The sequence below is a fragment of the Suncus etruscus genome, chromosome 9 (genome assembly GCF_024139225.1).
Source record: "Suncus etruscus isolate mSunEtr1 chromosome 9, mSunEtr1.pri.cur, whole genome shotgun sequence".
NCBI classification, from domain to species: Eukaryota; Metazoa; Chordata; class Mammalia; order Eulipotyphla; family Soricidae; genus Suncus; species Suncus etruscus.
In genome coordinates this window covers 104,641,150-104,772,161 of record NC_064856.1, presented here as the reverse complement: position 1 = coordinate 104,772,161, position 131,012 = coordinate 104,641,150, and the positions used below count along the sequence as shown (strand labels likewise).

Genomic DNA, 131,012 nt, shown 5'->3' with positions numbered 1-131,012 from the left:
GGAGAGATAGCACAGCGGCGTTTGCCTTGCAAGCAGCCGATCCAGGACCAAAGGTGGTTAGTTCGAATCCTGGTGTCCCATATGGTCCCCCGTGCCTGTCAGGAGCTATTTCTGAGCAGACAGCCAGGAGTAACCCCTGAGCATTTAGTCCCTAAATATCTCTGGGTGTGGCTCCAAAATATGTGAGGCAGACAGATAGGCAGCAGAGAGAAAAAAATATAACCATTGGGGCCGGGCGGTGGCGCTGGAGGTAAGGTGCCTGCCTTACCTGCGCTAGCCTAGGAGACGGACCGCGGTTCGATCCCCCGGCGTCCCATATGGTCCCCCAAGCTAGGAGCGACTTCTGAGCGCATAGCCAGGAGTAACCCCTGAGCGTCACCGGGTGTGGCCCAAAAACCAAAAAAAAAAAAAAAATATATAACCAGGAAGGTCCAATCTTTCTGCTGCTAATCAGCCGAGAGTAGATCAACCCAGAGACAGGTTGAGAAAAAAAATCTGTGGGAAACAAGCCTGCAGCTTGGCCACTGGACAACCAGCTCTCAAATTGACCGTCTGTGGCCTGTCAGTCATAGAAGAGAAGGGGCACAGGAACACATGTTAAGAAAAAGTGTTGGAGGGGCAGAGGAGATAGGCTATGGAGGGTAGGGCCTTTGCCTTGCATTCAGAAGGATGTGGTTCGAATCCCAGTCATCCCATATGGTCCCCCGAGCCTGCCAGGAGTGATTTCTGAGTGTAGGAGCCAGGAGTAACCCCTGAGGCACTGCCGGGTGTGGCCAAAAACCAAAAAAACAAAAAGTGGTTGGAGGATTGAGCAATAGCACAGTGGGTAGGGCATTTGCCTTACATGCCAACCCAAGTTCAGTCCCTGGCATCCCCATATGTTTCCTCAGGTACCACCAGGAATGACCCCTGAGTGCAGAGCCAGGAGTAACCCCTGAGTACCAACCAGATATGGGCCCATAAACACAATAAAAGGTTAAATTATAAAAGAAGGGGGGGCTTGGAAAAGTGGGTGCCAAAAGGAGCAATAAACTCACAGGAAGCATAGTCCAGTTGTCCTGCAAACCTAGAAGTAAGGAGGGACTGGGGAAGAAGAAGAGGCCACAGTCTTTGTCCTTCAGGCCTCAGGAAGGCACAGAGGACGATGCCCTAGCCTAGAGCAAATTTCCTGCCATCTCATATTGAACTCAGCATGTAATCTCCTCTTTGATAAAAATAACACCCTTTACTTCTTATAGATGAATGATATCTTCTAACGTGATTTTCAACTCCTGCCTGTAAGGGGAGCAAAAAGGGAAGAACGGAATGTTTTTCTCCCTTTAGGAAGTGGTGAGACAGTTTGGGCCACACCCAGTATTGCTCAGGCTGATTCCTGGCTCTGTACTTGGGGGATCAACTTTTGGTGGGTGCTGAGGAACATTACAGGGTACAGGGGATTAAACTTGGAGTTTATGCCACATACAAGGGAAACACCTTACCTCCTGACTATATGCCTGCCCTCAAAATATTTTCCTTGTCCTTGAAGATTTTTTTTCCCAAGGAACCTTATACTCCTAATCCTGACACCCTGGGCCCAATTTGGGGTGGCACACTGTTACATCCCCATCCCCATAGCAGCATATTTCACAGAGTTAATACAGAGACAGCAGCCCTTTTGGAGAGGGGTGTGTGGCTGAACAAAGCGTGGTCTAGTTCTCTGGGCAGTTTTAGGATCCTGTTGAACAAAGGAAGGAGAAAGGGACCAGATCAGAGCTAAGAACGCAGCAGACCAGAGAGTCAACAAATATTCCCACCCCTCTGAGAGACTCAGCTGGGACTGTGACCTGGCAAAATCTTTACGATGGAAAGTCCAATGTTGGCTTCCAGGGGGGCTGAAGGAGGGGAGATGATAATTCATGTTCCATGGGGGCGGAGGGTGGGGGGCTTTCATTTTCACAAGATGAGAGGAACTGGTGGCTGGAGGAGGGTGGTCCCATGGGCTTGTTGCTGACATAAAGTTCATCCCACGGACCTGCCCCGAGAAACGGTTAAGATGGTAAATGTTGTGTTATGTGTGTTTTTACCACAAGAAAGAATTTTGAGAGTGGGGAAAAAAAAAAGGTGATGGTAGATAAAAGGTTCTGTTCCACAAGCTCATTGAAAGGGGGTGATGTCATAGTTGTCTTTGAAAAATGTCAGTTTGTGAAGGATGGCATGGATATGAACTATGAATCACATCCTGCTTCCTCAGACTTGGATGAGACCATTTTCGACAAGACATGTGAATAGAGCCCCGCTCTGATCTTGACAATAATCCTCCGGACCAAGGGTCAGCTTGTGCTCTAATTAGGGTTAAATGAGCCATTCTGCTTTCCCCCTATTCTTTGAATAAATTGCCTCTTCTTAATGCTTGCTAAAAATATGGAAAAATTGGAAGCATAAGCTGGCAGAGAGGACCTGTGGAGGCAACCAGAGGTGGGAGCTCTGACACCTGTTCTGGGAGCTGGGGGCAGAGATGAACAGCTCATAAATCATAGAGCTGAACGGGAGCAGCGACTGGAACAAAAGTATAGCAGGAAGGGCATTGCACATGGCCGGCCCGGGATCCATCCCCGGCATCCCATATGGTCCCCCAAGGTCTGCCAGGAGTGAGTTTCCTGAGTGGCACAGCCAGGAGTAGATCTCCCAGGTGTCTCCAGGTATGGCCCAAACCCACTCCCTCCAAAATAATAAAACTGAATAGAACAGAAGGGGCCCTAAACCAACCTGTTCTCTAGGCAGGAAGGGGAGATGGGCCATATCAACAATTAGGATTTAAGAAATTCTACATGAGACCCAGAAACAGAATGTATCCACCGCAAAGATCGCCAGCAGCAGGGGGCCGGAGGAAGATAGCACATTGGTAGGGCATTTACCTTGCGAGCAGTAGACCCAAGACAGTCCAGTGGTTCGAGATCTCAGCATCTTATATGATCCCCATGCCTGCCAGGAGCGATTTCTGAACACAGAGCCAGGAGTAACCCCTGAGCGCTGATGGGTGTGGCCCCCTAAAAAACAATTGCCAGCTATAAGGTGCCCCCTCTATATCTCATATTGTGCCTCAATATTCCTCCTGTATTATAAATAAGTCATCCATTAAGAAATCTCCATTCTTTTGCCCTTTGTCCCACAAATGTGCTTTATTGCCAGAGATCTTCTTTTTTTTTTTTTGGGTTTTTGGGTCACACCCGGCAGTGCTCAGGGTTTATTTCTGGCTCCAGGCTCAGAAATTGCGCCTGCAGGCACAGGGGACCATATGGGGCGCCGGGATTCGAACCGAGTGACCTCCTGCATGAAAGGCAAACGCCTTACCTCCATGCTATCTCTCCGGCCCCCAGAGATCTCCTTAAAGTGCTCTGTGGCCTCTGTGCGTGGCTGCAGCACATCAGATGATGGCCCAGTGGTGGTTCATCTTGTTGTTAAACAATTAAAGCTTCTCGCCTTTTCACCTAAAGAGGGTTTTAGGAGTTATTGATAAAGTGAATAGAACAAGCATGCTCCCACCTTTGGAAAAAGTAGGGGGCACCATACTTAGATTAAGCCTTAAATGGCTGGACAGAGTTAAAGGGGCAGGTAGTCGACAGTTAGGTAAAGGATGTGAATGGCCCCGGAGAGATAGCACAGCGGCGTTTGCCTTGCCAAGCAGCCGATCCAGGGACCAAATGGTGGTTGGTTCGAGATCCCGGTGTCCCATATGGTCCCCCGTGCCTGCCAGGAGCTATTTCTGAGCAGACAGCCAGAGTAATTCCTGAAGGCATCGTTGGGTGTGGGCCCAAAACCCAATTAACAAACAAACAAACAAACAAATAAGGATGTGAAATTCTGTCTTACATAGCCAGGCATAGAGGTTTATTCCTGGCTCTGTGTCTCAAGAATTGTTCCTGGTATACTCGGGAACCGAATACAATTACGGCCATGTGTCAGTGCAAGGCAAACGTCCTCCTCTCTCTGTGCTATTGCTCTGGTCCCATTAGACATAGAGTTTAAATGGGATGTGGCTCATTGTGATCTTTCTGCATTCACTGTAGTCTGGATTGATTTGGGTTTGGTTTGGTTTGTTTTGGGTTTTGTTGGAACAGAGTGGGGGTGGCTTCACAAAGGAGATAAAAGGCCAGGAAATCTGGAAGAAAATTCCTCTTAGGGAGAGGGCTTCAAGGGCTGGAGTTTAGATTGATGCACCAACGAGAGGAACCTCTCTGCCCACCCCACTGCACCATGCAGTTGAGAAGCTCTGAATACTGCCAGGTGGTGGCCCCCAAGATCAGAATGCCAAAAACAATATTTATTTACTTTGGCTTGTTTTCAGAGTCTCTTAGCTGCTTCCTGTTTCCGTGGTCTACAGACCTGGAAAAGCTGTCATTTGCTTCAGCTCCGCCTTGGTAGTTTGCTTATTTATTTATTTTTGATCATACACCCAGCAATGCTCAGGGGATTACTCCTGACTCTGCACTCAGAAATCATTCTGGGGGACCGGTATAGACATATAGGACATCAATTCAGGTCTTGCCTTGTGCAAGGCAAGCACTCTACCCACTGTACTCGCTCTGTCTTTCTATCCTTTCCAGCCCTGCTCTCTTATTTGGAAGGGGGTAGTGCATAAGGCAGCAATCAGGGGTTATTCCTGGATCTGTGCTCAGAAATTACTCTGGATATCATATTGGGGATGTGGGAATCAAACTCGAGTCTGCCATGTGCAAGCAAACACCCTCCCTGCTGTGTCAATTATTGTTCCAGCATCTCCAGTCCTGCTTTTTTTTCAGGGTTACCACATTCCACTCCCTGCCTCAGGTTTCATTAAAAAATGGCTGCATGACGGTGAGTTCCCCCCAATTCCACCAGCTGGTAGTTGCAAGTTCATACTCAGACATTGTGTCAGATACTCCCATCAGATACCCTTAAAAATGGTCTTGACTGAGCCCTGCCAGGAATAACTCCTGAGCAGCAGAGTCAGGAGGAAGCCCTGAGTACACCCCCAAAAAAAAGAAAGAAAGAAAAAGGAAAAAGAATGAGATGCAGGAGGTGGTCCCTCAGCTAAAAGAAGGAAACTGGGCTGAATAAGCGGGGAGGCTTTCTCTGGGTGTTGTATGAAAGAGAGCAGCAGGCAAAGAGTGTGCAGGGCAAAGGGGTGAGGCCCGGGACAGAGAGGCTCATCTGCTTTAAAACTGGGGCAGAAAGTGGGGGTGCCAGCAGCAACCGTATACAACCTGAGGAACCCTTTTGGGGCACAGATGATTCTGTCTATTTATAGATTCCCTATAAAAGGGAGGAGCCTCAGACAGGAGATCCAGGGTCTCTGATGCACACCCTTGGCTCTGCTCCTGGGGGCTTTTTTTCACCCTTAGACTCTAACCCCAAAGTCCATCAGTGCCTGTTTGTTTCCTTCCTGTCCCAAGATGCTGTGGGAAGCAAGGGGGCCTCCAAAGCCCTGGGCAGGATCTTCCTGGGCTTACTAGGCAGGAGTCACCACTGATTTCTATGGTGGGAAACCCCCTTTAACACTGAATGTTCCCACATCCCTACATGCTCAAAGAATCATGCCTACATATTTATTTATCTTGGTTTTGAACCACCCCCAAACTGTGTTCAGGGGATCACTCCTTCCTCCCTCCATTCTTCCTTCCTTCCTTCCTTCCCTCCCTCCTTCCTTCCTTCCTTTCCTCCTTCCTTCCCTCCCTCCTTCCCTCCTTCCCTCTTCCCCTTCCTTCCTTTCTTCCTTCCCACCCTTCCCACCCTTCCTTCCCACCCTTCCCACCCTTCCTTCCTTCCTTCCTTCCTTCCTTCCTTCTCCTTCCTTCCTTCCTTCCTTCCTTCCTTCCTTCCCTTCCTTCTTCCTTCCTTCCTTCCTTCCTTCCTTCCTTCCTTCCTTCCCACCCTTATCCCACCCTTCCTTTTTTCCTTCCTTCCCACCCTTCCCACTCTTCCTTCCTTCCTTCTTTCCTTCCTTCCTTTCTTCCTTCCTTCCTTCCCTCTTTTTTCTTTTGAGTCACATAAAAAAATAAACTACTCCAATACTTGGTACAAAGGGGTCACTTCTGGTGTTGCTCAGGGACCATAGGATACTGGGGGCTCAGACCCAAACCTCTGTGCAAATGCAGATTCTGCAATCAACAGTTTTGAGTCCCCCCAGCCTCTCTAGCCTCCCTCAAACATCTACTACAGGAGTTGCTTCTCCTGGGACTGAGGAAGGCAGTGAGCAGGGCAGGACCGGCCCCTTTCCTCTATGGTCTGGGCCTTTGGGTTACTCCAGGAGATGCTCAGATCCTTCCTTTGGGTGCAGACCTAGGAATCCACACCACATCTCTCCCATGTTTAGCATGACCAGAGGTAGATAGAGAAAATGAGGCCTCAGCATATACTCATAAAATGTTCCATTTTTCCTGATCCCTCAAGCACTGTTTTCAGGGAGGCCCAAGGACACTTCCTGTGACAATCAGTTGACAATGCTGGGGGGGAGCCTCCAGGGTGGAGTGTTTCCAAAAACTTTTGGGGCCACACTCAGCAGGGCTCAGGGGCCAGGAGATCCTGGGGGATCAAGCTAGGGCTGGGCAAAGTATGAATCGTCTAAAACCCCTGTGGTACCACCCCTCTGAAAATGTAATTTTTAAGGGTTGAAGTGATTGTACAGCAGAGAAGGCTCTTGCCTTGCATGTGGCCATCCTGGGATTGATCTCCCACCTTCCCTATGATACCCTGAGCCTGCAGGGAGTGATCCCTGAACACAGTGCCAGGAGTAACCCTGAGGCATTGCTGGGTACAGCACAAAAGCCTCCAAAATAAATTTAAAAAGCAACAAAAACATAAATTTTAAGTATGCTCTGCTAGTATTACAGGGGGGAAAATGAGAGCAGAAGGCAGAAAAAGAAACCTAATTTCCCTTGAGGAATTAATAATCTTACAATGTGGATAGCAAAATACGAAGGAATTAGAAAAATAAGAAGGAAAATAGCATGTTGGAATTTAATGAAGCCAATAGACTGGAAGGAGGGAGCTGGACTTCTCAGGGGGTGGGGAGTAGGAGGCTAGGGGAGAAGGAGAAAAGGTGGGAGGAAGGGAGAGGGTGGGAAGATAAGGGAGGAGGGAGGAAGAGGAGAGGGAGGAGAGAGCTGGAATCTCCTCCCTATGGCACTGCTGAGCCAGAGAACAGATGGCCAACAAACGGGACAGTCTTGCACTTGGGTTGAGCAGGTGATTTTGTCTCAAATATTACGTGGAGGAGAGAGGACCGCTCTGCTCCCTGCGGATGGAAACTGTTATTCGAGAGACCTTACTTTCTTGTTTCTTTTGTCTGTTTTCCAAGAACCTATCAAGGATATGAAGTGAGAACTTCCTGTGAGCATGACCAGCCCAGACATCCACAACCTCAGCCTTCAGCAGAGTCCCTGAACTCCCAAGCATCAGAGACAGCACTCAGGGGCCAAAGCGACAGTACCAGGACAAGAGCATTTGCCTTGCACAGGTCTTGACCCCGGATTTGATTCCAACCTTTCATATGGTCCCTTGATGGGCTCGCCAGGAATGAATCTCTGAGTGCAGAGCCAGGGAGTAAGCCCTGACCACCATTGGGCGTAGGCGCCAAGAACAAATGAAGAAAAAGATTAAAGCCCGAGAGTCAAGAACTCAGCTGATATAGACTGATATAGAAAAATGTCTTAAGTCAACAGGAAAATAAAATGCCACAGAGAAAAAGAGAATTCCAACTAAATAGGGGCCCGGAGAGATGTACAGTGGACAGGATGCTTCCTTGCACACGAGCAGACCTGGGTGTGATCCCTAGTAACTGCTATGGTCCCCCCTGATGCCTGGCAGGAGAGTTCCCTGAGGTACAAAACCAGGAGTAAGGCCACTGGATGGACCCCAAAACAAAACAATACAAGCCATCTAATGAACATAGTTAGGCCCTCAGGTTACTGGAGTCCTTTCTCCTCTTCCACCACCATTTCACCAATGGGTACCAGTCATGGAGGAAGACTCTGGGGGACACAGAACACAGAACATAAGATCGCCTCTGCCAGGTGATCATGATCCACTTCCGCAGAAGCCAGCATAAGCAAGAGGGAGAAATAAAAAGCAGACAAACAGCAGCTAAGCGTGATGATCTAAAATACCTGAGGGAACCCTCCAATTGAGAGGTTCCCTGCATCTGAGCTTGGGGTCTGTCATTTCTCTTCTCTACTTTATTGCGCTTCCTTCTCTCTCCTCTATCATTTTTCTTTTTCAAGGATCTGATTTAAAAAAAAATAGGGGGAGGAGCAATATGGCACAGTGGGGAGAAGGCATTTGCTTTGCACGCTGTTGACCCGAGTTGATCCCTGACATCCTATAATGGTCCCCTGAGCCTGTCAGGAGTGATTTCTGAGCTCAGAGCCAGGAGTAAGCCCTGAGCACCACTAGGGTGTGGCCCAAATACCAAAAATAAATGAATGAATAGTAAATAAATAAATAGAATAAAATAAAAATTCCGAGCAGTCCTTTCCAAAATGGTCAATTGCTGGCCAAATCAAAGAGAGTCTGGAAATTTTGTGACTGTCCTAAGAGTTTAGAGGATACCTAAGGACACTGAAGGCAACTGTCCTGGCTAGGTCCAGGCGCAGGAAAAGAACCTTCTGGAAATCTGATGATTAGCAAGTTGGTATCAGCTCCTCTCACCAGCCAGAGAAAGTGAGTCCAAGAGGAGGAATCTCTACAGCTACTGTCTGTTGCTGTCTCTCCGTATTTCTCAAACCCTTCTGGAATTAAAGGTTAACTTTCTTTAAAAAATGAAGTTTGTCACAAAATAAAATGGGGAGCAAGACTCCTTTGCCATCCAAGCACGCAACTGCAGACAGTCCTGGCAGTGGTGCAGGATCTAACAGACCAGAGAGTGCCTTTTGGCTTCAGCTCTTTTCTGGAAACTTCGGGGCTAGTTCTACCTTCTCATTTCTCCACCCTCAAGACATCATTAGCTCGGGAGCTGGCCTGTGTTGCCCAACTCAGGGGAGTTCAGAGAAGTGAAGTCAGGGGCCACTCTTCCCTCCTGGGACTTCTTGTGACTGCCCAACTGAGTGCCCCAGGTCTGTTCTCTGTCCTCTGCCTGCAAAATCCGCTGCTATGGAATTGTTACAGGCCCCGGAGCTCAGTCATGGAGAGGGACTTGAGGACACCAAGGATCAACCCTTTTTCAGACCCTTGCCTGTGTCTTTAGGAACCTAGGGAGTGACTCAGGCTGGCCCATGCACAGCCTAGCATCCCCCTGCGTGGACCATCTCCACTTTTAAGACCGGGCAGCTCCTGGACTTCGGTTCCAATTCTAACTTACAACAAAGTCTCCCAGCCAAAACAAGAGCATCTCTCTAGCTGTCAATTGTCTTTAGGTTATGACAAGTGATAACGAGCTTCTGCTTAGAGAAAAGTTGCAAAAATCATATCAAGAATCTCTGGGTTGCCTTGATCTAGGTCAGCTAGAGTTAACTGTTTTTACTCCCTTTCTTAGTTCTTTCTTCTTTCTTCTTCCTTGCTATATACACAGATAAAAAGACATTTTTTTTCTGAGTGATTTATAAGTCGGTTGTAACTTTATTGCTGTGACTTCCTGTGTGTCTTACTAACAGCAGGATGATTTTCTTACAACATTATATATTATTAAAATTGGCAAGCTAACACTGAGATCATGAATCGCCCCTGATTCCATACCTCTTCGGTTCTCTTTTCCTATCGGTCACAATAATTCCCCCCTTTAGCAGCAGAAAATTCCAGACAACTGTTTTTCTTTCCTTAATCTGAAACAGTCCTGAACTCTATTTTGCAATATGAGCTTTTTGGGAAAGCCCCTGCCAGGAATTTTTGTAAGATGAGTACAGATTCCCTTTGCAATAAGATTGATTTCCATTCACAAAATTCAATCATTTCACAATATATTCACAAACTATAGCAGAATTGAGTGAACAGAAGAAAAGCAGACTTGGGCAAAGCAAGACTGCGAAGGCTTCTGGGAACAAGTCTGAGAAGTGTGAAACCACCTTCTCTCTGACCTGGATCTGATCCTGGGTATGGCTGGAAGGATCGGGGTTAGAATCTCGGGACAAAGATCACAGAGGAAATTCATTCTCTGGCGACAGGGCTGAAATCTCCTGGGTGCTGGTAAGAGGCCAGGATGAATGTATGAGCCAAGATGTGTGTGTGTGTGGGGTACCTAGAGTTTGTAACCCCAACATAAGCCATGTAAACAGAACTATGGAATCCACTGGAAAAAGGGCGACAGGGAGTCCCAAAACAAAAGCAGGGACTAGAGAAAATTTCCTGTAACCAAAAGGGAGGGGAGAGGTTGTGGGGCTCTGGAAGAATTTTGGGGGGCTTCAGAGTGAATGCTTCAATCATCCTTCCATGTTATGGTTGTGGGGGGCCCTCTCAAGTCAGAAGTGTGGGGTCTCCTGGCTGCCATCAGTTCCACTCTCTGCCCTGGAAGATGGGTGGCCTGGACATCCTCTAGGGAAAAAAGGAGTCCTTTGGGACACAAGACAGGCTTGGTGGACCTGGGCCCCAGGGTCTCCAATGGTTGGGGGTAATAAGTCTTTGAATAAGAACAGAGTTGTGGGGCCAGAGCGATAGCACAGCGGGGAAGACATTTGCCTTTCACACAGCCAACACAAGTTTGATCTCCGGCATCCCATAGGATTCCCTGAGCACTGCCAGGAGTGATTCCTGAGCAAAGAGCCAGGAGGGGGGGAGTATTCCTGAGCACATCGGGGTGTGCCCCCCCAAAACAAAAATACAAACAAATAAACAAAAAAAATAACAGAGACTTGGATATTAAGCAACAGTGGTCAGGAAGGGACACAGGAAGCCTAAAAAAAGACCTGCCATAGAGGCTGGGGGCCCCTTTCCTTCCTGGGGTGATAGGAAAGTGGGTGTTACTTCCTACAATCATTAGGAACCTGAGATCTGTGGTGGGGGAGGGAGTGAGGAGGAGAAAGCTGAGGTCTCGGTGGGTGGGCAAGGTTGCCTGCCGTGTGGCCGGGGCCTGCCAGACTGTTCCTTCTACACTCAAATTCAGAGACCCATGTACACCCACTGGATTTTCCCAGGGGAACCAAGGTGGGACCCCCTAGCATCCTAGGGGTCATTCTGCAGGGCCTAAACCTCCAGATCACTAGGTGGGGCCCCTCCCCAGGTCCTCCAGAGGTGGGAAATAAGCTCAGGAGAGCAGATAAGCAGGGAATTGGCACAGGGCCAGAGAGAGCTTGATGAATAGGGTGAGGGTATAAAGGCTATCTAGGCTCTGCAGAAGATGGGGGGTGTGTGTGGTTACTGCCCCTCATTATTTCTGCATCTCATCCAGGGGCAGCCTCAAGCAACCTCAAGCCAGGCTGAGTGTCTGAGCTCTAGGAAGCTGCAGTCAGCACCCCCAGGGTTGCAGGGGTCTCTATGTACTAAGCCCTGGAGTCTCTGAGGCCTGTGGGGGAGACCATGACTGTGCACATAGATCTTTTTCCTTGCATTCTCTGCACCCCTTACTAGGAAAGAGAGTAAAGAAGGAGGCAGGATGGGCCGGAACAATAGCACAACAGGTAGGGGCATTTGCCTTGCACACAGCTGATCCCGGTTTTGATCCCTGGTATCAGCCAGGAGTGCTTTCTGAGTGCCGCTGGGTGTGGTCCAAAAATAAAAAATAAAAAAAAAAAAAAAGGGAGGTGAGAACCAAGTCTGGGGGTGCATGGGGAGGGCCCTTGTGGAGTACTTGAGATTGGGGTGCTCAGAAAGAAGATAAGGCCCCTCCCCACTTGTATACGTTAGAAGTTGAGGACAGGAGCTGGATGCCCTTTTCAGCGAGACAGAGTTAGGGGTCCTCTGGTGGGGATGACACCTGAGAAAAGCAGCCCCCGACTTCCCATTCTCCAGATGTGCACACCTCCTTACTCTGACCCACTTCTGGGGGTCCCTGATCAAGAACTCCCTGACCTTCTTTCCCTCCCTGGCAGTGGGAAGGTAGTGCCTCCCCATTGTTTCCTCCCCTCCCTTTGTGTCTCTCCTTCCTCTTCCTCTGTTGCTATTTAGGCCTTCCTCATGATGCTGATATGAGCCTCACCTCATGTCAAGGGTGCCAGAACCCGCCAAAGTGGTAAACAGCTGAAGGATGTGGGTGGGACCCGAACTTTCCACTGAGGCCACTTTGGAACTACTCCCTGCTGGAGGGGTGTCCCCCTCTTCCTGCCCACCTCAGAATGCCAGAATGAAGGGGAAGGGCTCACACTCCCTCCCCAGGATGAGGGTGAGTCCCCCTGAGGGTCCTGGGAAAGTGAGTTGGGGCCCCAGAAGTGACGTTAGGGCCACATCCCTGAGATTCAGATCGGGAGGCACCTGATGGGACTTTTCTGCCCCCCTCACAACTGGCCCTTGGGGATCTCCAAAGGGTGGGGTAAAAGCAAGGAAGAGCGGCCAAAGGGGAGTTGTCCATGGGGGGAGCTCCCAGGATCGGGGTACTTGCCACCCACCTCCATCTCTAGCACCTCCATGGTGTCCCGTGAGCTGGCTGGTGACCCGGGTGATCCCCAGCACCACAGAGCAGCACCTGAAGGGACCTCAGAGTCCCAGAAGGGAGTGTACCCCGCTGCAGGCAGTGAGTGTGACAGAGAAGAGCCTGGAGCCTCTCCTCCTCCTGCCTCATGAGGCTCATGGAGGAGAAGGTAACCAAGACCCGGCCACCTGGCACTGAGCTGGATCATCCCAGGACAATCTGATCTTCTGTGCCTCAGTTTCTGCAACTGTAGAGATGGGGAAAATGCTAGGAACATTCACAGACTCTTGGAGGCATCAATAGTCTGTGTGTGTAAATAACACCGTAGAGCTCTGGCTGGAAGTTGTCATTCAGCTGTCACCCTACCTTGGGTAGTGGGAGTGGGAGTCCCATATCGTTGACTCTCGCCCCTCCCCAGGCCTGGCCATTAGAAACGTGTGGCCACCAGCCAACTGGTCTTCGTCAGCCCCTCTCTCCTTCATAGTGACTATCTTTCCAGAACATCATCTCATCAGATCACTTCCAACATCTCCCTACTGCACTCACCCAGGTTTTAGCCTACATGCTCTACCTTGTACCTAATGCTACCAGGAATATCCTACACTCTCTTCTCCAGCCACCAAACTCCTATGCCTTCCTCAAAGGCCAACTCCTTTATCCTGACTTCTCCCCAAACTCTAGCAGAGCTAGTAGCCATTTCCCCACTGCCCACACTGCTACTACGCTATGTTGTAGCACCATTTTGTATGTACTTTCCATATAATGCAGAGGCACAGAGGGCAAAAACACCAATGTGGTAACCATAGTGTGTAAAAGCCCAGAAGATTGGAGAGATCTCTTGGGAGATAAGGCTCTTGTCTTGCACACAACCAACCTGGTTCAACCCCCAGTACAACATGGACCCCTGAGTACACCAGAATATGAACCTGAGCACAGAACCAGGAAAAATATCTGAGCACTGCCAGGTCTGGTTCCATCTCCACCCCTCAAAAATTCCTTAAGAAAGTTCTCAGATATGCCTCATGGGGTGAAAAAGAAGAGAAGCCTGGAAGTATGAGTAGAAATAGTGTAAGAAAAAGAGTTTCAGGCTATTGTAAACATAAAACCTGAACAATATTATATAAACATTCTAGGGACTTTGGTGGTGATAGCAGTAACCTTGAACCCAGAGAACCCAAAGCACTAAATGCTATTGGAACCACCATGTGACCTGAACTACAATTATAACATAATAAAATACATAAATACAAAAAATAACTAGCCAATACTTTTTATAGTAGGAGGTAGGGAAATATGTCTTCACAATCACTTAAGTGTCTGAAGTGTTTACTTGGGACAGGGGAAGGAGGGTCTGGAGAAAGTCGGGGAGAGGGAAGATGGGGTGTTGGAGTGATTTAATTATATAAAATTTCACGTTATTTGGGTGATTAACCAAGTGAGTGAATTTGCTATAGGAAGGAAGAAAGGAAGGAGGGGAGGAAGGAAGGAATGGAAGGAGGAAGGAAGGAAAGGGAAGGGGGGAAGGAAGAAGGAAGGGAGGAAGGAAGGGAGGAAGGAAGGAATGAAGGGAAGGGAAGGAAGGAAGGAAGGGAAGGAAGGAAGGAAGGAAGGAAGGAGAGGAAGGAAGGAAAGGAAGAAAGGGAAGGGAAGGAAGCAAGGAAGGGAAGGAAGGAAAGATGGAAGAAGGAAATGAAGGGAAGGGAAGGAAGGAAGGGAAGGAAGGAAAGGAAGAGAAGGAAGGAAGGATGGAAGGTGGGAAGGGAAGGAAGGAAGGAAGGAAGGAAGGAAGGAAGGGGAAGGCTTTTTCTTTTCCTTCCAGCTGTCTTCCACGGTGGGCAGAAGGACCAGAAGAAACGGCTGTGGTCCCTGCAGTGGTCCATGCGTGGTGGGTGTGGCATGGAAGCCCTGGCAAAAGGGTTCTCAGGGTCTCAAGGGACCTAAGGATGCCGCTCCCACCTCTCCTTCCTCCCAGCCTCGACGTCCTCGTTCTTTCCCAAATTGGCTCCGATCTTGTAGGTAACCTGGGCCTTCTGGTGTATGGGAATTCTTGAACTCAGGAGAAGTGGATGCACATCCTGCCTGCTATCCCTACTGGGTCAAAGCAATGGGCACTCATCTCCATCTTCCAATTGCTGCCATATATAGGTGGTGAACATGCATCCCTCCTCGACAGGCAGGTGTGGGGGCATGGGGGAGCCTCATCACTGTTCAGTCCCCTTCTCTGAACCGACAGCACCCTAGGGCCTTCCATGTGAACCCAACCTCAGAAATTCCCCTCCTTGGTGTCGGAGAGATAGCACGAAGGCAGGGCATTTGCTTGCATGCAGTGGATTCAGGACTGACCTGGGTTCGATTCCCAGCATTTCATATGGTCCCCCCGAACCTGCCAGGGTGCAACTTGTGAGCACAGAGCCAGGAGTAACCCCTAAATCGCGGTCAGGTATGGCATAAAAAACAAAACAAACAAACAAACCAAAAGAAAGTCCCCTCCTTACTGCCCATGAGACTGTCCAGGATTGTTTCTCCTGGTGTGGGTGCAGGGTTGGGGTGAAGGGAGCTCTGGGGAGAAGTGTGAAGAATTCAGGGTGTTACCCCCTGGAACCTCTCCCAGCTTCCTCCCTGGGCATCGAGGGCCAAGGAGGTCAGGGACTGAAAGCCCAGGCTCAGAGACACCCAATGGCTTCTCCTAGAATACACAGCCAGGAGAGGGAAGCCTCAATTTGGCAGAAGCAGCACCAAAAAGGCTGCTCTGGCTGCCCCTCCATTAGCTCCTCCCCTAAGAGGACCCCCTATAGAGAGAGGGTGAGGAGGAAAGCCTGAAGGAGGACCCAATGCTGTGCAACCACATCTGTTGACAATCCCAGGAAGCCCCTGGGCACAGGCTCTGTATCCAACCCCAGGGCTCACCCTATATGCTCTCGGTTGGCACCGTGAAACCTGGGCAGTGAAAACTGTGCAGGCAGAGCAGGGCCCTTGATAGCTGGGCCAGACTGCCAGGCTCTGATCCCCTGCAAAGGTGCCCCCCCACCTGAACCCCACCTGGCCTCTTCCTCACAGTCACGGCTTCCTCTCCCCTTCCTAGGCCCAACTTGGGTCCCCTTGACCCTGAGCTCAATGTTCTTCTGACTCCCAGGGTTGGGAACCCATGTCTGGAGTCTGACAGCCCTGCTCCCCACTGAGCCAGAAAGGCAGATGTGGGGCACAACTGCTGGCCACTCAGGAGTTTCGGATGCAGCCTCTGGGAGGCAGCCTGTATCTTCATGTCCCTTGAAGCAGGTCTCTGTGTCAGGCCCCCATAGACTTTGCATTTTGTCTTCATGAATAGAGACGCTGCGCGAATCACATACAAATATCCATGGGGGCCGGAGAGATAGCATGGAGGTAAGGCGTTTGCCTTCATGCAGATGGTCATCGGTTCGAGATCCCGGCGTCCCATATGGACCCCCGTGCCTGCCAGGAGCAATTTCTGAGCATGGAGCCAGGAGTAACCCCTGAGCACTGCCGGGTGAGACTCAAAAACCAACAACAACAACAACAAAAATCCATGTTCCCACACACAGCACACAGATGCCCATATGTGTGTTAAAATGCATGTAGACCACATATTAGGCATGCACAGAGCATGCATAAACATGCAGTATGCATACAAACATGTACTTGTGGGCATGAACCATATATTACACACATGTAATACATATATGTACGCATCATACATGCATGCATGCAATGCACACCCATCCACCCAAACCCTTCTGGATTCTCTAAGTTCAATGACTTGTCACTCCACATGCTGGTTTCAGTCAGTGATTACTTTAATATCAGGGGTACCCAGGACCCCAGAAACTGCCCCAAGGCTCCTGCCTGCCTCTGGGGAGGCTGCTTGGACACAATGATGGCAACTCTGGGGTGTGACATTGTGCGTTCCTGCTGCTTCTTTCAGATAGGCAGACTGCAGGGATTGAGCTGCGGCTTCCGGCATGTCCTGGGGTGGGGGCAGCTCTGCTGCTTTGCCCCATAGGCACAGAACCCCACCTCTGCATTTCTGGGGGTGGGGGGTCTGAGCTAGGACTAGCTTTGGTGTTCACAGGAAGCTCAGATTAAGGCTCCTTGGTCCGGGGCCAGTCGTGGCAGGAGGGCTGAACCCCTGGGTGCTGTGAGGGTCTCTAGAGGGCAGGGCTGGCCCCAGGCAGTGCGCAGGAAAGCGGGGGTCCCCTCCAGGGCGCAGTCACCAACCAGGGAGAGGCCTCTCAGTCTCTGGGGGGATGCAGCCAGAGGGACCCGGACTGCACCTCCAGGTCTGGAGCCCTCTGAGTCGCTCAGGGAGCTGAGATGTGGGAGGGGCCTTGGAATTGTCCGGTCCTGTCCCTCTTGGGTCTCTGCTGGCCCTGAGACACAGCTCAGGCCTCTCCAGGGTGACCATTTCCAGGCCCGTGGGGGGCTGCTGTCTGGGCTCTGGGATGGGACCCTGTGCAGGGTCTGTTTGGGTGTGGGGTCTCAGACCTCACAAACCCCCATAAGACATGTTGGGGGAAAGAGAGGGGGTGCAGGAGTCCTGTGGGGAGAAGCCTGGGTCTTGCCCATTGGGCTAGCTAGGTGGGCTCCGATGTCATCATAGTCTTCATTGTAGGTGAACTCAGGCTGTGAACTAGTGAACCCTGTGGAATAGGACATAGCGTCAGTGGGGAGCTGACTGTAACCCCGTTACATTCACTGCCACCTCCCTGCTGGAATGTCACCCTAAAAAGTGCCTTAGCTGGAGGGCATTCCTCTGTGATCACTGCCCTACCCAAACGCTATTGGCTTCATCTGCTTGGTTACCTCCAGAGACAAGAAGCTTACTCCCTTCCCAGCTTGGTATCTTTTTCTTTTGCATCCACACCCATTTTTCCTATCACCTCTCTTATTTCACCTCTAAGCTGGAGAGATAGTACAGGAATTAAGGTACTTGCCTTGCATGTGGTCGAACCCAGTTGGATCCCCAGCATCACATTGGGTCTCCTGAACACCTCCAGAAATAATCCCTGAGCACAGAGTCAGGAGTAAGTAAGTCTTGCAGCCCTGAGTACCACCAGTTGTGGCCCAAACCTCCCTCCCTACCAAAAAAACCCCCACAAAACCCCTTTTCCTAGGTGGGATTATACCGCTAGACTCCCAGTCCCTCTTTGTGCCCCTTCCAGGACACCCCCATCCCCAGCCACCTGTCACCTGACATTGCAAACTGTTCCCCCAGAGGTGGCTGAGGTGAGGTCTTGAAGTTCTGGTACCACTCCTCACCAGAGGAGGTGCTGGAGCTGTCATCAACTGAGGGTCCTGCTGGAGACCCCAAAGTCAGTCATTTACCCACTTCCAGGCACAGTTTGCTCAGGCCCTCCCGGGGCCAGGGGGCCTCACATATGGCAGGATGGGCACTTAGGCTGTGTATAGTCTCCCCCTGGGTCCCGGGTACCTGAAAACATTCCCTGGGAGCCCGCCAGCTCCAAATTAGGGGGGCTGCTCCAGGAGAGAGGTGGTGGGTTCCAGGGAGGAAATCCACCGCGGGGGGCTGTTGCAGTAACCTTCACCCGACGAGGTGCTAGAGGCGCTGTTGTGCCTGATGGGGCATTGAGGGCCCAGGGACAGGGTGTCTACAAGGCAAAATTGGGGTCAGAGGTATGTGGGCCCCAGGGATGGGGGGGTCTGAGTGCGGAGAGAGAGAAAGAGAGACTCAGGGGAGTATAATAGAGGTAGGCAGGTGGTCTCAGCTTGGTGAGGGAGGCCCTGCAGGTGGGCATATCCAGCTGGTAAGTTCTAGAGAGGAGGATGGGGGCCCCCTGGACCCTGCACCCCGTCCTGACTCACCTTCCTCCAGAGGCGGCAGATGGAACCTGTTTTGCTGTGCCTCCTCCTCTGTGAAGCGGTGACGCTGGGAATCTGCAGGAGGAGAACAGAAGTAGTCAGAGAGCTAGAGGGATGCACTGACTCTGGAAGGCTGATGGTCCTGAGGACTCAAGGGTTCCCCGAAGCTGAATGGGGGTGAAAGACCAGCCCAGAGGGCTTTTCACTGTGTGCTTGGGCCCTCTGAGAGTCTCCTAGTCCTAAGCTCTGGTTCCTGCACGCCCCTCTGTCTCCAACTGCACCTTCTGTGATTTAGGGCTCCAGATGGATATGGGGGTTCTCTCGGATGTCCCCATGTTTTGGGCTCTGCCTCGCAGTTGGGGCAGCCCAGGAGCCTCCCAAAGCATAGCAGGCAGGCTAGGTAGGAGGTATGAACCAATATCATGAATCCCAGTGACAAGGCTCACAGTGTCTTCAGGGGCTAGAGTTTCTGGAACCCTGAGTTGTGGCTTTCCAAGTGGCCCACCTCCTGACTCAGTCTGTGACTTGGGCTTCTGGGCAATCCATCTGCCAGGGGCACGTGGGGTCTCAGGACCCCAGGTTGGGGGGGACACCTCAGCCCTGTTTCTCCCACACACCACCCCTGGTCCCAGCAGAAGCCAGAGTATGGGGAGTCCCAGTGATGGGGGAGAGGCTGGCTGCTCCCCAACATGCACTGTGCCTTGGTAGGGAAGGAGATGCTCAGGCCTCAGTTTCACCTCCAGATGTGGAAGATATTCCCCCTTGCAGGGATGTGAATGTCACTTCTGTGAAGCCCTGGCTCTTCCCCATCCCTAATCCTGCTGGGTTCAAATTGATGGGTAGGGGGTTGTTGAGCTATCTGAACAAAGATTTGTGAGGGGCTCCAGGGAATCAAGAAAGGCCACCCTTCCCTGATGCCTCGGATGCCAGGCTATTGGGGCTCACAATCACATCCTCTTACCCCAACTGACACAGCAGGTACCGGGTAGGGGCCTCAGAAATTTCTGACAAGTTTTCCCAAGTAGTTCTATAACGCACACTCTCTGCTCTCACACAACCCTTAGCATTGTGGGGAATCCTATTCTTCGGCACTGTCTTCCTTCCCTTTGCCCCCCATAGCAGAAAGAGGAGCTGGAAAAGCAGGGGTTGGGGGGCCACAGACTGGAGATTGCATGGGATAGAGAGGGGGTAGGGGGGAAGGAGTCATCCAAGTGGGGTGTCTTGCCTGTACCGCTCCCTACATGGTGCATTCAGGTGAATGGGAGAGACAAAATTTGGGGTGCAGGCATGGGTGCAGGGGAACAAGGCTGGTGTGGGAAGTACTTCTGGGCATGGCCATGTCTCTAGGGCCTGCGTACTTTGGAATTTTCACTTAGGGATCCCAGTGGGCAAGAGTGTGGGGGGCTCCCACCCTCACCAGTGGACCTCTCCCGGAGGGGACCCCTTCGGCCACAGCACTCACTGTAGAAGGTGCTCAGGGCCACGGGTGGCTGTGAGCTGAAGTCATAATGCTCATAGTCGGAGTCCGAGTCTGAGTCTGCGGGCGGTGGGGCCTGAGCCTGGACGGGCAGCAGGGGAACTGGGGAGAAAACAGAGTGGGGGGGGCATGCAACAAGATGGGCAGAGGGGCTGCCCAGAGCAGGGAGGACACTGGGTACAGAACAGCAGGGAGAGCATCAGGCAGCCCCTCCCAGACCACCCAGCTTGGGTTTTCCCAGCCCTTCTCACCCCCCAGCTCAGACTCAGGAACTAAAGAGCACTTGGGTTAGTTTTGGGGTTTTTTTGGGGGGTGAGATTTTTGAGGCCACACTGGGTGATGATCAGGGATTACTCCTGGCTCTGCACTTAGGAATCACTCCTAGCTGTGCTTATGGGATACCAGGGATTGAACCCCAGTTGGGGGGGCATGCAAGGCAAATGCCCTACCTGCTGGTGCTATCACTCTGGCCCCAGCATGTGTTTTGGTTATAATTAATTAATTTTTTTATTTTGGTTTTTGGGTCACAGCACAGGCAGCGCTTAGGGGGTTACTCCTGGCTCTACGCTCGTAAATCGCCCGCTCCGGGCAGGCTCAGGGGACCATATGGGATGCTGGGATTCAAACCACCGTCCTTCTGCATGCAAAGGCAAGTGCCTTACCTGCTGTGCTATCTTTCGCCCATGTTTATTTTTTTATTTGTATTATTACTTTAGTTTTGGAACTAAACTTTATTTTATTTTTTATTTTGGACAACATCTGTGTGCTGTACAAGGTTAGCCTTAATCCTATTGCAGTTAAAGAAACTGAGACACTTGCCCATCTTGGATCATAATGTCCACTTAGCAGCAGCTAAGTGGCCCGGGGCCACACACATGCTCTGTTCTTGCCTTCTCATCTCGGATATCACGTACCCTGAATAATTCTTAACCGGGGCTGAGTTCTGTGTTGGTTTTCATGTCCATTAAGCCCTTTCCAATAAAGGGGATTTTTACAAACGCATCCTGCAAAATGTGCTTAGACTCTAAGTCTGCTATGGCACTCGCAAGTGGTGGTACAAATCCATGGAGGATAAAAGATGAATGACAGATCAATTTTCCCCTCCAAAAATAGAAAATCAAATTATAGGCCAGGAGCATGAGGCGGCAGTGCGGTGCCGGGTGCTGATCACTCTTGGAGCAGAGCAGCGCTTTCCAGGGACAACCAAGGTTGTCTAGTTTTGTGACCCAGAAACAGAAAGCCCAGCATCCCTAGGAAGACTGTATGGGCAGGTCATTGCCTTGGTTGGGGTGAAGAAGTTCCCCAGTCCCGGGGGCGCCTGTTGTGCTAGATGATCTCCCACTAGGCTTCTGCTTTTGGCCAAGCAGAACTGAGAGCGCAGAAAGCCCCTGGCATCGCCCAGGTGGGACCAGTGGTGATGTCCTACCTTCTTTGGGGGCGCTGTTGGGGACCTCAGAGTAGCTATTGGTCCCTGCTTGGTTGCTAGTGGATGGGTGCTGGTGGTTCACCGAAGCGGGGAAGGCTGAGGAGGGAGCAAAGAGTCTCAAAGTCAGTTCTGCCCCCAGCTTACCTGGCTCCATGCTCAGCAAGATACCCCCTTACACACACCCCACATGCCACACACATACACAGACACACACAAAATGCATGCACATGTCACCTGCATGCATGGACACACACCATGCATAAAAGTGTGAGCATCACCCACATGAAAACAGCACTATATATACATTATGTATATAGAACATGTGTGTATGCATAGAAACACATAGGCATGCCCATGGGTGCTGCATATTACATGTAAACGTGTCAGATATGTGTAGACATGGTTGTGTGCACATGTGAATACATTCTACATACCACATGCACATGCGCACACATGTTTGTGTATGTAAAAACTTGTGCATACACAGAATACACATAGGATCTGATCTTCTTGATGCCCCCACTGAAATGCCTACTTCCTGGGACCTGCTGGCAAATTCCTCCAGCAAGTCTTCTGGGCCAGGGAAGAGGTTGTAGAGAGAGGGGGCTATAGCAGCAGTGGGGAGATCCCGGCCAGGCCCCCCCCCAGGCACACAGTAAGGGGGGCTGATCCCCAGGGGGCCCCGACTTGGCACTTACCAAACTTTCCCTTCCCCTATAGATGAGCACGGCGATGGCGGGGATTGTGCACAGGAGGAGGATGCCCAGCATCCCGCAGGAGAGGAGGAGCCACAGTTCCCTGGCGGTCCAGGAGCCTGTGTCCACGGTCACAGCTGATACTGGAAGGAAGAGCCCTGAGTCAGGGAGAGAGACAGATCCAGCTTACAGGTTCTCCACCTGACTCTATCCTCTTAGCTGAGCTGCTTTTGTGAGGGGGGGGGACTCCCACACCTCTTCCCCCCAAACAAGGCCACCAGCCTAGTGCTGAGTGGGTGCTTAGAAACAGGCCACCAGCCTAGTGTGTGCTCAGAAACTGCACGGTGAAGGGATGACAGAATAGATGCTGCTCCCCTAGTCTGCAGTCCCCAGGGCTTACTCACCCCAGAATTACTGGGTGCCCCTGAGTATGCCTGACCCCAGGCCCCAGTTTACAAATATCACAAGCCTTGGAGTGGCTCTGGTGGTCTGGTGCCCCAGGTTCATGGAGATGCTGCTGTAACTGAGGCCCACCTGATCATGACACAGCCCCAACTGAGCACAGCCAGAGATGGTCCTTTCCTATCAGACCTGCACTCCTTGAAGGCTGGGGTGCAGCCCTCCTGAGCCCTCACTGTGGACTTCCTGTCTCCCAGGAGAAAAATGGCAGGCTGCCTAAAGGCAGTGTGGAAGGCTGGGGGTGTGCAGCGCCCCCCCCCCAAGTGAGGGTCCGAAACTGGGTGTAGCAGTAAGAAAACAGTGCAAAATATGCTGACCTGGGGGTTCAGGGGATTGAGATAATGTGGCTCCAAGAGGACTCATGGGGAGCCTGGTGAGTCTGGCCCTTGGCTGTGTGGACCATGGTGGCCTAGGAAAGGAGTGTGCTGAGCTTCAGGGGGTAGCCTGATAGAGTTCAAGCACAGCATGGGTTACCCCAGCACTCTCTCCCTCTGAGACTTTCAACTATGGTCAGATTAAAAGGTCCTTCCACGTCCCTTTGGGGAATTTGTAATTTTTCTTTGCAGAAGTTCTGTTCATTACTTCCTCCCCCCCCCCAATTTTTGATGGGGTTGGGTGGTTTTGCCTTTTTTTATTATTATTATTATTGTTACACTCTACTAGTGTCTTATAATAGTGGGTGCTGGGCAAATAATTTCTCCCAATTTGTGGGCAGTCTTTTTATCCTGGCCACAGTTTCTTTTGAAGTGTAAAAGTTTCTTTTTTCTTTTTCTTTTTTTTTTTTTTTCTTTTTGGGGTCACTCCCAGTGATGCTCAGGAGTTACTCGTGGATATGCACTCAGAAATCGCTCCTGACTTGAGGGATCATATGAGACGCTGGGGAATCCAACCTCGGTTCGTCCTAGGCTAGTGTGTGCAAGGCCTTATGCCCTGCACCACTGCTCTGACCCCAAGAGTAAAAGTTTCTTAATTTGATATAATCCCATTTGTTTATTTTTGCTGGGGTCAGTGGTGATTCATCTTTGAAAATGCCTGTAGTGGGCCCAGAGAGATAGCACAGCGGCATTGCCTTGCAAGCAGCCCATCCAGGACCAAAGGTGGGTTGGTTCGAATCTCGGTGTCCCATATGGTCCCCCATGCCTGCCAGAGCTATTTCGGAGCAGACAGCCAGGAGTAACCCCTGAGCACTGCCGGGTGTGGCCCAAAACCCAAAAAAACAAAAACAAATGAAAATGCCTTTAGTTCCAATGTTGTAGAAAGGTCTGCCCTTGTTTTTTCTCCTTGATATTTAGGGCAGATATCAAGATCTTTAATCCATTTTGATTTTATTTTTGTGCCTGGCATTAGAAAGATATCTGAGTTCTTTGTTTGTTTTGTTTTGTTTGCATGTAGCTACCAGTTTTTTCCAACATCAATTGGTTGAAAAGACTTTCCTTGATCCACTTGCTAGGTTTTTACTCCTTTACTGAAGACTAGCTAATCAGATATAGAATATTACCCAAAGACAAGAGAAACGAGGATCAGGAGGACTGGTCCATGGTAGAAAGCTTGCCACAAAGAGCAGGGGGAAGACAGTTAGGACGGAGAGGGGGCTACTATGACAGTGATGGTTGGAAATGATCACTCTGGACAAGAACTGGGTGCTAAAAGGAAGTAAATTAATCTTCATGATACCCCTCCAGTAACAATATTTACTAATTGTGTCTAAAAGGGAAGAGAGAGAGAGAGAGAGAGAGAGAGAGAGAGAGAGAGAGAGAGAGAGAGAGAGAGAGAGAGAGAGAGAGAGAAGAAAATTGTGGTTTGCCACAGAGGGCAGACTGGGAGAGGAGGGAAAGTGGGGACACTAGTGGCAGGAAATAAATACTCATGAAGAGAGGGTTGAGAGATGGTTGAACACTATTTGATTGAAACTCAACCACGACTAACTCTGCAACTGTGTATTTTTTACGGTGGTTTAATTTTATTTAATTTAAAAATAAAGGTCCCTCCCTCTCCCTTTTCACCATCACCAAGGAGAGATGAGAGGATAAAGGAGCCAGAGGCCAAGAAAGGAACACCTATCCCTGAATACTGGTATCCTGGGGATCCCCATACAGATACCAACTAACCCCAAGAGTTTCCGAGCCTTGGCATGCTCTTTGTTGGGGGGGGGCTCCTCACCACTCAAGTCCTTTGCACCAGTTTTTTTAGCTTTTTACAGTTTCTGGATGCATGTCTTTTTCTTGAAAGTAAAATCCTCCTAAACATTTCATTCTCGCAGGTGTTACTATAAATACATTTTTCTTTCTTCTTTCGAGTCTTAGACTGTTTTGTTGCTTGTCTTTAGCTTTTAATACCGATCTTGCAAGAACAAGGAATTCATTGTAGACTCAGTCCTAGGAGAGGTGCTTGGTGATCAGCCCCAATTTCCAGTGCAGTTTTTGAGGCTCAGAATGGCTTGGCATGACCCAGATAGCAAGGGATTGGCTGGGATTGGAGCCCCAGAGGGTCTTTTTCTCCCTGGCCCCAATCCAGAGCCTTGAATGCAGATTGCAGCCAAGTCTGGGGCACTACCTTCCTGGAGCTCCTGTCTCAGTATTTGGCTCACTGAGGCCTCCCTAGGGGCTACTGTGATTATGGAGGGGCTAACAAACAGGACTCTCAGACTGGGCTCAAGCTTGGGTTCCTATAAACACTATAGCTGTACCCTCGTGTTTCCCTTCCTCTTGGCTGGCATTAGACCACATGGAACTTTCGCTCTGTCCTCTGCCTGTGGGAACACCCAAGGCATAGACACCCCTCCAATACCAGGATCCTGGAAGCATGAGACTGGCACAGAAAGAAGGGTTGCAACAGACAAGTGTGTTGTCTGGCAGTGGGAGAAGGGGCTAAACCATGAGGCCTCTCGTGGGTGGAAACTGAGACACATATAGGCACACTCACATATACACACATGTGCCTGCCTGCATGTGCCAGCACCTCTGAGAAGCCTGGTCCCAGGACACTTACTCTCAGTGACCGGCTGAGCAGTGGTGGGGGCCTCAGATGTCGTCAGGTTGAGCAGTTTTCCGGGACCCTGTTGGAAAGCACCCCCAATCATTCTGCGCCTCCTGCATGACGGGCTGTGCTACACATTGAGTATGACAGATAGGGACCAGGCATGGGCACCCTAAGGAGGCCACATGGCTAGGGAATCCCCCCATAGGATCTTGTGAGTTAAAGGATGAGTGTTGTTAAGTCAGAATAAGGGTCTCTGAGAAAATGTTCCCTTCCTTCCCTCCTTCCTTATCTCTCTCTTCCTATCTTCCATCTTTCCTTTTCTTCCTTCCTTCTTTCCCTCCCTCCCTTCCTTCCTTTTATATTCCTTCCTCCCCACTTCCCTCTTTTCTCCCTTCCCCTTCATTCCTTTGCTCCCTTCCTTTCTTCCTTCTTCCCCATTCCTCCCTTCCTTCATGTATTCTTCCTTCTACCCTTTTTCCCTCCTTTGATCTTATCTCCCTTCCTCTCTCCTACCTCCTTTTTTCCTTCCTTTCTTCCTCCTTGCTTCCTCCTTCCTTCCTTCCTCCCTCCAAGCTGGCAAAGGGCAGTACTGGAATCATGTCTTCTCTTTTTTGTTGTGTGTGTGGTTTTTGGGTCACACCCGGCAGTGCTCAGGGGTTTTCCTGGGTCCGTGCTCAGAAATCGCTCCTGGCAGGCACGGGGAACCATATGGGACACCGGGATTCGAACCAATGACCTTTCTGCATGAAAGGTAAACACCTTACCTCCATGCTATCTCTCCGGCCCCATGTCTTCTCTTTTTTAAAAATTTTTTTTCAGGGCCCGGAGAGATAGCACAGCGAGTTTGCCTTGCATACAGCCGATCCAGGACCAAAGGTGTTGGTTCGAATCCCGGTGTCCCATATGGTCCCCCGTGCCTGCCAGGAGCTATTTCTGAGCAGACAGCCAGGAGTAACCCCCTGAGCATGGCCGGGTGTGGCCCAAAAAACCAAAAAAAAAAAAAATTTTTTTTTCAATAATTATTTATTGATTTATTTTGGTTTTTGAGTCACACCTGATGGTGCTCAGGGGTTACTCCTGGCTCTGAACTCAGGAGTCACTCTTTAGCGATGTTTGGGGGCCCATACAGGATGCCAAGGATAAAACTCGGGTTGGCCACATGCAAGACAAATGGCTATGTGCCACCCCATACTTTCTTAATGATCCCACCTTTAATGATCCCTCCAAAATCAGGGGGGACTATCAACCATGACAAGGGGCTGCAGTTGTTGCTAGTTGCAGCCCCTGTGTCTTTCAAGGACCTCAAAAGAGAGAGCCGCGATTAGGTACACAATTCCATAAACACCACCGCCTTCACTGTCTGCAACCCAGTAGCGCTTCCAAAGAGCAGCTGTGAAGTTAAGCCAACAAAGGAGAACCTGGATGCTCTCCAGCTCCATGAGCATCAGTCCAGAGTCACCCCGAGCAAAACCCCTATCCCTTGGGCCCTTTTGAGTGTCCTATGGAATATCTGAGTCACCATTCAGAAGGGAAAACAAAGGATTCGTGGCACAGAGTACCCTAACCTGGGCATAATGCCATCCTGGGCAAGCCATGGGCTCCTAGCTAGTTCCTCCTACTTCCCTCCCAACTGTAGCTTCTGGGCTGCAGCCTCGAAAGCTCTGGACTTGGGCAGGGAACCCTAATCTAAAAGCTGGTTGGAATCCTGGGGGCGCTGGGTGGGGGGGGGGCTACCTGAGGCAGAGGACCCTGGCTGCCAGCGACTGGATGCAGAGGTTGGAGTTGTTATAGTGCCAGTTGCAGTGATTGAGCGCAGGCTCGCTGCCATTACATGAATAGAACATCTGGCCCTGCAGCGTGTGAGGCTGGGCTGGGGGTATTTTTACTGCGTTGCCACATCCTAGAGTCCGGCAGAGCACGGTGGCCTCCGGCTTGTACCACACGCTGTCACACACGGTGTTCCACACCCCTCGGAAGTGGACCTCAACCTGCCCTTCACATGAGTCGACACCCTGGGTTAGGCGCCAGGACTGGTGCTCTGCAGAAGAGGCCAGGGAGGGAGAAGTCAGACTTTGGGTTTAATACCCCCCCAAAGGCAAATACCCCACACTGGTTGTTCCTCATATCTTGGGCACGCCCCGCCCTTTCATCAGTACCCCCCACCTCTCTCTTGCCCCATCCTAAAATGCCCCCATTAGTCAACAATAACCAAAAAAAAGGGAGGGGGGAGTTGAATCAATCAGCAGCTCTCAAGAGTTCCTCCTGGCTCTGTGCTCAGAAAATCACTCCTGACAGGTTCAAGGGTTATATGGGATGCCAGGGATTGAACCCAGGTCCTTCCAGGGCTGACTGCATGCAAGGCAAACGCCCTACCACTGTACTATCACTCAGACTCCTCTGGGGTCCGGTTTAATCTCCATCATTCCATATGGTTTTCCCAAGCACTGCCAAGGAATAATTCCTGAATACAGAACAGGAACAATACTAGGTGTGGCCAAAAAAGGAACTCCAAAAAAGTGAGTGGATTTTTGTTATTTTGTTGTTATTTTGTTTGTTTTTGGGTGACTCTCAGGGTTACTCCTGGCTAAGGGGCTCAGAAATCGCTCCTGGCTTGGGGGACCATATAGGATGCCGGGGGATCGAACTGCGGTCCTTCCTAGGTTAGCGTGTGCAAGGCAAACACCCTACCCCTTGCATGATCACTCTGGCCCCAGACTCAAGGATATTTATTCAGCCCAAACCTGGCCTGTTGCCCCAATTGTCTCCTCGAAAACTCATCTGGGCCTCCCTCCCTCCACCACCTTGTTCTGAGCCGGCCCACCCACTCCAAGTCTCCAGGATTCTAAATCTCATCTGCACCCCACCTGCATCTCCCAGGGGTTCCCACCAACCTGAGCACACCACGCCCGCGTCCTCCTTGTGGCCACAGTAGTTGCGGCCTAGCAGGCCTGGGCAATCCCACAAGAAGGCTTCGTCTCCGGAGCAGTTCACCAGGTCACGGTGGATGGGCCCTTGCCCCGGTGGGAAGTACAAGCCGGGCAGAGCCTGGATGGCCCAGCCGCAGCCCAGCTGCCCACACACCACATGGCCATCCTGCAGGTCCCAGTTGTCGTCACAGATCGAGCCCCACCTGCCATGCTCCAGCATCTCCACCCGGCCTGCACATGGGCTGCTGCCGTCCATCAAACGCAGTGCTCGGGTCTCTGTGGGCAGGAGGGGAAAAGGCTTGTGCGGGGAGAGGAAAAAGGGGTGAGAATGGGAGGAAAGAGGGTGAGGAAGCAAGAGGGTGGAAAGGTTTGTGGAGTGCACAGTGAGGGGTCTAGGACCTGTTGGACCTATGGGTTAGGTCTGGGTCAGGTGCCCTATGGTGGTTACCCAATGGGGAGCAACTGGGGGGGGCTGGTGGGCAGAGCTAGTGAAGCCTGTTTGGGTGGGCCTAGGGCACTTAAGCTAATTGTTTGGATGGGAGGTTAGGGCCTGAGAAGCTGGTCTGATCTGGGGTAAAGGGTGGGGGTGCAGAATGCCCCGGACCTTCCAAAAGTCAGTGCTTTTAAATGTTAGGGGGGAAGAATGAAAGAGGGGGGTGACAAGTAAGAAAGGAAACCAAATTAAAGAATCATGTGGGTGAATTGCTGGACAAATTGCAAGGAGGAATTTGCAGTGCCATCAAGGGAAAGTCTGGTGGCCAAAGCTGAAATACTCTGGACCTGAATATGATACAGCAGAGGTTGGAACCAGTCGCACCATGGGTGACTTTTGGGGCCTCACCCAGCAGTGCTCGGGGGTTACTTCTGGCTCTGTGCTCAGGTATCACTCCTTGGAAGGCTCGAGGACTCTATGGGATGCCGGGATCAAACCCGGGTGGCTACGTACAAGGCAAACGCCCTCCCCGTGGTTCTATCACTGGGGCCCACCCAGTGATTCTTGGTACGGACTTTGGAGTTAGGAGGACGAAGCTTGATTGAAGTTAGGGGTGATATCTGACTGAGAGTGGCAACGAGCACCCTGGTACCTGCGCAGGAGACCTGGGCAGGTCTCTGGTCCACGCCGCAGGGCTCCTCCACCACCTTGCAAAGCTGCCACTCATCACTGCTGCACCGGATAGCCCGGTGCCAGGGCTTCATGCGTGCATTGGGGGGTTCCGCTGGCATTGCCTGCTGCCAAACCAGACGATGGGAGCTGCTGCTCAGAGCTGGGCCAGCCGAGTTGGCCCAATGTCCCGAGCCCGCCACAGCCCAACACGCGCACACGGCTTCGGCCGCAATGCGATTCCAGGACACCCCACACACTGGTGTCCAGGACAGTGCACGCCACACTTCCACGGTTCCTCTGCAACGATTGATGCCTTCCACCAGGCGGACTCCCAGGCGCTGCTCTGGAAGAGGCAGACCCGAGGTGAGGCCCCAGCAGAGCCACCCGGTGGGTCCCCCGGAGTCTGCTAGGGGCCTCCCACTAGGGCCCAGTTCCTCCAGACTGCAAAATGAGTCTCAGCTGGAGTCGAACCCTCAACCCTCCAGTATGAAGCCCTGATTCTGAATCAGGATAGAGAGAGGGGTCTGAGAGAGGACAGAGAGGTAAGAATGGGGTTTGAGGCCCTCCCTGCTACTGTGGGGGCCATGCCATCTGGGGGTATCTGAGTGACTCTAATGTAAAGAACTCAAGAACTCTGGAAAACAGACATGGAGTTGGTGATGGGGCTGTAGATTGGGGAGGGGTTCTCCTTCTCAGAGACTGCTCTCTGGGGGAACCTACCACCTAATCTCTTTTTGGGGAGACGGAGCCATACCTGGCTATGCTCAGGATATACTCAGATGTCACCCCTAATAGTTTCAGGGGTCCATAGGTGGTACTGGGGTTAGAACCCAGGTTAGGTGCATACAAAGGCAAGCGCCTTACCAGCTAGCTAGACTGTATCTGTCTAGGCCTTTGCCTGCCTAGTTTTGTATAGGCTTGTACCCCCCAAAGCTCTGCACAATAGCTGCTGCTGAAGTTAAGGAGCCGCATCGTCCCCATCACCCACTCCATCCATTTTCTTTTGTTTTGAACAAAGCTTTTCTTTCTCCCCCACTCTCTCAAACCTTTGCTCACAAGCAAGTGAGAGCTCTCAGGGGAATTTTTTTTCTTTTGGGGGTGGGGGGCCACACCTGATGATGCTCAGGGGTTACTCCTGGCTATGCACTCAGAAATCACTCCTGGTTTGGGGGACTACATGGGATGCAAGTGATTGAACCCATCCTGAGTCAGCCGCGTGCAAGGCAAAAGCCCTACCGCTGCATGACCACTCTAGTACCTCTCAGGGAATTTTTGAAAAAGTTGTTCTCTGATCTTAGTGGATCCTGAGATATGAGTTCAGCTGGAAGACCCCTTACCCTAAGTTCAGGTGCCTCCTGCTCCCCTGAAAGCCCCTTTGCCATCGCTCCCATGACCACCTACCTGGTGTCAGAGAATTCACTGACTGGGTCCTGGCACCTGGGTCCTGGGGATGGCGTGAAGCAAAGCTGCCATTGGAGCCACCAGGCAGTGCTGGCGTGACAGGACCTGGAATGACAATTAATGCAAGAGCTGAGAGCAGAGAAGGGCTCACGGGTTCTGCTGGGCTTTGGGGAGGCTTGGCGTGGGGGAACTCAGTGCATTAGCTGCCTTTGGGCCGAAGGCATCCTGGCTTTGGACAAGCGGCTTCCTCTGTGTGATCTCATCATGGCAAAATTGGGGGGTGCAGGGAGCAGTAGAGGAGTGGTGGGGGACAAGATGTTTTCTGGGTGAAGAGTGGCAGAAGGCTGGGCTGCTCTCCACCAGCTATCTGAAAAATTCTTGACGTACAGAAGAAATTCCATACTGGGAGTGAGGTACCAGAGAGATAGCGCAGTGGTAGGGCATTTGCCTTGCATGTGAACGACCCAGGAAGAACTTGGGCTTGAATTCCAGCATCCAATATGGTCTCCCGAGCCTACCAGGAATGACTTATGAGTACAGAGTCAGGAGTAGCCCCAGAGCGCCGCCAGTGTGGCCCCAAAACAAACAACAACAACATCAACAAAATGGGAATGATATTGATGAGGGGGGATGAGTTGGTTGGGGACATTTATCTGGGAAATTCATCCAGGACTTTAGGGGTAACCCAGAACTTTGGGGGTAACTGGTGGTTCATGGACTGGGAGCTAAACATTTGTGGAGCTTCTGCATGGACCCTCCCTTTATCATTGATAACAGAGACAATGAGCTTTTTACCAATGGAGAAAGGGAGACTCAAGATTGAGGCAGTGATTAGTTTGTCTGGGAGTGGGACATGTCCATTGGCCCAGGAGCCTGCAGTAGGTCTTTCCAAAGGCTGAGAATGCAGTTTGGCTGAGCCAGTGGGAAGCCCAGTGGAGAAAGGAGGGAGGGATGAAAGGAACTTGGACATTTGCTACCCCGTGTCCATCCTCCCTGAACCTTACTTGAGGTCCATCTTCTCTCCGGCTGTCCTGCTGTCCTTGTCCTCCCTTTAGGTCTCACTGACCATTCCTAGGACACAGGGTGCGACTCAGGTAAACATGAGTCCTGCCACCTTAGCAATAATCTTGGCAAAGATGCCCCTTTCAGCCCGCTTCTGGCCCAAATCAACTCGTGGGTTCAGAGAACTTCCTCCAGGGGTGCTGGCTGGTAGGAGCCCCCAGAAGAGCTGTCTTTGGGGTTCCCACAGATGGGTGCCCACATTTCCTCCTCTCTTTTGCCCTTGGATTTGGAGCCTTTCTAGTCACCCAGGAGATGATTCGCCCAACATCGGGTGAATAATTAGGTGAAGCCTCAACAGAAGAACAAATGCCAACTTCTAGACCATGGAATAACATGGGCAGCCCTTCCTACTTTGTGCCAGAATATTAGAGACCCTGGGCTCTAGGTGTCACTGCCAGGTGGAAGGGGCGTCACCCAACTCAGAATGGCGTGGAGGGTAAGCATTGATTGCCACAGCCTGGACGGATCTGGTCTGATACTGGGCCTGGACCTAAGTGCCTTACCTGAGAAAATGACCCACATACATACAACACACACATTTCATGTGCCTCTTGGGCTTCTGCGTACATGCAACACACAAACACATATTCACAACAGACTCTCACACTTATAACACACACTGACCATACACCACACACATGCTCACACAAACTCTCATACACACATTGCACGCACAGACACATTCACACTCATGCACACACATAGACAACGCTCATTTGACAAACACACACACACTCACTCAACTACACCCCAACCAGCTTCTCCAATATCCTAGCTCTCAGACAGAAAGTGATCAGCCTTCCCCTGCCTTTTCCTGGCTTTCTCTACCTTTCCTTTCCTGTGCTGTTCCTGTCCTCCTGACTGGCTCTGCTCCCCCGCGCCCCCACCCCCCCCACCCCAATGCCGGAAGGGGAAATGACTCAGAATTCAGAGCACACACTTGCTGGCTGTTATTCAGAGCAAGACCAAGCACCCACAAGTTAGGATTTCAGAAGTCTGTTTCCATAGCAACAAGCCCCGGGCTCTTGTGTAAAATGCTCAATGTTTTTACATGTGTAGGATGGGGGGAGACTAAGGTGCTAGCTGCATTGTGTGTGTGTGTGTGTGTGTGTGTGTGTGTGTGTGGTCGTGATGTGCGTATGCAGTTGTGATATGAACCTGTGTGTATGACCATGTTTCTATATAACTGTGATTATAAGACTCTAGCCCAATCGTGTATCATCTATCCCTGGGATGGGGACCCTCACTTTCTTGTGCATAAAGACACAGGGTTTTCGGAGGTTCAGAAAACCCTAGGGACAGGCTCTGGCTGTGTGAGTCCTCTTGCCCCAGAACACTCTGTATAAGCAAGCCTGCCAGCCAGAGACAGCTGTGAAAGCAGTGAGTTGAAAACCCAAATACCTGAGGGCTGGTTATTGGATTAGACTCAAAATCTGCTTCCATTTTCAGAAAGAGCTCTGGGCTTTCCTATTCTCTGGGTCCCTCCTCTTCTTTCATCTCAGTCCCCTGGAACGGCTGGCAAAGGTTCTGCCTCCAGCATGGTTGCCGGTTGTCGCTTTGCTTGGTCCCCTGTCATATTCTGTCCTTTTTGCTTTCTTGTTGCAAGATATTTATTGGAAGAGGAAACTTGGGAATTTGGCCATGTGCCTGTCAGCATAAAGATCAAAGACCTAGAGCTAAATATATTTTTGAGCTTTTATTGAGAAGGAGGCAAGAAGTTGGCAAAGGAATGATTTCTTGTCTCCTGGAACTCCTGAATGAGAGACTCAAGTATAGAGGGAGAGTTTTCACTGTGTTGGCTTGAATAAGGAAGCAAAAGGCAAAATGAGAATAAAACATGAGATGACTTCAGTGACCAGAAGCCCCTGCAATGGACTGATGTGTTTGTGTGAAGGGTGGGGGGAGATATGAGGGGTTCTCTCTGGGTTGAACAATTAGGGTGGCCTTCAGTAGGTACAGAGAGGGCTGGTAGCCATGTGGTCTCAGGGATTTGACTTTCCACAGGCCCTGTTATTGATTTGTAGCTTTTGTTGTCCTCTTTGGAAGTCTGAATGATTTTTGAGCCAAGGCCTGGCATGTTTGTACAGCTTGAGGCCTTGCAAATAATGTAGCTGGTCTTGGTGTTGAGAAATGTGAGTGGGAGAAGTTGGGGATGGTGGGGAAAGAGAAACAAGCAATAAAGAAAAGAGAAAAAGGTGAGACTTAAGAAATCCGTGTACGGGGGCTGGAGTGATAGTACAGTGTGGGTAGGAAGTTTGCCTTGCATACACAGGCCTGGGTCCCATCCCTGGCATCCCATATTGTCCTTCAAGCCCATCAGGAGTGATCCCTGCATGCAGATTCAGGAGTAAGTCCTGAGCACAGCGAGGCGTGGTTCCCAAATCAAAAGCAAATAAAAATAATCATGTATACAGCATTTTCTTTCTTTTCTTTCTTTTATTTTTTTTTTTTTAGCATTTCATCTATAAAGCATAGCTATGGGACATATGAATCAGGCATGCAAAAAATCAGTCAATCTAAGTGTATAAACATATTTTGGTATTATTGCCCGAGACCAGAAGGAGATGGTTGTGAAAATAAATATGCTAAAATCAAGGCCATGCTACAAGTGTTCAAAAGCTTTTTACTGACAGAGACAGACTCTGTGGCCAGCTCAGGATGAATGGGGAACCTGAAGAGGAAAGCTTCCTATCATGTGACTCATCTTATTTGCCACTGGAAGTGTGAGTCCCAGAAAATTTTACCAAGGTGCACCCCTACTTAAGAAGGTGTTGGAGGGGCCGGGCGGTGGGCGCTGGAGGTAAGGTGCCTGCCTTGCCTGCGCTAGCCTAGGACGGAACCACGGTTTCGATCCCCCGGCGTCCCATTTGGTCCCCCAAGAAGCCAGGAGCAACTTCTGAGCGCATAGCCTGGAGTAACCCCTGAGCGTCACAGGGTGTGGCCCAAAAACCAAAAAAAAAAAAAGAACAAAAAAAAAAAGAAGGTGTTGGAGGGGGCCTGGAGAGATAGCACAGCGGGCGTTTGCCTTGCAAGCAGCCGATCCAGGACCAAAGGTGGTTGGTTTCGAATCCCGGTGTCCCATATGGTCCCCCCGTGCCTGCCAGGAGCTATTTCTGAGCAGATCAGCTGACAGCCAGGGAGTAATCCTGAGCACCGTCAGGTGTGGCCCAAAAACAAAAAAAAACAAAAAAAAAGAAATGTTGGACCAGGGTTGAAGATAGTCCTGTAGGTAGGGTGCTTGCCTTGCATGTGGCTGACCTGAGTTTCATCCCAGTTTCCCCATATGGTCCTCCAAACCCCTCAGGACTAAGCCCCTTGAGCACAGCCCAATGTGGGGGGAGGGAAGAAGAAGAGGAGGAGGAAGAAAGAGGAGGAGGATGAAGAGGAGGGAGGGAGGAAAGAAGAGGAGGATAGGAGGAAGGAAAGAAAGAGCAAGTAAAATAAGGTATAGTGCAGAGTATTCTAGGGAAAAAAAAAGAGGGAGAGTTCCCCCTCTTTCGAGCCAAGAAAGCGTCAACTTTTCCTGGCAGGAGCCTTTGCAAGGAGTCCAAAATGGATACAGGGAGGCCGGAGAGATAGCATGGAGGTAAGGCATTTCCCTTTCATGCAGAAGGTCATCAGTTCGAATCTGGCGTCCCATATGGTTCCCCGTGCCTGCCAGGCAGCAATTTCTGAGCATTTAGCCAGGAACCTGAGCACTGCTGGTGTGACCCAAAAACCACACACACATACACAAAATGCAAACTGGATACAGGCTTTGTACTTTTGTCCATGACTTCCGGGGGTGGGGTGTCATGGGGAGGCATCCATAAGAAAAAGAGGTGCTTTCCAAGCTTGACATCCCAGGAACACTCATCAGAGTTCAGATAAATACTAGCTACTAGTGGGGTAGCTAAGGGGGCATGTGGATACCCACAGGCTAATACATGAGAATGGTGGATGACAAGATGCTGAGTGTGTAGGTATAAGTCCAGGTGGGAAGAACAGGATTATGAACAGGAGGAAGGGAACAAAGGAACCAGTCGATTGGGGTGCCACTTGCCACATGCTAATCATAGCCCTTGATTTGCCTTTTAATTATTGACAGAAAGTGTGTGAGCAGGTAAATAAATCAGCCATCTTTATAATACAAAAGGGATCAGAGAGTGAGAACTGGCCCCTTGTCACCATGGGTAGAGCCCCAACTGCCAATCAATCAACAAGATAAATTAAGAACTAAGAAAACCTTTGATCCAAAATGTCCAACTCTGGGGCACCAATTCTAGAGTCATTTTGAAAGACCATAGACCCTTAGAATCTACCAGTCAGTGTTGGAAGTTCTCTTTACAGTGCTGCAACTTTTCAGTGAACTTCGACAAATCTCCACACCTCTCTGAGCCTGGGTGTTCCCTCTGTGAGGATGAAAGGCAACCATTCCCCTTGCCCCACAAGAACTGGGGTGAGGATTATAGGTAAGTCTATACCATGATGTAGGGTGAGGCACTGAGGAGATAACATCACACCCCCCAAACAGGAGTCAACAGAAAGAATCTCTGAAAGAAACATAGAGGATTTCTCAGGGAAAAGCAGCACAGTGAAAATACTTGTAAAATGGATCCAGAGCCAGTAGTACAAAGGGAAGGGTCCTTGCTTTGCACATGGTCAACACAGCTTCTATCCCCAATATCTCATATGGTCCCTCAAGCGAGGCAGGAGTGATCCTGAGTGCAGAGCCAGGAGGAAGTCCTGAGCACTACCTGGTGTGATCCCTCCCCCCCCCCCCAGCAAAAAAAAAAGAAAGTAAAAAATACAAAGATGAAACAAAAGCAAGGTTTATAAAGTGTTTTTCATGATGTGGAATACCCTCTAAGGTCCTGTTCAGGCCCTGAATATTGTTCCCCCAACCTTTCCTGCCTGGTTTTGACTGTCCAAAGGCCTTCTGGGATCCCAGGAAGCCCTAGTGCGTGTCCCATTCCATCTGTCCACTTTACCCTCTTTGGCCCAGACACATTACTTGGGTTGTTTCATCCCACCAGACTCTATTCATCACCTACACACGAACTGTTTCTATTTTGTTCACACACACACACACACACACACACACACACACACACACACACACACACACACACAGCATCAGGTTCAGCATTCCCTCCCAAGAGAGATGCCAAAAGAACAGAAATAAACTAAATTCATTCCCTGTTACAAGGAAAAAAAAAATCAAAATGAAAAAGAAGCAAAGGAAAGATGATGAGCTTTGCCTCTTTCCTTTTACTCCTTGTGGCTCTATAATGTTCTAATTTTCTACACCGAAAGAAAAATGGAAGGTCTTCCCATAAATTGGTCTTTTCCCTGACAGAACAGGGGGAGCAGGGTTCTTATACAATAAATTTTAATTTTATGTATGGGGTCACTAGGCTGAGCATTTGGGGGTAGACAGGAGTGTAATCTCAGCACAGTGACCTTGGCCAAATCCTTTGAGCCTCCCCAATGTGCTTTCTCATTTGCAAGACAGTAAGTGGAAATGATCATTTTTCTGTCCTTTCATTATTATGCTGTACATTATATCATCAAATGCAGTATCTACTGAATTCTTACTCTGGACCTCCAGAGCAATAGCTGCTAGCAAGGGCTTTTCCAATTATTCATGACAACTGTGTGACTCCTCACCCAGACCCCCCAGGAGGCCCGTGCATTGATTAAAATGCAGCACAGGGCCAAGAAAAAATGCAGGAGATGGAGGTGAGGAGGCTCTCACCCAGTTAGTACATGGTAGACCGACTCTGGTTTGATCCCTGGCATAGCCTATGGTCTCCAAAGCACTGTCAGGAGTGATCTCTGACCCGAGAGTCAGCCCTCAACATGCCCAAATTGTCAAAAAGATGCAGCACAAAGTGAATTTAAGTAAATTCCCAACATAATGAGCTGGGCAGTGAAACTCCTGTCAACATCCCATCAGTGCAGAGGGAGATCTGTCCTCCATCCTCCTTCATCACGTTCACAGAACTCATATGTTAGGGCTGGAGTAATAGTAGAGCAGATAAGGCACTTGCCTTGTGCAAAGCTGACCTGAGTTGGATCCCTGGCGCCTCGTCTGGTCCCTCAAGTCCCACCAGGAGGGATCCCTGAATGCAGAACCAAGAGGAAATTCTGAGCACTGCTGAATGTGGCACAAAAACGAAGGGGGGAAAATGGCTCACATGTTGCAGAGAAGAGCAAGTCGAGACCTTAGTACTGAGGAAGGAGCTTGTGATACGCTGTCTAATGTAATCAGGCAGCCTCTGTCTGGCTCAGGTGGCTCCGAGGATTTGCAATAAGGTTAATGCAAAGGAGAAGATGAAAAGTTCCACCAAATGTAATCAATTTCCATTTCATGCAACAATGATGGTCAACTCCATCATGGGAAAATTTTCAAGCATGTTTCAAGCAATTTAAGTATGGAAACTGACTTCTTCCAGGTAGGTTTATTTCAGACTGAACAAAATCAAGTATTTCTGGTTAGGGGGCCAGAGAGATCGATAGTACAGAGGGTGAGTGTTTGCCTTGCACATAACCCACCCAGTTCAATCCCCATCACCTCATATGTTCTTCGAAGCCTGGCAGGAGTAAGACCTGAGTATCTCTAGGCATGGCCAAAAATTAATAAAAAAAACAACAAAAAAAAAAACAAAAAAACAAAACAAAACAAAAAACCAGACTTTCTAAAACTGGATAAAAAAAGATATGGGATAGGGATACACAATAGAATTCTACTTAAAACAAAATAAAGAGGGATTTTTTTTTTCCTTTGCAGTAAAATGGAAGAGACTCAGGGAATTCTGTATCTGCCACTGCAGGGTCTCCCATCACCATTGGGGTGAGCCTTCAAACTGCAGGTCCATGCCCCAAGGCTGGGCATCTTTGGGACCCCCAGCACAGCTCTTATTTTTCAAAAAAAAAAATGACAAAACGAAGCTGATTTGAAGCACAGTTGTGTTGAGTTGGCATGTCCTGGAGTGAGGTAACCCAGGAGGTTGGCCGGACAATGCCTGTGGTTCTGGCCTATAGTGTAGAGCAGAGCTGGATCGCTGGGTGTAGGAACTGGGCTGAACCCCAGGGATGTGCCCATCTAACACAGATTGGGGTGATTTCTTGACCCCTTGAGGGGAACCCAAGAGAAAGTCAGCCCCTTGGTAGGACTTCATTTTTACAAACTTAGTGCTGTTTTTCACTCTCCTCAACATCTGTGGGGGCTCTGAATCAACTCACACACTGGTACCTAAATCCCCAAATCACCCTCAAATCCTTTCGTTGAGTCCCATTCCCAAGGAGAAAGCATGATGCACGATCACTCTTGGAGTGACCAAGGTTCAATTAGAGAACATGGGGGGTGAAGGTCCTCATGATGGCAAAAGCAGGAGACACATGAGTGTCCCCAACACATGAGGGACCAGCAGGAAGGCAGCCACTCTTAGGTATGAGATAGACATGGGACTTGACCTAGACTTTGGGCTTAAGGAAAACACCAGTGTTTGTGCGTGCAGCCAGTCAGCCTTGCTATATGCTGTAGCCTCCTGACTTAATAAAGGCAGTGAAAATTAAAGATGCAATAGTCCCAGTCCCCCCTCCAAACTTGATTTCTATGGGGCAGAGAAATCAGCTCTTTGACTCCCTTTTGCCACCACCTCTCTGCACTGGATATTCACCCCACCTCCACCCTAATCCTCAGCATCATCCCTGGAGTGAAGACTCAATTCCAGATGCCCTGAACCCCACTATCTCACCATCCCCCAATCCCCAGGAGAAATGAGGGACAAGTGAGTTTCCCAGGAAAGAATGCTCAGAAATCATCTTATCAACACCCCTCTGACCTACTCTGGGGGTGTCCCATTTCTGAACGCCCCTTCTTTTCCTACTATTCAGGACAGACTATAGGGGGCACCTTCCCCTGGGAACTGAAAACTGAGTCCGTGGCCAGCCTGCATGTGAGTCCATGAACATTTGCTGAGTACATGAATGTGCCAGGGGCTGAGACTGATTCATGCAAAAGGGGTGATCCCAGGATCTGGAAGGGGTTGTAACCACCCACCCCCACTCCATGTCGATTCACCCTTGGAAAGTCTCTGCTCTGGGGAAATTGTCTTTTCATGCTTTAAAGGGGTGTGTTTGAGGGCAGAGAGAAGACACACTCGCCAATCATTAGCAGCCTGACCTTGGTCAAGTCACCCAGCAAATTGATTTTTATGTGTCACTGGGCATAATCCCCAACACGTGACATTGTCGGAGGGGTGCATGGTCCATCACCAGAGGGCCTCGGGGTCTGGGGTCCAATAATAGATGTCATTCTGCTTGTCCTGAGTGTAGGCAGCTGGCCACTGATGGGACATTTACCCCATGCCCTGGCTATAGGGGTGGCTCTGAGGACCTATGTCCCTGAAAAGGGACAATGTTGGTTCTCCCCAAAGGCTGTCTTCTCCCCTCCCAGCCCTAAACTCTATCAAAATAGCAGCTCTGATCAACATGGCTGGTGTTTCCAGAGAGAAGGGATGGCTGCAGTTACCATGGCAACAGCTATATGTGGGTCACATGCCAGCTTGTATGTCTTGAAGCTAATGAGAACAGAAGTCACAACCCACCCAATAAAAAAGTGCTGAGGGTCAGAGACCCTGGCCTTTCAGGAGTCTCATCTACTGGGTCTCCCAGGATAATTCAGGCCATCCAGTGCAGGAGGCAAGGACCAGCTATTCTTCCAGAGCCTTCTACTATTTCAAGGACTGTTTCAGGTCTCAGACAGGGCTCTTGAATGTGGTTTAGAGAAAAACCAGTCTCCAGGCCTTGGGCAGTAGAAATATACATCAGCTCGGCACTGACCACAGCTGGGGGGCATCCAGACTTCTCCTTCTGTTGGGGACCTTGGCACAGGACTCAGACAAAGGAGACAGTTCAGGGTTCGATGCCTGGCTTTGCATGGCACTACACACTACTGTGTATAGTCCTAGAGACTTCTAGCCCTCTGTATCCAGCCTGGTGAACTGATAAACGTCAGGGGAGAGACCTTCTTGTGGACCCCTGTCCTCCCCCAAAATACCTCCTGGGGCTGAAGATCCCAAGGGAGAAAATAAAGCAACCCCTGGCCCAAGAAGATCTTAGTGATAAATAGTGGGAGAGTGCATTTAGGGCAGAGAAGAAACCACTATGACAATGCGAGTTGGGAATGATCACTCTGGACAAGAACTGGATGTTGAAAGGAAATAAAGTGATATGCATGATACCCCTGCAGTAACCATATTGCAAACCACAGTGCCTAAAAGAAAAGAAAAGAGGGGAGCAAGGGGAGAAAGAGAAGAAAAATGCCTGCCCCAGAAGCAGGAAGGGGGAAGGGCGGGAGGGGAGGGAAACTGGGGGCTTTGGTGGTGGGAAATGTGCTCTGGTGAAAGGTGTTGTACATTGTATGACTGAAATTCAATCATGAACAACTTTGTAACTGTGAGAAAAAAAATCTATTTTTATGAACATTCTTGTAACCGTGGTGTTTAAATAAAGTAATTGAAAATAAAAAGATCTGGGGCTGGGCGGTGGCGCTAGAGGTAAGGTGCCTGCCTTGCCTGCGCTAGCCTAGGACGGACCGAGGTTCGATCCCTGGCGTCCCATATGGTCCCCCAAGCCAGGAGCGACTTCTGAGCGCATAGCCAGGAGTAACCCCTGAGCGTCAAATGGGTGTGGCCCAAAAAACAAAAAACAAAAAACAAAAAAAAAAAAAAAAAGAAAGAAAGAAAGAAAATAAAAAGATCCTGGTGAATCTGAATACAAATATATATGTCTATTATAGATGTGTATGAACTGAGTGATAGCTGAGAAGGACAGATTCTGAACTGACTATCCAGCATGACCATGTCCTTATAAATGCAAGCACACAGGGCAATGGCTAATACCGTCCCATTAAATGAAAGTCTCTCATACCTCTGACCCAGGGCTAGACCTTCCCATACATTGCCTGGAAAACAATAAACCTTGCTGGTATTTTCACACACAAATACACACAAACACACACACACACACACACACACACATCTCCATAAGGATCAAAGCTTGTGCTTGTCAGAGCTGAGACCTGGAAGTTATCTAAAAAAACACTGGCAAGAAGTCATTAAAGATGTGGGATATGGAGACAGAGCGGTGGCACAAGCTGTAGGGCATCTGCCTTGCACACGCTAACCTAGGACGGATTGCAGTTCAAACCCCCTGTGTCCCATATGGTCCCCCAAGCCTGGAGCGATTTCTGAGCGCATAGCCAGGAGTTACCCCTGAGCATCACTGGGTGTGACCCAAAAACAAACAAACAAAAAAAAGATATGGAGATATAGTCATAAACTGGATCGTTTTGTCAAAAGAAGTGAATTCTATCTAAACAGAGCACTGAATCAATCTTGGAAACATAATCTATTGAGTGAAGAAGTTTGTAGCAGAATAATATGCAACGACTTTGATAATATACAAACACACACACTCGCAGAATTATTTAAATTCTATACATATAGCACAGATGCCAACACTGTTAGGTAGTGATTTTTTTATTGGAGGGGGGTTTGGCACATTCGGCAGTGCTCCAGGGTTACTCCTGGCTCTGCATTCAAAAATCACTCCTGGCAGGCTCAAATGACCATATGGGATACCAGATGGGCAGCATGCAAAACGAATGCCCTCCCCGCTGTGCTATGACTGCAGCCCCAAGGGATTAATTTTTGTGTCATGAGAGTATAAGAACATGGAAGATGAGAGACAACCTCTCAGTTGGAAGCTGGAGTGGCTGTAGTACAATACCTGACAGTCTCTGCATTCTGTGCACTGAGAGAGCGCAAGCAGATGAGAAAGAAAGTTTCCTCTCGTGAATAGGGATCTGAATAAATACAGCAAAAATCAAATGTTTTGGGGGTTTGGGGGGCGGTTACCTAGAGACTGGTAAAGCCTGGGTGCATTTCAGAGAGTTTGCCATCCATCTCTCTAATCAAACGCCCTGTTCTCAAAGGACAGCCACGTTATCTTAGCAGGCGATGACGATTTTTCTCTTTTCTTCTTTGAGTCTTCTAACTTCTGTAACATTTGCAACATAGCTAACAGTGATAAAAATTCAAACAAAATGCCCTTCTATGTTCATAGTCTGTCCTGTAGAGTCTGACCTTTGCCCTTTTTAGATTGCACTAGGCTCCTTTGGTCTATGCTGTGCTGACATCAGGGCCTTTTTCTCTTGTAGAGCATTTAGACAATGACCTTTATGAAGTCACATATGACACTTGATATATTTCCCCAAACTGTAGTTAAACAAAATGACACCTTTGCTTTATTTTAAAGTCATCTCCATTGACATTAGTTATCTTAAGGGCTGGAGAGCTACTACAGCGGGAAAGGCATTTGCCTTGCATAAGGCCAACCCTGGTTCGATCCTAGCATCTTATATGGTCCCCCAGAGTGAGTGATTTTCTCAGAAGTGGTTCCTGGGGCTGGAGAGATAGTATGGCGGTACATTTGCCTTGCATGCAGAAGAACAGTGGTTCGAATCGTGGCATCCCATATGGTCCCTTGAGCCTGCCAGGAGCAATTTCTGAGCATAGAGCCAGGAGTAGCCCCTGAGTGCCGCCGGGTGTGACCCAAATTCCCCCAAAAGAAGTGATTCCTGAGTACAGAGCCAGAAATAGTCCTCAAGTACTGCTTGGTGTGGCCCCAAAAGCAAAATAATAACAATAACAAAATTTGCCTTGAGGTACTAAATTGTTTTTGCTCCCAATTACTCATTTGCTTATCTTTACAATAAACTCAGGCACAGTAAAAATGATTTAAAAAATTATAATATGGGGCCAGAGCGGTAGCTCAGTGGAGAAAGCATTTGCCTTAGACACAGCCTATCCAGGTTCAATTACTAGCATCCTATATGATACCCCAAGCCTGCCAGGAGTAATTTCTGTACACAGAGCCAGGAGTAACCCTGAGTGCTACTGGATATGGCAATATATATATAATAAATACAATTGAAATAACTGATTAAAATGAAAATTTTCACCCAATTGTGAAGGGTTTTTGTAAATCACTTTGTAAATGTTTGTAAACCATTTGTAAATGGTTTCAATAAAATATTTTTTTTAAATTTTTTGAGTTACATCCTGCAGCACTCAGGGGTTACTCCTGGCTCTGTGCTCAGAAATCATTCATGGCAGGCTTGAGGTATGGTATGCCAGGGATTGAACCCGGGTCTGTCCTGGATTGGCAGCATGCAGGGCAAGCATCCTATCGCTGTGCTATTGCTTCGGCCCCTAAAATTTTTTTTAAATAAAAATTTTCATGCAAAGTTTTTGTAAATTGTTTGAACTGCATCAGCCAGGCCTGTGGTAGAAAACAGTTGAGGCTCGGAGGCTAGTGTTTAGCTCAAGGACACAGAATTTGAAGCTTCCCCAGCTAGACCTTGAGTCCAAGTTGATCCCGATCCAATCTTTCTCCTCCATTAAACAGCATCTACAAAATGGAAACATCTAAAGGACTGTTTTTTTTTTTTTTTTTTTACCTTTGCACACAAAACATGTGCAAAGGTCCAGGGCCTGCGTGAGAAGACTTAATTCTGAAATTCATGAATAAAACTCCTTAGCACTTGGTCTCCACTGCACCAAGGCCTGAGTTTCTGAGTTTCGGCAGAGGCTGAAACTGTTGAGCCCTGCGGAATTTTCTGGGGGGGTCTGTCCCCACCCACTAGCTCTCAGAAGGGGCCCCAATGTGATGTCTTCCAGATCTGCTTTAGGGCTGAATGAAACCTGAACATGAACTGAGGCAGAGAGACCCTGGCAATGGCTGAGTGTCCTAGAGACCTCTGTGAGGGCACTTAAGAACCCCAGAGAAGAGCCCCCTCTGACCCATATGTTCAGAATCGTATCTGTTTTGTATTATATACTTTGGGGCCACACCCAGCTGTGCTCAGAGTCACTCTTGTCAGTGACCATATGCAGTGTCAGAAATTGAAGTAGGGTCAGTCCTACTTCCCAAGCCTCAGAAACATGTCCAAAGGATGGGGCTGCACCCCCAGAGAAGCACAATACTGCAAGCAGATGGGAGAGTAGCCAGAGATACCCCCATGACCCCATCAGCCTTTTTATCCTAGGAGGAGCCCCACATCCATGACCCCAAGGTTTCTCCCCTCTTTAAGTAGTTCCCCACCCAAGTCTGGGAGCCAGGGAGAAATGGGCACAGTTGTAGGGACATTCAACTTGACTCTCTCCTAGGTCATAGGGATAAATAGACCCTTAGTGTCTCACCCACCAAAAGTGATTCTTAAAAACAAAGCTAGGAGGAAGCTCTGAGCGCCACTGAGTGTGACCAAAAGTCTAAACAAAAATAGACATGAGTTCAAGTTCAAGTCCAGGAACTGCATTGAAATTCCTGGGAGGGTGGTCCTCTGTGTGCTCCCCACCCCCATTAGGAAGCTTGATAAGGGGAACACACATCTTTGTCTTCCAGGTGTGACAATGAGTCTCAGGCAAATGACCTCCCAAGGCTATGGCCATGAGCCACAATCAGACCAGCTAAATTTGCTGCCAGTAGGCCCATCTCACCACCAGACCAAGGTCCCCACAGTTAGGAAGGTGCCGACCAGTTTTTCTCCCTCTCTCTCCCTTCCTCCCTTTTTTTCTTTCCTTCTCACCATCTTTCCTCCCTCCCTTCCTTCCTGTAACCCTTCCCCCAACTTCCTTCTATCTCACCTGGAGAGGGAGACCTGCCTGAACCTGACTGCTGTAGATCATTTCCTCATCACTATCCTGAACCCTGAGACCCGTCGGCTGGAGACCACGGCAGGTGTGTGGCCCAGGCAGAGGCCACTCCATTTCAACACCATCCACACCCATCCATGACTCTGTACTTCCTTCCTTCCTTCCTTCCTTCCTTCCTTCCTTCCTTCCTTCCTTCCTTCCTTCCTTCCTTCCTTCCTTCCTCCCTCCCATCCCTCCCTTCCTCCCTCCCTCCCTCCCTCCCTCCATCCCTTCCTCCCTCCCTCCCTCCCTCCCTCCCTCCCTTCCTTCCATCTTCCCTCCCTTTCTCCCTTCCTTCCTTCCTTCCTTCCATCTTCCCTCCCTTTCTCCCTTCCTTCCTTCCTTCCATTCTCCCTCCCTTTCTCCCTTCCTTCCTTCCATCTTCCCTCCCTCCCTCCCTCCCTCCCTTCCTTCCTCCTTCCCTTCCTCCTTTCCTTCCTTCCTCCTTCCCTCCCTCCCCTCCTCCTTCCTTCCTTCTCCTCCCTCCCTCCCTCCCTCCTTCCTTCCTTCCTTCCTTCCTTCCTTCCTTCCTTCCTTCCTTCCTTCCTTCCTTCCTTCCTTCCTTCCTTCCTTCCTTCCTTCTTTTCTTCTTTTCTTTCTTCCTTCCCTAGGTCCCCATATTGTAGAGGGTCGCAGACATGCTCATCACCATCAGGTACAATTTCTGTTGGACAACAAAATGAGATAGGAAGACTGTTTCTTATTCCAGGAACAGAGAATATCGAGAAACTGTTGTATGCAGATCTGGGGACTGCACAGCAAAGCTGGAATGTGGGGGCTAAGGTCCATCTGAGGGGACCTGGATAAGTCCCAGGTCTTCTTTTAGTACCAGCCCCTGGGTTGCCCAAACCCTGAGCTCACAGACAGCTCCTTCCACAGTGGTCCCACTAGTGTCAACCTTCTGATAGGTTCAAAAGGAAACTGGGCCACAAGGGGCCAGAACACCTCTCCTCACCTCCTGATACCGCTCATGCAGTCAGGGAAATTCTGGAACTGTGATACCTTCAAATTGAAAGTGTTTTTTATGACTTCATTGGAGCAAAACATTTCCTGCACGGAGTGACAAAGATGGCACAAGGTGGGGCAGACATTTGGTAATATCTGATGATGGTGGCTGCTGGGCCCTTGCTGGGATTCATTCTAGAATCTGATTCATCCTAACATTCTAGATTCAGATGTTCACCTGACCCTAAAGATTCCAGACAGACATGTGGACCCAAAATGATTTCCTGTCTTGTCCCTGAGAAACTGAGCAAAGGGGTTCTCAAACCACGATTGGGGGGCCACATTCAGTGGTGTTCAAGATCTCCTCTTAGCTCTATACTTAGGAATTGTTCTTAGCAGCGCTCAAGGACCCAGACTGTGCTGGGGATTGAACCTGGTCATGCAAAGACATGCAAAGCTTCGATTCCCACCTGCTGAAACATCTGTCCAGCCCACTTCTCAAAATTGATGACTAGCTGCATCTTCCTCTTGTTCTCTGCTGAGCCTCCTTTTCCAAAGACTCCTAAAATGAAGTATTACTCTCAGTCCATAAGGCCAAGGCAAGCAAGAGAATAGAGCAAAGGCCATGCCGACAATTGTGAAGACTTTTCCAGAGGAGAAGTATCCTGATAGGAGAGTAATGCAATGGGACGGAGCAGTAGGGTAGTTGCCTTGCACATGGCTGACCTAGGATGGACTGCAGTTTGATCCCCTGGCATCCCATATGGTCCCCCCCCCAAGCTAGGAGCAATTTCTGAGCACATAGCCAGGAGGAACCCCTAAACATCATTGGGTGTGGCCCAAAAACCAAAATCCAAAAAAAAAAAAGAAGAAGAAGAAGAAGAAGAAGAAGAAGAAGAAGAAGAAGAGGAAGAAGAAGAAGAAGAAGAGTAATGCAAGGCCACAATGACATCCCCTGATGTGTCCACCCTAGAGTGTTGGCCCCAGGAGTGCAGAGGGCTCAGCAGTGCCCATCAGACCAGGGCCTCTGTCTGATATAAGAGGAATAGCTAGCTGCACAGACCCACTCTAGAGCCAATAATTCCACTCCTCAGTTTCTCGTTTCTCCCCTTCTCCCCTTCTCTCTCTCTCTCTTTCTCTCTCTCTCCTTTCTAACACACATATATACACTCACAATATGCATATACACACATCAATACACATTCTCACATACACTCAGAGCTGTGGGATTCACTAAATATTACATGTTGACCAGGAAGATAGGTGTGACCTCCAAACAAAAAGCAAAACTAACCAACCTGTGCTAAACAAAGATATTGAAGTCTATTTTTTTAGGGAGGGAAGCCACAGCCCAGAGGTGCTCAGAACTTTCTCCTGGAGGTGCTCGAGGAACCATATGGGATGCTGGGGATCAAACTTAGGTCAGCTGCATGCAAGACAAACGCCCTGCCCACTATACTATCTCTCCTCAAGAGTTGTGTGAGTCTTTTGTGGGATATAAAAGAGATAGCATGGAATAATCTTCAGAAACAATAGAGATGAGGGCCAGGGGGATTAGTCCATGGGAGGAAGCTTGCCACAAATAGTGGGAGAGTGCAGAGTTAGGGTAGAGAAGAGACCATTACTATATCAATGATGGTTGGAAATAATCACTCTGGACAAGAACTGGGTGCTGAAAGGAATGCATGATACCCTTTCATAACAATATTGCAAAACACAGTGTTTAAAGGGGAAATGGGGGAGAGATAAAGAGAGAGGAGAGACAGAGACAGACAGAGAGAGAGAGAGACAGAGAGAGAGAGAGAGAGAGAGAGAGAGAGAGAATGAGTGAGAAGAAAAACGTCTGCCCCAGAGGCAGGCAGGAGAGAGGCCAGAGGGAGTGCAGAAGGAAAACTGAGGACATTGGTGGTGGGAAATGTGCACTGGTGAAGGGTGTTGGATATGGTATGACTAAAACTCAGTCATGAAAAACTTTGTAACTGTAGGGGAAAAACCTGTATTATGAACCACCTTGTAAACTTCTGTGTTTAAATAAAGTAACTCAAAAAAAATCTCTGATGCGAAATAAAAATAAAATAAATGGGAAAAGAAAAAAGAAAGAGTATGTGGGCACGAGTTCCACAGGGCTTTTTTTTTTTTTTTAAATTATGAGAACAAAGATGCAAAGAAAGAGGACAAAGTAAAGTTACAGTGGAAGGACAATCACCCATAACATAATTCTCAGAAGAAGTCCCCTTGCTGATATCTTAACTTTGAAGTTTCAGCCAATGAACATTAAGATAAATAAAAAGAATCCATGTACAATTACTTTGACCCTCAAGTCCCCAGATTGTAACACATTATATTTCTTAACAGCACACAAGGCAATCTAAAGCCATAAAACTTACGTAACTCCTTAAACATTAGAGGCATAGTATTTTTTACATTTCCATGTACATGCATATTAGCTTAAGTTAACCTCAAATTTTAAATGGTTTTTTTTTTTTAAAGATTAGAGTCAAAGGAGCACAGTAAAAACGGTGTTAGAGTGGCAATTGTTGTTTGCATAGGCCCACCAAAATATGAGGGGAATGGAAAGGAATAACCTTGGCCTAAATACAAAGAGACCCGACCCCTGAAGTTTCCTGGCATACGAACAACTCTAGGCTCCAGGCAAGCTAGATCGTCCAATCCAAGACATTGTCTGTAGTGCCAACACACTTTTATCTTTCACACAGTCTCTGTTGTTGGTATCATGTTCCTGTATTAAATATCCTGAAATCTGCATATCCTACATTGAAGTCAGGATGTGGAGCGTCCTCTTGTTTCACCTCACCATTAAAGGGCAATGCAGAGAGCCCTCCACAGGGCTTTTGGAGTGGCTGTCACAACCCCACAGATGACTGAAAAGTCTTCCTGGAGGACTTTAGCATCTTTGAGTGCTGGCACCCCCTGCCCTCAGAGAGGGGGGAGCTTTGTCCCATGACAGAGCAAGTAGCAGAGCCTGGGAGGGGGACCCAGTGCCCAGCCCAGCCCTCTCCTAGCTGTGATCTGAGACAGGCAGGCATGTTGTTCTAAAACCTTCCAGAACACACCAGGCTCCTACTGCTAGGCCAAGCTGCTTCTCCTTCTGCCTTTTTTTATTTTAAACTTTATTTTTATGTATTGATTGATTCATTGATTGATTGTTGGGCCACTTCCAGCAGTGTGCAGGGGTTACTCCTGGCTCTGCACTCAGAAATCGACCCTGGCAGACTGGGGATCATATGGGATGCCAGGAATCGAACCGGGTCCCTCCCAGGTCGGCTGCATGCAAGGCAAATGCCCTATCGCTGTGCTATCTCTTCGGCCCCTCCTTCTGCCTTTCTTTAATGTGGGCTCACAACATTTCTACCCTGAGGATGACTCAGGGTGATGCTGTGTTCAGCTGGGAGTGGAGAGATGGGGGAGAGGGGCCCCCAGGCCTGACTCTGATGGGGCTGAGTCCCCATTCTCTCAAGACTTTGGTTTCTCAGCAGTAAAATGGGCAGGGCAGGACCGGTGGGATAGAACCAGCCACTGATTCTCAGATGCTGTATAATCGGAGCTTCTCTCTAGCACAACCCAGACCCCCAGAGTTGCCCCTATGCCCTGCCCCCTGATTTTTCTACCAGTTAGTGCCAGTAGTCTTCAACCAGGCTGGCAATCCCCTGTGGAAAGTCCTAACCCCCCACTGAGCAAATGGCGAATCTTTTCCCAAGTTCTTCTGTCCTGGTCTTGGGGTGCTGCTCTGCTTTTCACCCCTTGTGCTTTCTCCCAGGGTAGGCCAGTTCAGGACCTGGAGCAGTTTGTTTACTGAAGTCCATTTTTATTATCATTTTTTTATTTGTTTTGGGGTCACACCCAATAGTGCTCCAGGATTACTTCTGGCTCTGCACTCAGGAATCACTCCTGGTAGGCTCAGGGAACTTTATGGGGTGCTGGAGATCAAATTCGGGTCGGACAATGCGAAGTAAGAGCCCTCCCTTCTGTACTATCTCTCTGGTCCCTGATGCCTGTTGATGCATATCAGAATAATCTATTTACTAAATATGGTTACAGAGCTATTACCCTGTGGAAGACATCTAAACCTTATGTAATTATACGTATATAATTACATGTACGTGAAGGGTAAATTAGAGTCCATCTTTTCCTACTGAGAGTTCTCAGAAGAGGAGGCCAGAGAGATAGCCCAAGGGTTACGGCCCTTGCCAAAGACTCTGGTTGATGTCTTACACTCATAGGGCCCCCTGAGCACAGCCAGAAGTGATCCGTGAGCACAGAACCAGAGGAAGCCTTGATCACCGCCGGATGGGGCCCCAAAAAACAAAAAGAAAAGGAGCAAGTTCAAGGTACTGGAGCAAAAGATGGCACAGCAGGGAAGGCATTTGCCTTGCCCATGGCTGACCTGGATTCAAATCTCCCACACTGGCCAGACTTCCAAGCAGCATCAGAAGTGCTGAGCTCAGAGCCAGGAGGAAGTCCACAGCACCACCAGGTTTGGCCCCAAACCAAGAAACAAAATGAGCGAGAGAGAGAGAGAGAGAGAGAGAGAGAGAGAGAGAGAGAGAGAGAGAGAGAGAGAGTAGCAATGCATTAAAGGAGAATAAATGCCACATAAGAGTTAAAAAGCAGGCATTAAATGGATTTTCTTTTGCTTTCACGGACATAATTGGAACAGGCAAAATCTGAAAAAGGTGGGAGGTCTCATTAATAGAACTGGATTCGTATTAAGGACAGGATTTAATATGTAGTGTGCTGGGGCTGGTAACAAAGTCTTCATTTAAAGGAAAAAGACTTTATTTGAGAGAAAAAGAACATTCTGCTAACAATCTACTCAAACGATTCAGGGGAAATTAAATAACAGAAGACAGAGGGGGAAAAAACAGAGGAAAAGATCAAGCAAGGGTGGTAATTAACTGCTACCCTAGGGATAGTAGTTGGGAGCATATGGATATATATATATATATAGCATTATTATATTATATATTGCATATTATATATATTGTTTTATTTTTGCAGCTTCTTGAGGTGCTGAGATGAAGAGTTTAAACAGCACAGGCAGAGGCTGAGGACCAGGGGGTGTTTTGTCACTGACAATGGCTGCCGGAAGTGGCTTGTAGCCCCTCACACAGAACTGCCATCACAGAGCTGGGCCCACCTGTGTTCCGCTTAGGCCTTGTGGGACCACAGGCCTCTCTGCAGTCTGGGAGCTCACGGAAAGGTTTGCAGGGCCCCCCACCGCCACCACAGCCTTCTGGGTAAAGCAGAGCGAGGTTCAGGGCTTGTCAACCCACTCTGGGCCCTTGAGTGGCCCCTCAGAGATCGGTCCTCTACACCCTACTAATGAACAGGGGGAGAAGACCAACAACTTCCTGTTCTACTTCTCTGGTATTACTAGAATTTTCTCTGGGGAGTGCTAGCTATGTCTTCAAGGCACCTCATTCATTTGGTATGATTGAACCAAAGGAAGGGAAAGGGAAGACAGTGGGGTTGGAGGAACAGAATGATGGGGTCTCCCCAAGCCACCTCTCTGTGCCCCTTCAGGAAGAGGGGTCACCCCAAAAGTGGCACATTGGGGTATGGAAATGCTCCTTCTCTGGCCGGTCCAGGAAGGATGGTGGATCCAGGACCAGCTCCAAGTGTCCTTTGGTCCTGTAAACTGTGCCAAGCACTGTTTATCTAACTTGGTTCAAGATACTGGGTGTGTGGTCTCCTCTCTACAGCCCCTGTCTTGGGACTCAACCCCAACTGGTACTAGAAGTCTCAGAGGTGAGCAATAGTATGCCCCCAAGAAGTCCTGAGTCTCTCCTGATTGCCGCGTGACTCAACCAGGCTGGTCTCCATGCACAGACATTCCTGAGCTCCAGCCAACACGTCCAGAAGTGACAGGGAATGAGATGTCTATGCCCTATCCCCTGTGGAGACCAGATAACTTTCCCACAATAGCCCCCATCCTGCTTCTCCCAGGATGGGAGAACCCCATCTTCTGCACCAGCCCAACTCTTGAGGCCATTTCAGGCCTAAGTTCAGGCGCAGAGTCGACAAAATGGTGGACGGAAATGGGGCTCCTTCCCAGCCCTCCTTTCTCGCTCTACTGAGCCCTGCCTAAACCAGGGGTAGGAGCAGCGGTGGCCTCCCCCAGGAGTCCCACGTCCCTCCAGGTAGTCCACCATCAGCTTCATACTCTCCCATTTCTGTGGCCCAGCCCTGAGATCTAGGCACTGAGATGGGCCCTGCTTTTACAACCAGAGAAACTGAGGCTCCATAGCCAAAGAGACGGAACAGGAAGGCCTTTGCCCTGCATGCAGCCACCCAGGGCCAATGTCCAGTGCTGCTGCTGGTCTCCTGAGTCCTGCCAGGAGTGATCCCCAAGCACAGAGCCAGGAGTCATTTTGAGCACCACCACGAGTAATCTCTGAGCACAAAGCCAGGAGTCAGCACTGAGCATGCACAAAAGAAAGAAAAGGTGTGGGGTGGGCCTAAACTGGAGTGGGAGTGTGGTGCACTGCAGCCCTCTTCCTTCCCTTCAGATGGAGGAGGGGCTCCAAGCTGGCCCCCTGTACCCTGCTGATAGAGGGGATGCAGCTGTTCCCAGCAGCGTCACTAACGGCTGTGACCCCAGAGCCACATGAAGGCTTTTCTTGCAGGGGGCAGAGTCAGCAGTTGTTGGCAAGTTTTGGGGAGAGGCTCTGCCGATCCCAACCCTGTGAGGGGGCACTGCTGAGAACAGGACAGAAGTTCTAGAGACTCCAGACTCCTGAAAGAGAGGGGTTTGAGGAAGCAGCCCCCCACCCCAACCCCACAGAGTTCAGCTGTGGATTCGGGCAGTGATGGGGAAGGAAAAGGTCGGGAAAACCCGGCCCCATGTGGGTACCTATGCTGCTCCCTGTTTTTTTTCTTAGGTGAAGGTAGAGTCTGCAGCCTCAGGAACCCTATTTCATTTCTGATTTGTCCTATGGGAGCAGGGCTTACTCCCAAATGAGCCTCAGGCCATGGTCTCCCTCATTTTTGGATAAGCACCAGGATTGACAATATTGATTCTGGAAGGGGACTCGAGTGATAACACAGCGGTAGGTCATTTGCCTCGAATGTGGATGACCCTGAACGAACTCAGGTGCCCTGCCAGGCACCATTTCTGAGCTCAAAGCCAGGAATAACCCCTGAGCGCTGCCAGGTGTGCCCCCCTCCCAAATATTGATTCTGGTTTGTTTTTTTTTTTTCAAATATTGATTCTGGGCGCTGGAGAGATAGCATGGAGGTAGCGCATTTGTCTTGCATGCAAAAGGATGGTTGTTCAAATCCTGGGATCCCATATGGTCCCCCGAGCCTGCCAGGGGCGATTTCTGAGCATAGAGCCAGAAATAATCCCTGAGTGCTGCCGGGTGTGACCCCCAAAAAAACAAACAAATAAAATAAAATATTGATTCTGGAAAAGTTTCTTGCACAAAATATTCCAACACCCCCTGGCTAGGAAGAAAGCATAGTGGGAACAGAACTAGCCTGGCCTGTAAGTGGCCAACCCTGGTTTGATCCCCAGAATCCCATATGGTCCCCCAAGCACCAGCAGGAATGATCCCTGATTGCAGAGCCCTGAACACCACAGGGTGTGGTCCCCCCCAATAAAATAGTCAAATACCAGACCTTGCACCAGAATATCAGCTTCCCTCCACTATTAATTATCCCAATGTATCCACGTCCCATTGTCCCTACTTCCTGCTTCCTATTTAAGATCAGTTCTCAGTTTCTATGGCCTCGAAGCATTTGTTATTCCCTTACTATGTATCTTTATTTAATTTTAATTTTAAGATCACACCGGGCATTGCTCAGGGCTTATTTTTGCCTCTGTACTCAGGAAACACTTCTGGAAGACTGGAAGGCTCAGGGGGACCTGAGATGCCAGGAAGAGATGCCAGGAATTGAGTCAGCGACAACTGCATGCAAGGCAAGCTCCTTATCGGCAGTGCTATTGCACCAACCTCATTATGCTGTTTCTTTATAACCTGTTCATGAGAGAGATCATCTGTGTGTGTCCCTCTTCTGACCAACTCCACTCAGCATGTTTCTCTCCAGAGTCATCCACATAGGGGTCAACAGCATGATGAAAAGATTTCATCTTTTCTTTAAGCCAACTGGTATTCTATTGTGCCTATGAACCATACAATGGCCAGAAGAAAAAGACACCCTACAAACGGGGATAAAATATTTGTCCACCAGTCATCTAACAAATGGGTTCATAGATCTAGAAAACATTGGTAGAAGAACTTCACAAGAAAACAAACAACATATCAAAAGATGAGCAGAAATGACCTCACAAAAGATAAACAGGTCGGTACTCGCTTAGGCAGCACATATCCTAAAATTGGAACACACACACAGAAAATATAATAGTTTGCACTGATTAAAGTGTAATTCAATTGGGTCATAGGTCACCTGAGGAGAAGGTTTATAAAGTCAAGTTTGGGGGCTGGAGCAATAGCACAGGGGAGGTAGGGCACTAGCCTTGCACATGGCCGACATCTACAGCATCCCATTTGGTCCCCCGAGCACCACCAGAAGGAATTCCAGAGCACAGAACCAGGAATAACATCTGATCATAGCTGGGGTGGCAAAAAAAAAAACAGGTTGAGTAGAAATAAAAAAGGAACAGATCTAAATACCCAAAACAAACCCAATGAAAATTGAATCAAGAGACCCAAACTACAACAAGCTAAACACAAAAGGGACCTGTTATACTAGCAGTCCAGGGGTGTTTAGGGTTCAGCAGCAATGAGATGATGGTTGAACACTTGTTGGGTGACTTTTAAACCCAGAAAGGTCAGCAGCATTAAAAATAAAACAAATAGGGGCCGGAGAGATAGCATGGAGGTAAGGTGTTTGCCTTTCATGCAGGAGGTCATCAGTACGAATCCCCGAGTCCCATATGGTCCCCCGTGCCTGCCAGGAACAATTTCTGAGCACGGAGCCAGGAAAAACCCCTGAGCACTGCCGGGTGTGACCCAAAAACCACAATAAATAAATAAATAAATAAATAAAAAACAAATAGGGACCGAATGAAGCATGAAGGTAGGGTGTTTGCCTTGCATGCAGAAGGACGGTGGTTCGAATCCCGGCATCCCATATGGTTCCCCAAGCCTGCCAGGAGCGATTTCTGAGCGTAGAGCCAGGAGTAAACTCTGAGCGTCATCAGGTGTGGCCCCCCCCAAATAAATTAATTAATTAATTAATTAAAATAAATACAGAGGTGCTAAAGTGAGCCCATGTGTGTGGGTCATAGGTGTCCTTGCTTCTCTTGGATGCCACCAAGGCATTGGCTGACACTGATTATTTGAGCTGAACACAGAAGAGATTTCCACCATATCAGCAAGTTGTCTGAGAAGCTAATCTTCACTTAGTTCCTATTCTGAGTGTCAGCTCTGTAAACTTCGTCGATAATCCTTGGAAAGGTTCTGTTTCTGTTCTGTTTCTGAGAGAGATTTAAAACGTTTCTAAGAAAATCAAATCCCTCGCCTTTGTAAGTGTAGCTTCGAATAAATTAGATATAAATTAGATTAAGTGTTATTCAATATAAAAATGACACAAAGGGAAGCTGGAGTGATAGCACAGCACTAGGGTGTTTGCCTTGCACAAGGCCAACAGGAGATGGACCTGGGTTCAATCCCCAGCATCCCATATGGTTCCCCGAGTCTGCCAGGAGCAATTTCTGAGCACATAGCCAGGAGTAGCCCCTGAGTGCTGCTGAGTGTGGCCCAAAAACCAAAAACCAAAAAAAGAAAAATGACTCGAAGGACCTGGAGGGACAGAACAGCAAGAAGGGCGTTTGCCTTGTATGTGGCCGACTCAAATTTCCATATCCGGCATCCCAGAGGGTCTCCCCATCACTAGGAGTTAAGTTTTGAACACCACAGATTGTGGCCCCAAAACAAAAAACAAACAAACAAATAAAATGTCACAAACTACATATGTCAGTTTACATTTTCTGGTATTCTCATTTTTAAAAATAAAAAGGAATAAATAAAGGAAATAGCAACAATACCATTTATTTAACCCGATGTAGTCAAAACATTTTCATTCCAGCATGCAACTCATATAACATTTACTAACAAGATATGCTAAGTTTTTTTAAATTTCCTGATTTAGTATTTTATAATTTTCAACACGTCTTGAACTAGTGGCACTGAAACATAGACACTCTTAGTTTCTGCCAAATTGGACAGCACAGATCTAAGGGAATTTGATGAGCTCCATTTGTGAGTGATATTTATTATTTACAGGCTCTTGCTCAGTTCAACGTGATTTGCTAAAATATTTATCAAAGAGCCCTTGCGAGTCGATATTAATAAGATTGGGCTTACACATAAAATGCAATTCATTTTATGAATTTACAAGGGAAAACATGACTTTTAAAAAATTCTTCATTTGGAGTTAGAGAGATAGCCGGTAGGGCATTTGCATTGCATCTAGCTGATAGCTGACTTGGGTTTGATCCCCCAATCCCATATGGTCCCCAGCGCCTGGCAGAAATGCTTGCTGAAAACAGAGCCAGGATTAACCCTTGAGTGCTGCCGGGTATAGACCTCAAATCCCAAAACTAAACTGCCGGAGAGATAGCACAACAGCGTTTGCCTTGCAAGCAGCTGACCCAGGACCTAAGGTGGTTGGTTCGAATCCTGGCATCCCATATGGTCTCCCGTGTCTGCCAGGAGCTATTTCTGAACAGATAGCCAGGAGCACTGCCAGTTGTGGCCCAAAACAACAACAACAACAACAAAATTGGTTAATTGAAGAGTTTCCTGGGCAGGCGGTTCTATCAGGGGTCAGAAACACACAACTAAAATGTTCAAGAACCCAAACTCAAATGAGCCCCGATACCAGATGCCCCCCAAACACTACTGAATATGGCCTTGAGATTCACCCAAGCCTCTTGCAGAGGGATTGGGGCCATGGAGGGGGATAGCTGGTGGAAAATGTGGGACCTTTGAGTTACACCCTCGCACTCTGGGCCAGCTCAGGTCAAGCCCTAAGCACTGCTCAAAGTACCCGTTTCACAGACAGGAAGATGGAAGGCCCAAGACACAGAGTGTATTAATTAGAAGCAGGACCTCCATTCCCTTCATACACACTGTGTAATCCCCATCTCAGCTCCAGGCCCTGTCTCCTGCCCTCATCCTAGCACCACCTTATAAAACACTTTTAGTTCCTTCTCTCTGCCTCATTATCTTGAGGGGCCTCATCTAGCACTGGTGAGCAGAGCTGCTAAACTGAGGAGCCCTGGGAGGCCTCAGCAAGGGCCAAGGCCCAACGGACAAATAAGGCCAAGGGCAGCTCAGCGCCCAGTCTTCGGGGATAGGGGAAAGGCCTATGAGGCCCAGGACAAGACAGAGTATACTCCAGCAGCAGGGAGCAGGACAGGAGAGGCCAGGCCTGGCGGGCCAGGACCCAGGAGACCCAGACTTTGGCCGCCTAGGGCTCACCCAGACTCTCAGTGCCACAATTCTTGGGGTACAGGGTCTGGCATTTCCTGTTGGGCCTCAGGCGCCCACTCTCTCAGGCCTTACAGCTATGGTTGACCTTTTCTCTGCATCTCTCCTGAGAGGCCCTGAGCTCTGTTCATAGCTCTGTGCAAGACAAGATTCAGCCATGACATGTCCTAACCGCTCGCTCTGATCACGCTAAGGGGCTCCCCTCTCCCAGTGCTGTCTAGGGGGTCTCTGGTTCCCAGTTTTTCTGCCTACAGCACTTGTTAGGCTTGACCCTATTTCTCACTCAGATGGTAGATCCGTGAATGACCCGCTGGCAGGTTCTGAGTGCAGCTTTTCACGCCTTTAGATCACCCCAGAAACTGTTCCCGAATCACATGCCAACAGTCCCTCATAACGTTGAGAAGAAACTTCCACAGGACAGGACCAGAGTGATAGTACAGCGGGGAGAACATTTGCCTTGCATGTAGCTGACCCAGGACCATGGGGTCCTCTAAACTTGTCAGGAGTGATTCCTGAGTACAAAAGGCAGGAGTGACCCCTGAGCATTGCTGGGTGTGGCCCCCAAATCAAAAACTAATCAAAATAATTTTTAAAAATTAAATTAAATACATTTTTTCCCAGGGGAGACCTGCTGACCCTGTGGTTTCTTTTTTTCCCCATCTGCAGAAAAGGTACATGTGGGTTCTAGCCAGGTACCCCATGATGTCCCTATTGGTATGCACAGAAATGGGGTTCTCACTGTTCATTTCCATACATATCTCGCCTTTCTTTTTTCTTTATATTTTGGATTTTGCCTCATACTCTGTGGTGCTCAGGGATCACTCATAGAGGTAATCCAGGGAGCATCTATGATGCCAGGGAGTGAACCTGAGTCAGCTGTGCCCCAGGCAAGCACCATCCCCGCTGTGTAATGTCACCAGCCCCTTCCCTCACTGCCCAGTATGGCAAAGGGTGCCAGTCCCCATTGACAGAGAGACTTAAAATTTTCTCTCTTTGGTGGCCAGGGAGGTGGCCGGAAACCAAGGCCATTGTGAACGGCGGGAACAAACACCAATGTCCCTACCCAAACTAGGGATACAGAAGAGGAGGTCTGGGAGGGGCAGCTAGGGGTCACTTTCATTTTCCCCAGAGCTGCCCAGGTTTCAGAGTCCCCTCCCTTCAGCCCAGACTGGCCCTGAGTGGGATGAGAGACACAGCCATGGGGAGGAGAGCAGGGGTGTCCTCTAAGCATCACCTTCCGCAGAGGAGCGGATACCACAGTCTGGTTTGGAGGCCTGAAACCAGGTCCCCTCGGTAAAGGCAGAGACAAGAAGTGACCTCAACCCCCACAGCACCCCAAGACTCTCAGTTCCCTTCATCAGCACAGCTGCCCCTCACATCAAAGGAAAGTACTTGGGCTTGGTCTTCAGGGTCGGGGTGCCCAGAATTCTGACTCATATCAGCGGTTCCTCCCCTACACACTGCCCATGGGGACCCCGCACTCTGTAGAGACTGATGGGTGAGGTTCGGGGGAGCAGGGCTCGGCACCCTGGAAGAACTCAGCAGACAGGGACCCTAGTGGCCTTCATTACCTGCCTTTTCCCCCAAGCCCTGAATCACCCCCAAAGGCCTATGAGGTGCCATTCGCAGCTTCCAGGGGTTCTGGCTGAGCTGGGTAAACTCATGGGCCTCCCTCACGGGAAGGGGTGCGGGTTCTCCCAAAACCCGGCCAGAAAGGGGGCAGGAGTCCCTGAGTCTGGGGTCCAGCTGAGGCTCCTCCAGTAGGGACACGCACCTGCTGCCCACACAGCTGTTCCACCAGATTCCTCTTAACAGGGCCAATAGAGCCCCTTCAAGGGTTCTCCCTACCCCCGCCCAGGCCCGATTGCTATGGGCACAGCTGGCAAGATGCCGTCAGGGTCTGAAGGTTCCAGAAAGCAAGAGAAGCTAAACAGAGCCGCATAGATACCTGAGCGTGCTGAGAGGGTCGCCATCAGCAATCCTGCCGTCACAGACACCAGCCACATGGCTGCGGCCATCTGGGCACCTACGAGAGCCCACCAGTGGGCACTGCCATGCTGGGGCCAACAGTTGGATGCTCCCCGCTCTGCCCAGGCTGCTCCTGGGCTTTGGGTCTGTGGCAGGCGGTGCTACTCTGCCCACAAACGCAGGCCCAGCCCCTGCGCCCCTCACGCCTCTCTCTACTTGTGGTTTGGAATCCAGGAAGTCAGGATGCTCAGCTGTGACACCCGATGTGGGGACGGCCCCGCTGCCCGTGGGGAGCCACTGAGCCCGAATCTCACACACACACACACCGTTGTGTACGTATGTGAGCACCTCCCACCACACATGCATGAACACACAGCATACTTATATGCATACAAACATACCTGTACTCCTGTGTATACATGACACACTCACATGCCTACATGCATGAACAAACATCACATGTTTCCATAGAGGCACACTCACTCTCCTGTCCCACACATGTCCACAAATCACACCCTCATGTCCACACACCACACTCTCATACTCTCACGGACACGCACACAGCACAGATTACACTCTCATGTGCACAATCACATGTATGCACCCTGTTGCGTGTGCTCAAGTACACACACACATATGCACACAGGTGGGTCTGAAGAGCTGGGCAGTGTGGGAAACTGGTCCATCTCTCTTGGCTCAGTCACTGTGGGGAGGCCTAGAAGGAACTCTCTAGGATCCACTCTGGGACCTCGAGGATCACTTATGGGACCCACTCCTGCTTCTCAAGGAGCTCCTGTAGGATCCACTCCTAGCTCTCAAGGATCACCTGTAGGATCCACTCTTACCTCTCTAGGATCACCTGTAGGATCCACTCCCATCTCCCAAGGATTGCCTATGGGATCCACTCCCACCTCTCAAGGAACACCTGTGGGATCCATTCCCAGCTCTCAAAGATTACCCGTGGAATCCACTCCCAAGGATTGCTTATGGAATCCACTCCCCATCCCAAGGATCATCTGTAGGATCCACTCTCACCTCTCAAGGATTACCTGTGGGATCCACTCCTGATCTCAAGGGTCACCTATAGGACCCACTCCCACCTCTCAAGGAACACCTGTGAGATCCATTCCCCGCTCTCAAAGATCACCTGTGGGATCCACTCCTGCCTCCCAAGGATTGCCTATGGGATCTATCCATTCCTAGCTCTCAAGAGTCACCTGCCAGGAAAGCTGGGAGGAGGGGCGTGGGCTTGTGTTGTTTTGTTCTGGAGGAATAGGGGAGAGATTTGGGTCTCCACCAGCTGTGCTCAGTGCTCACTCCTAGATCACTGCTGGTCGGGTTCAGGGAACTGTATAGGGAGGGGGCCAGGGATTAAACCAGCATACAAGGCGAGCACCCTGCCTGTGCGCTGTCCTCTCTCCAGCCCCAGGGATGCATTTCGCCTGTCCCTCAACTCTGGAGATGAGGAAGGCTTGGAAGGAACCTCTTTCCCCCTCTTCCCCAGACAGGAGCTGGGGAATCACCGAGAAAGTTCCACCTCTCAAGCACTCCCTGGTGCCTGGACCTTGGTTTCCCAGTAGGAGCTCGAGCTGGGGGCTGTGCTAGGGCTGGAGGCTCATGGCCAGAGAGAGCAGCAGGGACAGGGATGGGGACAGGGACAGGTTGGGGAGCAGGAGCAGAGCTGGAGCATGGGGGTCCCCAAGAACAGGGCATGGGGCTCAGCGCCCACTTGGACTACTCTGGGGAGGGGAAGCATCAATCTCCCGCCGCCTGGGACAGTCTCTCGACGCCCCATCAATGCTCTATGATGTGGACGAGAAATTGGTCCTTTATTGGACCTTGAGGTTGGGCCTGGATCTGCTGCTGCCTGGGACACCCCACCACCAACAACACCTTCATTGCACCTCCTGTTCTCCCAGCAAACCCGCCGCCTCCCTCATCCCTGTGGGCTGGAGACGAGGCCTCCTCCCCCTGGGTCCTGATTGCCTGAGCGGGGTTCAGGTTGGGGTTCAGGGTCCCCAAGAGGAACCAGGCCGCTGGCCCAACCCAAGCCCTGTCCAGTGGTGAAGGGTGGAGACTCTGCCTCCGGCTGATGCCGCCCTCTGGTGGAAGGTCGTTCGTAGTGCAGGCAGCAAATGGGCGCCTGGGAATTCGATTCCATTGAGACGCTTAGGTCTGGGAGAGTCTGGAATGGACCCTCGCAGGTGGAGAGAACTCCACATTCTGGGCCTCTCTAGGACGTCCAGAGAGCAGGAGAGAGCTCGTCACAGGCTGAGTGATGTATATTCTTTGGATGTGGGAGATCTGGGTTCAATGCAGCACAGCTGAGTGTGAACCCCCCCCCCAAAAAAAAACAAATGATGGTGATAAAAAAAATAATAAATAAAATATTAAGGGATGAGAAAATGTTTTAGAAAAATCTCCATGTGACAGAAACACAACATAAAGAAATCACACTGAGGAAATTGACAATACTTAACTATTTAAGAACTTTATTTAATTTCCTTAAAAATAGAGGCAACTGGGTGGAAGAAGATGGAATTTAAGGGCAGAGTACTTGCATTGTGGCTGTGAGGGTTTGAATCCCAGCACTGATATTTAAAAAATATATCAACAATAGCTCATTGTGTTGCTAGATGTATTGTTTTTATGAATAATTGCTGTTATTTCAAACCAAATGAAATAAAATGTGTCAATAGAGTAGCTTGTTTGTTTATTTGTTTTTTTGTTTGTTTTGGGGCCACACCTTGTGGCATTCAGGTGTTACTCCTGCCTCTGTGCTCAGAAATCACTTCTGGCAGGCTCAGGGAATCATATGGGATACTGAAAGTCAAACCCGGGTTGGCTACGTGCAAGTCAAATGCCCACCCCACTGTACTATCACTCCAGCCTGATTTTTTTTAAAAACATGTTTACAATTTTTTTCCTGGCTGATGCTCCAAATAATGTTGGGATTCTCATCACTGCTTCTCCAGTGCACCGAGAGACATTTTTTTCTGAAGAAGAAAGAAAGAAATTTGTCATCTTGAGCTGCAGTGGGGGGTCAAGAAAGAGCAATTTTCTAGTCTTTTTAGACAATTGAAGATTTTTCTCAGCTCTAGCCACAAAGCTTGACAAGGAAGAGTTTCTAAAGGTCAGTCGTGATGCGGCATCTGAAATTGTATCAGTGAACTTTAATACGCTGTCAAATTAAAATCCACGGGTCTGCTTGCACTTGGAATGAATTTTCTATGCATGCATGATTTTCTAACAGCCTGCCTTGATGATTCCGGAACATACTGATTCCCAGAGTCATGCTAATCTTCCAAATGTTAGCTCATTTCATTACACATGATCAAAAAATAAATAAAAAATCACTTCCATCAATATCATCTCTGATTCCCCCCAGAACATTAGAAGCAGCAAAGTCAGTAAGAACGGGACGGCAGAGAGGAGGTTTTTGGAATTCAAAGTGCCACTGAAAAAAAAGTTCCCTTTTCATCACTGACAGCAAAATACGTTCAGCAGCTGTGTTTAAAGTGACAGGCTCATATGTTCCTGTTTAAAAATTGTGCCTGCTAAGTCTTCGTGTCTCTATCGCTGTGGGAGCAAAACAAGACGAGGTTCATTAAACACACACACAGCAGACCCAGCTGATTCCACAGAGAAATCCAACAGGGCCTCCCCCATCACGAAGAGTCTCAGAGATGTTTCCATCTGGCCACATGGAGCACAAGACAAGTGCCCAAGGGCTATGGCTTCATATGGCTTCATCATAGTTCTTCCTTTGAAAAACCCTGTGGGGGCACAGTCTTGCAAAGAGCTACTGTCTCATTTTTCTGTCTTTGCTCGTTGTTCCTGAGGGCTGGGAATCTGAGATCATGAAGGCCTGTTAGATGCATATGAAGGTAAGGCAAGTTTTTCCACTGTGGCTTTGGTATCACGTTATGCTAATCAAAGAAAAATAATATGGGCCCGGAGAGATAGCACAGCGGTGTTTGCCTTGCAAGCAGCCAATCCAGGACCAAAGGTGGTTGGTTCGAATCCCGGTGTCCCATATGGTCCCCCGTGCCTGCCAGGAGCTATTTCTGAGCAGACAGCCAGGAGTAACCCCTGAGCACCGCCGGGTGTGACCCAAAAACCAAAAACCAAAAAAAAAAAAAAAAAAGAAAAAGAAAAATAATATGCATATATACTCATAATATATTAAAATTATTATTTATTCATAATATTATTATGAAGCCTCATTCCTTTTTTTTCCTTTTTTTTTTTTTTTTTTTTTTGCTTTCTCCTATGGGAAGAAAAAGTAGGTGAGAGGCAGATATGACAGATTACTCCAAGGTGCTCTGAGAGAGACTTATTGGAAGAGGTGATCTGGGATCAAGTGCTGAGCAACACACATTGCAGTCTGGGACAATTCTGAGTTGGGCGGAGTGGGGTGTCGAATTCCAGATGAGACCAGATGGGGAAAAAGGATAGAGGGTGGTGACAGGGGAAGCGGGAGGCAAGGCGGGAGTTAGCAAAAGAGTGGCTGGTTCTAGTTTCTTAAGGGTGAACCAAGAAGATTGGACAGTGACTTTCCAGACTTTCCAGAAGTCTGAGGAGGAAGAGGAGGAAGAAGAGAAAAAGAAGGAGGAAGATAAGGGGGAGGAGATTGAGGAAGAAGATTAGAAGAAGAGGGGAAGAAAGAAGAAAAGGAGGTTTTAAAATAAATCCCTCCAGGGCCAGACAGATAGCATAGAGGTAAGGTGTTTGCCTTTCTTGCAGAAGGTCAGAGGTTCGAATCCCAGCGTCCCATATGGTCTCCTGAGCCTGCCAGGAGCAATTTCTGAGCCTGGAGCCAGGAGTAATCCCTGAGCACTGCCAGGTGTGAACCCAAAAGCAAAAAAAAAAAAAAAAGTGATGATAAAATAAATCCCCCAAGTTGTGAGATCCCCACACATGTGGGTCTGAAGAAGCAGGGTAGCAACAAAGAAATAATAAGTGAAGCCAGGAGAGAGCCGTGGAGCAGTTTGTGCCTGGTGGTATCCCTGAGCACCAAGCCAAAACTGACTTTTCTTTATACCAATACACATCCATGGGAGGAGGGGCGCGGCGGGGTGGTTGAGAGTGAGATAAAAATACCTATCCAGTGAGCTTCTACATATTAAAAAAAAAAAAAAAGAGGTTTAAGGGAGGTTGCAGTTGAGAAAACACATTTGTTTGGGATTGATAGCTGGGTGTCATCTTTTTTTTTTTTTTTTTTTGGTTTTTGGTTTTTGGGCCACACCCAGCAGAGCTCGGGGGTTACTCCTGGCTCTATGCTCAGAAATTGCCCCTGGCAGGCACAGGGGACCATATGGGATGCCAGGATTCAAACCACCATTCTTCAGCATGAAAGGCAAATGCCTTACGTCCGTGCTATCTCGGGCCCTTTCCCAGGAGGAAAAGGACAAGTAGGAGAAGGAGGAGGAAGAGGAAGAGGAGGAGCAGAAGGAGGAAAAGGAGGAGGAGGAGAAGAAGAGGAGAAGGAAGAAGAAGAGGAGGAGGAGAAGAGGAAGAAGAAAGAGAAGGAGGAAGAGGAGGAGAAGGAGAAGAAGAGGAGAAGGAAGAGGAAGAGGAGGAGAAGAGGAAGAGAAAGAGAAGGAGGAAGAGGAGAAGGAGAAAAAGAGGAAGAAGAAAGAGAAGGAGGAAGAGAAGGAGGAGGAAGAGAAGGAAGAGAAAGAGGAGAAGAGGAAGAAGAAGGAGGAGGAAAAGGAGGAAGAGAAAGAAGAAGAGGAGGAAGAGAAGAAGAAAGAGGAAGAGGAGGTGGAAGAGAAGGAGGAAGAGGAGGAGGAGAAGGAAGAGAAAGAGGAGGAAATGAAGAAGAAGAAAATAAGAACAACAACAAAAACAATAACAACTAGACTGAAAAAGGTCATTATTACAGTGGTCCAAAGGGAGAGGAACAGGATGTTCTGGGAAAATCAGTGGGGGGTACTTTGGGCATGTCTGAGGAATCAGGTGCTATGCCCCAGCCAACCACTTCCCAAAGGCCAGTGAGGGGCCGGAGCCATAGCACAGATGGAGTCCTTGCTTGTATACAACCCACACGATGGGATTCAATCTGCTGCACCCCATGTGGTTCAGCAGGAGTAATTCCTGAGCACAAAGCCAGGAGTAAGCCCTGAAGCCAGCTAGGTGTGGCCCCCAAAAGAAAAGAAAATAAGAGGCAGGTGAGAAGGACATTCACCTAAAGGCCTCATAGGAACAACCTCACAGCATTTCAGTGCCTCTCGACCCCAAACCCTAACCTGCTCCTGCTCTCATTCATGGGTGCTAAGAGGGCAGAGGAGAGGGTCTGAGAACCCTGGGAGGCTTTGTCCTTTCAGAACCCCATCCCCAAATTGTGCACCACCTTGTGGTGTGGCCCTCACAATGTCTTACCTCTCAGGCCTCATGGCTTGGCAAGGGGCTCTGCCCTGTTTCACCATCTGGGTGCTCTGGCCGGAACCACCAAGTCCTTCAAGATAACATCCCAGAGTGAGAGCTAGTATCATCTGTGCTCTAATACACTTTTTAGGGAACAGAAGGCCAATGCCAACTCCAGACACAGGCCACATCTGCCTTTGAAGACAATGGCCAAGTCCTTGAACCTTGTGGACCTGGAGTGTCTGTCCCACAGGTCCATCAGAGCAGGGCCCTCCCTGGGCTTTCTCTCTCCCCTTATCTCTCTGCTCCTCTTTCCATTTGACCTAGGATCCCTCCAGTCTCCCTCCAGTCTTCAGATACAGGCTCCTTCCTGGGAGCAGCAGGCCAGGAAGGAGAAAGGCCCCCCAAAAAAAGCTGACCCATGGATCCCTCTGTGACCTTATCAGAAAGTGGGGAGATCAGATTCCCTTTTCTGCATGAATTACAGAACCCAATGCCACCCCCTATACCCTCTGACAGAAACAGCCCACCTCTACGAGTAATAACCTTATCAAACTTCCAAGCCATCAAATGTGTTTTATATCTATAAGTCCTGGACTGCAGAACCGAATATGATACCTTAATCTTTTTTACGTCATAATATTTTATAGTCGTATCAATTTAGTAAGATTGCAGGAAGTCTGATGGAAAAGTTCCATAAAAAGTTACCAAGTTGAGTGAGTATAAATAATAACACAGAAGACTTAATTAGCACCAGCCATAGCCCAGTAAATTCTTAGACACTAACTTTATTATTTTGGTTTTTGTTTTTTGGTATTTTGGGCCACACCCAGTGACACTCAGGGATTACTCCTGGCTATGCAATTAGAAATTGCTCCTGGCTTGGGGGACCATATGGGACACTAGGGGATTGCATCGAAGTTCGTCCTAGGCTAGCATGGTCAAGGCAGACGCCTTACCACTCTGAGCCACCATTCTGGCCCTGACACTAACTTTAGTAACATCTTAGAGAAATACAACAATAATTTTGAACTGATCCTTTCTGGGCCTGAGCAATAGCACAGCGGTAGGGCATTCACCTTGCATGCAACTGACCTGGGACGAACCCAGGTTTATTTTCAGCATCCCAAATGGTTCCTGAGCCTGCCAGGAGTGCTTTTTGAGCACTGAGCGAGGAGTGACCCCTGAGCACCACCAGGTGTGGCCCCAAAACCAAAACCAAAGACTTAAGGGGCCAGAGTGATAGCACATTAGTAGGGCATTTGCCTGGCACGCTGCCAACCCAGGACGAACCCGGGTTTGATACTTGGCATGCTATATAATCCCCTGAACCTACCAGGAGCCATCTCCGAGTGCAGAGCCAGGAGTAACCCCTGAGTATCACAGAGCGTGGCCCAAAATAACAAAAACAAAAACAAACAAAAAAAAAAAAACAAAAAACAAAGTGATCCTTGTTGATCTAAGTGTTGATAATTCCAGTTGTCTTTGTGTTGTAACCAGAAATATTAAGTAACTCAGTTTGTGTCTTCAAGGGGGCAGACTAGGGTGGTAGGTGGATAATTGGGTTCACTTACCCAATAAGTGAAGGAAAGGTCCTACTGGTGATGGGGTTGGGGTTGGTATTGGAACATTAAATGCCTAAAACAACTGCCTTAGGAACAACTTAGTAAATCATTACACTACAATAAAAATTAGAAAGAATTTAAAACCCCTTAAGGTGGCAGGTTCTGATGGAAGACCCACCTCCAGCCCTCCCTCAGGCTGTATCCAGGCACATGCACAGTGACAAGAACCCGAGGGGCATGGAACAGGATAGTCGGGAGGCCCTGCCAAGTCCTGTACCTGGAGGGCCAGAGAGATAGCATGGAAGTATTGCATGCAGAAGGATGGTGGTTCGAATCCCGACATCCCACAAGGTCCGAGAACCTGCCAGGAGTGATTTCTGAGCCAGGAGTAACCCCTGAGCACTGCCGGGTGTGATCCAAAAACAAACAAACAAAAAAAGTCCTGTACCTGGCAACTAGACAGACCTTAGATCTGATGACACCACACCTCCTCCTTCCAGCCACCATTTCCAGGACCATGCTGGGCTTGAGAGCTTGGGTGATCTCCCTTTAGGAACTCCCCACACCTGCCTTCCTCCCTTAAGAGCTGTGGGGTGATGTGCAGATGCACAGGCAACTAGCCCAGCCGGATCCACACATGACTGCCTCTGACTTGAGAGCGCAGCAGTGAGTGAAGGCTGTGGGTGAAATAGGTCATTTCCCCCTGAGCAGCCACCCCAGGTCACGTCCTGGGCAGCTCCTGCCTGATTCTGTGTGTGCCAGGAGCCCCTGGTCCCCCTGACTTCAAGAGCAGCCAGAAATCTAGATTTTCAAGGATGATTTTTGTTGTTGTTGTTGTTGTTGTTGTTGTTTTTTGGGGGGGCCACACCTGGTGATGCTCAGGAGTTCCTCCTGGCTATGTGCTCAGAAATCTCTCCTAGCTTGGGGGACCGACCATATAGGACACTGGAGGATCGAACCATTGTCCGTCCTAGGTCAGCCGCATGCAAGGCAAATGTCCTACCACTGCGCCACCGCTCTGGCTCCTTCAAGGATGATTTTGATAATGTTAAGGTGTTGAAATTGAGCTGAATGATCACAAGAATGAGAATGAAAACCTCACACCGGGGACTGAGCTGTTCTCTTGCCATCATCCCACCTGCAACCGCAGTTTCCTCCATCTGTGAGAGGCTCAGCCCGGGACTTTTCCTGCCACCCAATTCCCACCACCACCATCTCAGTTCCTGGTCAGCAGCAGGAGGGCAGAGGTAACAAGGAAAAATGCCACATGTTTCTGTTCCTCTTTTGTTTTTCTCTTCAGGATTTTTGCTGCTGGCTCTGTTATTTTGGGGGAGCCTCTCCCCTCATCTTCCATCCCAGGAGGGTCACCCAGAGTAGGCAGCGTGCTCAATGGCTAGACAGTTTGTCATGTGACCACTCTAGAGATGATTCTACAAGAGACAAACTGGACCTGAGTCCAATGCGGGCATGTGTGGTCAACAGGGGAAACTCGGTATCCTCCAAAGGGAGCAGAGTCAGCTTAGATGGGGCAGCTGGGAGAGCTGGTTAGTGGGCTCCATACCTGCTCCCGTCCTTGAATAAATGGGGCCTCTGAAAAAGGGGCTGCTGCTGTGTGAGTTACACCCCATTGGGGGACCTTTTCCTCTATCATAGCACCTATTCCTAGCAGCTGAGAAAATTTGGGAACACAGTTGTGGAATCTACAGCATTGGCAAGACAGAAGATGCAGCATCCAGATGCCATTTTGCCAGGGCTCAACCTGGGATGTTTCCTGTCTGTCTGTCCATCCTCTAAGGCCTGAATACTTGCTATTTGCTCACACTGGACAGACAGTAGGAAGAAAGACAAGCCTTAATCCAAGAGCTGTTAGAACAACTATCCATCCACCTATGAGAAAACAAAGAAAGTCAGACCAGCCTTGGCCCCTCACAGATGAGCTCAAGAAGGTTCATGGAGGAACCAGAGTGATAGTACAGTGAGAAGGGTGTTTGCCTTGGGCACAGCAAACCCAAGTTTGATCCCTAGCATCCCAGGGGTAATTACTGAACACAGAGTTAGGAGGAACCTCTGAGCATCACTAAGTATGGCCCAAGAACTATTTAAAAAAATAGAAGATAATAGGAGATGGTCTAGATCATATCAGCTGTGATATGATATATATATATGATATGATATATATATGATATATATATATATATTTGATATATAACACAAAATACAGGCTTCATGAGGCCAGAGCAATAGCACAGTGGACAGGGCATTTGCCTTGCATACAGTTGACATGAGTTTGAGTCCCAGCATTCCGTATTGTCCCCTGAACCCACCAGGAGTAATTCCTGAGTGCAGAGCCAGGAGTAAGCCCTGTGCACTGTCTGGTATAGCCCCGAAACAAAACAAACAAAAATAAAAAAACAAAACAAAAAGACTTCATGAAACGAATCAATGAAAAGCTGGTCTGTATGAAAATTCTAAACTTCTTTTTGTGGTCAGAGCAATAGTATACAGCAGGTAAGCCACTTGCATTGCACCTAGACTCTACCTCTAGCAGCTCATATGGTTCCCCCCAACCCATCAGGAGGACAGAGCCAAGAGTAACCCCTGAGCTACACTGAGTGTGACCCAAACACGAATTAGCAAACAAAGAATAAAGGGGCTGGAGCAATAGCACAGCAGGTAAGGCACTTGTGATGCATGTAGCCAACTTGAATTGGATCCTCCAGCATCCCATATGGTCCCCAAACTCCACCAGGAATGATTCTGAGTGCAGAGCCTGGAAGAATCCCTGAGTACTGCTGTGTGTGGCACAAAAATCCAAAGCCAACTCTCTCTCTCTCTCTCTCTCTCCCTCTCTCTCTCTCTCTCTCTCTCTCTCTCTCTCTCTCTCTCTCTCTCTCTCTCTCTCTCTCTCTCTCCTCATTAAAAAATAGCACCCAGATTTCTTAAAGTTCTACAGTAAGGGGTGGGAGGCAGTATATGGCTGCAGCTGGAACTACATTCTGAATCCCAGCACTGCTGTATTTTGACCCCCACAAATACTGCCTGGTGTGGCCCCTGAACACAGAATCAGGTTTGACCTATAAGCACTGCTGGATGTGGGTGAGAAACAGACAATGAAAAACCAATGTCAAAGTGAGACAAAGGAGGCTTAAGAACATAAGGGACTGGGACATATGCATTGCATGCAGGCTCCCCAACATTGCATATGGGACCCTAAGCACCATCAGGAGTGATTTCTGAACATCAGGTCTAGAGGAAACCCTGAGCACTGCTTGCTAGGTGTGGCCCCTAATTTCAAAAACAAAACATAAATGAACCAAAGGGCTGAGCAGTTCTGAGAAATCCACAGATTGCAAATGAGACTACCTGAAACACTCAATCTAACTTGTTGTTATTATTATTTGTTTAGGGGCCACACCTGGCTCAGGGATTACTTCCGGCTCTGCATACAGAAATTACTCCTGGCAGGCTCCAGGATGCTAGGGATCAAATCCAGGTCAGCCACAAGCAAAGCAAGTACCCTGCCCTACACTACATCACTGCTATCACTACAGTCCCACATCTTTATTTTTATGTCTTTCCAAGTAAACTGAAGGCATGACAACTTATTCCACAAGCATTTATGCATGTAGATTATTATTCCTATTATTATTATCATTTTATTAGTTTTGGTCTACATTAGCGGTGCTTACTCCTATTCCTGGCTATACAGTAAGAAATCACTACACCAGGAAATCTGATAGTAAAAATAAAAGGCAATTATAGCCCCTCTAGAAGACATTTTTCCAGTTCCTCACTTAACAAGCTCTTCCCACATTAAACAGCAATCGGGTTCTATTTAGCATTTAGCCCAGGAGCTGAAAACATGTCCAGATAAAGTCCTACATGTGGATGTGTCAGGAAGTCTCACTTGTCAGCTTCAAAACTTCCACCTGGAAGCCACCAATCTGTCTTTCATGGATGGATAAGTAAATGGCAATTCATTCAGAGAACAAAACACTGCTCAAAGCTAGAAGGTGAACTAAGCAGTCATGAGATGGTAGGGGACAAACTTTAGCGCATGAACTAAGTGAAAGAAGCTGGTCTGGAAACCTCCCAACCAGGTGTTTCAATCATGAAGACAGTCTGGAAAAAAAAAAAAAAAAACTTTGAAGACAAGATATTGGAGTGAAAAAAAAAGAAAAGATTGGAGTGGTAGTACAGCAGGTAAGGCATTTATTTGCCTTGCACTTGGTCCACCTGGGTTTGATCCTCGGCATCCCATATGGTCTCCCAAGCAGCACCAGGAGTAATCCCTGAGATAGAGCCAGGAGTAATCCTTAAGCATTGCCGGGTATGACACCAAAACGAAAAGAAAAACAAACAAACAAAAACAAACTTCTAGAACCAATAAAAGGGACAGTGGTTGAGACTAGAGAGCTAACACAGGGGTTAAGGCCTTGCACGCAGCTGACTCCCATGGTTCGATTCCTGACGTCACATATGGTCCCTCAAGCACTGCCAGGAGCAATCCCTGAGCACTATCACTTGTGACCACCAAACCACTCCTACAATAAGATAAAACAAAATCAAATAGGAATGACTGCCAGAGATAGGGACTGAGGGCAGGTGAAGATGCCCAAGGTGAGAGCACTTTGGTTTTTTTTGTTGTTGTTGGTTTTTGTTTTGTTCTTTTTCGGTTTTGAGGTCATACCCAGTGGTGCTCAGAGGTTACTCCATGTGCAAGGCAAACACCCTACCGCTGTGCTATCGCTCTGGTCCCAGGGTGAGATCACTTGGGATGTCATATGAGGGACATGTGTCATTCTACATGGGTCAGTGTCAAAAGGGAAGCTCAGGCATGGGCTCTGTAAGTGATAGTGATGGTGCCCATGTGCCAGTGTGGATCCATCCATGATAAATAATGCCCGATGGGGAGCACTGCTAATGGGGGCTGACGGGGGTTCAGGGGTGGAGGGCTGGAGTTGTTGGGGGGCACTAGACTTCAGGGACTGGAAGGTTTGAGGGATCAGGGGGCTGCTGGCCTTTTAGTGAGGTTGAAGAGGGCAGGGGCCAGACCTCTGGACCTTAGATCTCTCCTCTATCAGGCCTGTGTCCCTCTCGTCCCTCTCAATCTCGGCTCCCTTGTGGGTGCCCAATGATGCCATGGGTTTCCCCGGTGTCACCCCCACTTCCTTCCTTACACTGTCCTTTCGCTCAATCTGAGCTTCCCCCATCACTAGCTCAGAGCTCTGACCCCATCACTTCCCTTGGTCCCTCACCCCTCTGCCTTTGGCTCTCTGTCTGGCTGTCTATCTGTCTGTCTGTCTGTCTGTCTGTCCCTCCCTCCGACTTCCCCTTCCGTGGGAATAGAATCTTTCCAGATCTTTCCAGATCCATCCTTGCAGCTCAGACATTGGAAGAATTTAAGAGGGGAGGAGAGAGGATCAAACTAGGAAACGAAAGTGAAAGATTGGAAAGTTCAGAAAAGGAAAGGAGCTGCGGCCAGAACAGAAGGCAGCAACCAGCCATCAGGGACCCTGTGACCCAGGCTTTCCCCCCTTTGCTCACCATGTGACACAACGTACAAGCCACAGACCTAGAAAAAGGGGAAGCGAGGGGCGCCCAGAATTTCTCAAGAAGCCAGAGGCGGACAGAGAGAGACTGAACAGAGAGAGAGGGAACATCAGAGGGGACCCAGGGAGGTGGCAGTGGAGAGAGTGCTCCAGCGAGGAGGAAGAGGAGGAAGGGGAGACAGTGGGATTGTGGGGGGGCACAGTTAAGAAAGGGGAGACAGAAAAGAACAGGAGAGAGTGGGCAAAGCAGTGGAGGGGGTCAGTGAGAACCAGAGAGGGGTGTCCGGGTGTGAGAAGAAGGATGGAGAAGGAGGTAGGATTTGAGTAGCAGCAAAAGGACCAGGGCTCTGCAGCTGAGGTGGGGACAGTGGCTGGGGTGGGTGAGGGGCCTAGAAGACAGACAGCAAAGCAGGGGTTCAGGGAGAAGAAAGGAAAAGGGAGAAGGGCAGCTAGTTGGGGGAGCGGAAAGGTAAAAAAGGGGGGTTCAGTGGGGCTGGGGATGCCGCAATCAAGCTTCCCCGGGGAGCGCCAGGCGCTCCTGGCTAACGGTTTTCGGGGTCCCCGACGGCGGTGGAGGCGGCTGGCGGCAGGTGCGGTGCTCCTAGTGCAGATGCTAGAACGTGCCACCTTCTTTGGGGTCTCCTCCAACTTGGTGCTCTACCTCACCGGCGTCGACCTGGCCTGGCCTGGCGGACAGGCGTCCCGGGCCGAGCTGATCTTTCTGGGCGCGTCGTACCTGCTGGCGCCGGTGGGCGGCTGGCTGGCCGACGTCTACCTGGGCCGCTACCTGGCCATCGCACTCAGCCTGCTGCTCTATCTGGCTGCTGCGGGCCTGCTGACCGCCACCGCCTGCCCCGATGGCCGCCTGTCCTTCTGCGGGGACACCACCCCGCTGCCCGGCCCCCGGTGCGGGCCCACCCTCTATTGCGCGCTGCTGCTCATCGCCCTGGCCACCAGCTCGGTTCGCAGCAATCTCACCTCCTTTGGCGCCGACCAGGTGAGTCCAGGGGAGCCGAGCTTCCGGAGGGCAGAGGGCAGGACCCTGACCAGGTGAGTTTAGGAGAGCACAGGGCAGAGGGCAGGACCCGCACAAAAAGCAGCAGAACCCAAGTCAGTGGTTCGGGGCTCTGGCACCTGACCTCTGACACGGCTTCCCCTTTTTGGGGGGGACTTCCTTGTTTCATTTACACGAGGGGGTCACGCTACTTCCGAATGGTCAGTGCTCCGTGGGCTGTCCAGTGCAGAAGATCAGGAGGGAGGGAGCAGAGGGGAGTGCGGAACCCTAACACACACAGAGACACGCAAACACAGACACACACAGAGAGACAGGCAGACACACATAGAAACAAACACACAGAGACACACACAGAGAGACACAGAGACACACAGACACAGAGAGACACACACATAGACACACAGAAGTACAAAACAGACAGACAGACAGACACAGAAACACACATACAAACACAGAGACACATCAACGCTGTCTCTCCTGACCCTCGTCTAGAAACTGATGAGAGCTGGGGAATGGACAAGAGCAGTCTCTGTAGCCCAGCCATGCAGGGGTCCAGATCCCAACTCTGCCCCCTTTTAACCAAAGCCCAATGCCTTCACCTCACAACCTTTCTCTGCACTGCCCTGGGCAGAGGATGGCACATGGTGGAGGGAAATCACTGAACAGTCACTAAGAGAACAAGAATGACTTGGCTCTATTTTGGGGAAAGCAGGGGGTGGGGGTTGGGACCACACCTGGTAGTGCTTCAGGCTTATTCCTGGCTCTGAGCTCAGGGATCACAGCTATATCACTCCAGGGAGCTAGCTGTATAGGGGGTATGGGTGGTGGGTATCGAACCCAAGTGGACCTTGGGCAAGGCAAGCCCTACCCATGATATGATCTCTTTGGCATTCCTGCTTCTATTTTGCTAATGCAAGTCAGTGGTAGAGTTACCAGTCCTTATGAAATAACTAATTAATGTGGTGAAAGCCACCGTGTAACCCGGGGACAGGGCTCCACAGTTATGTAATGGTCTTGCATGTCTGAGGTTTTTGGGCCAATCCCAGCATCATAAAACAAACAACCTGGGTTGCAGCGATAGTACAGTATTTGCTTTGCACGTGGTGGACCTGGGTTCAATCCCAGGCATCCCTCATGGTTCTCGGAGTACAGCCAAGACTAATTCCTGAGCTGAGAGCCAGGAGTATGCCCTGAGTATCGCTGAGTGTGGCCCCAAAACAAAGCAAACAAATGAACAAACAAAACCCCAAACCAAGATATGTTATTTGGGGCCAGAACAGTAGCACAGTAGTAGGGCGTTTGCTTTGTACGTGGCTGACCCAGGATGGACCTGGGTTTGATCCCCGGCATCCTATATGGTCTCCCAAGCTAAGAACAATTTCTGAGCATAGAGTCAGGAATAACCCCTGAACATCATCTCTGTGCCCCCCCCAATTGAGAGAGCCTGAGGAATATGCTCATTGGGTGTCTGCTAAGAGGAAAAGCAGAATCACTGTGATTTTTTTCCCTAATTGTCTACAATTTTCTAATGACCTTTCACTGCAACTATTACTACCACAATGGGCAGGGTTTTTTTTTTTTTTCCCTTTGTTTTTGTTTTTGGTTTTGGTTTTCTGTGCTCAGAAATCTCTCCGGGCAGGCACGGGAGACCATATGGGATGCTGGGATTCGAAACACTGTCCATCCTGGATCAGCTGCATGCAAGGCAAACGCCCTACTGCTGTGCCATCTCTCCGGCTGGGTGTATTTTTCCATTTGTTGTTGTTGTTTGTTTGGGGCCACATCTGGATTAGGCCCAGGATGGCAGTGTGCAAGGCAAACTCTCTACAGCTTTGCTATCACTCCAGCCCATGAAGGGTGCATTTTTTTGCCAAAATCATCACAGCCAGCTGACATTCCCAATTTGCCACCCAGAGTTGCTCTTCCAGCTTGTTTGGATTCTTCCTACCACAGAGATCTCAGGGGTCCTGGGCATCCCTTTTGGTGTTCGTGTCCCCACTACCCTAATCTTCCTTTGGGCAAGAGAGTCCTCCATGTGTACTAAGCCATCTCCCAACTAGCCTTTATTGTTCTCTCTCAACCATATCCCACTTCATCCCAGAAACCCTCGATCCCTTGCTTTAACCTCAGTGGCCTCTACAGGGCCTGGCCTCCCACTACCTCCCATGTTTTAGAGTCTCCTGGATACCGGCACCCTGAGCAGAGACATTAGTGAGACTGTGAGAGTGATGACAGGTCTGAAACATTCTCCCCTTCACTGAGCATGAGCATTGGGATGGAGCTAGTAGCCTGCTAAGGGACTTGGATCCAATTCCTCCAACAACTCAGACACTCAGAAATAATTTGCAGCGGTGGGACGGGAGCCATAGCACAGTGGGGAGGACATTTGCCTTGCACGTGGCTGACCCAGGTTCAACCTCAGCCATTTCATATGATCCACCAAGCACCACCAGGAGTAAGTCCTGGGCACAGAGCCCAGGAGTGGGCCTTGAGCACTGCTGGGCATGGCCCTAAAACATAAACAAAAAAGAAATGCTTCACAGTAAGAATGGCTGAGTCCTTGGAAAAGGGTTCTGATGACAGAATAGTGAATGAGAGTGACAGGAGAGGTCGCCCCAGAGCAAGGAGGCTGCTACAGGATTCAGTAGAATCATTCTTGGAAGTCATGCACAGGGCCCCATCTGGCAGGAGACGCATGTTGAACACATTTGCTGGTGGCAGGAGCAACCATCCATCATGAGAGAGTGGCCTCTGGGAAATTCAGATCCAGATCCAGATCTAGATGTGTTTCTTGGGCTGGCCCCACAGTTGTCATCAGCACAATCAGGGGCTGGAGTGACAGCACAGCAATAGGGCATTTGCCTTGCATGTGGGCAACCCAGGATGGACCTGGGTTGATTCCTGGCATCCCATATGGTCCCCTGAGCCTGCCAGGAGTGATTTCTGAGCGCAGAGCTGGAGCTCCACCAGGAGTGGCCAAAAAAAACAAAAAAAAACAAAAAAAAAAAACCAAAGGAAAAAAAGATCAGCACAATCACTCTCAGCCAATGAGGGAGTAGCAGGAATATCTCCCACTGTCTAACTCAAGGGTTCTCTGCCACTCTCCCTGCTGAGAAGGCTTATTAGAATCTCCATAGGAGGAACCGGAGCAATAGCACAGTGGTATGGCTTATGCCTTGCACACGGCCAAAACAGGATGGATCCCAATTTGAATCCCAGCATCCCTTATGGTCCCCTTAGCCAGGAGTGAATCTGAGTGTAGAGCCAGGAGTAACTCCTGAGTACTGCCAGGTGTGATCCCCCAAATAAATAAATAATAATAATAATAAACTCCAAAAAAGGGTTGAAGTGATAGCTCAGTGGCAGGGTGTTTGCCTTGCATGTGGCCTACCTGGGACGGACGTAGGGACCTGGGTTTAATCCCTGGAATCCCATATGGTCACCTGAGCCTGCCAGGAGCAATTTTTGAACACAGAATTCCCCAAAGGAATGGGAGCTGAAGTGATAGTACAGTACCAAAGGCGCTCACCTGGTATATGGCTACCTCAGGTTCAATCCTTGACATCCCATCTGGTCCCTCAAGCACCACCAGGCGTGATTCCTGACTGCAGAGCCAGGAGTAACTCCTGAGCATCACCAGGTGTGGCCCTAAGCATGGGCAAAGGTGGCCCCCCAAAAATAATTTAAAAAAGGAATCTTAAAGAAAGGAAATATTGTTTTATTTATATATTTGGGGTAGGAGGTATCTGGGCCATAGATAATGGTCCTGAGAGGCTATTCCCTGCTCCCTACTCAGAGGTTGATCCTAGCAGTGCTCAGAGGGGCACTCCAGTAATCCAGCCAGGGTCAGTCGCAAGTAAAGCAAATGCAATCTCTCACCCGCTCAGAATGCACTTTTAAATGCTGCTGTTTGTGGCTCTTAGAGGAGGTACAATTTGCTTTTTCCTGAGGTAACTATAAAAAGAAGAACGTGAGCCTCTCCTGGGCTCCCACACATATCTCTTGGCAGAAGCAGAGCAGCTGATTTGAGATTTGAGGCCATTGAGAGGGATGATGGATTTAGCAATGCCCGGAACCATTTATCTAGACTGTAACTTCCTAAAATGTGGTTGCTACCTTATCTGAGGTTACATGATTGTTGTTGGTGGTTTTTTTTTTTTTAAACAATACTGATGGTGTTCAGGGGTCATTTCCAGGAGCGTTCAGGGGACCATGTGATGAAGATGATAATTAGGACTGAATCTAGGCCTCCTGCGTGCAAAACCTGTGCCCAGTCCATTCAGCAATTTTTCCAGCCCAAGGGCTCACCTAACTTTTTCAAAGACTGTCTTAGGGGGGCTGACAGAACACTTGCCTTGCGGGCAACTAAGCCAGGTTCCATCCCTGGCACCTTATATGCTCCTCCTGAGCCCACCAGGAGTGATCCCTGAGTGCAGAATCAGGAATAACTCCTGAGCACAGCTAGGTGTGGTGCCAAAACAAAACAAAACTGACTTATGAAAATGATAATGCAGAAAGTTTAACTTGTACCAACCAGCCCCGAAAATCCACATGATTGAGGGATAAAACAATGATCACAAAATGATGTCTATTGATTTTTTTTATTGATCATTCCATTTGCCTTTGTGTTTTAATTAGCAATATGGAGTAAAATTTTGGGGGGGTGGCACACCCAGTGACGCTCAGGGGTTACTTCTGGATATGCGCTGAGATATTACTCCTGGCTTTGGGGGATTATATGGGATGCTGGGAATTGAACCCAGGTCTTTCCTAGGTCAACTGCATGCAAGGCAAACATCCTATCACTATGCTATCACTCTGGCCCAATATGGAGTAAATTTGTTTGTGCCTCCTAAGGGGTAGTAGGTGGGAAACTGGGGATCTTGGTAGAGGGAAGGTCCCACAGATGGTGGCATAGATGTTAGAACATTGAATGCCTGAAACAACTGCAGTAAATCATGCTATTATGATATAAAATAAAATAAAATAAAACTGTCTTAGAATAAATTGCTCTGGGGCCAGAGCCCTAGTACAGCAAGTAAGGTAAAATAAATACCTTAAAATAAAATCTGTAAAATAAATCCCCTCGTTTTGTGAGATCATCCCACATGCCATATTTTCTCCACTCTCAGGTGGACAGGTCTGATGCAGGTAGGGTAGACATGAAGAATTAATAAACCAAGCCATTCAAGAAAGAATCATAAAATCAATTTGCTTCTCAACTTGTGGTATCTCTGAGCCCACCAAAGCCAAACTGCTCTTTCTTTCTTCTCCCAGCACAAAATCCACAGGATAGGGCAGGTAAAGTGACTCCAGGTAGGCTTTTACATATCAACGGAGTGTTTAAAAAAAAAAAAAAAAAAAAGAGGAAGATGGGGGGAAACACCTTTGTTTTGGGTTAATAGCTGGGTGTCATTTTATATTCACCTTACACACATCTGACCCCAAGTTAATCTCCAGCAACCCATATGTTCTCCAATCCCTGCCAGGAGTGATTCCTGAGCACAGAGCCCTTAGTCCAGGTGTAGCCCAGAATGCTCCCCTCCAAAAAGAAAAAAAAAAAATGCAGCCTTGTAAGACCTGCTGAGTCAGAATTAGGGACCAAGGCCTAGAAGTTGGGGCCAATCAGGCAGTAAATGAACCCTAGTCAGGGCACCATGGACATTTGTGGATTGATTAGAAATTTTGGCCAGACTGGGGCCGGAGCGGTGGCACAATTGGTAGGACATTTGCCTTGAATCTAGGACTGACTGTGGTTGGATTCCCTGGCATCGTATATGGTCCGCCAAGCCAGGAGCGATTTCTGAGAGCATAGCCAGGAGTAACCCCTGAGCTCACCAGGTGTGGCCTAAAAAACAAAACAAACAAAAAAAAGAAATCTTGGGTAGAGGGGCTGAAGCGATAGCACAGTGGGTAGGGCATTTACCTTGCATGCGGCCAACCTGGGACCAATATAGGTTTGATCCTTGGCATCCCATATGGTCTCCGGGCCTGCCAGGAGTGATTTCTGAGCGCAGAGCCAAGAATAATCCTTGAGTGCTACCAGGTGTGGAAGAAAGGAAGGATGGAAGGATGGAAGGAAGAAAGGAAGGAAGGAGGAAGGGAGGGAGAGAGGGAGGGAGGAAGGAGGGAGGAAGGAGGGAGGGAGGGAGGAAGGAAGAAAGGAGGGAGGGAGGAAGGGAGGGAGGAAGGAAGGGAGGAAGGGAGGGAGGAAGGAAGGAAGGAGGGAGGAAGGAAGGAAGGAAGGAAGGAAGGAAGGAAGGAAGGAAGGAAGGAAGGAAGGAAGGAAGGGAGGGAGGAAGGAAGGAAGGGAGGAAGGGAGGGAGGGAGGGAGGGAGGGAGGGAGGAAGGGAGGAAGGGAGGAAGGGAGGAAGGAAGGAAGGAAGGAAGGAAGGAAGGAAGGAAGGAAGGAAGGAAGGAAGGAAGGAAGGAAAGAAGGAAGGAAGGAAGGAAGGAAGGAAGGAAAAAATCTCAGCCAGAGAGTTTCAGCTCTTCTATGTTTGTAGGAGGGACTGAGTTTTTTTTCTGGGGGTGCACATTTCTGGCTCTGTACTCAGAAATTATTCCTGGCAGGCTTGGAAGACCATATGGGATGCCGGGGATGGAACCTGGGTCAGCCGCATGCAAGTCAAACGCCCGTTCATCTCTGGCCCCCAGGACTGACTATTCTTTGCTTCACTGGGTCAGAACCAGATTTGGGTGCTCGGACCCTCTCTACTTTCATTGATTATGCCAACCTGTGTATGTGGGTATATTTCAGAGGGAAACAAGTCATGCTGGTCTGGGGGTGCTGGGCTGTACAACACTGTCTGCACCTCCAGACTGCAGAGGGAGTTCCGGTGAGCTGTCACCTGCATCTTTTGCAACCGTGTGAAACAGGCTGAGCGCGTCCTTGGCTTGTTTTCTGATGATAAGTATGATCCATCGGGTCACTTGTTGGGTCAAAAGCAAAGGGATAAATCAAGTGGAAATGAGCCGCGAGTGGCAGCCGAGACATCTGTTGTGCACTATTCAGTAGTTGTTAGATTGTCTCGTGAGCTGTGAGCGTAACCAGACAGCTGTGCCAAAATGCCCCACTTGTTAACAAGCAATTCCCCACAGAATTGTGTATTTGTTGATTTCTCTTTTGGAAACTGCCATTTATTTTGGTTTGGAGGCCCGCATCTGGAGATACTCAGGCTCAGGAGTGACCCATCCAGTGCTCTCTATTCTGGGGGACCCCAGATTTAGTGCCAGGGATTGGAACAGGATCAGCTGTATACAAGACAAGTGCCTTATCTCTCTGGCCCTTATTCGTGAATTTAAAAAAGAAACCCTTGGGGGCCCGGAGAGATAGCACAGCAGAGTTTGCCTTGCAAGCAGCCGATCCAGGACCAAAGGTGGTTGGTTCGAATCCCGGTATCCCATATGGTCCCCCGTGCCTGCCAGGAGCTATTTCTGAGCAGACAGCCAGGAGTAACCCCTGAGCACTGCTGGGTGTGGCCCAAACCCCCACCCCCCAAAAAAGAAACCCTTGGAAGCCAGAGAGATAGCACAGTGGGGAAGGTATTTACCTTGTCCAAGGCCAACTCAGATTCAATCCCTAGCATCCCATATGGTTCCCCTAAGCCTGCCAGAAGTGATTTTTTTTTTTTTTTGGTTTTTGGGTCACACCCGGTGGTACTCAGGGGTTACTCCTGGCTGTCTGCTCAGAAATAGCTCCTGGCAGGCACAGGGGACCATATGGGACACTGGGATTCGAACCAACCACCTTAGGTCCTGGATCGGCTGCTTGCAAGGCAAACGCCGCTGTGCTATCTCTCCGGGCCCCAGAAGTGATTTCTGAACGCAGAGCCAGGAGTAATCTCTGAGCAACACTGGGTCTGCCCCCCCTCAAAAAAAAAACCAACACAAATAAATAAATAAACCCTTGGGGCCAGAATAGTAGCACAGCAGAGAGGGCATTTGCCTTATACAAGACCAACCCAAGTTTGATCCCCAGCACCCCACATGGTCCCCTGAGCCCCTCAGGAAGATATGTGATTGTAGAGTCACAAGTTAGCCCTAAACATTGTCAGATATGACCAATAAAAAGTAGCATCTGGATTCGATCTCCAGTGTTCCCTATGATCCATGATGTAACCCTCGAGGAGTGATCCCTGAGCACAGACCCAGGAGTAAGTTCTGAACAGTCACAGGGGTAAATCCCCCACCCCCCAAATAAACACAATAAAGATTTGAATCTGTTTCATGGTCAAAGACTTAAGTACCAGACGCTCACCCACTAACTACTGTATATGTGTGGCAGCAAGGTTTGGGGGAGAATGAGAGCCCAGAGATGGGCTTTTCTGGGTTCCCCATCCCTCAGTCTACCCTCTGCTTGCAGGTGACAGTTCTGGGCCGCCATGCCAGCCACCGCTTCTTCAACTGGTTCTACTGGAGCATTAACGTGGGAGGGGTGCTGTCACTGCTGGTGGTGGCCTTTGTCCAGCAGAATATCGATTTCCTATTGGGCTTCTACATCACTGTGGGCTTCATAGCTCTGGCCTTCTTCATCTTCCTCTTTGCCACCCCCATATTCATCACCAAGTCCCCCACTGGCAGCCAAGTGTCCTCCATGTTGAAACTCACTTTCCAAAACTGCTGTCCCCGGCTGTGGTGCCCCAAACCTGACAGGTAAGGAGAGAGGGTGGTGAGGGGGGTGGTTAGTCTCAGAGTACGGGGGCCATAGAGCATTGTACTTTCCCAGGGAAATGTAGGTTCTCATTAGGCCTCCAGGGGGCGCACTCATATTGCACAGTACCTCTGGGATTGGCGATGATCTTAGGACCAAGAGTTCAAGGCTGAGTGTGGATATGACCATGTTGGTGGTGATGAAAGTGATAAAGATGCGGGTGATGGGGATCCTCTACAGGATCGACAGATGCTGGCAATGGTGGTAGGGCATGAGGTGTGATGATGGTAGCCCCATAAATGGGGTAGAATTTCACAGAAGTCACCCCTCTCCTGATTTCTCTGGGGTGCTCCAGCTCAAATCCGGGGACTTCAGACATGCCAAGCAAATGGTTCACCAGTCCTCTGCCAGCTATTAAGTGTAAGAAAAATCTAAGGACTCAGGTCAGACTAACTCCCTTCCCAAGAGGAAAAGTTTTGAGTTAGCTTGGACACCCACAATGCCTTCTTACAACTCCTCCGCTCGACATTTATTATACCTTATACTCAGCAAACCTGACTCCAGACTGTGGGACCAGTGACTACCTCCACCTGCAGGATCTCAGTGTGTGTGTGGGGGTACAGAACACATGTTCCCCTACCTGGCGATTTGCAAGAGGGTTTGGGTTTTTGTGGGGCTTTTGTTGTTGGTTGCTTTTAGGGGGGTCACACCTGACAACACTCAGAGGTTATTTCTAGCAGGTTTAGGGGAGGGGGAACTTATAGGATGCTGGGGATCAAACCTAGGTTGGCCATATGCAAGGTAAATGCCCTCTCTGCTGTGCTATTGCTCTGGCCCCTGCAGGGTTTTTATTTTACTTTGTTTTGTTTTGGGCTTCGGGCCACACCCAGCAGTACTCAGGGGTTACTCCTGACTCTGTGCTCAGAAATCTTTCTGGCAGGCTCAAGGAACCATATGGGATACCGGGAATCAAACCTGGTCCATCCTAGGCCAGCCATGTACAAGGCAAATGCCCTATCACTGTGCTACCATTCCAGGGTTTGGTTTTTATTTCGAACAAAAAAAACCCTGTGGCCCTTAGTGGCCTGAGAAACTTCCTCTGGTTACCTCTCACAGTGGTGCAGGAGGATTGAGCTGTGCTGGGCTGTTCTCCTTCTCAGGAAGTAAGCAGTCACTTAAGGACACAAAAGAGCACATTTATTTGCTGACAGTCAGGGTTGGCTGTCAGCAGGGGGCAAGGTGTCTGCTGGAAAAACAATCCAAGTGTGAATGCTGCGAAGGGAACAAGGTGAAGCTGTCTGCCTCTGCCTCCCCAGAGCATCTCATGTGCCTCCTGCAGTTCAGCGCAGTCAAGAGGGTCTCCAGGGGCAATCAGCACCCCTGGCATGGTGGGAGGGCACTCACTTGCAGGGGTAAGGATTCAGCCCCTTGCAGAATCTCCAAGAATGAGGCTGGTTCCTTGTGTAAAAATCTATCAGAAACTTCTCAGGGCAGTGCTGGATCAATAGTACAGCAGAGAGGGTGTTTGCCTCGCACATGGCCCATCTAAGGTTCGATCCCTGGCTCCAAGTTTGGTTCCCCAATCCCTGAATGATTCCTGAGCACAGAGTCAGGAGTAAGCCCTGAGCACCGCTGAGTATGGCCCAAAAAGAAAGCAAAGAAACTTCTCAAGGCACAGAGTCAAGATTGCAGCATCCATCTGTCTTGTCTCCTAATCATAATCGCATCCCCCACCAGCACCTCTCTCTAATCCCAGTCAGCCTTCTTATCCTGCAAGGATGGGGCATATCACATCCAAGACAGTCTTTCTGGAGTCAGGCATGGACTGGAATTTCCTCAGTTCCCACACTTGGAGCCCCAAAATCCAACCCTATGGAGTCTGCAGGCTCTGATCTAGGTTCTTTCTTCCAGGGGTCTTTAGGTCACAGCTCAAGGGTGGAAGGAACTGAGTCCCAGATAGAAGGAACTTAGTTTCCAGGTGGGAGGAACTTAGTGCCCAGGTAGGAAGAAATTGGCTTCAGGTGGGAGGGATTTAGCCTTGAGTGGGTGGGACTTAGTCCTATTAACAGAGCTGACACAATAGAGAGTTTTTGTTTTTGTTTTTCTTTGGGTCACACCCAGCAGTGCTTAGGGGTTACTCCTGGCTTTCTGCTCAGAAATCGCTCCTGGCAGGCTTGGGGGATCATATGGGATGCCGGGATTCGAACCACCATCCTTCTGCATGCAAGGCAAATGCTCTACCTCCATGCTATCTCTCCGGCCCCACAATAGAGAGTTTTACTGCTAGTGACAGTGAAGAGAACGAGGATGCTGGCAGTGGTCATGACAGGATTCACAGAGGGAAGGGGTGATTTTGGGGGGTGGTTTTTGTGGCTGGCAATAGGGCAGTGTGCATCAGTCCTGATATTGTCAGGGCTTGGGTGGTACTTAATGATCATCTGCTGCTCCTATGCCCCCCCCCCAGAGATTCTCAAGACACCCGCCTGTTCCCTGACCAGAGGTCCCCCCAGCCTGGCCCTTCTCCACAAGAAGACATGGCCAACTTCCAGATTCTGGTGAAGATTCTGCCTGTGCTGGTGACCCTGGTGCCCTACTGGATGGTCTACTTCCAGGTGTGCTCCATTCCTGGCTCCCGCCACATTCTGGTGGGCAGTCCAGGGCATGTGGGTTGGGGGAGGACTGGAAATAGACACCGCTGCTCTGAGGGACAGGGCTACTGTTTTGTGGGGTCTGGCTTGGAACAAACCCGACCTCAAAGTCCCTTAACAGTATGGAACACATCTGGGGATGACACAGGGGAAACTGTCTGGAAGTCACCCCTTGGGCCTCAGTGTCCAGTGTTAAGTGATGGTTCACAGCAGAGGCTAACAGCTTTAGGCCATCAGCATTGTGGCCCAGTAGGAAGGGGTGAGCTTGGTGCATGGAATCCTTTCCTATGGCGTTGCTCCCCCACCTCCCTGGCTGTGACCCACATATGGTGAGACCCAGAAGCCAGCTGGGTCCCAAACTCAACTCCACTCTGTCTCTACATGTAGATGCAGTCTACCTACGTCCTTCAAGGCCTTCATCTCCATATCCCCAACATTTTCCCTGAGTCTCCTACCAACAGCTCTGTGACTCTGAGCACGGAGGGCAAAAAAAGCTACCTGGTAAGACAAGGGGGAGCAGTCAATAGCCACCTTCAGCCTGCTGGGGGCCTCATCTGAGAGGGGATGGGTGGTACTCCCCCCCCACACATACCTTGCCCCATTGTGTCCTTGGGCGCTCGATATACCCTAGAGCAGGGGTGGTGAACACGCGGCTCTCGAGCTGCATGTGGCTCCCGGCCAACATGAATGCGGCTCTTTGCCTCTTATCATTATTTTGTATACTGTGGCTCTTTGCCAAGTTTGGATTGTGTTCTGCTGCTTCCGAGGAGGGACCTCTGAGGAGAGATCTCTAGCTGCGCCATCCCGTCTTCCATCTTGAAAGCAGCTGCTCAGGCCAGCGAGCAGGGGAAGCCGTGTGTCACTTGTTGGGTCACATCTTGCCATTAGTTCTTAGTGTGGAGGACGCAGCACACCCTCACCATCACTGCAGGATTTTGACCCTCACTCAAAATGGCAAAATGCAATATATGTTTAATATATTATTGTTAAAATTATATGCTTTTGTGTGAGTGTTTGTCTGTTTTGGCAGGTCAAGAGCCTGGCACATTGCTATAGCCCAGACATCTTGTCTAAAGGCTCAAATGTCCCCGGAATTAGTTAAGTAGCTTCACTGACAGCCCTGCTGTCCAGAATGAGCCTCACCGCCCAGTGAACATCCCTTCATATCAGGCCTCTCCTCCACCCTGCCTTGATCCCACCCTCTCTCGGTCCCCCATACCCAGCTCTCTGCCTTTCTTCAGGATCCCCACACTGGTGTCCTGGTTTCCCACCCAGCACACTGGAGTACTGCTGGAAGGGTGATTGAGGATCAGAGATAATTACAGGGGATCAAACACTTGTCTTGCATGCAGCAGACTTGGGGTTTAATCTCTAGCACCCCGTATAGTCCCCAAGGACTGATAAGAGAAACCCCTATGCATAGAGTTGACTTCATCCTGAGAACCTTCTAGTGTAGCCCTCCCCACCCAAAAAAAAAAAAAAAGTCAAAAAGAAGCAAAGGAAAGGCTAGAGATAGCACGGCAGATAAGGGGGTGCTTGCTTGCCTTGCACGTGGCTGACTGGGACTCGATCCCCAGCAACCTGTATGGTCTCCCAAGCCTGCCAGAAGTGATTCCTGAGTGCAGAGCCAGAAGTCAGCCCTCAGCACCACTGGCTGTGACCCTCAAACACAACCAAGCAAACAAAAAACCAGAGTGACAAACCTGCCCTGATCCCCTTTGTGGCCTGAGGTTGAAACCACTCAATTGTCGCCTGTTCTTGGCACTGAGGCATGGACTGGTCACCCCTGTGACCTCACTGAGGCAGGGGCCCCTGGGTAGGAAACAAGCTGGTCCTAGATCAACCGCCAGTGCCCGCCCCCATTCCCTGCAAGGGCTCCTTGCATTCTGCTCAGTCACCCGTGGCCCCCTCCCACAGTTCCCTGAAGCCTGGCTCCTGCTGGCCAACGTGGTAGTGATCCTGATACTGGTGCCCGTGAAAGACCGCCTGCTGGACCCTTTGCTCCTGCGCTGCAAACTGCTACCCTCGGCCCTGCGCAAGATGGCACTGGGCATGTTCTTCAGCTTTGCCTCTGTTGTTGTGGCAGGTACGAAAGTCTGGGGGACAGCAGGAAGGTTGGCGGGGTGCTGGCGAGGGCACAATCTCCAGTCTGGACTGACACACAAGCCCTGTAGCACTAGGAAGGTCAAGTGCACCATCGTAAACTAGGCAAACCCCAATTCCACCCACCAAGCCCAGATTCGCCTCTTTAGAGCCAAGAGAAAAGGGCTTCCTTGGACGGATGGCACCTCCAGAAGGCAAAACCAATCAACCAATCTATCTTCCTTCCTTCCCTCCCTCCCTCTCTCTCTTCCTTCCTTCCTTTTCTTTCTTTCCTTTCCTCCTTTCCTTCAATCTTCCTTCCTTCCTTCCTTCCTTCCTTCCTTCCTTCTTTCTTTCCTCCTTTCCTTCAATCTTCCTTCCTTCCTTCCTCCCTTTCTTTCTTTGTTTCTTTCTCTTTCTTTCTTTCTTTCCCTCCCTCCCTCCCTCCCTCTCTCTCTCTCTTTTTCTCTCTCTTTCTTTCTTTCTTTCTTTCTTTCTTTCTTTCTTTCTTTCTTTCTTTCTTTCTTTCTTTCTTTCTTTCTTTCTTTCTTTCTTTCTTTCTTTCTTTCTTTCTTTCTTTCTTTCTTTCTTATTTCTCCTGGCTTTGCATTCAGGAATTACTCCTAGCAGTGCACAGGGAACCAATATGAGATGTGGAGGATGGAAGGAATCTGGATCAGCAAGTGCCCTATCTGTCCTATCTCTCCAGCTCCAAGCTCTTTCTCTGTGCACTGCTCCAGACACTCTTGAAACAGAATAAATGTGCTGATAAGCTGGGGAAAGAGCATAGGGTTCAGAGGAACTGGTTGGTGTACATAAGATCCCGGATTTGACCTGTGGCACCGCACACACACACACACCACCACCGCCACCACCAGCACTGCCCTCTGTTGCACTACAGTTCCAGAGTGGCACCATCACCAGACCATCACCATATGGAGTTGGCCAAGACTCCCCAGTTTAGCCTCCAGGATGCCTAGGTCCCCCTTGGGAGGCTCCCAAATAAATAAATAGGACGTGCTGAGTAAATTTTGCAAAGACCATCACCGAATGGCCTTTAAGGTCTTATTTTCAAAAGCTTTTATCTCTCCAATCTTCCCTTTCTAAACGATTTGAAGTCACTTAGAAATGGATAAGACAGCCTCCTCCTTACCTCCTACTGCAATCCTCATCTTTATGATAGGAGTGGCAGTTCACTCAAGCCCTGGGTAGGTCTAGCCCTGTCCTCTTGGCACAGAACCTGGTAGGAGTGTTAAGAAGCTCCAGGTGAGGTGAAGTCTGCAAAGCATCTCACACCATACCTGGCTCACAAGTAGATTGGAGAGGTGGACACTTGGTCAGCATTCTCCTATTGGCACCATGAAAACCGAACTAGATGCTTCTCATATGTGGGATTTAGTGGCTGTTCAGTGCCAGCCTGGGAGTTTAAATCCCTACTTCTTGCATAAGAGAACTGACTCTCAGAGAAGTGAAGCTATTGGGGCTCAGTGTGATAGCATAGCAGTAGGGCATTTGACTTGCACGCTGCCGATCCGGAAGGGACTCGTGTTTGATCCCCAGCATCCCATATGGTCCCCTGAGCCTGCCAGGAGTTATTTTTGAATGCAGAGCCAGGAATAATCCCTAAGCATCGCTTGATGTGGCACAAAACAACAACACCCCCCCCCCACCCCCCCGGTCACTCTAGTCAGGCTTGGATCGGATTCCTAAGTCCCTTAACTCCATGTCTATAACCTTTTACTCTGGAGCAGAAGCACCATTGCTAAGCTGTGCAGAAGGAAAGAACGTCTAGTAGAAAGGTAGGTTAGAGACAGGCAAATCTCTTCTGTACCAGGCAGTCATGTACTATCACCGAAGATGGGCCAGCTTTGAAACCAGACTATTGGGGCTCAAACTACACCCCACCACCTTGTAGTTTTGGTTAAGCTGCTAGCTTAAGCCATGCCTCTTCTCACTGGCAGGAATTCATTTAAATCCTCCTGTTACTGAGGCAAGGCCTAGTTTTGAGTCTCCTCGGTCGAGGCAAATAGGAAGAGGACGAACACACACACACACACACACACACACACACACACACACCAGGTCTGGCTGGAATCTTCTTTCCCACCCTGTAGGGATCCTGGAGCAGATGCGTTTACAGTATGTCCGGAACAGTCGGTCGAGGCAAATAGGAAGAGGACGAACACACACACACACACACACACACACACACACACACGCACGCACGCACGCACACACACACACACACACACACACACAAACACCAGGGCTGGCTGGAATCTTCTTTCCCACCCTGTAGGGATCCTGGAGCAAATGCGCTTACAGTATGTCCGGAACAATTGGACCATAAAACAGCACATTGGCAAGAACTATTATGATGCCGCATCCTTGTCCATCTGGTGGCAGGTCCCCCAGTACATGCTGATCGGGATCAGTGAGATTTTTGCCAGCATCTCAGGTACCTGGGTTCCTCTCCTTCCCCTCTCCCCCACCCCACTGATGGTGCTGCCTGTAGGGCAGGCCTTTACAGGGCCAAACTGGTCCCTGGCACAGCCCTGGTATGTGCTACCCCAGGGACAAGAAGTGGGTTTTGGAGGTGATGGAGTTGTCAGCATTCCTTACACCTCCACTTTCCTCACCTAGTATCCTAACTATGGCTGTTTCCTCTGCTCCCTGGGAAAGTGGGCTCCCATTTGGTCCTGTCTCCTAGGAGATTCTCTCTACCCCACAAGAAAACCCCTTGGAGCCCTCCCAGCACACCTGTATGGAGGTGATGGGCAGCCATGCGTGTCCCCTGCATATGGGCAACTGGTCAACCAGCCATGAAATGGGAGCTGACCCTCTTAGCCCAAAACTCATGGAATTTGCTCCATGCAACTGGGGGTCTAGTCATGCCAACTAGTGGGGTGCTCAGAGTAGGGGAGCTGGGCTAGGAGAGGTACAAGACAGCAGAGGGACCTAAATGGGAAGAGCTGATAGAAGCAATATGGGGGGGGTCAGAACAAAAGCACAGCGGGTTTGCCTTGAAAGGAGCTGACCTGGGTTTGATTCCTGGTATTCCATATGGTCCCCCCAAAACCTGCCAGGAATGATTTCTGAACACAGAGCCAGGAGTGCCAGGTGTGCCCCACCTCCAAAAAAGAAGCAACATGGGTGGGGCTGGGAGATTCTGGGATTTCTAAAACTGAATGGGTAGGTGACTTGGTTGGGGGAAAGGTAGTGGTAGAGATGGGGTGAAGAGGGGACTGGCACCAGGTGACTAACCCTGAACTAGGAGATATGGGGGAGGGAAGGACAGGGCTCTTGGGGTGAGCTAGGGTGGGGGTGACGGAGTGTGACTGTTCACCCCAGGGTGAGTCTGGGAATGTACCTTGCTCTGCTTCCCTCTCTGCAGGCCTTGAGTTTGCCTACCTAGAGGCACCCCGCTCCATGCAGGGGGCCCTGTTGGGCATCTTCTTCTGCCTGTCGGGCATGGGCTCGCTTCTGGGCTCAGGTCTGCTGGCGCTGCTGGCATTGCCCGGAGGCTGGATGCACTGCCCCCAGGATTCTGGTGAGTGGGGGAGCCCCTAGGGGTGGAGTGAGGATGGGTTATCGTTGAGACCAAGTGGCAATGGGGAAGCAACAAGTTTCCCTTTTTAGGGGCCAGAGTGATAGCACAGCAGTAGGGCATTTGCCTTGCACGCAACCAATCCAGGATGGACAATGATTCTAATCTCAGCATCCCATATGGTCCTCTGAGCCTGCCAAGAGCGATTTCTGAGCGCAGAGCCAGGAGTAACCTTTGAGCACCGCTGGGTGTGACCCCAAAACAAAACAAAACAACAACAAAACAAAGATGTGGGCCCAGAGAGATAGCACAGCGGTGTTTGCCTTGCAAGCAGCCAATCCAGAACATAAGGTAGTTGGTTCCAATCCCGGTGTCCTATATGGTCCCCCGTGCCTGCCAGGAGCTATTTCTGAGCAGACAGCCAGGAGTAACCCCTGAGCATCGCCGGGTGTGGCCCAAAAACCAAAAAACAAAAAAACAAACAAAAACCAAAGATGTGCCTGGAACTGCCCGATCCCCACCGCGGGCCTAATAAAAACTTACCTGCTCGGAGGCCGGAGCCATAGCACAGTGGAAAGAGCATTCATTTGCCATGCAAGCAGACCCGGGTTCGATTCCCATCCCATATGGTCCCCAGAGCTTGCCAGGAGTGATTCCTGAGTGCAGAGCCAGGAGGAACCCCTGATCGCTACCGGGTGTAGCCCCTCAAAATATATCATTAAAAAAATAAGTTATCCCCTCTTCCTTTCCCCAGGGAACATTAACTACTGCCAGATGGACCGCTACTTCTTCCTGCTGGCTGGCATCCAGGCGGCCACAGCCCTGCTGTTCATCTGGATCGCGAGGCGCTACGAGAGGACAGCTCAGGGCCCCTCAGGAGAATGAGGCCTCCCACCCCGACACACATACACAGCAGGACTCCAGGATTCCTTCTTGCTTTATTCTGTACCCAACATCAGGATGCAATGGTTCCCATAAATAAGGGGCTGGAGCCCTTCCTCACAACCTGGTCCATGACAAGGGGCAGGGGCAGAGGGACCCGGACAGGGACTTGGTTCAACAAGTGCCCGTGGAGAAATGGAAAGAGCTGCCAGAATGGGGCAGGGTGAGGGAGGATGGGGTTTCGGGGGTCAGGAGCTGCCCCGGATCCGCTCCATGTAGCTACGCAGCTCCTCGGGGTCCTTGAGCCCCATGTCCTCACACACCCAGCGGATGTCCTCCTCGCCCGCCACCAGGATGGACTGCACCGCGGGGGCACCCAAGGGTTCCTCGGGGGGCTCGGCTGGGGACACTGGTGCAAATGTCACAAATTCCACCCGCTTGCGCCGTGCTCCGGCTTCCTTGCGGGCCAGGGTGCTGGAGGCGGTGGTGGTGACTCCGCTGGGAGCCGGGGTTGGGGTTGGAGCCATTGGGGCCGGGGCCACCGAGTCCCCTCCTCCCCCACTCTCGCAGGGGCAGCTGCCCTGCCCCTTGGGTGGCCCAGGGGACTGCCGGTCCAACTGGCGGCTGAGCTCCTCCTGGTCCGTGCCCAGCCAGACCCAGTTGTGGGGTTGAGGGGAGGCAGGGTTGGCAGCACTGTCGGGGGGCTCCTTGCGCTGGTAGCGCAGCACGAAGACTATTCCGTTGACCAGGAAGATGAGGATGGCCAGGCAAAAGATGCCCAATAAGGCATACATGCCCAGCTCAAGATCGGTGACCCGCTGAGGGGCAGGCACCATCTCTTCCTCTTCATCTTCCTCCTCCTCCTCCTCCTGTACCTTCCTAGCCTCCTCTGACCGCTCAAACTTTCCCCTCATACCCCCAGTGTCCCCCTCACCGCCTGGTGCCTGCTGGCCCCCACCCAGGCTGGCTTCCATGGCCTGTGAACCCTCTGTTGGAATTAGGGGAAGGGCAGGGACTGGGGTTGGGACCCGGGGGAGCCCCAGCCAGGCCGAGCCAGAAGCCAGGGTGATGCGATGACGACCCCGGCGGCAGGACTCTGAGGGGTGCAGTGCTACGTGTAGGGGAAGCCCCTCGGGGCCCGCCCCACTCACCACCACCCCGAACTGGGGGCCCCGCTCCTCGGTAGGCAGGATGGAGCCGGGCTCTTCGGCCGAGACGGACAGTCCCAGGTCATGGCGGTCATAGAGTTCGACAGGCGCCACGGTGTGGTCGGAAAAGGACAGCCACAGGGAGAGGGCCACCTCCTGCAGGACACACGGACACAGGCAGAGACACGCGAGGGCACGCACCACGCAAGCACACAGACCACTCCCACAGAGACAGGCCACACGGAGCAGAGAGCAGAGAGAGGACAGACACGGGCAATGGACAAAACACAGGGAGAGAGGGGACGTGTGTCAATCACCCAGTGGACGTGGTACCCCAGCTCTCTCTCGGGAGGGTCCTTGGTGAAAGCCACCGGCCAACCTGCCAACCCACAGAGCGCCCTACCTTGGGTCAAGGGATGGGAAGTCAGTCCACCTGCCATGCCAGGGCTGGGGAGCCTCCCAGCCCCCTATCATCAGCCCCCAACCTGCAGATGTGGGCCTCATCCCTTTCCTCCCCCAGCTGTCACCTGCTTTGGGGCAGGAAGGGCAGGCTGTGCCCAGCATGTGGCCGTGACCTCTCCTGGATGAGCGGTGCCTCGACTCAGGGCCAGAGAGATGCCCGTCACGGGTTGCACCCGGAGCTCCAGTACCGACACCTTGTCATCCTTCACAGCCAGGGCCTGCTCGCCCAAGATGGAGTCAGAGATCGGGGATCGCACCTGAGGGGGAGAGGGAGTTGGGAGAATAGGGAAATCCCTTCCCCACACCCCACTCAGGTACCCAGGTTTCTGTCCCCAGAATCCTCAAAACTGCTTCTACCACTTTATTTTGTTTTGTTTTGGGCTACACCTGGTGGCACTCAGGGGTTAGTTACTCCTGGCTTTGCAGTAACAAATTACTCCTGGCTCGGGGAACCATATGGGACACCAGGCATCAAACTCAGGTCAGCCATGTACAAGGCAAATGCCCTCCCTATCCACTGTGCTATCATTCTGGCCTCTCCACCACTCTCAAGCACCAGCAGCACAAGCCAGTGCTGTTCCCTCTGCTCTCAAGGCTTGGGTACCCTGAATTCTTGGGGGACAGGGCCCAATCCCAGTCTCACTGGGCTGATACCTTCCCAGATATGCCCAGGGCAGCCACTTTTCACACCCTGGCACATTTATCCAGGGAGGCCACCTACACCCATCTCAGAGGATGAGCTTACCTCGATCGAGGTGACACCGGGCTCCCGGCCCACCAGGATGCGGCCACCCTCCAGCGAGGCGACGCGTGGGTCCTGCACACGGGCATGGGGTGCCACCAAGTGGGTCACGTCCAGCAGCCAGTCCGGGCCGAGCAGGTGGGTGAGGCGGCGGCTGCCGTCCGGCGGGTGGGCAGCGAAGGGGGCAAGGAAGCGCACGCCCGCCCGCTGGTACTGCAGGCGACAGCTGCGGCCCCTTGCAGCATCTTCTGCAGGGGAGGCCGCAGCATCCGAAGAGCTGCAGGAAGGAGAGGACCAGGGGCGGGGCATCAGTAAGGCCACACCCCCACCCACCCTATGACCACGCCTCCAACAAGCAACCGCTCCTTATTGGACATCCGTTCTATAAGCTCCGCCCACAGAAATTCTCAAGGGGAGGGCAGCTCCTCCTGATTGACAGCTGCGGCCATCCTTCAAGATGCTCTCATCCATTCTGTCTCCTCCTGGAACAGCCAGGAACAGGGGTGGGAGGAAAGGGGATCCCCCCTCGGGCAATGCAGAAATCGCATTTTCTTTTTGAACATTGTCAAGCTAGAACTTCCCGAAACTAGTCAATGTTGAGTGTTTGAAATTGTTCTGTGCTTCAATAAGCAGTGTTTTATATCCTTTGCTCTAAACATGGGAAATGCTTTGTTTCTTGAACCACTATCTGGACTTTGGGAGGAGTTAGGAGTTTAGATCCAGGGGCACACATCACCCCCTAGGTTCTCCTTTGATAGTAGCTTCAAGAGTGAGGCAGGGCAGAGTTTAGCAATTTCATTCAAATAAAGTGATAGGAGGGCAGGCGGGGGAGGGTGGGTATGGACAGGAGGGACCAAAGGGCTGCAAGCAGCATGATTGCTTTTACCCCCAGTCTGAGCTATCAGGTTGTATCCCCTGCACCTTGTCTGGGTCCCTCGCTGACTTGCTAAGGCCCAGGAGTGGCCCCAGGCCTGCACTCACCCTTCTGTGGAGCTGGGCACCCTCCAGCTGCGGACCTGCTCCAGGGAGGTATCTGTCAACTCGATGCGCAGTGGCAGCACTGGGGCCCACACTGTCAGCCGCAGTGAGGCCCGCAGCCGGCGCCACCAGAAGTCCACTCGAACCCCACGCGCGCCCCGACTCTCCTTGCCAGCCACAAACACAGCGTCACAGGCCTCGGAAACCTGAGGGTGAGGGGCAGAGCGAGATGGCAGAGGTGGACTCAGCTTCACTAGGGCAGCCTTGATTCCACTCCAGTAGAAAGGAAAAAGTGAAAACCCAGTTCACTTTTCAGGGACAATATCCTAAAACTGATTTCATTGTGTACCCAAGGCATAATGAATCAGAAGAAAGGGAACTTCCTCTCCTTGTGTTTTTTTTTTTTTTTTTTTTTTTTTTGGTTTTTTGAGCCACACTTGTTTGATGCTCAGGGGTTACTCCTGGCTAAGCGCTCAGAAATTGCCCCTGGCTTGGGGTGACTATATGGGACGCCAGGGGATTGAACCGCAGTCTCGATCTTTCCTTGGCTAGCGCTTGAAAGGCAGATACCTTACCTCTAGCGCCACCTCTTCAGCCCCATCTTCCTCTCCTTGGGTTTTGAAGCTCAGTAGGAGAAACTGAGGCTGAAGGTCCCTGAATGTTCCTATTTGGTATGGTTTTTTTTTTTTTTTTTTTTTTGGGTCACACCCGGCAGTGCTCAGGGGTTATTCCTGGCTCCAGGCTCAGAAATTGCTCCTGGCAGGCACGGGGGACCATATGGGGCAGTGCTCAGGGGTTATTCCTGGCTCCAGGCTCAGAAATTGCTCCTGGCAGGCACGGCGGACCATATGGGGCGCCGGGATTCGAACCGATGACCTCCTGCATGAAAGGCAAACGCCTTACCTCCATGCTATCTCTCCGGCCCCTGGTATGGTTTTTTTGGGGAGTGGGGGTGGGCCACACTCGGTGGCACTCAAGGGTTACTCCTTGCTCTGCGCTCAGAAATTGCTCCTGGCAAGCTTGGGGGAACATATGGGATGCTAGGAATCGAACCACTGTCTCTGTCCTGTGCCCTACTACTATACTATCACTCCAGTCCATCTATTTGGTATGGTTTGGGTAGATTACTTTTTGGTTCAGTTTTGTTTTGGGGATCATAACCGGCAATGTTCTGGAGTTATTCCTGGCTCTGCACTCAGGGGACCATATGGAATGCTGAGGATTAGAGTTGGGTCGACTGCATGCAAAAAAAAAAAAAAAGAGCCCCACTGTCCAAACTGTCCAATCTCTCTTGCCAGGTAGATTACTTATTTATTTGTTTGTTTTTAGGCTTTGGGCTATACCTAGCAGCACTCAGGGGTTACTCCTGGCAGGCTCAGGGACCATAAAAGATGCCGGGGATAAAACCTGGCTCCGGCATGTGCAAACGCACTACCCACTATTATTGTTCCGGCCCCATGGTAGATTATTTGAGTGTGGGGAAACTAAAAGCTGGAGCATGGACCGTGTTACAAATTGCAGAGCATAGGTCTCACATGTGAGAACTGGGATTCAATCATTAGCAAAATCCCCACACTGCACTGCAAGGTGTGACCTCTGAACAACCCCCCCCCCCCCCCACACACACACCCTCCAAACTTCTTTTCCCATGAAAGGTAACAGCATTTTCTCCCAAATAACCCACCAACTCATAGCCAATAGGAAGATTCTGCGTTCAGGTAATGCAGGAAATCTGTCATTGTTTACAACAGACTTGCCCTCCTGCCGAAGAGTTGTTTTTTAAACATTTTTCTTTTTTCTTTTAGTTTATTTTTGTTTATTTAAGGTTATACCTTAAGAAGCACTCAAGGGTTACTCCTGGCTCTGTGTTCAAAAATTCCTGGTAAGCTTGGGGGACCATATGAGATGCCGGAGTTCAAACCCGTGTCTATACATACCTGGTCGGGGTTGGCCATGTACAAGGCCAACACCCTAGCACTGTGCTATCACTCCAGCCCCTGCAGAAGAGTTTTGACCTATACATCTGACTCATTCTGTACTCAGATTTGGTACTGGAAGCCCTAATAACTGACTAAAGGTCGGGCGGCAGAGGTGACCTCTACCTTACCAGAGCCATTTTTAAGATAGGGCAGGTGCCACTCAAAGTGGGCAAGGATGCTTTCCCCTTCTTGGGTGGCAGGATTCAAGCAAGTGCAGGGCTCCAGGCTCCTGTTTAGAAGTGTAAGGTGGGCCAAATTGTCCTGCCCTTCCTGAGACATTATGAAGCTCCATCATAGTCATTACCATCCTATCAGTATATAATTATTACATTATCATAATAGCACTAACTCGCTCTTGGCCGGATTGTATCGCGAATATGCTTCCAGCAACCTGAAAGCACATTCCCAATTTGAGGCTCAGGACACAGGGCCAGGGGTTTATCTGCAAGCACAGGAGAAGCTGCTGATAATCAAGCTGGGGTTCCAGCTTCAATTTGCTCTCCATGACTCACCCACAGCAGGGCCCTTGCCAACATAGTGATGGCTGTGGACATAACAAATATGAAGGTCCACTTGCGGGGGTGTTTGGCTAGAAAGAGGAGATGGGAACAACTGTGGCTGCCTCCTGACATTTCAGGGCCTATGAGGCTGTTCTCCCGGGAACCTGATAGCAAAATAGCTCTGGCCTGCACTCACCTGTAGGACTTGGGTGTTGGTGGACTCGCAGCCAATGTGCTCGGTCACTTCTGCCAGGGCTCCCCCACCTTCCACAGTGACAAGGCGTACGGGGACTCGTCGTGGCAGTCCAGTAAGGGGTGCTGTATTTACCAGCTCTTCCGCCTGGGCATAGGGAGTCAGGAGGAGCTCAGCCACCCACATTCACCTCCTCCCAGACTCCCCACCCTTCCCGGCTGGCCCAGCAGAGGTGAAGCCACTTTACCTTGGCCAGCGGGATGAGGGCTCTAATGTCCCGCTCCGACACCAGGACCTCCCACACCATTTTGTCCTTCTCTGCTTCGGGGGCCTGCCCAGGGTACTCCAGCTGCCAGGTGACGGGCCGTGTGACCACCGCACCTCCCGCAGTGCCGTTTTCCACCGAAAAGTCCACCCACAGGAACTCGAACAGATCTCCGGTGCTATGGATGGGAAGACAGTAATAAATGCTTGTGTGTGTGTGTGGGGGGGGTGGGCATGCACCAAGGTGACACAGCCTGGCATAAGATCTGAGGACCATGACCACAGGAAGAAGTGGAGGTACAGGGGGCCGAAGTGGTGGCGCAAGTGGTAGGGCGTTTACCTTGCACACGCTAACCTAAGAAGGAACGCAGTTCAATCCCCTGGTGTCCCATATGGTCCTCCAAACCAGGAGCGATTTCTGAGTGCATAGCCAGGAGTAACCCCTGAGCAGTGTGTGGCCCCCCAAAAATAAGTGACGGTACAGAGTATAAGGCTACAATCAGGCCCCCCCTTATTGTCTCTCATCCACTCTTGTCATCTTTACTAGTCACCCCTGCTGGCTTGCCCCTTTCTCCCAATCCCCTGCTTGGCATAGTGTCACTGCTTGACAGTGTCACCCCACGCCCAGGTCTGTCTGGGAGGAAGATTCCTCTGAGCTGACAGCCGAGCACTCAAGCCCCCGACTGAAGCAGAAGCCTCATGCCCTAATCCCAAGGGATGGGGGGGGACGCAGATCTGAGAGCAAATGCTGACACAGGAAATAATCCACACAGACTGAAGGGAATGAAACAAGTTCAGGAAAATTCCACCACTAGCAAGATACCAGCAGAGCAGATAGACTAGCTGTGTAAAGAAACCAGAAGCTGCTTCTTCCTGAGACCCGGGGTCTTTATTGGGAAGTGAAAGACCACCGCCCTGGGAGAACAGTCCAATGACTGCCAAGCACTAGCAAAGAAGAATTAGAATAGATTAATTCTTGAATAGAATGAAAACCGGTTATTCCAACACCTGATGGCCTCTGGCAGCTTGCCTCAACCAGCAGCATGTTGCAGAGAGGGGCCTGGATGTTTGCAGGAGGCTCACTGACTGGTTACCTAAGACTCTACCTCCCCAAAGGGTCCCAGACAGGCTTGGGACCTGTCTGGAGAATAGGCCTTGGATATGCTAGGCTCCAAGTTAGATCCCTGAGCACCACTGAAAAGCCACCAGTAGCCCCAGCACTGTAATATTGAGGATAGTACCATCGGTCCCAGCATGGCAAGGTCATGCCCAGTTGGTTCCCCATATCTCCCTATATCTCCACCACTACAAAATTAAAAACAACAATATTCAGAGGTTTTTAGCAGGGCCACACTGCTCAAGCCATTGACTCAGATTGGGGGCATGAATAGAAAGTATCCAATGCTAAGAGAGATGATACAGAAGTTAAAGCTCTGGCCTTACATGAAGCTGACCCCAATTTAATCTCCAGCAACAAGCATCGTCCACTAAACACTCTCTGCAGTGGTCCCAGAACTTAGAGCCTCAAGTAAGTCCTGAGCATTGCTGTGTGTGGCCAGAAAAAAAGAACCACAGCCACTGGGCTTTTGAGGGTCAGGGAAGAGGAATGTTCATAGCCCAAGAAAAGGATCATGGGAGTGGGAGCAGATAGTGGCTGAGGGTTGTAGGCAAGTGGCCAAATTTTAATGGGACCTGGACTAGGCCTCAGAGAGCTCATCATACCTGACCCAAGGCTGGGGATATAGCATCAGATGGTGAATGAAAGGTGGATGGCTGGGTGGATGGATGAATAGATGAAAGACGGTGGATGGATGGATGAAAGATGATGGTGGACGGATGGGTGGGTGGATGGACGGGAGAACAATGGATAGATGTGTGGGTGAATAAATTAATAAATTGGTAGGTAAGGGGTAGATAAATGATTGGTCTGTAGGAGGGTGAATGGATGGGTAGATGGTGGATAGAGTAGGACAGGTAGGTAGGTGGCTGAATGGACAGGAGAGTAGATTGATGGATGAATGGGTCAGAAGTGGAGGGAGGAAGGGTAGATAAAAAGTGAAAGGATGGGGGCCAGAGCAGTGGCGCAAGTGGTAAGGCATCTGCCTTGTTCATGCTAGCCTGGGATAGACCGCGTTTCAATCCCTCAGTGTCCCATATAGTCCCCCAAGCCAGGAGCAATTTCTGAGCGCATAGCCAGGAGTAACCCCTTAGAGTCACCAGGTGTGGCCCAGAAAAAAAAAGAAAAGAAAGTGGAAGGATGAATGGATACATGCATGCATAGATGGTTGGAGGATGGATGCACTGATAGGTAAGGTATGAATGGGTAGATAATACATCTACTCTGAACTACCTTCCTATTTTTTATTCTCTACATATGACAATATGGAAGTGGTGGGGCACACTTCCCTGCCCTCTTAAATCTGCTCATAAGCACAGCAGAACCAGCGCCCTCCAGATGCCCTCAGGAGAGGCCCACCTGGACTGCGGCCCAGTAGGTTCAGCCTTCTGGCAGGTGATGAGTGTGGTGTGGTGCTTGGAGCCCTTGAAACGTTCCAGCTTGGCGGTCCAGAGGTCAGGCTGGGCCGGGCGGGCGGCTGTCACATGCAGCCCCTTCTTCACCTTGATCCTGATGAAGGCGAAGAGACACAGGTCCCAGGGATCAAAGGAGGGTAGGGACCCCAGTCTCTCAGCTGTCAGCACCCTCTCCCTGCTGTCCTAAAATGTGCGTGGCTCACTGCAGACCATGCAGACACCACCCCCAAGTCAGAAACTACTCCAGATTTTCTCCTGCCACCTGAACACCGAGCCCCTGGACACTACTGGGTGTAGCCAAAAGACGGGGGGGATGTGGGGGGCAGCTCTGTCCAAAGTCTAGGTATGCTGGCTGGGATGTTCAGCTGGAGAACATGCAGGAGAATTTGTGGGGAACCGCTCCCCGGAGGTTGAACACAATCCACGATCCTAAATCATTTCTCCGCTCCCCTTCCCAAAGCCTCTTCAAAGCCAGGAGCAAAGGTGTTTACAGGGTCGGGAGCCCTGGATTGACATCTTGGGCTTTTAAGGCTGTGTCACCTGGTGACAGGGCAGCGCCAGCCAGGAGATCAGTAGCCCTCACCTCAATCCCTCCCTGGCCCAGGTGGTGCTCACCGCAGGCTCAGCAGGCTGGCAGTGAAGTTGTGCCGGAGCAGTACGATGGCACTGAAGGGCTGGCCAGGCCGCACGGGCGCATCGGGCACCCGCAGGGTCACCACGTCATCCAGGGGAACCTCCTGGTGCAGCGGGGGCGCTGCTGGGCGCAGCTCCACTGTACCCACGGGGAGAGCCTGTTCCCCGGGGTCCACCTCAGCACCAAGGCTGCAGCCACCGGGGCCCTCAGTGGCTGGCTCTAGTGTGTAGGCCAGCTGAGCACGGGTGGCAGGGGCAGCCAAAGGGAACCAGTGGGCCGGGAGCTCCAGCTCCACCACGCAGGCCCCCAGGGACAACTGTGAAGATAGGAAGTCAGGAAGTCAGCGGAAGGAAGAGGGGGTTCTGGACAGGTGAGGCCAGAAATGATGACACAGGCGCCAGCGAGAGTTAATGCTCAGATAATGTCAATGGGGTCTGCCTTTGGGAATAGACAGACCACAGTGGATCAATGGATCAATGGATCCCAGGGAGGCCGGGACCATGACACAGATCCCCCTGTCATTGAGCCTACATGCACTTTTTTTTGGTCATTCATTTTTTTTTTTTTTTTTTGGTCAGAGCCCACTCCTGGCTCTCTGTACTCAGGAAGAACTCCTGGCGGACTCAGGGGACCATATGGGATGCCGGGGACTGAGTCCAGGTTGGCCATGCACAAGGCAACCACCCTCCCTGCTGTGCTATCGCTCTGGCCCCAAGCCTACAAATACTTTTAAAGCCTACAAATACTTTTGTGCCAGCCCCTATAAATACTATAAATACTTTTGTGCCAGGAGTATTCCAGTCCCAAGAATCCAAGACAGTGTCAAGTCACGCTTCCAAGATTCTAACACTTGAACCCGAGGGAGAGAACAAGGATTAAGGCAGAGGCCAACGCTAGTTGTATGCCTGGCATCTAGTATTCCAAGCACTGCCACCCCAGTGGCAACTGATATGGCCCTATTTTATAGCTGAGAAGACCGACCCTCAGAGAGATTAAGCACTACAAAACCCTGGTTGAACGGATGACAGACCACCTTCGGGGCCCTGTGAAAGCCAGCAGAGCAGGAACAGAGTCAGGAACTCCCATGAGCAGGAGCCCCCCATAAGACTCCAGGACCCCCCCTCAAAGAGGGTGCAGCCTCTGGCTCACCTGGAAACGGCAAGCTCGGTGCACAGTGCCTGCCGGGTGTGTGGCGTGGAGCCGGGCGCAGGGCAAGCTGCCAGGTCCTGGAGGCCAATCCTGCCCTTTGAGGTGGAAGAGGACACGGGCATGGGGCTCGGCAGGGGTCACTGCTACTTCCACCGACACGGCCCGCACATCCCATGGGACTGGCCGCTGGTGGGGCTCAGTGGCCCGAGGAGGGACCACCTGGGGGGAGAGAAGGGAAGACTTTAGATGGGCAGGAGTGGGAGAAGTGGAGAGGTCTGGGGAGACGGAAGGCCAGGGTCCCACAGGAGGAGTCCTAAGGGCCTCAGTTTCCCACTCCGGGAAATGGGCCCTAGTGCTGGGGTGGAGGGAGGTTCCTCAATGGCCCCTCCTGCTCACCTGCTGTGTGGCAAAGGGTGGGTAGGAGGCTCGGAGCAGGGGCTGAGCCCGGGGCCAGGGCTGGAGGAGCAGGAAGGTCTCGGATCGGGAAGCCAGAGATGAGTTGGCCGGTGGGTACTGGCCCACCTGCTGGACACGGAAGTGCTCAGGGGCGTCCAGGAGCTCCAGAGATGCCGGCAGATAAACGGGGTGCAGAGGGTCTGGCGCACAACCCACTGAAGTGGGAAGCGGGGAGAGATGGGGCAAGGCAGGAAGGGAGTGAGTGAGCAGGCCTGAGGCCCAAAGGGCAGGTTATCAGGTTATACGGAAAGAGCCACCCCTGGAGATGGAGAGCATTTCCCTGCTTCACAGATGTGGAACCCCAGCACCTCCGGTGTGAAGCATATGATGGGGCCAGGTTTGAGAATTCCCGGGGTCCAGACTCAGCCATTCCTACTTTCTGCTCTTTTAGGGAGCCTCCTCCATTCCCACCACTCCCCACTTCACCTTGTCCACAGGCCCCTGCCATTTGTGGGGTTCAGGCCCACCGAGGGCCTAGTTGGCAAAAGATGGTTGCCAGGTGAATCATATAGAAGCAGAGACCCCTCCCCTGTCCCTGGGTCCTCTCATCACCATGGCAACCTCAGGTCTCACACTTGCTTCCTTCATTGGGGTGCTAGAGTGTACCCCAATGTGGTAGGGGGTGCAAACCCAGGCAAGTATCAGCTGTGGGCCATGCAGACCACATTTGTTTTATACCAACTATGAATTACCTAAACAACAACAACAAACCCTGATAATTAGGGGACAGAGAGAATATAGTAAGCAGGTACTGGCCTGGCATGTGGCTGACCAGTGTTTGATTTCTGGCACCCCCAACCTTCTCCTTACCCCCAGTGCAGAGCACCATCAAGTGTGGCCCAAAAACAAACACAAAGTGACAAAAAGTCACCCCTTTTTTTTTTTTTTCCCTTGGGCCATACCCAGCAGTGCTCAGAGGAAAATTATTCCTGGCAGTGCTCAGGGGACCATATGGGGTGCTGGGGACTGGACTCTGGTTGGCCATATGCAAAGCAAGAGCCTTGCCCCCTATACTATGGCTCTGCCCCAATGATAATAACACTTAGGGGATACACGACATAAGCTATTTTGAACACCATTAACCCTTTTCATTTTGGTAATAACTGAGAATAAGGTTCCATTACTGCAAACCTCCTTTTATGGATGGAAAACAGGGCTGAGAGAATAAAGTACTTTTTGCCATCCAGATCTGGAAAGGGGTAGAATTGCCCTAGACCCCCCTTGCCCCCTACCCCCATGCTGATGGCTGCAGAGAAACATCACACATCGCTCCTTATACCGAGGGTCTCCCTTTTCCTTCCGGATCAGGAGCAAACACAGCCTCCTTCAGAAAGCCCTCCTCGATTGCTCACCTGCCCACTAATCCCCTCAATCTTTGGTTCCTAGGGGCACTCCTCTGAATTAGCCGTGGTCCTTCCTGACAGCTTTCCATGGGAGAACTCAGAGACCCACATTTCTGACCTAGCTAGCCTTGGCTTTGCTTGAAGAAGCTTGGGTTTGGAACCTCACCTGTGGAATGACACTCACTAGCCCGGGGGGTGGGGTGGGGGGACCAAGGGGACTGGGTGCTGGCGCCTGTCAGCAGGAGGAAGGTCGGGCGGCTGCTGCTAATGGATGTGACTAGACTCCCCTCATCAGGGCTTATTAGGATCTGGAGTGGGATCCCCAGGGAGAGGAGAGCAGGTGGCTGAAGCTCCCCCTAATATCCCGCTGCGGGGGGCTGCAGTATCTGCGGGTTGCACCTTCTTGGAAGCCCCTTGCCAGCAAGGCTGGTGAGCCTGAAGGTCGGGGTGATGCCCCCCACCCCATCATCCCACCCCTAGCCCAACAGGTGGGTGGCTGGCAGGTAGCCTGAGGCAGCTGGTGGCTTGGATAATTACAAGCTGCCCTGTGACCCGCCTAGGTCCCAGATTCCCAGGGTGGAGCGAGCCCACATCCCTGTCCCCCCCCAGTTCATCCACGTAGCAGCTCCAGCCCAAACCCTTTCCCTGGGGCATTCGAACCCCGGCCCATCCAAGGGAGATGGGACTTGGGTGTCCCTTCCCCACCGGCTGGAATCCTCCTTGCAGTGGGGTGGGGATGGTAAGGCAATCCCGGAGACCTCTGGGGTCAGGGGCTCCCTCCTTGGGCTCCCCTGCAGATCTGAGAGCCAAGTCAAGGGTCCGCTTTGCGCGGGAGCACTGTGCGGGGAGCAATCAGAAAGCCTGGACGTGCGATCGCTAGTGGCCACGAAGCTTGGGGACCCTGATGCAAGCAAGCCAGGAGATGCAGCCCCCCCACCCCGATCTGGGGGGGGGGTTCCTGGAGCTTCTCCCCACCACAACCCCGATGCCCCCCACCCCAAGCTCGCCCTCTGCACCCCTGCAGCTAGCTAGCTGACCTCGCAGGACGTCCAGGGTCAGGGCCACCAGCAGCAGCAGCAGGCAGATCGCGTGGCCGCCGGGCCCCCGGGCAACATCCGTCGCCATCCTCGCGGAGCAGGCGGCACGGCGAGGCAAGAGCCGGCCCGTACGCACCCACCCCGCGCCCCGATCTCGGGGGGTCCCCCCGCACGCGCACCCGAGCGCCGCTGCCCAGACAATGGAGCGGGAGTCGGGGCGCCGCGGCCGGGGAGGGGGCGGGCCCCCAAGCCGCCCTGCCGGGTCCTAGTGCCCCGCAGATGCCGCCCTCTCCAGCCCCAACCCCCCCACCAAATACCCTTCGTCCCCCGAGACTGGGTTGGACAGGCGATCACTTCTTTTAGCCAGCCCCCCCTCACCCCCCCATAATCTCACAGAGCCCTGGGACCCCCGAGATCAGGGCTGGGAGGTATGGAGAGGGGGCAGAGAGGGGGCCCCCAATTCCAGGCTGGGACAACTACAAGGCCCAGGGCCACAGGTGGAGGAGGAAAGGCAGAGGGAGGGCAAGTCTGGCAGGTGTGTGTCTTGGGGGGGATAGAGGGGGTCCCCCCAGCTGCAGACTGAGCATGGGACGGGCTGCACGTGGCCTGCTTCCAAGGATGCTCCCGAGCCCTTCCAGCAGAGGGCAGAGTGGGTACCAGGAGTTAGGGAGGCCAGATTTGGGCAGTCCCACGGGGGTGGGGGGTTGGGATCCCCAGCCCATAATCCACTAATCCAAGGGTGATGCATTCAGCCAGTGGGGGAAGGCGGCATGCTTTCCTTGCCCCTCACACTCCTGGGGTGAGGGAGGTAGCTGGTAACAGCATGCCTTGGGGCTCCTGTCTCTCCTCCCCGCTTTCCTGGGCCAGCTGCACTCCTGGTTCTGCAGCGGAGGGGGGGGGGGGGGGAAGAAAAGGGATTTATCTGTACACAAGAGAAATCAAAGCAATCCAGCCGTGGAGCAAGCACCTTTGATGCAGATGTGACAAGGTCATAAAACAGCGTGCACTTTATTTCGTTAAAACCAAACCAAGCGCTGATAAAAATATATATATATATATATCATTGCGGCTGTGTGTCCACATCAAACCAAGGTGACAGAAGGGCCCGGCTTCATTTCTTTACCCTGGGGTGAAGGGAAGACACCTGCCTGCCTCACAGGGCTGTCTAGGCACGCGGGCACACCCTGGTCTGCTCTGGTAGGGGATGCCACCCAGAATTAGGGTGGTGCTGGATCCCCAATGAGTGGGACCCCGAGGGCAAGTGCTCCTGGGATACCCCTTCTTCTGAACTTCCCCTCCCAGGTGGGTGATGACCAGGGCAGACCCTGTGAGGCCTCTATGGCCCTTTGCTTGTGCAAAGGGGGTGGCGTCTTGTCCTGTTTCGAGTAGCCGCGACATCCTACAGTACAGGCAAGTGGAGGCCCTGCGGCCGGCTGGCCTGGGCGATTAAGGCACTTGTAACAGACTTCCTGGATGGCCTGGGAACCTCCTTCCCCATTCCCTCAACACATGGGAGGTGGTCCAGCCTTCAAAGGGGGACCAGTGGAGAGCCCCAACTGGCAGACCCAGACGATGGAGCTGAGGAGTTTGGCAAAGGAGAAGTTCGAAGCTGGGAGAGTGAGAGCGTTAGGAGGAAGGCAAGGCAGTGGCGGCCGAGGCGGGCTGGCTGGGAGTATAGGGGGAGATGCAGAAGCCGGAGCTGAAGGGCTGAAGAAAGTGTTAGAGTACCAGCCCCGGACAGAGAACCTCAAGACTGGCATGGGGAAGGGGCTTCCTTTTGCTCAGGCTTAGCTCTGGGAGGCATAGGGGGCTGGAGGGTGCAGAGATGCAAGCAGGGAAGCCTTCGGGCAGGGGAGGGCAGGGCAGGGGAGGGCAGGGCAGGGAAGGGCAAGGCAAGGCAAGGCAAGGGCAGTGGGTGCCTGGAAGAGGCCACGCAACCCACAAGCAGCAGCTGAGCTCTTTGGATCTGACGAAGACAGTGGCAGGGCCTCCTCACTCCTCTTCTACACCCCGGGGCCCCTTGGCAGCTCGCCGTTGTCGCCAACGCAGCTCTTCTACCTGGCGCTCCAGCCCTCGCACCTTGGCCTCCAGCTGGGCCCCCGAGGCCCGAGTGCCCGTGAGGCGGCTCAGCAAGGCGTAGAGTGTCAGCAAGGCCAGGAGAAACAGAGCCCGCATGGACGGGTCGGGCACGGACCGCACCAGGGCCACGAAGGCAGCCAGGAAGAGGACGAGCTTCAGGCCCCAGAGGATCCGGCCCACCAGGGCCAAGACCAGGCCGAGAAGCAGGGAAAGAACCCAGTAGGCCACCAAGGCCCCCGCTCCCCACAGCAGGAAGGTCTGCACCTGCGCAGGGCTGAGCTTCAGGTCCTCGGTCAGGTGGTCTCCTGCAAGGGGAGAAAGCCAAGAATCAGCAACCCTGGAAACAGAGATGTGGGATGGGGGAAGGAACAAGAGGTCGTGCAGGACCACAGAGTCCTGACTTTTTGTGCTGTGGAGGGCTGCTTGTGGCGGGCAGAGCTGATCTGCCCTGGGAGATCTGAGAGAAACCCAGGAAGAGTCTAAATGAAGAAAAACTGTACCCAAATCTCTGGGGAGGGGCCAGAGTGATATAGCACAGCAGATAAAGCATTTGCTTGGCAGACAGCTGACCCAGGACCAACTTGAGTCATTCCCACCCACCACCCTCAGCATCTCTTATGGTCCCCTGAGCCTTCCAGGAGAAATTTCTGAGCACAGGGCCAGGAGTAGTCCCCGAGCACCATCCAAAACTAAAAAAACCAAGCATAGGGCCGGTGAGATAGCATGGAGGTAAAGTGTTTGCCTTGCATGCAGAAGGTCAGTGGTTTGAATCCCAGTTTCCCATATAGTCCCCTGGGCCTGCCAGGAGCGACTTCTGAGCATTGAGCCAGGAGTAACCCCTGAGAGCGGCCAGGTGTGATCCAAAAATCAAAAATAAAATAAAATAAAAAAACCAAACATACAAACCACATCACAGCGTCACAGGGGAGTGATGGGTGCAGTTCTGACCACCCCCTCCCCAGCCTACCGCCACTTCCAGCAGGTCCCCTCCAGTCACTCACCATCCAGTCCCAAGGCATTCAGCAGCTGGGCGGAGATCCCAGACAAGGCAAAGAAGGCCACAGAGATGGCGGAGGACACGGCCCACATGACCTGCGTCAGGGTCTGCAGATAAGAGCGGGATGGGAGCAGGGTCAGCTCACAGCAGCTCTGCTCTGCCAGAAAGGCTCTGTGGGCCTGCCGCTTGTTCCTTCCTGAACAGCCCCAGGGTGATGGCAGTCCCCCCCCCAACTACTGGAGCCAGGAGAGTGGGGTCCTAGCTCAGCCTATTTGCTGGGAGATTTGGGGGATGACAATAATCATGGAACGTGAGATCAAATCCCAGTACAAATGGAATTGCATGCGTGTGTGTGTGTGTGTGTGTGTGTGTGTGTGTGTGTGTGTGTGGAGAGAGAGAGAGAATGAGTGAGAGTATATGAAAAAGAGATCTCAAATCCCTGTAGAAATCCCCCTGCAGAACTGGAGTCCCCAGTCTAACCCAAGGGGCAATAAAGAGTGGGAAAGAAGATCCTAAAAGACTCAAGACTGCCGGAGAGATAGCGGTAAGGCATTTGCCTTATAAGCAGCCGATCCAGGATGGATGGTGCTTTGAATCCCAGCATTCCATATGGTCCCCCGAGCCTGTCAGGGGTGATTTCTAAGCACAGAACTAGGAGGAACCTTGAGTGCAGCCAGGTGTGGGACCCCACCCCCAACAAAAAGACTATCTTTAGTCTTAGAAAGAAATCAGAGGAGACAAGAGTGATAGAGACTAGTGGGTAGGGCACTTGTTTTGCATAGGGCAAACTCGGGTTTAATCCTGGCATCCCGTATGATCCCCCAAGCTCATCAGGAGTGATTCCTGAATACAGAGCCACAAGTAACCCCTGAGAACCACCAAGTGTGAACTTACCCCAAAACACAGTGACAGTCACTGAGTGTAGAGTATTTTTGTATTTATTTTATGTATTGTATTTATTTTGTATTTATTCTATTTGTTCTTTGTCTGTCGTCCCACCTGAACTTTCCAGGTGGGGGCGATTAATTGGGAAATAAAGGAGCTTGGAGGGGAAGCCAAAGGAAACGGTTGGGCAGAGGCAATTGAACAGAGGGGGTTGTGGGAAAACAGAGAGGGAGAGGGAGAAGACACACAGAGACAGAAAGACACAGAGACAGAGAGAAAGACAGAGAAGGATAGAGAGAGACAGAGAGGACAGAGACAGGAGCGAGAGAAGGGAAAGACAGAAGAGACAGAAGAGAGAAGAGACAGGGACAGAGGAGAGAGACAGGAGAGAGAACAGAGAGACAGAAATTAGAGGAGAAAGATCGAACCAGGGAGGATTAGGCTCTTTTGGCCAAAACTTTTGTCTCCCAAAACCTCTTTGTCTGGATCATTTATTGCAGACGATTATTGCCAAGGTCTCCCCGAGAAGGGGGGACTGAAGAATGGGAGTTGGTCTCTCAATTTGGGAGATTTTTGGGGATCCTGAATATATCAGCAGGGAACTCAATTTCATGCCACAAGTCTAGGAGAGGTCTGTAACTCCTACTCTTTGGACATCTTAGGGAGACGCTACTGCTGGCCTTAAACCCCCGGCCAGCTGCCCTGCCTTCCACCTCTCCAGGGAATGAGATGGTTCTAGGCTTTTTGTTCTTTGCCAACTGAGCCTCTGGATCAGAGGTAGCCCCAGGCTGGCCCTGCCTCACCCAGTTGGATGGGTTTTCATAGGTGGCTCATCTCCCAGCCTTTCTGACAAGAGTAGGAAAACGGACAGCAGATCAAAGCCAAGAAATGGCAGCACAAGGGAGAGCTATTAACAGCTCCATTCATTGACATCTAGGACTCTCTGTGCCAGGGATTATGTGGAATTAAGAACAGGGGGACCAGGAAGACAGTTGCCTTGCTTAGAGGTTCGATCCCTGGTACTGCCTATGGTCCCCTGAGCACCGCCAGGAGGGATCCCCTAGCGCCAAGCCAGGTGCTGAGTGAGCCAGGTGTGCCCCCAGTATAGCCCCCCCAAAATAAAAGATGATCCTAACCCATCCCAACAGCTGCTGCAGGGCCCAACCCCCGGAACTCACCTCAGTCACCAGGTGCATGTTCTCCGGGCCCACCCAGTCATCCAGCGTGCCCCGTATGGCGCGGCCCATCTGGCTCAGCACATCCGTGGGGGCCTCCTTCTTCCAGTGCTGGCCCTGCGGTGGCGGAGCATGGGAATGCTGATGGGACTGGGCGGATGCTGCATGCAGGGAGAGGAAAGCCAGGAGGCCCACAAACGCCGCTGCTCTGAGCATACACCTGGTCCACGGCCACACGCTGCCTGGGCCCACCATGGCTGGGTCTATGTCTGCGGGGAAAGAGACACAGGTGAGCCCAGCAAGGCCACTCTGAAGCTTGTCCAATTCCCACCTGCCATGATGCCCTCACCAGCCCACCCCTGCTGGCTAAGAAAGGCACAACAAGACTTTTTCAGGTTTTGCTTTATTTTTTGTGAGTTGAAACCCTTTCCTGGGGTGCCAGGAGTTACCAGGGTCATATCCTGCAGTGCTCAGGAGGCCATTTGATGCTGAGGATGGGAACTCCAGACCCTGTGCATGCCAGGCCTGAGGACCCACACTTTGAGCCATCTCTCAGGCCCAGAACAGGGATTTTTTTTTTTCGACTCCTGCAGGCTGACCTGTTTGATCCACATTTTTCACCACAAGCGTGTTAGTTTACCATCAAGTATCCAGTTCCCTCGTGTGGACAAGACCTATCTTGGGCTTCTTCCAGGCCTAAAACCCCAATGCCTCCCTCTGTGTGTCTTAGATACTATGGACACTGGGGGAAAGAAACCAAAACCAAAACACAGTATGGTCCACTGCATCAACTTAAAATAGAGGTGCTATAGTGAAAAAGGAATTCTCAGCCACTGGTGAGAGTTGGTAGAAATGCAGTCTAGCTCCACCCCTTAAGGAAACAGTAGAGGGTTGGAGTGACCAGACAGAGGGACAGAGGGGAGGGCATTTGCCTTGCATGCAGTGGACTGGGATTTGATCCCAGCATCCCATACAGTTCCCCCAAGTCCACAGGAGTAACACCTGAGTGCAGAGTCCGGAGTAATCCCTGAACATTGCCAGGGGTAATCCAAAACCAAAAGAAAACAGAATGGAGGTTTCTCAGAGAAATAAAAATAGTTAGCAATCGACCCAGCAGTTTCACTTCTAGTATCTAACCCCAGGACACAAAAAACCATTCATTCAGAAGGGCACATGAAGACCACTGCTCACTGCAGCCACTCAGCACAACAGCTAAGGTATGAAATCAACCTAGATGCTCAACAACAGATGGGTGAGAAATGAAATTAAGGGGCCAGAAAGATGGCACAATGGTAGGGCGTTTGCCTTGCACACAGCCAACCCAGGATGGACGGTGGTTCAATTCCCGGCATCCCGTAGGGTTCACCGAGCCAGCCAGGAGCAATTTCTGAGTGCAGAGCCAAGAGTAACCCCTGAACATCACTGTGTGTGACCCAAAAACCATAAAAAAGGAAAGAAAGAAAAGTGAAAGTAAGATATGTATGTATGTATGTATGTATATATGTGTGTATATGTATGTATACACACAGAAAAAGGAAAACTGCAGATGCAAAGTAGAATGAAATCATGCATTCTGCTGCAACTTGGATGGAATTTGAAGGCATCATGTTAATAAAATGAGTCAGAAGAACACAGAAAAACACGATGATTTCACTTATCTGAGGAATATATTAAAATAACAGGAAATGGGAATACTCAATCTCACAGGGAAATGTCCAGACCATCCTTAGACATTGAGCACAGAAATGAGGAAGTGAGAAAAAGAAAGAAACTGAGGCGGGGACAATAACACAGCGGGAATGGCATTTGCTTTGCACACGGCAGACCCAGGTTCAATTCCCAGCATTCCATCTATATAATCCCCCAAGCCTGCAGTGATTTCTGAGCACAGAACCAGGAGTAACCCCTGGACACCGACAGGTGTGGTCAAACCAAATGTAAGAAACGTGCCTGGCAAGGAGGCAGGCTGGGATGGGAGGGAACCTGGGGACACAGGTTGTGGGATTAGTGGTGGAACATCGTATACCTGAGCCCCAGCTAAGAATAACTAAATCACAGCACCCAAAATCTTTTTTTATTGGTTTTTGGGTCACACCCAGAGTTGCTCAGGGGTTACTGCTGGCTCTGCACTCAGAAATTATTCCTGGCAGGTTCCAAGGAACCATATGAAATGCTGGGGATCGAACCCAGGTCATCCGCGAGCAAGACAAACAAAGGCTCTACCTGCTGTGTTGTCGTTCCAGCTTATATCTTATTTTAAAAAAATAAGTTAATTAAAATTTAAATTGAAGACTCCACCCTGCTCCAACAAAGAAAGCTGAGATTCAAAAATAAGATAAAGCCTTTGAAAAAATAGACCAGTGAGATAGTACAGGGGCTAAGATGCTTGCCCCACATTCTGCTGTCAAAATCTCACCACTGATGCCTTGCAAACAGAACCAGGAGGAGGCCCTGAGCATAGTTGGGTATGTGGCTCTACCCCCACTTACCCCCAAATAGTATACAGGGTACAATGATGTCACTTGCATGCTCAAATAAGAATGTGACAAAAAAAAAATAAAGAGGAAGAAAAAGACTATTTAAAAAAGTAGCACGGGAGACAGCAAGGGCTGGAATACATATGTTCCATGTTGGGGATCCCAGTTCCATCCCTGGCTCCAGTCAACCCAGCACTGAGCCAGCAGTAGCCCTTAGGGTGTGGCCCCAAAACAAACAGGATAAAAGAACATGCTAGCGGGCCTGCTCTCTGTTCTAGGGCAGTGGAGTGTGAGGGACCAGAGCCCTCCCCACTGCTGTTGGTGCAGACAGCAAGGAACCAAGGGCCTTGGGAGTTAAACATTTGCCAGGTGTCACAGGGCAGAGTGGACAGGCCAAGGTTTGACCCAAGCTTGTGCTTCTGAGCTGTGTGGACTAGGACATGAAGGGGCTACAGTGATCAGTGACTTTTTGTTTTTGTTTTTGGGCCACACTCAGCAGTGCTCAGGGGTTACTCCTGGTTGTTTGCTCAGAAATAGCTCCTGGCAGGCACGGGGGACCATATGGGACACCGGGATTTGAACCAACCACCTTTGGTCCTGGATCGGCTGCTTGCAAGGCAAACACCGCTGTGCTATCTCTCCAGGCCCAATCAGTGACTTTTTTTTTGTTTTGTTTTTGTTTTTGTTTTTGGGCCACACCCGGCGGTGCTCAGGGGTTACTCCTGGCTGTCTGCTCAGAAATAGCTCCTGGCAGGCACGGGGGACCATATGGGACACCGGGATTCGAACCAACCACCTTTGGTCCTGGATCGGCTGCTTGCAAGGCAAACGCCGCTGTGCTATCTCTCTGGGCCCTCAATCAGTGACTTTCAATCTGGCTCTTCATTTTAGTCAACCAGAGCTCCACATGCACGTGCCATGTCAGGGGGATTCTGGTGGCACTGTCCAGTGTGTGGCCTAGGTAAGCCTAGACCCAAACAAGATGGCCATTGGATACCACCCTGCAAAAGTGACACCGAATGACCTCAACCCCTGGCCCCCAATGAGCCAACACAGGGTTAAAACAAGACCTCTGGGGCTGGAGAGAGAGCACGGAGGTAAGGTGTTTGCCTTACGTGCAGAAAAACAGTGGTTCGAATCCTGGCATCCCATATGGTCCCCTGAGCCTACCAGGAGCGATTTCTGAGTGTAGAGCCAGGAGTACCCCCTGAGCACTGCCGGGTGTGAGCCCCGCCCCCACACCCCCCAAAAGAGGACAGGGGACAGGGTTCACAAAAGGCTAACCAGGATTCACATCATTCGTTTTTGGGGGTTCTGTTTTGTTATTTGGGGGACCATACCCAAGAGTGCTCGGGGTTTATTCCTGGCAGACTTGGGGGTACCTATAAGATGAGGGATTGAAGCCGGTCAGCCACCTGCAAGGCAAGTAGCCCTCCCTGCTGTACTGTCTCTCTGGCCCACCTAGTTCAGTTAATCTTCCCAACGGTCCATTGGGTAGGTACTATTTTATTCCTCCTTTTCCTAAGAAAGGAAAAACTGAAAATAAATAGTAGATTGAGAAATTCAGCAACCTCTCCTCTGTCATTCATTTGCAAGTAAGGTCTCTGGAGGAATTGAAAGAATCATACATGAAGTATCCATGAGCCCCCAAAAACTTGGAATCTACCAATCATATGCGGAAATCACGATGACAAAATCCACCTATAACCGTTTTGTGCTCTGATCCTGTTAGCCCCCACCCCACCCCGATGCCACAGGCGAGCACCAACAAGTATCTACTCATCGGAGCAGGCATGGAGTGGTTCCAAAAGTATTTTTTCCATTGCAGCTGCTACTTGCCACCACCAAGCTTGAGGAATAGCAACTTGCACCAGCAAATTCCCCTTGGCTCTTCCAGGCTCTGAAGCGAACCTGTAGCTCCAGGGAGTTTCCATGATTCAGCCCCGGTGATCTAAGAGACTAAGCTGAGCCCCAAAGTCAAAGCAGCAGTAGCAAAGGGGCCGCTGTTTGAAGTTTTGTTCAGGGAGTCGCCCAGGGAACCTCCACCATCTTGCTCCGTGGGAAGATGTAGAGTCTAAGAAAGGACTAGAGAGACCTCACCTTCTAGTCCCAAAATAGGTGCTCGCTCGGAGTCCCTCTGGAAAATCAAGCAGGGTTGCAAAACCCTGCATTTCTCAGGCTGGGAAGCCTTTCCTCTCCTTTGGCACAAATTGAGGACCAGATGGTTCCTGCCTGCCAATGGTCATTGCCAGGGAAAGCACGGGTCAGGGCCGGAGCTATGTGGGTCACAATCGTGCTGGGGGGGCCTGTAAGGAGCAAGGCTGCTACCCAGGGTGCAATCCTCTATCCCAGGGCCTCCACCAAGTCGGTTCAGATGTCATCTGCTCCTCTGCAAAAGGTCAGGGTGATATGCACTGCCTCCACCACCCCCAAGGCAAGCTTGCTGCCTTTCCGGGCCAGCCTCAACTTGGAAGCGGCCAGCTGCCCCCTGTGGAAGGGAGCTCAGGGACCTTGAAATAAACCCTCCAGGGGGAAGGCCAGAGGCAGAGGCACGCTGCCAGCTGACCTGACATGCACCAGAAATTAAAACCAGCAGGATTCAGCCGTGTACCCTACAGACTCTTGTGCGACTATCTGGCTAGTCGGCTTTGTCGAGTTCTTTTAACAGCATCTGCTCTCCTTCATGCCCGGTCCACCCCAAATAGCAAGAACCTGCCTCAGTGCCTTTGTACCTTCCTCACTCGGGTCCAATCACAGGCTTGGATCAAGAGAATTGGCAGTAGTTGGGAGTGCAAGCCAACTCCAACTCTGCCAGGAACCTTGTCCTAAAAGCCTTCGCCTCTTGCCCCTACCCCTTCCAAGACATTCTGCACTCCACCCGCTCCCTGAACTCTTGCACCCATCTTCTAAGCTGCTGCCAACCTTCCCTTTTTATCCCCAGAACCTCCTGACTTAGTGAGCTCCAAGGACCTTTCAAGGTCCCACAAAAGGCTCGCAATTCTCAAACTGCAGAAAATCAAAATCTCAACGGGTCCTCTAGCTCCTGCCTTGCCCACACACTTAGGACACAAGTCCCTGTTCTCGAGGAGCCTAAATGCCATTTAGAACCGAAGGGGGAGGACATCCAGGGGGCTCAGCTGGAAGCCCACATATCCAGATCTGCAGATCCATCTCCAGACCTAGAGGTGTGAGCAGGGCTAAATCCTGGACCCAGACGGGCCACTTCTGTTCCAGCAGCTGCAGCCAGGCTAGAAAGCCGCTGGGTACTCTTTGGGCGCGAGAAAGGCACAATGTGTTTATCTGTGGTTTTGCTATGGGAGAAGGGTGGGGCTGTCCAAACAGTCCTGGCCAAGTCGCCTCCTCCAGCCCTCCCGCTTCCTTTCACAGATGAATCACTTCTTGGTGGGAGGGGCAGTCGGCTCAGCTCCAATGGCGGGACCAGATTTCTCCAGCATTGCTTTCAGTGGCTGCTACCTCTATGTCCAGCGCCAACCCTTACAGTGGAAGGGGTCCATTTGTTCTGTTCCGTGTCTGATATAGAACCAGAAGGCTGCCAAAAAACACTGGCAGCAATAGGCAAAGCTCCCCGCGCCCAAAATCGTGACTGTGTGTGTACAAAGGACCCTAATTAGAATCAATTCAATCACATAGAAGCCCAGAACCTGCTAAGCCAGACTTGGCATCTCCTCCCCTTTAAGACAAAGCTAAGAGGGGATGAAGGAGATAACTGCAAGGAGATAAAAAAAAAAAACTTCTGCAAGAACTTTGTAAATGGCTCAATACTGATAGAATACTTTGGATTTGGGGGACCCAAATCCGCTGATATTCACCTCCCTCCGTTACTTGGAAGGTATTAACAGTTTCCAAACCTCGAGCTGACTTTGGCCACCTTCTGTCCAGACTCTGCAAACTCGCTCATTTCTTGGACGGGAGAATGTCCTGCCCCGAACAATAGCTAACGAATGCTTGCAAGGTTCAGGACCTGCGGGCGCCCCGCCAAGAGTTAAGATGAAGAGTGGGGAAGGGTGGGGGGGAGTGTTTAACATTGCTGCCCCGCTCCACAGCGGAATCCCCCTCCCCAGCACAGCTGCTGCGTGCAACAGAACCTATGAAAAGTTTGCCATTAAGCAACAAGGGAGCGTCCTGGTATTCGGAGGGTGGAGAGGGAGGCTCCCGATTAAGCCCCTGACAGCTGTCAACCAGCAACTGTGCAGGGCAGGGCAGGGCAGGGCAAGGAGAGCAGCACCCTGGGCCCAGCCTCTCCCGGAGACCGGGTGTCAGTCAGTGGCAAGTGCTATTTCGAACCTCGCGTCCCCTGCCAGCCAACTCCTGCTGGGTGGCGTCGCTGGCAAGGGCTTGCAGCATCTAAGTAAGCCTTGGATGGAGCTGGGGTACCCCTAAAAGACTCCCAGGTGGGTGGAGGAGCGGGGATTCGGAGTTAACTAGCGCCTCCAAGCCCAGACCTCCAAGTTGCATAGGGAATCCACTTCTCCCCGGAAGCCCGACGCTTCCCGTTGCCTGGTAACGACGCCCCCGTTGCCTAGCAACGGAAAATCTGGGTCTCCCAACCAAGCCGTGGCCTGCGCCCTTGCAGACGTCGGACCCCCTCCCCAGGTAGGCAGGCGTGCTCTGCAGGCCACCGGAGCTCCAGGACGCTCCCGCTTTGCAGCAGCAGCCGCCTCCTGCGTGCTAACCCCCGCAGCCCGCTCTGGGCCCGCACTCACCGGGCTTCGGCCACCGCTAGCTTCACGTGCGACTTGGACTGCAACGCGCCACCAACAACCCCGCGCCTGCAACTCCCGGGCGTTGGTTTGGGACGCGCGCATGCGCACAAGGCGGGGCCCGTAGCGGCCTCCCGGACTGCCCGCGCGCCGAGTCATGTGCGCATGCGCACTGCTTCGCCGAGTCGTGAGCGCATGCCTAGTCCTTACCTCCCTTTTGGGCATTCTGGGTAATGTAGTTCCGCTGTTGAGGAATTATGGGAAATGTAGTTTTTCGCGATGAAGCGTTGTCCCTGCGCACACCTGTTCTTTAGGGGAAACTTCCCGCGCAGAAAAAGCACAAAGAGATGAGGTCGGAGAGATGGCACAGCGGTAGAGCATTTGCCTTGCAAGTAGCCGACTAAGGCTAAAGGTGGTTCGAATCCCGGCATCCCGTATGGTCCCCCATGCCTGCCTGAAGCAATTTTCTGAGCACAGAACCAGAAGTATCCCCTGAGCGCCGCCGGTGTCACCCACCCACCCACCCAAACAAACAAACAAACAAAAAAGCACAAAGGATGTACAAGTGGGAAACAAACAAACAAACAAAAAAGCACAAAGGATGTACAAGTGGGAACCAGTTACACTAGTATTCTGGGGGGGTAAAGGAAGGAGATATGGGAGGCATGCTGGGAACAGGGGTGGAGGGAGAACAACGCTGGTGGTGGGAATGCCCCTGATTCATTGTCACTATGTACCTTAAATATTACTGTGAAAAATTTGTAATTCGCTTCGGACACAATAAAAATTAATAACAATAATAATGATGCACAAAGGGGAAGAGAGGCAGCTGGGCAGAAGAGACTCATGTTGAGGGGAAATGCCTCCCCCCAAATTCTGCAGGTGGCTAGGAAAAGGTGTTTAGCCTTGCAAAAAGCAAGAATTCTTAGACGACCCCTCCCCATTACAACCAAGGCATCCTGGGGGGTGTAGTTGGCAAAAATTCTTAGACGACCCCTCCCCATTACAACCAAGGCATCCTGGGGGGTGAAGTTAGGGCGGTGGGATTGGGAAGGGAAGGCCTGGAACTTGGAGTGGTCTCTTGCCTACTTTGTAATCCTTGGCGTAGTCGCTTCATTTCTCTGGGTTTCAAGTAATAGTTTCGACGTTGCCATATTGTTCTAGTTCATCCAGACATTTTCCAGTCCTGAAAAAAGCAAAAAGACCATTTCACTGTCCAGTAGTTGTGCAGAGTCAATGAAAGGAGGAGAGTCAAAGGTCTGTTTGCAATTCGAGTTGCTGGCTGAAGTTTGTATATAGACATTGATGGTTACCTTTGGAAAGTGCCCCTTCGATGGTAAAATGTTTCTGAAATTCAGCTGTCTCAAATAAGGGATTCCCCTGGAGCTGGAGGAATAGTGCAGCGGGTCAGGCACTTGTCTTGCACATGGCCAACCTGGGTTGGGTCTCCAGTACCCCCATATGGTCTCTTGAGCCCTTCAGGAGTGATCCCTGAGTACAGAGCTAGGAAAGTCTTGAGCACTGCCAGGGGTGGCCCCAAAACCAAAGCATACACACACACACACACACACACACACACACACACACACACACACACACACACACACATATATATATATATGCCTAAATTTCCCTTTCCTCTCTGAACTGGGTTTTCAATCCTGATGCCATCCTGCCAGGCTGTCAACTCCTGCCACTCCTTCTTCGTTCTAATGTTTCTGAGCTCCTTCCTGACTCGGTGGTGGGTCTTTTACATCTAGAAGAGGCTTTATAAGGACCTCACCAGCCTCTTACACAGCTGCAACTTGACATTTCTATGTGGACTTGCTTCTGCTACGTAGCATCGTAAGTCCCCTAGTCCCAGGCTTTTTCCTGCGGAAAAAATCATAAGTTTGGGAGTAGGAGAGATAGTATATAGCAGGTACTATATTGTATGGTATTGCCTTATGCACAGCACACCCTGGTTCATTCACAGCTCCACACAGGGTCCCTTCTTCACTGTCAGGAATGATCCGATCCCTGAGCAGAGCCAGAAGTAAGTTCTAAGCACTGTGGATTGTGCCTCTGTTCCCCCTCCAAAGAAAGAGGAATGTAAGTTTTTCCTATCATATTCATGTCTCCTCAACTCTCTTTGTTCTCTTGTGTTATATACCATCTCAGACAAGGTCTTTCCACTCTTGACAGTTTATACAGTTTTGGGAAGAACCAGGGGCCAGAGCGATAGCACAACATTTGCCTTACATGCAGCCCACTATGGTTCGATCACCAGCACCCCATATGATCTCCAAGCCTGCCAACAGTGATTCTTGAGCACAGAGCCAGGAGTAACCACTGAACATCACCAGTGTGGCCCTTCCCCAAAATAAAAACAAAAATTTTGGGTGGGTGAGAAAGAGCAAAGTACCTCTAGGTACTTCGGGGAGTTGATCTTGTTTTATGGGGGTTTCAGGTCCTTGGGGGACCACATGTAGTGCTGAAATTCAAACTAGGCTCAGATGCATGCAAATCAAATACCTTAAACCCTGCACTATTTCTACCTCTATTTTTTTGTTTTGTTTTGTTTTTCAGCCATACATGGTGATGCTCAGGGGTTACTCCTGGCTATGTGCTCAGAAATCACTCCTGGCTTGGGGGGACTATATGAGATGCTGGGGGATCGAACTGCAGTCTGTCCTAGGCTATCGCCACCGCTCGGGCCCCTGCACTATCTCTTGGGTCCTAAACCTCCTTGTTTTGAATTACATTACTCAACCCAGTCCCAGGTTGACTTGTTCATACCAGTGAGCACTCACTGTGCCTGGAACATGGAGCTGCTATGTGTTATTGACCAATGGAGGATATGCCTGGGGGAATGGAACAGAGAATTACTTTCCCAAGAAATAAACATCTCAGGATTTCCCCTAGACCTTGTTTTCCCAGCCTAAGAAAAGCCCTTTTCTTCTGTGGGCAGACTGAGATGTCAGGGGGTGGGGGAGATGAGTGGAGGGATAAGGAAAGAATCAGAAATCATGTTTTTGTTTGTTTATTTATTTGAGGGGCCTCACCTGGTCATGCTCAGGGCTTACTTTTGACATTCAGAAATTACTCCTGACAGTGCACAGGGATACTGGAGATTGAATTTGGGTCGACTATGTGCCAGGCAAAGTGCCCCACCCATTGTACTATCTCTCCAGCCCCAGAACTCATGCTCTTCTTACCCAGAATATTCACTCCAAAATTGACTACTCCCATTTCCATTCCCCAAAGGGCTGGCTTTTGAAACTCAAAAACTGTGGGTGAGAGAAAAAGAAGAAAAAAGGGGGCTGGGGAGATGGTACAACAGGTAGGGCACTTACCTTGCACATGACTGACCTGGGTTTTTAATCTATGGCACCACATATGGGCACCCCAACCACTGCAAGAGTGATTCTCAAGCACAGAATCAGGAGTAAGTCCTGATCACCACTAGGTGTGGCCCCCTAAACCCAACATGCCATCATGAAACCCTCAAAAGCTATAAAGTGACTCCCCCTTTTCCTTCACTCTGTAGTAAAAGCTCTCTCAAAGAGAAATCCCCTGTTTTTGCTCAGAGTGATGGCCTTAAGGCCTCAGACAGGTCTGCATTGTATATAGTGAATTTCCAATAAAGATTTGCTTGGGATATGAAATAGTAGATTTATCTTCCTCCCATTTGTCCCCCTATAGCCCCAGAAAGTGACTTCCAGAGGAATCTTTTGGAAGTGTCCTAATCACAACCCAACTCTTAATTCTGCTGCCAGCCCAATCAAGTCTAACCACTTCTGGTTTGAGGCTCCACCTCAACCCATTTCATTTCTACCACATCTAGTTATGAAAGAGCCTATCAATCAGCCTGGCCTGTCACTTTTCCAACACTCCATGGAAACCAAGTATGCAACGTGTAGGGTGAGGTCCCTGGAAACATCAGTGACCACCACCCTCATTGTTCATTCAGCGGCCACCAGAGTTCTCTACCAAGGAACCTGACACCAAACACACATTCAGACACCAGTGAGTGAGTAGAGTGACCCAAAAAGGTGTAGAGGAAGGCCAGACAGAGAGCTGGCATGGAGGTAGGGCGTTTGCCTTGCATGCAGAAGGATGGTGGTTCGAATCCTGGCATCCCATATAGTCCCCTGAGCCTGCCAGGAGTGATTTCTGAGCGTAGATCCAGGAGTAACCCTTGAGCGATGCCAGGTGTGACCCCAAAATAAAAAACAAACAAAAAGTGTGGAGGAGAATCACAGGGCACAGTAGGGGACTAAACTAGCTAAGGGTCAAGAAAAGTCTTCAGAGAAAATGGCCTTTATTCTAAAGGGGAAATAGTGGGGAGACAAGAGAGAGTTACAGGTCTCTTGGAGGACCTGGAAGGCCGGTGTGACTTGAAGTTTAGCACAGGCCATGTGGTGTAAAATATGGTATTCATCAAGTTTTCTGAGCCAGAAACTCCTTTATTCACAGGCTTTGCAAGAAAAAAAAAAAAAGGGTAGGAGAACTCCTCCAAGATGCCCTCCCAGGATATACTTCCTAACAAGGCTGCCTTCCCCACCCCCAGCATCCTTTCTGTGCCCTCAATTTCTTTATGGCCCTCTTGAGCCTGGAGTTTTCTTGCTGTGTGTTGATAGTTGTTTAGGCGTATCCCTCCCCCCAAAGTGAACGGGAGTCCCAAGAGAGCAATAATCTTGCTTTTCTTGTTCACCGTTTGTTTCTTTGAAATGGGGAGTAGGCACTCAGGAAATGCCTAATCAATATGTGTTGGATGCAAGAAAAGGCTGGGGAGCTGCAGGAATAGATTTTTTTCCACGGAAAGTAGCTCTCCAGCTGTTTTGTGAAAAGTGGATTAGAAGCAGGCTAGAGTAGAAGCCAAAGCAATTAGGAGGCACTTTCACTGGTGCAGGGGAGCGATGTTAGGGGTTTGGACAATCTTCTTTGCCTCTAGAGATGATAACAAACATGAAAAATTGGTATTGGAGTTACGCTGTGCCAGACTCTATTGAAAGCACTCTTGGGGGGTGGAGAATGAAAGTGTTTGTCCCACACTCAGCAGTGCTCAAGATTTACTCCTGGGCCTGGAGAGATAGCACAGCGGCGTTTGCCTTGCAAGCAGCCGATCCAGGACCAAAGGTGGTTGGTTCGAATCCCGGTGTCCCATATGGTCCCCTGTGCCTGCCGGGAGCTATTTCTGAGCAGGAGTAACCCCTGAGCACCACCAGATGTGGCCCAAAAACCAAAAAAAAAAAAAAAAAAAAAGAAAAAGATTTACTCTTGGCTTTGTGCTTCAAGATCACTCCTGTTGGGGCTCAGGGAACCATATGGGATGCTGGGGATTGAAGATGGCTCAGCTGTGAGCAAGGCACTCCAGCCCAAAAACCAGTTTTGTAAGTGCTTAGAGGCAAAAGAGAAAGGTATGGCTCTTACCTTGCACACTGCCCATTAGCACAGTAGTAAGGCACTTGCCTTGCACACTGCCTGTGCATATTTGATCCCTGGCATTGAAAAGGTCCTCTGAGCCCAGCCAGGAATGGTCTCTGACCATAGAACCAGGACTAAAGTCAGAATACTGTTAGATGTGCCCATTCCATCCCAGCAAAAAAATTAATTCCTAAGTATCACTTGGTGTGGCCCAACAACTTAAATAAATACATAAATATGGAAAAAAATATAAAATGTGAACTCCTGATCTGGAAATATGGCTTCAAAGACAGGTACACATGCTTTTTTTTTTCTTTCTTGATATAAAATGTGGATTTATTCTTTTTTAAAATTTTTATTGTTAAATTATCTTTATTTAAACACCATGATTACAAATATGATTGTAGTTGTATGATTACAGTCATGTAAGGAACACCCCCCTTCACCAGTGCAAGATTCCCACCACCAATTTCCCAGATCTCCCTCCCATCCACCCACACCTGTACTCGAGACAGGCTTTCTACTTCCCTCATTCATTCACATTGTTATGATAGTTCTCAGTGTAGTCATCTCTCCAACTGCACTCATCACTCTATGTGGTGAGCTTCATGTCATGAGCTGCACCTACCAGCCCTCATCGCTCTTGTCTCTGAGATACTGTTAAAAATGTCTTTCATTTTTCTTAAACCCATAGATGAGTGAAGCTATTCTGCATCTTTCTCTCTCCCTCTGACTTATTTCACTCCGCATAATAGATTCCATGTATCAATGTATAGGAAAATTTCATGACTTCATCTCTCCTGATGGCTGCATAGTATTCCATTGGTATACATGCTTTTTAATTATTTTTTTGGACTACACCCGGTGGGGCTCAGGGGTTACTTACTCCTGGCTCTGCACGTAGAAATCACTCCTGGTAGGCTCGGATAATCATATGGATGCCAGGAATCAAACCCCTCAAACCCAGGTCAGCTGCATGCAAGGCAAATGCCCTATCTGCTGTGATATCGCTCCAGCCCCCTGGAGCACATGCTTTGCCCTAAGTTCTGTCCCCAACAACACATGGTCTCTATAAATAAACAAATAAATATGTAAAACTCAAAGCTGGACTATCTCTTCATAATAATCCTGTGAAGTAGTCCTCCCATACCACTTGTCTGTGTGATCAAATGAAGTCAGAGGGATTGCCACACTTCCCAGCTGGGCCATTGCAGAGACCAGAACATGAGCGTTGTGTCCTCTGGCCACCCTCTCAATGTGCCTTTTCTATTTGTCTCTTGAATGCCCCTCTCCAGACCTTTCCTTACTTTTATTTACCTTTGGGAAGGCCCTCCACTTTCCCTCTCTCTCTGAATTTTGCTCACCCATTGGGGTTTTGATAATTACAGAATGCATACTGGGACTGGAGTGACCCATTGGTGTCTTGATAATTACAGAATGCATACTGGGACTGGAGTGACAGGACAGCTGGGAAGGTTCTTCCTCACATGCGGTCAACCCAGCTTCCATCCCTGGCATTCCATATGGTCCCACTGCCATGGCAGCTCCAGTGGAGTCCGTGACATGGTGAAAGCCATGTTCTCGGACCTGACGCAAAATCTTCACAGAAGTTAGTCTCCTGGAGCAGTCGCAGGTAGTCCCAGAGAGAAAGAAAATATTCCCCACATCATGTACTGCTTTTGGGAACAATGATGATTGTTTTTCTTACTCTATGCTACAGTAACCTGAGAACATTGGTTTCTATAGAAAGCTCACAACATAATTATTTGAGGTCACGTTAATGATTTTACGAATCACACAGAAACTTCCGAGAATGATTTTTTAGAAAAGAAGTCTTTAGCAGTAAACAAGGAATTTTGCTTAAAAGCTATCACTAATATTCTGTGTTTAAAAGCTATTACTATTCTTTTTAAGAATAATAATAGTAATGGCTTTTTTGTTTTGTTTTTCTTGGCAAGTTTTATTGTGAGTTTTCTAATTATGAAGCAAAATTTCCTTTCTTCACCATGCTTTATGTGATAGTATTTAAAATTGATGTGAGGTATTATGTCAAAAAACTGATCTATTAAAGAAGTAATTGGCCTTTCTGAGCTGATGTTTCCATCTTTTGTAATTATCTTTATTAAAAAATTGTACTTGGAAAAAAAAGAATAATAATAGTAAGAATCATTTATCCATAACTTTGAATCAGTTATAATTAGGAAAGTTTCTAATAGAAGAATCTAGGGAAAAGCTCATAGCATAAAACCTGACAGCTGGAGACACTTGTAGGACTGTGACAGATTCATAAGAGTGTCCCTATAATAAGGCAGAAATAGATCAGGTAAAGGAAACAGGATTTCTTATGTTCCTAAGAAAAAGCAAGGCACACAATAATTATATCTAATACAGGACAAAAGATGGGAACCACCTATAGATAGGACTAGACCAGTGATTGGCAACCAGCGGCTCATGAGCCACATGTGGCTCTTTACACGTTTTTTTTTTTTTCTTTTTGGTTTTTGGGTCACACCCAGCAGTGCTCAGGGGTTACTCCTGGATGTCTGCTCAGAAATAGCTCCTGGCAGGCACGGGGGACCATATGGGACACCGGGATTTGAACCAACCATTTGGTCCTGGATCGGCTGCTTGCAAGGCAAACACCGCTGTGCTATCTCTCTGGGCCTGGCTCTTTACACTTTTAATTTAGCTCTTCTGTGTGCCTGGCGGCCACTCCAGGAGTCAGGACTCTGCTCCTAGCCTCTGTCAGTGCCTGTCCTGTGTGGCTCTCAAAATAAATTTCAATCGTGGTTTTGGCGAGATTTGGCTCAGTTGAAAAAAAAAAAGGTTGCCGACCACTGGACTAGACTATGGCCCACTTAGCATAGGATTATCTACACCTGATCCCTTACCTTATACAGGAATGTATGATAAAACCAGTAACAGAGGAGTGGTGCATCAAGGAAAAAGAGTGTCTTATTATAAATTGCCCTTTTAAGAAATACTATTAAGAGCAATGCCTCTTTAATTTCATCTTACACAGGAACAAAAGGATTTACTAAAAGGGCAAATAAAGAAAGCTGTGGAAGGCTTGTGGACCAAAGCAGTACATGGTTGGAAACTTAAACCTGGACCCCCAGACATAGATTTAAAATGGCAAATTTATAACATATTAAATATAATAAAAATCCTGCTCACAACTCAGGCTAGGCAGGTTTCTAAGATCAAGCAAACATTAGTCTTAGGTCATATAGTAAATGTAGACAATCAGCAGGGTGCTATTGTTTAAAAATAGTAAGATTTGATCTGACTCTTGATAAAGTCAGCATGCCTAGAAAATTGCTAATATGTGTTGAATATATGTTGGAATGAGGAACCTGTAAACTGATGTATTTTGACTTTTTTTTGCCAATATCCTGCTGTTAGATGTATAAATAACCTAGAGAAATAAATGCAGTTGCTCTATAGCAGAGGCTCAAGCCGAAGCTCTTAGCCACTTTCCAGCACCAGAGACTTCGAGACCCCTTGCCCACCTATTTTCCAAGGAGGACCCAAGTGCTGCCCCGATGGCTGAGCTGTCTGCGGCATCCCTCCTCTTTTCCTGAACCTCCAGGGATTAATTCTGAAAGCAGAGCTAGGAGTAACCCTTGTGCACCCCCAGGTGTGCCCCCCAAAAGAAACAAACAAAAATAATGTGTGTATGTGAAGTTCTCCCTGAGGAGAGAAATCTTGGGGTACCACTAAGATATCAGAGAATTCAGTTCACTTCACACAGGACTAGAAGAGAGTACCAGATGCTATGAGCAACTGGCTAGGATGTCCCACAGCATCCAACCACTTTACACTTCTCTCTGGAGCCCAAGAGTTTTCTGTGCTCCGGCCAGAGGTTATAAAGCCAAAGATCTAATGAGTTTTCTCCTTGGGGGTGTCTATTGATTTGCTGGAATGACTCCTAGAATGCAGGGGAACATCTTGCTGACTGGATGATGAGTTCACTATCAAAGGATCTGGGTCAGGTGTGGTTTGACAGAAAAGATGCAAAGCAGGAGGTACAGGGAAAGGGGATAGAGTTTCAACCGTCTTTTTCCAGGCATTGCATTTCCCTATGTCTTTAACTACCTGAAGTTCTTTTGGTTTGGTTTTTGGCTTTTGGGCCACACCTGGTGGTGCTCAAGACTTATTCTTGGTTCTATGCTCAGGGATCACTCCTGATTTTGTGTGTGTGTGTGTGTGTGTGTGTGTGTGTTTTGTGTGTGTGTGTGTGTGTGTGTGTGTGTGTGTGTGTGAAATCATATAGATTACTAGAGATGGAATCTCAGGTTCAAGGCAAGTGCTCTGCCCACTACAGTTTCTCCAACTTTTATTTTTTCCCATGACTTAAAATGCTTTGAATGATAGGGATTCCTACCTTCCAGTTGAGAAGGTTTTTACGCCTTGTCCTTTATGGGTTTTATTGCATAGGCAAACTTGATAAAATTGTTAGAACCAGATTCAACTTCCATGCCCTCTTTCCTCCCCAAAGGTCAAGGGATTGAGACTTTGTCACAGGCTTGCTTGCTTCTGGCAACACCCACCATCCTTAGATGGAGTAAAAAGCCACGCCATTAACTCCAAAGACCCCTTGCATCAGTCAACACTTATGAAAGTGCAGGGGTTGGAGAACTGTGAATCAGAGACTGTGGATGAAGACCAAAGATATATGAGAAATAGTCTGATCATCAGCATGAGCTAAGATTTCCTTATAAACTACAGTCCAGTACAGACATATTAAAGTCCAGCTCAATAACAGTCCTTCTGCTAAGAGCACTCCATTGACCATACTTTCTTACTATAAGACTTACTATAAATAGTCTAGGGACTCCTGGACTTCCCCATGCTTTTTAGATATGCTTTCAGAGAGCATTTAACAGAGAACGTTACAAAGCTCTGCATATTATTTGAGCAGGGTCTATTAATTATGTACAAAGGAGGCAGAGAAAGTGATCAAGGTCACAGAGTAAATTGACAGTGAGGCAGGGCCAGGATGGTTTCTATTATTATTGTTGTTGGTTTTGGGGCCACATGCATGGCACTCAATATTTATTTCTGGCTCTGTGCTCAGGGATCACTCCTGGTAAGGTTCAGGGAACCATATGGGATATCCTGGATTAAATCCAGTTTGGCTGTGTGCAAAGCAAATGCTCAGCCCACTGACTATCTGTCTAGGCCCCAGAACAGGATTTCTTGGCCACAGTTAGTTTCTCTGTCCATCTGCATTTGTATCTTTGACCCCCATGACTTCCAAAGGTAGTTCAAAGACAGCTGTCTTATAATTATTACCTAGGGAAAAGCCACAAATCTATAAATGTGCTCTAAACAGACCTTATGAATATACATTCTTGGTACAGGGAGGTTCTCAGGAATCACTTTTGGTGGTGCTCAGGGAAGCATACAGTGTTGGCAGTCAAACCATAGGTAGTTACGTACAAAGCAAGTGCCTTATCCCTGTGCTATGTCTTCAGTCCAGGAAGAGACAGGAAAAAATAAATATTTGGGGCCAGAGCAATAGCACAGTGGGCAAGGCATTTACCTTACATGTGGCTGACCCGGGTTCAATCTCCAGCATCCCATAAGGTCCCCAGCACCTGCCAGGAATGATTTCTGAGCTCAGTGCCAGGAGTAACTCCAGAGCGCTGCCGAGTGTGGCCCCCAAACAAAAAGAAAAAGGAAAAGGTCTTTGTTAAATGAAGAAAGTACTATTTTGAGGGAGGAGATGGGGCGGATTTGGGCCCCACCTGGTGGTGCTCAAGTGCTATGCCTGGCTCTGCACTCAGGAGTGACCCCTGGCGGTGCTTGATGGGGGGGGGGGGTGTCCCCAACCAGGGTCAGCCACAGGCAATTAAACACCCCACCATTGTCATATCTCTCTTGACATTCAGAAATTTGCAGCTTCACAAAGCTCATTAAGGGGCCTAAGCGGGTAGAGCGTGTTGCATTGCTTTGCACGCGGGTGACCCGGGGGTGGGGGGGTTTTGATTCTCCGCATCCCCAAGCACCGCCGGGAGTAAAATTTCTGGGTGCAGAGCGAGCAATAAATAACCCTTGATCAAGCATCACAAGCTCAAAAGCCCCAAAGCCAAATAATCAACAAAAACAACAACAACAACAAGAAAGCTCTTTAGGCAAACCAGGAGTAAAATGGTCTTAGATCGAGGAATAACCCCTCAGCATCTCCGGCGGCGTAGCCCCAAAAGAGCCAAATAATTAACAAAACAGCAACAACAACAAACCACCCAAACAAAATCTCTTGAGTCAACTCTCAGGCCCACCAAGATAGACACGCCCACTTGGCTGGGAAACCCGCGGGGAGCGCACGCACCGCGCGTGCGCGAAGCGTTCGCACGGCACTATGGGAAATGTAGTTCCGAGCGAGCGCGCGCGCGCCTCGTCTCATTCTCCTCCCTCCCCCATGGGAGGGAGCATTAGCCCGAACAGATCCGGAAGGAAACAGTCAAGCGCCCCGCTCACTCCCATCCCATCATGCCCCGCGGCGGGCCACTTCCGGCCGCGCGGGCTGCTGGGCAAGGGCCATTTCCGGTAAGGTGCCGCGGGGCTGAGCGAGGTGCGCGCGCGGTTGGTTGCACGTGAAGCGCTTTGGGGCGCATCGCTTTTGGGGGCCCCCGCAGCCCTTGTCGTCGCCGCCGAGCGCCCCGGAAGCAGGCGGGGAAGCGGAAGCGGTCCGCGGCGGCCCCCCGCAGCTTGTCCCGGAGCCCCGTGGGAGGGAGGAGGCGCCTCGGAGGAGCGCGGCGTCGGCGGCGCCATGTCCCTCATCTGCTCCAGTGAGTCTCGGATCGGGGTGCTCAGGACTCTCTTCCCCTGCACCCCTTTATTCGCGCGGGAGCTAGCTGCTGCTGCTGCTGCCTCAGTTTCCCCTCCTGCCCCGCCTGCGTGTTCCCTGCAGTTTGCTTTGCCAAGGTCACACCCCGAGGCCGTGTTTGGCTCCCCAAAATTATGGGGGGGTCCCCCATGCAGTCTTCCTGGGGGACACAGTGAGCCACCCCCACCCCCAACCCCAAAGCTCAACTAGGACTGGACCGCGTGTCTCCACCCCAGTGCTTCTCAATTCTTTTCTGTCCTGCCCCCCCTAGGAAGAAGAAAACATTTCTCGCGCCTCCCCGAAATAGTATCTTTATTTAAAAAAACAACTTGAACCTGCAAAACAAAAATATATAAACGAACTTGAGCTGATTTTTTTAATTAGAGGTGATGTCTGGATGAATGGCTTCAATGAGCACATCTTGCGATGCTTAGCTTTTCCAAGCGGGGTTTGAAGCAGGACACAGCGACTCTCAGCTCCAGACACATCCAGGGACATAAACACGGGGCTTAGCTTGTTAGGACAGTGTTTGCAGAGGTCAAAACTCACTCCCCCGCCCCCTTTTGGGGGCGCACCCCACCATTTGAGAACTACTGCTCCATCCCCAGCTCCTCAAGTTTTGTGCATGTTCCTGGCAATCTCGTCGCACCCGCTCTCCCTTTGGCATTTTTTGCACCAGGCCACCCACCCAC

At 50.2% G+C, this 131,012-nt stretch overlaps 5 protein-coding genes across 5 annotated transcripts in view; 2 read left to right on the top strand and 3 right to left on the bottom strand.

The window, feature by feature from the left end:
- Positions 1–12,374: 12,374 nt before the first annotated feature.
- CD6 (CD6 molecule) lies at positions 12,375–60,062 on the bottom strand. Its single transcript, XM_049780859.1, is given in 15 exon segments — positions 12,375–12,601; positions 17,086–17,163; positions 17,714–17,821; positions 17,955–18,048; positions 18,050–18,132; positions 18,347–18,418; positions 19,806–19,922; positions 21,247–21,342; positions 21,950–22,084; positions 25,389–25,489; positions 27,114–27,417; positions 28,271–28,582; positions 29,392–29,754; positions 30,813–30,917; positions 59,993–60,062. Coding segments are annotated over 15 exon segments (2,265 nt in total).
- Positions 60,063–73,997: 13,935 nt separating this feature from the next.
- Positions 73,998–92,333, top strand: SLC15A3 (solute carrier family 15 member 3). The gene is made up of 8 exons (XM_049779650.1): positions 73,998–74,495; positions 82,879–83,168; positions 85,631–85,778; positions 86,202–86,315; positions 87,732–87,900; positions 90,196–90,354; positions 91,291–91,446; positions 92,198–92,333. The coding sequence occupies exons 1-8, from the start codon at positions 73,998–74,000 to the stop codon at positions 92,326–92,328; spliced, it is 1,665 nt and encodes a 554-aa protein (XP_049635607.1). The 3' UTR covers positions 92,329–92,333.
- A 29-nt stretch (positions 92,334–92,362) lies between these two features.
- Positions 92,363–105,955, bottom strand: TMEM132A (transmembrane protein 132A). The gene is made up of 11 exons (XM_049779588.1): positions 105,743–105,955; positions 103,303–103,517; positions 102,907–103,125; positions 101,739–102,073; positions 101,068–101,217; positions 98,575–98,770; positions 98,331–98,474; positions 95,659–95,861; positions 94,681–94,954; positions 94,001–94,192; positions 92,363–93,629 (listed from the first exon to the last, which is right to left on the bottom strand). Exons 1-11 carry the CDS (start codon positions 105,828–105,830, stop codon positions 92,574–92,576), a joined length of 3,072 nt encoding a protein of 1,023 aa, XP_049635545.1. The 5' UTR covers positions 105,831–105,955; the 3' UTR covers positions 92,363–92,573.
- A 779-nt stretch (positions 105,956–106,734) lies between these two features.
- On the bottom strand, positions 106,735–111,167 carry TMEM109 (transmembrane protein 109). Its single transcript, XM_049779900.1, has 3 exons — positions 110,882–111,167; positions 108,823–108,925; positions 106,735–108,126 (listed from the first exon to the last, which is right to left on the bottom strand). Exons 1-3 carry the CDS (start codon positions 111,131–111,133, stop codon positions 107,735–107,737), a joined length of 747 nt encoding a protein of 248 aa, XP_049635857.1. The 5' UTR covers positions 111,134–111,167; the 3' UTR covers positions 106,735–107,734.
- An 18,952-nt stretch (positions 111,168–130,119) lies between these two features.
- Positions 130,120–131,012, top strand: part of PRPF19 (pre-mRNA processing factor 19) — an 11,307-nt gene continuing 10,414 nt past the window's right edge. Inside the window, exon 1 of the mRNA XM_049779988.1 lies at positions 130,120–130,282. Within this exon, the coding sequence (XP_049635945.1) occupies positions 130,264–130,282 (19 nt within the window). The 5' untranslated portion in view covers positions 130,120–130,263. The remainder of the gene's footprint in view (positions 130,283–131,012) is intronic.

Bases quoted from the DNA above. Each gene is read 5' to 3' on its own strand.
- SLC15A3 (XM_049779650.1), top strand. From the start codon at position 73,998: ATGCCGCAATCAAGCTTCCCCGGGGAGCGCCAGGCGCTCCTGGCTAAC. The intron at 83,169-85,630 runs GTAAGGAGAGAG...CCCCCCCCCCAG, and splicing joins TGGTGCCCCAAACCTGACAG to AGATTCTCAAGACACCCGCC. The intron at 86,316-87,731 runs GTAAGACAAGGG...CCCCTCCCACAG, and splicing joins AGGGCAAAAAAAGCTACCTG to TTCCCTGAAGCCTGGCTCCT.
- TMEM132A (XM_049779588.1), bottom strand. From the start codon at position 105,830: ATGGCGACGGATGTTGCCCGGGGGCCCGGCGGCCACGCGATCTGCCTG. The intron at 102,074-102,906 runs GTGAGCCAGAGG...CTATCTTCACAG, and splicing joins ACCGAGCTTGCCGTTTCCAG to TTGTCCCTGGGGGCCTGCGT. The intron at 94,193-94,680 runs GTAAGCTCATCC...TCTCCCCCTCAG, and splicing joins CCGGTGTCACCTCGATCGAG to GTGCGATCCCCGATCTCTGA.
- TMEM109 (XM_049779900.1), bottom strand. From the start codon at position 111,133: ATGGTGGGCCCAGGCAGCGTGTGGCCGTGGACCAGGTGTATGCTCAGA. The intron at 108,926-110,881 runs GTGAGTTCCGGG...TCTTATCTGCAG, and splicing joins ACATGCACCTGGTGACTGAG to ACCCTGACGCAGGTCATGTG. The intron at 108,127-108,822 runs GTGAGTGACTGG...CTCCCCTTGCAG, and splicing joins GAATGCCTTGGGACTGGATG to GAGACCACCTGACCGAGGAC.